General features: G+C 40.4%; 4 protein-coding genes across 5 annotated transcripts; 1 reads left to right on the plus strand and 3 right to left on the minus strand.

The window, feature by feature from the left end:
* Positions 1-27,558: 27,558 nt before the first annotated feature.
* On the minus strand, positions 27,559-84,744 carry SLC6A2 (solute carrier family 6 member 2). The gene is given in 16 exon segments (XM_066327854.1): positions 27,559-32,514; positions 34,094-34,165; positions 35,821-35,988; positions 37,854-37,954; positions 41,196-41,295; positions 42,371-42,499; positions 45,038-45,150; positions 45,885-46,009; positions 46,713-46,816; positions 50,730-50,864; positions 51,576-51,714; positions 59,043-59,280; positions 63,045-63,176; positions 84,302-84,640; positions 84,643-84,693; positions 84,696-84,744. Coding segments are annotated over 16 exon segments (2,019 nt in total). The 3' UTR covers positions 27,559-32,490.
* On the plus strand, positions 84,743-95,110 carry LOC136366345 (basic proline-rich protein-like). Its single transcript, XM_066327328.1, has 2 exons — positions 84,743-86,947; positions 94,790-95,110. The coding sequence occupies exons 1-2, from the start codon at positions 84,743-84,745 to the stop codon at positions 95,108-95,110; spliced, it is 2,526 nt and encodes an 841-aa protein (XP_066183425.1).
* An 11,385-nt stretch (positions 95,111-106,495) lies between these two features.
* On the minus strand, positions 106,496-136,975 carry LPCAT2 (lysophosphatidylcholine acyltransferase 2). 2 transcript variants are annotated; one of them, XM_066327855.1, is made up of 14 exons: positions 136,856-136,975; positions 131,359-131,498; positions 130,141-130,358; positions 128,780-128,892; positions 126,095-126,155; positions 125,038-125,096; positions 123,852-123,886; positions 121,853-121,907; positions 118,646-118,728; positions 117,986-118,111; positions 116,780-116,933; positions 110,178-110,276; positions 108,354-108,495; positions 106,496-108,093 (listed from the first exon to the last, which is right to left on the minus strand). In XM_066327855.1, exons 1-14 carry the CDS (start codon positions 136,973-136,975, stop codon positions 107,849-107,851), a joined length of 1,650 nt encoding a protein of 549 aa, XP_066183952.1. In that variant the 3' UTR covers positions 106,496-107,848. The 2 variants fall into 2 exon arrangements, with proteins under 2 accessions (XP_066183952.1, XP_066183953.1); XM_066327856.1 differs by lacking the exons at positions 106,496-108,093; positions 108,354-108,495 and adding an exon at positions 108,504-109,247.
* CAPNS2 (calpain small subunit 2) lies at positions 114,139-115,931 on the minus strand. Its single transcript, XM_066327857.1, has one exon. The coding sequence runs from the start codon at positions 115,294-115,296 to the stop codon at positions 114,550-114,552; it is 747 nt and encodes a 248-aa protein (XP_066183954.1). The 5' UTR covers positions 115,297-115,931; the 3' UTR covers positions 114,139-114,549.
* Positions 136,976-144,179: the final 7,204 nt, after the last annotated feature.

Here is a 144,179-nt window from a genome sequence, read left to right on the forward strand (position 1 = left end):
AGGGTGAGATGTTTTATGGGGGACAGACAGGGTTAGGTGGCATTGCCAGGGACAGGAAGGAGCCGGCTGGAACTGCAGAAGGAAGAGAGGAGAAGGAGAGAAAGAGCCAGAGCTGCCCATGGGAGGCTACACAGAAAAGGTATGAGGGACTTTTAGATAACAAGGTGCTGATGTTTGAGGCCTTCTTTGGTGTCAGTCGTATCTCCCCCATCATCAGGACAAAAACGACAGAGAAGTGACAGAGATGCTCTTTACTATTACTCCTAACCTGCAGAGAAGAAACAAGTTACAGAAAACTTGTTGGGAGACTGAAGTTAGAGGTAGTCTTATTTCTGTGTTAATCCACCACTGTCAGTGAAGTCTGCAGAGAGAACAAATCCTGTTAGAATTCACAGTAGTTATTCAACTGGACATCTGTGATTATGCCAAGTTTATTTCAGCAGGACTCTCTGTGGAGTGCCTTTTCATATTGTAGTTCAGTGCTGTAGGGTTCTGAAATGACTGAATTTGCCTGGATGATTTTTCAGCTAATACAGCACAATGTGCTAATGCTTTATCAAGTTACATTTAGTGTTGCAGTCCAGTTAAAGAGAGGCAGCTTTTAGTGCAGAGTCTGTAAGGAGGAAAAAGCCACTCATAATCTCTTCAAAGTCTAACACGATTAAGAGACTGACCCTCCTCACACCAGGCTTAAGTATCAAAATCTAATTAAAGTGTCATTACTAACTATTTGCCCACAATCAAATCCTGGGTACTGCGCTGTGCCTGTCAGTATTTTTGGGCAAACTCAATAATGTCTTTAAAATGGGCATACAATGTGGCAAATCTTCTAAGAAGCAGAAAAGACAACTTAGGAAAAAAATTTAGAAGTCAATAGTCCTACAGATAAGAGGCACAAAGGAAGAAGTTCACATATATTAGCAAGGTTGACCTTCTGTTGATGTTGACATTTCTTTTGCTGTAATGTACTAAAATAAGCCAAGAAATTGATCTCACCTTTGTAACTAAAGTATCAGACATGCTTCAACCCCAGATGACCAAGTCATTTTGTATACTGGCATTATCAGTATATATCAAACACTTATAAAGAGACTCCAGCTGCAAACCCACTGTATTCAGGTACCTGCTCTGTGACATCTATACATTTCTTGGAGATAGTTCACAGAAATTGTTGAACTTCTCAGGAAACAAGACTCATGTGTTGTCATCCTAGTCTGGGCCAACTTTCAGTTAAATGTTGAATTTTAAAATGAACACTTAATGATCAGTTTAAAATCAGAAATTACTCCAAATGCAATACTGTGAGTCTGAGTTACTGGACTAAAATGGAACTTGGATGAAAATTGAGGTACTCTTTATAGGTTACTGTTTTACCAAAAATAAACAAAAAGAAACCCTTACAGTGCACAGGTACCACTGCTAAGTCAAAAGAACACGCTGGAGTTTTTCATGTTTGAACTGTTCACCATGATTAGAAACTTCACTCGGCAGCACAAATATCTGATCTTGCTTGTTACTTGATAGAGCTTTTTTTTACAAGGTAGACAGTAACAGTCTATATGTCCATCTTATACGTCATATTACTACACCAAAGGGGAAGATACCTGTGGCTGAGAGAAGGCTGTTGCTGGGTTTCTGGTTCTGTTTGTTGTTGCTGTTTGTTTGCCTTGTTATAAATATATATATACATATATGCATGCATACAATCACTAGTAAAAACCTGTTATTCTTTTTCCCATGTCTTTGCCTGAAAGCCCTGTAATTTTGAAGTTATAATAATTTGGAGGGAAGGGGATCATATTTGCTTTTGCAAGGGAAGTTCCTTCCTTCCTTGGCAGACACCTTTGTTTCAGACCAAAACACCTGTGGATGCTGCTGACAGTGCCTTCAGCTGACAGCTGCTGCTTAGAGATGTTAGAGATGTGCTGTCCCAGTTACCTGACTGACTCTTCTGTGACTTCTTGAGTAGCCAGGATCACAAGAAATATCTGCTGAGTTAAAGATGATTGAATTCATACAGTAAGTCAAGAAGTAAAAAACAAACAAAAAAACAAAACAAAAAAAAGAATAGGAAATTTCTGCTTTCAATTCCTACAACAGGCCCTATCATTTGATAATATAGTAATCAGCAGTCATTTTCTTGACTGACTTCCAAACAGTTATTGCATAATCTGTTGCCTTGTTAGACCACGTGCAACACTAAGGAAATAAAAAGCACCAACTTCTGGTTAAATACTCAAGTTCTAGTTTGCCTTAAAAAACACTACAACAACAAACAAGCTTCAATTGCTTTCCCAACAGTGAGTAAACTGTATAAACAGTCTTGTTTGTCCTTTGTGCATGGGATTGAAAGAAAATGGAGCTCAACTTCCTCAGCTGAAGCCGATCAGATGAAAAGCACAGGGAAGGATGTGCTTCTGAAGTGGAAGACTCAAGTTTTCAATGTGCTGTACAGCCTGCAAGAAAAGGGGAAACTGCAGAATATATAAGTTATAATTTGGTATTACTTCCTCTTACAATGTCATATTCTCTATTCATGGTGAGCTAAAGGGACTTTAATCTCCATTCCAAACACTTCTGGGATAGATCTCATGAATTTAACGCAAATTCTAGAAGAACCCAACAGCACTACACTTCCTCTATGAAATTTTCCAGCAATTAGAAAACCAGTCTCAAGATAAATAGAAGTGGTAAGCTGTGCACTCTTGAATGTGGTGCATGTCTACAGGCTGTGCCCAGAGTACTCACCTTGTTTCCACTGCTTATTGGATAGACAACGGATTTCCTCCTGTAATATGTGAAAGCAAAATTCTTCCATAGTTTCAGAAGAGAGCAACGAGTTGTCAGAATGTCAGGAAGCAATGTCTGGGTTTGGGTGTAGCTTGCTTGAGCAAGTCAGTGCAAATAGCCTTGTGACACTGTGAGAAGGATTATCCATGTGTAGGTGTTAAATGGTACTCTTGATACACTGAGCTTTAATCACTTTGATAGCTGTGGCTCTGCTGGCTGCAAACTTTCTTAAAAAGCTTGTCCAAAGAACAACCAAATTAAAAGGTACCTGTGTAGGTATAAATACAACCTCAATTTTTCTTGCAGGGTGCATTCTTTGAGAACACCGCATTTTATCACAAAATATGTTTTGAGACTAAACACAAAAGGCCCCAGCAAATCCAGTGGTTGTGTTAGTTCTAGTTGTTCACATGGACATAATGGGTAAGTTTAGACCATTGTGCTACTGTTACTGATGAATATGCTGTATCTTCCCTCTACCTTAAATGCTGCAGCTGATACTCAGGCAGGCCTGTAGGCATTGAAAGAGAAGGTGGAGACAATTGATCCTGCCTTTTAAGTTTTCTTTTGCACTGACAAACGGCATTTGCTATAGGCATGTTACCTTTGAATCTAATTATAGATATTTAAATAAATGGTAGACATTCACTTCTTGTTACTTCAGGCAGCTAGTTAGGCAGGAACATTTAGGAAAACAACACTGACTACTGGGACCTGGATCTCTTTATGTTTTTGTCCTCTTTTCTCCTTTGTACATTGCCTATTGGTTTTTATAGTTGGTTGGAGGGGAAGAACCAGATGCAGTCTATCTAGAGATTCATAAAAATAACCAGAATTTAGGTACTTGAATTTTAATGAGGACACCTTTGGGGCCCTTCAGGGATTCTTTCATGGCAGTTACAGAAGACTGATGGGAAAGCAATGGCAGGTCACAGGATTTGAACTACAGTTGATGATAGGTGTTACTGAACGGGGCACGAAGGTGTAGCCTTGAGCACTGTTCCTTTTAAAGCTGTGGCAGATCTGTTTGCAAGGTGACCACTTGTAAATCAACAAATTTGAGATTTAGGTAAGCATTTAGCTTCTGCAAGCCAAGTTTCCTTGCTGAGGCTGTACCACCACAGGACAGATCTGGGGTGGACAAGGGTTTTGGTGGCTCAGGCTGCTGTTTGTGCCAGGAAGGGTGGTGCCACATGGCTGGAAGTGCCTCAGGATGGCACAGGAGGGCACCTGCATCCCTGGGCATTGAGGAAGAGAAGCTGCATTGCACACTCCATACAAGAGAGTTCACCTGAACAGAGACTGGAATGCATACTCTGAAATTCAAAATATAGTAAATAAATCAAAGAGATCACCTGCTTTGCAACAGGCTCTGTGATGGGTTAGTTTCAGATGATGGCAAGCATGAAGTTTAGGTGCTCTAAGAGGAGATTTCTTTTTTATTATTATTCTGTTATTAATGAAGAGCAGTTTTCTGCATGTGGTGGCATTTCTGAAAGCTGGAGAACAGAAGATAAACACAAGAAGCAAAATATCTCCAAATCTAGGGGCTAGATTATTCTGAGGAGGTGTGTGAAAGTAGAAAGTAGAGATGCCTTTTCACTGAAAGCCAGGCTCTGGGGAAGGATCTGCTAATAAACCTGGTTATAAACTAGCCCATGAACTTCGGTTAGAAAATTCTGTGACTGTAAAAAACTTCGGAGTTTTATGAGTTCTTCAGTTATTTTATGTTGCCATGAGACAAGAAAAACATTTTTATTTTTGAGAGAAACGGAATTACTTTTTTTTTTAATCCCACTTCTAAAAAGCCCTTTCGATCTTTCTAGTTAGCAAATCATGTATAGTTTAAATTACTTTTAATAGATGAGAAATTTGGATTAGGATCTGGGCAAGCAAATTCTAAAAGCTATGAACAATAGGATATGTGTTGTCTAGTACTCCGACTGGGTTGGAAAAATTTCCCCCCTTATATATGAAATCGTCTGTGAGAATATGAATCAACCTTCTAAATAATTACAGTCAAAAGTTATAGCTTATGTGTAATCATTTTTACTCTTACGACTCATTAGGAGATATTGTATTTGATACTGTTGTCTTCTGACATAGGCTGTTTGCCCCTAAAAATAAGATTTCTATACTGCTTTTGTGGTTTTTTTCTTAGTTTTATTGCTGAGACCTGGGTGAAATGGCCCAAAGAAAAATTTCCAGGATCTTCAAGGAGAAGCTTATGAGCTCACAGAATTGCAGCTTCTTACAACAGTCATGGCATCAAGGTAAGCCTAAACCTCGAACACCTACAGCTGGTACTACAGAAACAAGTCTTAAGGGTGACATGGAATTAATGCCTTTTTTAAAAATTATTTGCTGCTTGCAATTACACGCTCTGTTCTGGTGGTCTGATTGATCTTACTAATATAGTAACATGAAATCATGAAATTAAACAGGTGCTTTACTTATTGCAGCATGGCAGCTTTTCTAAACCCATTCTTTCTGAGCATGTCTGGCATATGAACAGTTCTGCTGATCCTAGCTGATTGTATGAGAAGTTACTCTCTAATTAGACCTTTTGACTTTGTTTTGACCTGTTTAATTTATTGCTCTAAGGAAATTCTAAAGGTTGTGCTGTTGACAGTCTCAGCTCTTATTTTCTTCACAATTTAAGTTGCTTTTAAATCTGGATCTAAAAACTTTTAAGTATGACATTGTGACAATATTATGCTTTATAGAAAAACTCCATGTAGTGGGTTTGTCTAACTACAAGGCCTTTGAAGAGGGGATAAAATTATAAAATGGAAGAAATTATGTTTTTCTCAGGAAGGGAAATGGACAGACTCAAGACCTCCTACCAAAGAAGCTCCTTTGAGAAGAGCATTTTGTATCACGTTGAACATGGGTGCCCCCATGTGTTCTGTGTGCTGACAATGCACAGGTTTGTGTCTTGTGCCTGTAGGCCTTTATTTAGCTAATATCAGTGTTTGGAAGTTTCTCCACATTTGAATAATTGAGCTCAAAACCAACCTTCATCTATCATTTGTTATGGCACAAGAATTCCAGATAAGCTCATTTCAAGTATTAAGTTATGTGGCCTCAAACACAAGCTGTGTGCTGTGAAAAACTTAAATAGTTAGTCTGTGTTCTGTTGTGCTATTGTTGGTGCTTTAAAGTGATTTCTGGAGTGACCAGATTAATCAGAAATATTGCAGAAGCTTCTTTTAGTGGCTGGGATGAATTTTTCCTAAATTCCTGTTGTGTTGATGTGGTAAATGCAGTAATTCAGAAAAGTAGATTGTGAAATGCTGCCACGGTCCCACCCGCCCTCCCAGGCTGCAGTTTCCCAACCCTGCAGGTCCCTACTGCTGTAGTTTTCCATTGAGGCAATTTTTCTGGAAACACCCTTGAAGCCAGATCACTAAAGTCATCAGAGTTAAAAAAACCCTGGAATTGCTGGAGTGCTGCAGTCTGTGGAGGATGCGTGAGACAATGACCCGCAAGCTGCCTTTGCAGGAATAACAAATGCTGGAATGTGGCCTGGATTCCCTGCTGGGCACTGACGGAAACGCTCGCAGGGCAGTTTCTTCATTTGTTCTAAGGCACTGAATAAGGTTATCCTTGTTATGACTGCAGTTATAGAAAGAAGGCACAGCAAAGCCTCCGAAGGGTGTCACTTGTGCTCTCAATCCAAACAAGCAAATACTTTAACTCCCTGTGGAAGTGGAGTTAAAGCCTTTCCTGTCTGTGGAACTCAATGCAGAAAGGTGCAGAAGTCTGCTTTAGAGGAACGCCCCCGCTCTGAATTGCACCGTGGTCAGGAACCTGTGAATTAGATGGTTACAAGAAAACAGAAATCCCCTTACAGCAAAAAAATAACAATAGATGACAGAGGTTAGTGGGAAGAAACAAATCCCCTGACTCCTGTGTGATGTCTGTGGCAGCTTTTGTCACGGGTCAGATTGCTGGGATATCTTGATTTAGGAGAGTGTGGGCATCTTCTGCTGCAGAGTGTTTCTTCAAGCAGTGTTAGCTCTCTTTTTGTGTATTCCCATTGCAGGCTGCTATGCATTGATCTCTGACACTACTTACTGTGTTGACAACCCTGTCAGCATTTCTTCTGGAAAGCAGTTTATCTATTGGGATAAATGAATCTCTTGCATTCTTTGTTCCCTCTCTCAAATGGTATCAATAGTTTTTGTTGGCAGTTAGAGATTTTCTAATACTCATCATGATCCAGCTAAGAAGTTGATTGTTCTTTAAATATCTCTCAAACATTTATGAATTTTCTGAAGTTCTGTTTTAAATGCTTGTTTCAAGTTCATATTTGGACATGTAGCAATAATGTTTACTTAGAAAAAACATTACAAAAGAAAACAATTGGGCAATCAGTTACTCTTATCAGGAATATATTTTACATATAAAAAAATTAAAGTTTTTTCAAATTGCTGGTGTTCTTTGGCTGCTGACTGAATTGTAGCTGCCATGGAAAATTCCAGGAAAAGGTGTAAAATGATGAGCAAAAAATGTCAAGGGTAATATTTGTTTAATGTGATTTCATTCATACGTTTATATCCAAAAATGTCTCTTTAGACCATCTGGGAGTTCTACTGTTGAGTCATGTTAGCCCTTTCTTTTTCACATTTAGTCCATTTTATTTGTACTTCCCAAATCTATTTTATTTTTCTCATTTTCTTTTACCCTGCTGGTTTGCTCTTTCTTGGCTTTATTTTTAATTAGTTAAACATAAGTGGCCTTTGACATAGCAAAGATTATGAAAACAGTGGGACACTGGTTACTCCTTTGAAAGAGTAAGGCAAATATTTTTGTGTTTGTTCTCCTTTGTCTCTTACCTCTCTCCTGGGGTTGTATTGTCAGTGAGTGAAGTAAAAGAGCCAATTGAAGGGGGAGTTTATTTGGAATTTTTCTATGTATTATGGCCAGAAGCCCTAATAAATCTTAGTTCTACTGTGCTATGCAAAGCTACAAATGCATAATGAGAACGTCTGAAGTTTACAGCATGAAGCATTCTGACAAACCAGACCTGGCAGGGAGATGATATTTTAACAGGGAGATAATATTTAATTTTATGCAGATCAACCACCAGAGATTTTGAACCAGCATCTAATCATGTTTATCATCTCTTGAAAATCTGTCCTCTTACAATGGGAGCTCCTATATGGAAACTGGCCTACTGGAAAGCTCTCCTTTTATAGTAATTTGAAGGTCAGAAGGGGACGGTGATGGTGAGAGCTGAAAGTGTTTCCTAGCTTTGGTGCAAGTCCAGCACTGTAAGCTTGAGAATTTACCCTTTCACTCACTTCAGACCTTGTCAGATGCAATTCCAAATGTGGTCAGGCTGTGCATGTTTGATCTCCATTTGAGATTTCTGTTGTATTTAATTTGAACCTCCAGAATGGCAGGATAACCAGAGGTGATGGCAACTGGGGTGGCTGATTCTGTTGCAAATAATGAAGGTGTGCATACTGTTCCCTTGCTTGACTTATACCAGAAGTTATTAATGAGGTCCTGCTAGTTAAGTAAAATTCAAGTTTTGTCTAAAGGAACATGCAAAATAGTTACAGTCCTACCTCCGTCTCCACATTTCTCTGTAATGGGAACTAGTTAGCCACAAAGAGATTCAGAGATAATTCCCTGGAGATTTTTCATGAAATACAAAATCTCTATCTCTGTTGCCTTCCTAGAGGAGCTCTTTGGGAATTTAACCATTTCTGCTTGTCACAGGAGAGAACTATGAATGCCTGCTGACTTGCATAAAGGGGTCTTTACAGATTGTTAAAAGAAGCTGTAGCTGAGAAAATTCAAAGTCAGGTTGGATGGGGCCCTGAGCAACCTGATCTAGTTGGAGATATTCCTGCTCATTGTAGGGGGCTTGGAGCTAGATGAGCTTCAAAAGTCCCTTCCAACCCAAAGGATTCTATGATTCTGTGGTTTTTTTGAATTCAGTCTGCTGAAGCACAGCAGGTCTGTTTCTGGTGATCACAAAAACTCGAGTTTTTCTTCTTCCAGCTGGAGATCCCTCAGCTCTGAGAGGTGAAACATTTGAACCATAGCTCATGGCCTTCCACACCTTGAATACAATTCAGCACTACCTACAAAAGGCTGGAAATGAGCATTTGCTTCAGAAAATAACAGGATTCACAGGCTGTATATGTGAAAATGTACGTGAGGAGTATGTGGATTGCTAAAATCCGAGGCTTTCATTCATCAGCAGCAGTACATACTGATCTGTGTGGGCCTCAGTCACAGTATGTTAATGTGGACTCTGCTCTCTGGGCCTTAAAATCCAGGGTGGGATCAGAGTTCTGATTCTGGGAAGACCTTGAAGTATCAATAAACTGATAGATTTTGTTTCCTGCTGCTAGTCAGCATCTTGAGTTTTGAAAGTTTCAAACAGTCAGCTGTCCTCCTAGTGTGGGTGAAAATGAGGTGTTGTACAGAAGTTGAGCACTTCATGTTTAGCTCCATGGGAATGTCTCTCTTCTGATAAAGCATTCTCCATGAAGGAAGGCTGTTGACAGAAACATTGATTCAACTGTTACAAAGCCACTACAAACTTTCCCTGTTGCAGAAGCAAAATTCTTAAAACATCCCTCCTTTAAACTGTTAAAATAATTTTACTGTTTAAGCTCCACACATGGAAGATTACAGAAGTGACAGCTAAAATCAAAGGCTGTACAGCCAATAAGAAAACAATTCTTTTTTTAGTAGTGACCAACACTGACACACTTTTTAGGATATTATAAGGTATTTAACAATGAGGGCTATGAAAAATAAGCAAGGATGCAAAGATAACAAGCTTCTTTACTAGCCCTGTTCATTCCATTCAAGCATAGTCAGCATTGTCTTGTGTCTCCCATAAAAGCATCTGGAAGGAAAACAGAGGCTGAGTTTGGAATTAATCCTTTGGAAATATCACTGCACTAGGAATTGGTGAGATTATTAGCAGCTTGGTATTAGTCATTCACAGTTGGAATTCTGCACATTAGCAATCATGGGTTCTACACAGAAGGAAGGCAAGAAACGACAGTGTAAGAAAAGGTACCAAAAAGGCTTTGCCTTGATTTGTTCTGGCTACCATAAAAGGTGAAATGGAATAATCTATGTTTGGGACATCCATGCTTGAATTAAGTAGGACATAATGTTGTCCTGAATGAACTGCTGAAAATTAAAAAGAAATTCTACAAATAAGCTTGGAAAAATGGACAGTACCTTTTAAATGATAAAGGGCTTCGCTTACAGGGTTGAAAATACAAAAGAGTTGACATTTAAAATGTCAATAGCTTTGGTGTTTACCAAACAACTTCTGACATTTTAATAGTGACCATTTGAGCTTTTACTTGTATATGCCTCACTTAAATTCTTTTAGCAAATTATTGGTAATCTGGTCTTCTCTGAGAAGTGGACTCTTTTAGGACTAGAGCTATTGGGGAAACAGAGCTCTTATTTTTTGGTTATATTCAGTGAAATAAGGTCAGCCAGAGATGGGCACCTATTTCCTACTTCTTGCATTTGCATTTTGCTTTGGGCAGGTAGGAGAACTGAGCACAAGAGGTAATATTTTTTCTTTTTTTTTTTTTTTCCTACCCTGAAAATGTGATAGGGATGAAAACCTTTCTTTAATGATCCTAAATGATCTTTAAAATGCATCTTGACATCAGTGTTAGGAAGAAATCAATGACATTTATTGGGAATGCTGAGTCTTCTCAAACTATTTTAGAAGATGACAGTTGTGGTTTCCCACATTGAGAACTTAATCTATACTCAGTTATTCAGTGTTCTATGACCACTAATGAGGGGCTTATATTGAAAGTTTTTCTGTATTATTGTCTTAATGTATATGACACTGAGCTAATCCTTCTCTTAGGGAGACACTAAAATAATTAATTTGGTGCCATTCTCACTTCCAATGCATGTGCTTGTTTTGCATATATGTCTAATACTGTCTCTGCAGTATCCTCTGGGTGCCTGTTTTAGTTCAACTAAGTAAAATGTCTGGTGTGAGGATCCATTCCACAAAGTTTCATATCTACACCATATGCACAGTAAAAGGAGTCCCCATCCCCAGTTTCATAGGGTGAAGTGGAACAAAGTACATGTGAATGCCTTTTGGCTGAAGAAAACTGTGTAGCATGGCTTGCCAAAGCATACTTATTTCTCCATGAAATTCTGCTGGCTTGCAGCTTTTTCTGTAGAATGAGGATTTTCTGTGAATGCATAGTATATTTTGGTTGTTGCTATTCTTGGCTCTCCTCATAGAAGAAACAACATAAGCTATTACTGCTATTTATAAAAGTACTTTGTGACCCTATGGCAGAGTGTTGAAGAGTTTTTAATCTAAAAATTTAACATTGCAGGAGAACAAAAGCTGATAATGGCAAATCTGTCTTTAATTTAAAAATGCCTATTAAAGTTCATTGATGTAGAACTAGTATAGAAAAAAATTAGATTGCTCTTAGAACTTACAAAATGCTAAATGTAAGTTAAAGCATTTGTTGTTTTTTTTACTAAATGTGATTAAAAAAATCTGCAGATTTTATCTCTTTTGTTATAATTTATAGTTTTATTCAGAGCTTACTAAGGCTTTGGGAGTCCTTACTGGGACACTGCCAAACGAACTCATTTGCTTCACTTAAGTGGAATATATGGTGGGGATTTTCTGGCTTCTTTACCTTCAGAGATGAGTAAGGTTCTTTAGCTGTCCTCAACAAATAGGTTTATATTGGATCTTACAATATTTCAGTTTTCAGAAGGAAATCCCTCATGAAATTTAAGATAATGCTTTTTTCCCTATGAGGTAAAAACTATTCAATGAGGAGCCTGTGTCAAACCTCTCTCTAATTCCATGGACAGAAGGATTTGTTCTGGTTTCTATTCTCTGGCATATTGGTTCACTATGTATCTTAAACATTGCACCAATAGTTTGAATTAAAAGGTGTGTGAATGATGAAATAAACATGATGGTTCCATTTCACTACTTGAATGCTGTTAGCAAAGGGGAGGAAACACTGGAGGGCAGCAGCTGTTCTGTTCCTACTCAACAGAAGCTCTTGTAACCCAAAATGTTGAACCAGTTCCTTGATTCCATTCAGTGCCGTGGAAGATTCATTCAGTCTCCTCTCTTCTGTCACTTCCACACAGAGGAGCTGCTAAGGAAAATGGAAACAATGTACTTCTGAAGACTGGGCTAGTCTAAGCAATACCACCCATTTGTTTCGAGATCTTTATTTGCTTTCTGTCATCAGGGCCAAACATTCTGCTGAAGTCAAATGCATTGGCTATGGCAGAATATTGATAAAATTAATAATTACTGATGATTTGGCCCCTACAAAATACCAACTGCAGTGTCTGAGGATTATGCATGAAAAGGGCAAGAAAGAGTTTGGCTCCACTTTTCTGTGGTCTTATCCTGACATAGAGAGCTGTTATGTACAATGAAAGATCTTACCAAAACCCAGTTTGGTGTTTTATTTCTATCTTTCCTGTTCTGCCAAAATAAATGCATAAAGTTTTTTTAAAATGATCTTATAAATTATATGATTTGTAATTTTGATTCAAGATTAAAGATTCAAAGATCTATATTCCACAAATATAGTTTCAGTTGGCATTAATAATACATATGTGCACATTTATGGGTATAGTTCTTCAAGTCATCTTTTGTGAGTTAAGACACCACATGAAAGGTTATTATCTCTGACTGAGATGTGATGATGTTTTTAATGCAGCATTTACCAAACTTTGATGCATAGATGAATATCTGTGTTTTCAAGACTTCTTGGTTTTATCTGGTAAGTTACAAGATAAGAGTTAAAAAATTTCTATCTTAGCATAATTTCTTTGCTGTTGTTGGGATAGGAAGTGCTACTACAAATGGGCATGTAGCTAGTTCCCAGTATTAATTATATAAAAGAATTTACGATCCTCTGATATAAGTAGTTCAGTATGAAACTTCTTCCTTTGCTGACCAAAGTCCCAAAATGTTGCCATTTATGTAACTGGGATCAAAACCAGGTATTTCCTATAAGTCCTGCTGATTGGTCTCACTGGAGAAGTACTCTGTTGTCTGAATTGTTGTCTAGAGGCAGAGGGAAGGAGTATATATGGAAGGTGAACATTTCAGGACTTTGCACCACAAGTGTGCTAAAAGTGATTGGGAAAAACAGGAGGGTTTGTGTGTGGTAGAATATGGTCAATGAGAAGAAAGATGTATTGAAGAGATCTGAATGAGAAAACAAAATTATTATAGCAGTAGGCAGATGGCTGGCATTTATACAGGAATCTTGTTAGGGCTGAGGAAAGTGAGGCAAGAACTGAAGTGGGGCACTCACGTCCCGTCTTCTTCAGAGGAGACTATTGGGAAGATCTGTGTGAGCATTAGATGAGAGTGGCAGTGACTCTGATTTGGGCAGCTGGATGTGCAGGGTACAATACACACTGAAGGGGAGTCACCTCTCTGAGTGAAATCAGTGTAAGGCATCAGAAACAAATCTTGGCATCCATCCTTTAATTTCTTCAGAAGAGAAGGGAAGCAGGGTTTGTACCTTCCCTACCCTTCCATGCAGCTTTAAACACTGTGGCCTCTGGATCTAAAATAATCTTAAAAGTCTGTAGATACATTCTCGTGCCATGTCATAATTGTAGTTCTGTTTGAAATGGTATGTAACTGGCCATAAGATCCCTGAAGTGAAAGCTGTGTAACTTTTGTGTGTATTTCTGGCAAACTCAATTAGCCTGTCCCTTTCTTAAAGGAAAATAAGAGCTTCTGGCATGGCCCCTGCACACACCTCAGGGGGAAGAGGAGCTGCCAGAGACACTCAGGGGTGAGCAAGGGGCTGTCTCTGTGTGTTCAGTGTCAGGAGAGGAAGGTCATTCACAGCCATCTCCCCAGGAAAAAGCTGTAACTGAACCTATTCATTCTGCTCCTCCCTTGATGATACTATCCCTCACCTTTCTAAACTGTTGGGAAAGCAGTGCACTTGTGCTGCACTGTAGGTGTCAGTATATGGTTATAAAGGGAACAGATACAGGTGGAGTTGAATAACTCCTATGGAACGTGGCTTTGCACACGCTGATTAATTGTGCTGTGTCAGTGGCCTTGAAATGCTGCTGGAGTCACTGTGGTGCCTGCAGGTTTTCCCAGCAGCTTCAGTCTGTGTCATGGAAAGATTAATGCTGTGAGACTCATGACATAAGAGTATAAGCTGGCCTCATGTGCCCCATGGTGACTTTTGGAATTGGTAGATAAGCTTGCTCTCCAACTTTCTTGTTTTTAATGAGCAATTATCTTCCTGCAGGATCCTGCAAATAGTGAAGTGACTTCTCAGCAATGCAGAGGGGCTAAAATGGTGTCCTTTTATGGCAATGTCTTCGATGTGAGGCAGTTTTCAGGGACTTCCAGGGACTTAGTGTTGGAAGATTATTGCTACTGCTACCATGGATCACACAGGCAAGGGTCCTTTTTTCCTTGGTTATAAAATCTAGAAGGAGAGCAAACGGACCTTCTTGAAGCAAAGTTCCTGGTGACATTAACACTTGCATGACCTACTGATAACAGGGAAGAGGGAGAGCCAGCCTATTCCCCCTGCCAGAAAGTGAATACAGCAGCTGTGATGAACTCTTCTTTTGTTTTCGTATAGCCTGAATCAGACCAAACCCTCTAGAACCAAAGTTCTGCTTATAAAGACTCATAGAACTGAGGAGATTTTGGTATGAGGGGACTGAATGTTGGAAGGCATTTTCATTTTCAGCGCACTTCTGTCTTCTTTAGAGCCATATCTTTTTTCATTATTAGTCTTTTTACTTCAGTTTGAATATAATCAGCCTGAAGTACAAAGGTTTTTGCTTAGCTTTTTGTGCATTTTTATAGCCATGTTATTTGTTTGGTGCAGAAATACTTATCTCCACACTAAATTAGCCTTATTTATTTTAAAATCCTTTCTTCATTAAAAAAATAATTACAAAACATTTAAAGGATACAGGCTGTTTCCATTTAAAGACATCATGTGTCTGCAAATCTTGCAACATCACTTGATTAAATTTTGTTCTGCCTTTATGGATATAGTGTTGCAGTTTTTTTCAAAACTAAATATTGTATTTTTGTGTCTAGTGCTGTGGCTTCTTTTAACTGCAACATATGAGAATTTGTCTGCTATATAAAATGAATGTTTAGTTGTAAAGATATCAAAACCTTGGGAGATGGGAGCTAATTCCTGTAGGAAGATCTGAGAAATCTAAAACTATTTCCTTGCTTGCTGATGCCCTCTCAGAACTCTCTTCCGCTGACTGTGCTGCTGGGTGTCTGGTATTTGTCTGAACACTATTTGCCCTGGTAGTGGTCATGTAGCTGAGTGAACAGGCAGCACAGTTGTGATCTGTTTGGTAATAAATACAACTTTGTTTAGAAGTCACACTTGTTTGAGGAATCATTTCACCTGGAGCCTGCAGGAATACCTATGGTTTTTGCTTTTACAAAATGTACCTTTTGCTCTGATAGTTTTAAAATAGACTGAACTGGAAGCTTTCCTACCTGACTGAGCTCTTGTCTTGGACGTCCATGCATCTCTTCCTTAAATATGAGGAACTGGTCTAAACCCAACCATTAAACTTTTGAGATGATGGTAAAATGGCTTCTTGGTGCTTTGGGCTTTTACATTTTGCATTATTAGAGGCATCAAGTTTAACCTTGATAGAATTATCCTGGTCTGGTCTTATTTTGCTGAAGATGCTCTGTTCACAGCCTATGAAGGGTGTCAGCAATGCTGGGTAGAGGAAGGTTTTTGAATAATCCACCAAGAGAAAGGCACTGATGAGATATGAGAATAATCTTGTGCAAACTGATATATAGGTGACCATCAGAGTTGGCAGAAAAGACATAGTGAAGAACTGGAAGGTAGGAGTTAAAGGTTGTAAAACACTTTGCATATTTGAACACATATTTATCTGCTGAATTGCAAGGGGTATTTAAAATGTGAGAACTGATGGCAGCTCTGACACCCACTTATTTTTTAGCAGCTCTGACAGTGAAGTTTGTGGGGATGTGTTCTGAGGCCCTGCTAAGGCCAGGAAAGTTGTTACCGCAGTTGAAGTTGGGAGATATCTTCTTATTGACCCAGTCCTCCTGTTCAGCTCCACACTGCCAGATAAGCTTCATCAGGGTTGAGAACCTCAGTATAACAGAGGCAAATTCATCCATGAGGTGACTTCATTGAAGTCAGTGAGTTACCACAGCCCACAGGAACATTCAGCACGAAATTAATTTCTGTGTAACTAATGAGTTTTATTAAAGACGTAGACTAACATGGCTCTAGTTTTTAAATCAAATGGTCTATTATCTTTTTGTCTTCTCAGCTCTGTTTACTCAACAGGAGCTGTCATTCTGGTCAACAGTAAGCAGTGTGTCTCTATGGCAACTTTCAATAAAAGAATTATTTATTTGTACACACACCCCCTTTTTGTACCTCATTTATACTTTAAGTGAGATGTCTGAATCACTGGGAAAAACGATTTAAAGTTCTATCTTTTTAAATAAATTAAACTCTCCCCTGTTTCAGGCTCACCAAGGGACCATACTAAGCAATTGAGGCTTATCCACACAGGAGGAAGTTGTGCTATAGGAATGTTAGATCTGGGTGGGGTGATACACACTGATTCTTTACTAAACACCTCTAAGTTCAGAGACATCAAGTGTGTACATCCTTTTCCTTTTTAATCTTTGGAATTTGAATAAGCTTAACAAACTTATTATAGGTTAATATATTTGCAAATGTATGGAAAATATTAAATTTATCACCTCCAATTGTATCTGAGAGAAGAGAGAAGAGCAGTTACCCAAGTAGAAGGCTGCAACTGGAAGGAATCAAGAATAGCAGGTGTGTACAGCATATTAATCAGAAAAGCTAAGAAGTTATGCTAAATTCACTGGTTTTTTTTTTTTTTTCTTTGGAGGTTTCAAAGAATTTCTATGAATATGCTGATTTCTGTTAGGGAATTAAATGCCACAACATTTGCTTTATAGGTGAAGGATAGGATGTGGCAGGATTACCTAAAGCTATACCATGAGCCTGACTGTTCCTTCTAGTAACTTTTTGGTAGTGATGTGTACTAAAAATTGCATCATTCTTACACCATGTTAAAAATAATTAAAAAAAATCTTTGTACTGTTAGGTACTTCAGAGTTTTATTTACCACCAAATTTTGGTATGGCTGGGATATGTTAGAAAGGAGTGCTTCCTGAGGGGGAAAGTACTTATTGCTCAAAACCTCTTTGCCTCTAGATATTGTTGTCTAAATAGTTTTTGTAATAAAAAGCCCCAGTAGGTCATGTCAGGCTTGTTTATTATCATTGCTCTTAAAGTGTTATTTTCATGAAAGCCAGCCAGTGTCACAAAAAGCTGTGGAGCCCTATGGTGCTTAGGAACCTTGAAAATGAGTCACCCTTAAATAATTTGTAACAGACAACCAATGCTCTTATTTTCCAAATATGTGAAAACTATTAGCAGTTGCTGCACAAGTTAATTTGACATTTAATTGCATGGTATTTGTCTGTGAGCCAGAAAATATATAGAGCAGGCTTTGTTTATTGTCATATTATGCACCAAAATGATGTGCCTAACAACTTACCCCTAGCATAAACACCAACTTTCCAGCAGTGATTTTTCTTTTGGGAATCCTAGTCTGTGGAGCAGCTGCAACTTTTTAAAATATTTTGCTGTATAAGAAATAGCACGTGGCCTGGCTTACGTATAGTTGGCAGAACAGGGAGAAAAAGATGTAGGAGTTCAAGTAAATTTGTCTCTGGTGTTATTTTTGCCATGTGCATGTTTCTTACACAGCTGTGATGCTGTGTCTTAGGAGGCAGAAGTCACAACGTTTGTGTAGCTTGCACATGAAGATAAAGTGATGAAGAGGTGGTTGTGAGGCTCGTTTTAGTAGCAGCCCTAAGTTACTGCTTTTCTTCCTTCTTTACATGCCAGCTGTGCCCCACAAGAGCTTGTGACAGCATCTGATTTCAAAGACAGGATTACTGCCAGTGCTCCTTTTTGGGGCAGTAAAACCATTCTGCAGCTCTGTGCAGCCCTCAGTAGTTCAGTTGTCTTCATGTCTGCGTACAAGTTTTATTTATCCAGAAATGATTGGTCACTTTAACAGGTTTTAGTTGTTCTTGTGCTTCAGATTTCCTTGCCAGGTCAGAGGCTTGAAATTCTTTGCCCATGTATAGCAGGAGTACATTTTCTTTCTGTATTTCTAAACCCTTTAAACATTTTAATCTGTTGACTTGGGAACAATTAATAATGTTTTGGTAGTAAATTTTGGTACATATTTGACAAGAAAAGCACTATTTATAGAAAATATACCGCATTGTCCATCATAAACCTTATTTATAAATGGTTGAGGCTTTTTTCTCAGAGAATGCAGTCTAATATCACTAAGATGGGGAAAGTTTCCTTTTAGAATTCTAATAGTGCTCTTCCAGATTAAATAAAAAAGGAAAAAAACCCACAAAAAACCCCACTCTAGCAAAAACGAATGAAAAACTTCCATCTGCTTGTTACCATGATTACATGTCAATAACTTGGTACTTGCATAGACCGGTAGACATTTTCTGGGAGTTGATATGTGCTTTTTCTTTGGTGGTCCTAAATTATTCTGTCAGATGGTAACATATGCCATTGGTAGAGAGGGAATTCTACCAATTCTACCTCATTTAGACCTTAAGTGAGGTGTCTGAATCACTGGTAAAAATGATTTACCGTTGTATCTTTTTGAATTAATTAATCTCTCCCGTGTTTCAGGCCTACCAAGGGACCATACTAAGCAAAAAGCCTCAGGGCATTTTTCTAGTTTTTAAACCAAAACCTCCCAACTTTCATGTTTGCAAAAGTTTCTAAGTTCAAAATTTCTTGTTGAATTCCAATGGACATTCGTGCTAGATGCTTCCCTGCATTTCCTATGCCCTTATTTGATTAGTCTGTGTGATCACTTCAGGAGAGATTGACTGTTTGGGGAGTGGCTAAACTGAGAATTTTCTGCAGATCCTCTGAATGCCTTCACTAGATAAATCCAGGTATGCTCACACAGTTGAATCTGGGCATATTCCTGGGCTGATAGTAAATGAAATTATTGCTGCTGTGGAAACTGTTGGAAATTATGGAAGTGCCCTCTCTGGGGATTATACAAATTATGATTGATGGATTTGGGTCCATAGTTTATTATAGCCGGGTTTAATACAAGAGTCTTCTCTTGGCAGAAACATGCATCAATCTAGTTGGTACTGATTGGGCACAGAAAGTAAAAAACAAGAACTAAGAGGTGTGTATTACTCAACACACTTGAATCACAGTAGAGATAGAATTGGAATAAAGGGTCTTCTGACAGCTGGAGAAAGCTGGAGCAGGACCTGAGAGTTGTTTCCAAAGTTAGTTTTTATGGAAGCCCTCTCATAAAGAAATTTCCTGTAAATCAGCACATTGCATTGCTTGACATCAGGCTAATCTTGTTTTTTGGTATGTTGTATGAATAGCTATAAGCTCTATTAATAATAACATATAGGACAAACACAGTAGGAACTTTAGCATCAGGAGTCACTTTTCCTGCTTGGCTATTTCTTAACTGCCTTAAATTTGGTGTGGTATTTAATGTTTAATATTCATAAATCATGGAAAGGACTTGTACAAGGATCACAATAGTGTGATTGATTATACTTTTTCCTGCTGGAAGATGTTTGACATGTTTTTATACATCTTGAAAACATTCAACTGAGAGCAGATGCAAGTTTTTGAGAATGGTAGCTTTTAGATCAGGAACCAGACAGATTAATGTTTTGTGAATTAGATTAGAGTCCAAATTGTCTGAATGAATTTGTTACCAGACATCTAACCAAAGCGTGTTTTTTTCCTCTTGAATTGGATTAAACTGTCATAGTCACAGCAATTATGCTGTGGTTTATGGGAAGTTTACTGACTTTCATTGTTGAAATATATTTTAAGGAATTTTGTAAGTTTGACCCTTTGTCACACCAGATAGCAGCAGGTGTTTGGAAGCAAATCAGCTGGCTAAAGAACTGTTGAAAAGCCAGATTTGCTCAAGTATATGATCATTTTTGAGAATGGATTATACTAAAACTCCAGAGGACCTCTTGAATAATTTTAAGGGGTATTTTTCCAATTTTAAGTGTTTAGTTCACATCAGGTTTTTTAAATTTTTCTGTTGGAAATGAAGTCTTGGAAATTAAGAAATACAGGGTGATATTTGTTACCACCCTGCTGCATTTGTTCTAGCCAGGTAATAATAGCTTATTCTGCTTGATACAAAAAGTATCAAATATCAGAAACACAGGAAAGAATATACCATAAATAAAGGAAGAAAATCCTTGGGAATCTCTGGCAATCTCTTTGGCATTCTTATCTAGGATTTTATCTCAAATGGAGTATAGGAGGTAGAGATTTAAATGAGGATTGTGCAAACCTACATCGAACAGAGTTGTTTCAAGCCCAGTACAAGCAGCAGAAAAATCAATGAAGGTAATAGCAATAACTTTCTACTGATGTTGTGCATGGAACAGCGTTTTGTATGTGCAATCTTATAAACATCCTCATGGATTATGATTTTGTATTTGGGTCAGAAAGGGGAATATAGCTAAAGGAACTCAGGATCCAGTCAAAATTGTCTAACTTTATCATCTGTATTTATTCTGTAAAATATATTTTGGTCTTAGCAAATAGCTGAGTAAAAGTTAGCCATTCAATAGACATAAAAGGATTATTTTTTTCTGAAATTGTAGCAAAGTGTTATGAAGAACAAAGCAGTAAATTGTATCTGTTCTGCTTTGTAAAAATAAATTTTCTGAAACAAAATATTTGAAGACTTAGCTTAGGTTTTTTGACAGAAGTTCTAACTTCTTGCCAAAAAATACAGCCTATTTTACAAACTATGTATCTCATAAGCTTTCTGTTACATTGAGATCTTCATTTGGTCAATTCTAATATTAATCTTATTAAGACTAAAATTGCTAACAAAATAGTCAAAAAAGTCTATTCTGGTGTAGCCATAGCATGTGTAGTAGATATTCCTGGAAATCAGGCTGGTATTGCTGACAGGTGCTGATGATGACAAATGAAAAATCACAGTGAACACTTGTTTTTCATGGACCAGAACATAATTCAGGGGAAAATGAAGGATGTATCTTGAATACAGGAAACTGAAATGTCTCAGAATTCTTTACGTCAAGGTCCTGCATAGTGCCTAAAAAGGTCTTTCAGGGGCAATTACTTGGATCAAAACATCTAGAAGAGGTGGTGAGTTGTCTTGTCTTTGAAGTTTTGCCATACATGGGACTCCAGTGTCTGAATCAGCCCCCCTAAAAATGCCAAATAAAAGAACAACCCACACAGCATGAAGCCTGAACTGAACTCTTCCTGGCCTGAACTTGCCTGCCACCTTCATTTGTACTGTGAGGAGTGTCAGAGCTGATGTATCTCCAAGTAGGCTCTGCATGGAAAGGGTGAATGGGAGCAGAAATGGTAGATCATTATTTTTCTCTTTTTAGTGGCTTAATTGTATCTTTGCTTTGTATACAGTGACTTTCCTGTGCTACCTCTTTCTTGATGACAACAGCCTCATGTACTTAAAGGGTAATGTCATTCTGGCTTCAGAAAGCATTAAAAGTCAGTGGAAAATATGAACTAATGAACTGGCATATTACAAGGACAAAAAAAATCAAATCAGATGAGTAAAAAACAGGTAATTTTGTTCTTGAATAACAAAGAGTGTTCTACATGCCTAGGAGGGAGATTAGTATTTCAGGTTTAATTTTTAAATAAAACAGATTTAAAAACAAGGAAAAAAATAGTTGAAAGGTTTCAGGGTCAGTTCAGTAGGTAAATGCAACATGCCTTAGAAATAGTAAAAGAGCAAAATAGTAATTTATAAAGCTATTTTGAAATTCTAGGCTGCCTAAATATTTCAAACCAGAGCAAGGCTGATATAGGCTTCTGTCCTTTCTAGGTGGTTTCGTTGGCACTCAATCAGCACCCAGGCTTTTCTTGCCATTGTTTTGGATGAGGCAACTATAAATTGAAAGCCAGTTTGTTCTTGTCCAAAAGTGGGAAATCAAAGTTCTTACACAGTTAATTCTCAGCTTTATTTACTATCACAATAGGAGTGGGGTCATTGAAGCCCAGAGAAACAGGAAGCAAAATGTACTATCTGCAAAATAAATAATATAAAATCAGCTCTTTGTACCATTAAAATTTCACAGTCTTCAGCTACAGACACTTAGCTATGTGTTCTTAGATTATAGAATGTTTTATGCAAAACTTCATGCTTCATTCTATTCTTTTAAAAAGACTGTGGGTTTCCTATTTCTTGTACAGCTCCTGGATTTCTATTACTTGGCCTACACCAAATAAGCAGCAGATGGCTTCAGTGCCATAGCTGACTGGAATTCTTTTGAGTAAAGAGGACCAGGAAACCTATGCACAGGTTGCATAGGTGGCAAACCTGAGGCAAAGTACTGAGAAAGTACTGCATCAATGCTGTGTGTTCCTTTAGAGGGCTCTCCTTTTGTTTTGTGAAACTCCTGGTGATCTCTGCTTTTCACCACACAGCCCAGCAATGCCTTTGTCCCCTTCAGATTTGTCATTACTGATGGTGAAAGCTACGTGATGGGAGAATTCAAAATTGGCTGTAAAGTTCAATCTATATACTCATTAAAATCAGGCTTGATTTACTTTTGAGTTTGAAGGCAGAAGCTTGAGGGAAGCTGTCAGCAGAGCATGGAAGACTGAATATTGTTCAGCTCAGGATCAGAGCTGTAATGAAGACAGTAGGTGGCAGAAAAATGAACCAGTTCTAGGAACTAAAACCAGGACAAGATGCATTATCTGGCAGTCAGTGTCTGTTTCACCTCAGGCTCAAAATTCTGGTCTATGGTTCCTTTAATGTGTTTCTGGAAAGGAGTCAGGAAATAGTTTAGATAAATGTGCATTTGGTTGCAAGCAAATCACCCATATTTACCTTAAAGTGTGATTTAGAAGAAATTACCCTTCTTGGGGAGGGAGGAATAGCCTTAGCTGTCTCAGGAGGTGACTGAGGGGAACCTCACTGTCCGTCAGAGCACGGAGCAGACTCTGCTTGGTGGGGTCAAGCAAGAGGACAAGAAGAAATGGGCAGAAAGTGTGGGACAGGAAATTCCACCTGAACACAGCTGGATGACCCCCTGTGGTCCCTTTCCACCATTCTTCTGAGTCAGCAGAATGTTTCCTGTCTCTGAATTTTTTTCACTGTTACAAATTAAAGAAATGGCTAAAAATATAGAATATTGATTATGATACTTTCAATTTTGCAACTGAATAGCTGTAACTGATAATTTCTGATAATATTCAATGTAAAAATATCATATTTCTTGGAAGATTTGCTTTCATGGGCATCGCAGAGTGAAGTATCAAGAATCTATTCTTTGAAAGATGGTAGAACGTTTTCTCTGCTAGGAATTACAACTTTTTTTTTTTTTTTTTTTTTTTTTTTTTCCTACTTACACGTGCTTTATTTTTGCTGTAGTGGTTTGTGAAGGTTTTGTTAAAAGGTAATGAGTGAAACCACATGACAATTTTGTTCTCTGAGAACTATTATGCTCACAGTGGTTAATACTGTTGCAAAGTGCTGCTTGCAGAAATTTATCTAGAAACAATAATGTTCATGTTGATATTTATGGGAAGCAAGTGGGGTTTTTTGATGAAACTGAACATACAATTCTAAACATTAATCTCATGAATTTATCAGAAATCATAATGTGTGTCAATTAGTTAAGACAACTTGAACTTCAAGTATTTCCCAAGCCTGTCTTCGGAAAATTTGTGATTAGGGATTTAGAAGAACAGTATTGACCAACAGCATTCCCTGCTTGATTGTTTTCTGGCTTTGGCAGAGAGAAAGGAAATTAAAAAATGGATTTTCATTTTAAAATGTTTTAGTGGTATGTAAGTATCTTAAATTATGTTGTTTTTTCTGAGTCTTAGTGACTAAATGTAATAAACCCCCGACACTGGTGCCTTCTGAAAATGTATGCAGTGTCATATATTTTGGGTAAAGTCAATTTCTGTCTGTGTGAGTTGAGAAATAAATCTTTGCTGAAAAAGAAGTCAGTGGTTTGGTCCTACATTTTTGCCTGAAATGACAGTAAATTCCACAATTTCATTTTAACATGACCCTGCAGAAAAATAATGGGTGGCTGAAGTTTGAGTCTGCCTGTGTGCAAAAGGAGAAACTAAGACCAGTAGATGTTGAACTTTCCAGCTTGATTCAATGTGGATTTATGTAATGTGGAACAGCTTTCATTAACATGTGTAAATGTTTCCACACACACTTTGTAAACATCTGGAAGAAAATTATTGACTTATTTTAGTTCTTTTTTGCAATCTACAAGAAGAGGAGAAGCTGTTTTAGTGTGTGCTTTAAAGAGGGTTTTAATAATTGTAGGAGTGAAGGGTTCTAATATCTGGCTTGTGTAATGACATTGCTCTGGTCTGTCACAGATAATTCAAAACTTTGTGAAGATTAGCAGCATTATGACTGTTTTTACAGCTGAGGAAGCCTCTCAGTTCTCTAGGAATTGCTTTTGATTTATTGCTGGAATTACACATTGGTGGATTATGCAAGTAGGCATTTCTGGATCTCTTTCAATTCTAGCAGTTCACTCTTAGTTTTTAAAACAGGTTTCTTGTGGAACTCTTAAAAATAGGCCCTTGTTTCTTTAGTTACTGCTTTTAAATATGTCAAATCAGTTTTCTCTTCGTTCTCCTTGCTTGTACAGGAATGTACTATTTCAGCTTTTTGGCAGCATTGTTGATTTGTCTTATAATGAAAAAGAACCAGATGTTTTCTGACTTTTCTAAGCCTTCAATTTTCTTTTCAAAGGTAATTTTTGTTGTGCTTCTGCATTTTAAATTATCTTAGATTATAAATATTAGCTAAGCTAAGAAAGCAAATTGAAATTTTACTTTTACTTGTGTGAATATGAGATGCTGAAGAATTGGGGATGCTGACACGGTTGTTGAATCTACTGGCAGCATCCAGTATCTCATCTGCCTCTTCTGCTTTGGGTGTTGAAATATGGTGCTACTTAAATTCCTGCTTTTAGAGTAAATTAGGGAGATATCAGAAGAAGTAACATAGATATTCAAAAACAGATAGAAAATTTAGTTTCAATGATACTTCCAGGAGGACAGAATGATTCTGCTGTTTTAAGTAATCCCTGTCTAGTTGTACTTCCATATTAATCTGTTAGTGCTGAGTCTTAGAGACTTGCCAATTGACTGAAGCTTGGTTAAAGCAGTTGATGGGAGAAGGAAGAGTAATGATAAAATGAAAATTTTGTAAACAAGCTGTTGCTGAACAGTAGAACAGATTCAGTGTTTCACAGAAATTATTTTTGAAGTATCTTGAAATTATTCAACATTTAATTGTTTTAATACTAATTTGTGGGTTTGAGTGTTTGACATAATTAAAAAATAGCATACAAAAAATTTTAGTCAGTCTTTCAGATGTACTAAAATAATTTAAACCATGCATTTCTTACTTGAAGGCAGTAGAGAAACATAAACAATTGAAGGCTGTACCTTAGTTAATAATATTGAGATCTGCTTAAAGAAAAAAGCACCAAGGAACATAATTAGGTTCTGTACATTACAAGTACAGAATTTGTATGGAGACAAGTGAGATAGTCTAACAAAATGTACCTTTGTAAATAGTGCTTTTCCTTACTGATGTGGAAATGTAAGAAAATTATTTCAGTTATAGTAAAAAAGTTAAATCATTGTTACCTATTCTACATTTATGTAGGGTTAAGAATCACCTTTTCCTGGCTGATCTGTAAATTAAGAATAATGTGCTTATGGCTATCACTACTTATGGCAAAATTAACAGGGCAAAAGGAATTTCTTGTAAAAAGGAGAACAAAGTAGCCTTGAAGAATTAAGGTATCTATGCTTATGCATCTTGATTCACATTCCTAGAAGGTCTTGATTATTTCTTTCAAAGTGTGGTTGTGAAAGCTTTGTTGCGTTACTGTAATTGTTTTGCTGAAAGGAGCTCAAATATAGAAATTATTCTATCCACTGGACACTGAAAGGATGTGAACAATCTCCTGAAGGTTGAGAGCTATGTAGGTTTCCAGCTTTTGGAGTTTTGTTTTCAGCTGCTCCTGCAAAGCTTTAGCTCAAAGAGTATTGACAAAACCCAAAAATTTCATTTCACCTTTTAATTGACAGAAGTAAATTCTTGGTACATAATCCTTTTCTTTATACTCTTTTTATGTGCATATTTGTCAGATTTTATTTAAATAATTTTATACACAATATTGGGATAATCTGTTACATTAATGCACAGCTTAAAACAGTTCTTATTTACACTGATCACAGAAAGACGGAGGTATGAGGACAAATACTTTACATTCACCATCTTTATCAGCATTTTAAGTATAGTTAACCAGCACACATCACACACATCCATATCCATATTTATAAGAAATGTAGTTGTTTCTAATCACACACATGGGCATGTAGGTGTCTCCCTTTGAAAACACCAAAAATTGATTAAAAAAATATTGAAATGCCATTTCCCCCAGATAACCAAAGACTTTAAAAAGAAAAAAAGAAAAGGCAAAATTGACCTGCAGATTGCACAATTAATGGAATCAGGCATGGAGACGTGGTGGCTGTGTTTTGGACACTTTTGGTCACTGGGGCACTTTGGAGAGTATTTTTACTAGTGGCAAGTTTTGAGCTCCTATGAAGACTTATTCCTGAAAACTGCAATGTGTTCTCTTGCTTTGGAAGTAGATCTACTGGACACTAACACATTTGGTTTAATGTTAAGTCATCTAACAACACAAAATTGCAGCCAAAGGATAATCTGGATTTTTTGGTGGGTTTTTCGTTCAGAATATAAATTAAAAACACATGACTTCATTCTATGAGATTAAGGCAGCAATGGAGAATATTGTGCTACAATGTGCATTAGCTGTAGGTAATGTTCTATTCTCCTGTATCACATTTTTACATTTATAATCAAAGGCCAACATATTATTGAACTAGACTGTCTGACTACAAAGTCTTATAATGGAGAGATAGGTCTTGCGTGATAACCTTGTTACATCAAAATTGAATTTCTCGCCTTACAATATACATATATTCTATGAAAATTAAAAAAAAAACTGGTAAAAATATTAAAATATTTCCTATACAGAGGTACCCTTATCTAAGTTAAATTCTAGTCACTGCTATAAAAAGGCATTAAAAATTAAGTAAAACATTGGTGTAAACCAAGTAAATGTTCACTGTAAAGCTTTTATTTGTAAGGCAATCTTCATCAGACCTATTAGGATTTATTTTCAAAATGTACTGTTTGGAGGTTCTCCCTTTGTAACTGATATTGCCTATAGCAAAGGAGAGCGAAGTCTTGCAGAAAGGTTCACAGAGAGTGCAAGGTAAATTACAAATGCAGGTCACCTGCAAGCGTGGTGCCTCTTGGCAGTGACCAAGGAACAACACAACACCTCCAAAAGAAAGCCAGCTTAAGGCTTAGTAATTCTCTTAATTCACTGAATTTATTCTGTCTACTTATAATGAAATTAGACAACTCATGTTTAGTACAGCAGCTAAAGGAACACCTTAAGAAAGGAGGAAAGCAAAGCACACAGGTGACTCAATCTTGCTGTCAGTGCTGGGGCAGGAGAGCCCCTGGTTCTTATGGAAATTAAGTCATGGGTAACATACACGAGGGCTGCACTGCTGGACTGAGACTTCAACCTCTCCATTTATCCCCCGCTCTCCCCAGCCCCCCAGATCTACAGACCTCCATGTCCTTCTATAAGCACAACTTCACTGTGCACAATCATATCTGTATCATTTATATTTTTCTGGTGTCTTCAGTTTCTTGGCCTGCTTCTGCTTGTCAGCCGCACAGTGACTGCAATCTGTCTAAGCACATTCTGGTTTTTAATGGTGAAGGAAAACCAGTCGAAGGCTGCACTTAAAATTGGCCTGTTATGTTCTTTCACTGATTGAATGTTTTTATTTCCTGTGTAGCTCTCTGTAGTAGTCTCTGATGAATTTAGAGGCACCTAAATTTGGTCTAAATTTGACCAGTACCACAGTATGAATGAATCACTTCCCACTATTAGCTAGGTAAGCCCACAGTCACCAACAGGAACATGGATATGAGCCAGAGGAAGGCAGCTGAGAAAGTCTCCCAAGTTCTTCAGGGGTTTGATCTGAAACATTATGTTAGCTTTACATTAAGAAAATCAGGTTCTTACATGAGGTGATCTGTGCACCACAAATATTCCTAGTACTGAGAAAATAAAGTGTGTAAGAACAAAAAAGTCCTAGTTTACTGCTCCCAAGAGGCTCAGAGTTCACACAGTTTCTTCAGGTAGGGCTGTATATTGTCATTTATTGAACTGTGGTTGCTTTTTAATGTCTGAGTCCTTCAGGCCCATTTTAACATGGCACTGCAGATAAAATATTTTTAAGTCTCACCTCTTTTGAAATTGTTGAACTACAGTTTTAATTTGGTTCTTAGGAAAGAAATTCTTAAACATTTGCCAATTCCTCATGAAACTTAGCAAAACAGTCCAGGATATGCATGAAAGCTATCTACTCCCATAAAAGCAAGTTAATTAATGCTGTATGAATTGGAAGAACTGCAAAAGAGACATTAACAGCAAAAGAACTTTTGATGTGGCCTCCTACAACCTAGCAGTACAAAATAAACTTAATTCATGTCAAGACAATAGCATAAGAAGTGAAGGTACATACAGAATGTTTGGGCTTGACCCTTTTGAATAATAACACTTACATGGTATTTTGCTGAGAAGAAATAACCAAGTACAGGAAATTTCCTCTGGGAAAAGTACATACAACACACATTGCACGTGCAGTTAGGGAACATGCACAGTAGTAACAGCCAAGTAATTCTCCTACAGTCTATATTTAAAATATCATGTTTGATCCTGGATATCCTGCAGAATCCCTCACTGTGTTTCAAGTGTTGCCAGGGTGTATGTCTCAGGACATGATGGAACACAAGAAGGACTGACAAAAAAGGTGCAGATCAAACAGGGGCCCAATAATAAATAACTAGTGCTTTTTGGACTATTGCTTTGAAAGGCCCTCTGTTTCTTCCATAAATCCCTATCTGTGGACTTTTAGTAATGTAGCTTTAGAATAGTTCCAAGGATGTGAAGAATTATCTGGCTGAATGATGGCAGGGAGGGGTACAAAGAGAGAATGGAGTCTCTCTTTCCTTGGTGCCAACTAATTTTCTGTGGATTGATGAAACATTATGGATCACAAGCAGGTCTTTTTCATTGGTCAAAAGAAAGGTCAGAAGAGGGATACTGATATATGACAGCTGCTTCCTTTATCAGATTAAGAAAAGGCTTTCAAGGAAATATTTTCTAGAACTGTCAAATGAGCTCTTTAATTGCTTCACTGAAATCTTCCCACGGGCTTGTTACCCAAACAGCCAATGTAATTAGCAAGCAGATGATTCTGCAGCTTGTACAAAAATTTTCTTCTTTGAAAAGTGGGCTGCCTACTCAGTCAGCATGTACATGAAATTCCACGGGGATTTCTGGGAGAGTGGCATTCCCCAGATAGGGTCTGTTCTTGAAATAGGTGCAGCTGCTGGGGTGAAAAGGGTGAGCTGCTGGACTGAAAAGTCAAGATACAGCTAGGGAAACTCTTGCACTTAAGTGATGATATGGATGATGTCATCCAAGACATGGATGATGAAGACCTGACTGGTGCCTTTGGTCCTTTGTTTTTTAAATACAAGGGTTTTAACTGAAGGGAGATGAGTATCTTTGTGGCATTTGATGTTTTCCATACTGAAAGTGTATTTGGGAGCCCAAAGTAGGTGCCTAAGATGAGGTGAGTGCCCGTGCTATGGCTTCTTATTGAATTGTCTGTACCATATCACTGAGTGGAAGAAATGAACATAACCTGGTATTCACAGAAGTACTTGTCATTTGTATAGATGATAGTTTGTGTCCAATGGCATCATTCATCATCCAAGAAGCATGAGGTAGTTCATCATCTTATTCTGTGGAGAATTGAAGACATTTGTCTCCAGGACAGAAGTCATATTATTTGGGGGGGAAACTTTCTTTGGGCAACCTCTTGAATTTAAATTCTGCCTATGCAGTCACACACTGTGTATTTTCTTTTTCATTCAGGCTAATTCTGGTAATAAGATTCCTACTTTCTTTGATAAGACTTTTGTCTTCTGTATAGCTAGCAAGTTCTTTACCTAGAAAGCCTCAGAACAAGGTGGCAATAGTGCAATGTAATCCTGAGCTATAAATACTACACTTAACCCAAAAAGTTATACAGTAACAGAAATAAAAATAATGCAGTAGGTAATTGCCTTGGAAGTTGGTATTAAAAATACAGTCCAACCCAAACACACTGGCTAAAGCTTATTTCACTCCCAGGTATGGTAGCTTTGCTCCTGTGTCAGAGCAGAGAGGAAATGTCACTTTTCCTGTGTGGATTGTGCTGTAGGGGTGGTGCTGATGGACTGTGTCACAACTGAACATTGGTGCAGGTTTTTATCATTTCCAATCATGAGCCAACCAAGCAATGTGTAAAGTGACAACTTATTAAACATGTTAAACAGCCCCTAGAAGTTTCAAAACTTGGTAATTACATCTGTGCTAAGAAGCTTTTGAGCCATGCCAAGACAGTGACTGAAGCAGCTGTATTGTTGAAAATAGGCTTTAAAACAATGGAAAGATTCTTATGTAGTTTGGCAAACAATAAAAATGAGATTAACTGGGAAGTTGGCAGGATGACTTTTCTGAAACCTTCAACATATTTTCACTATTTAGCCTCCTGTGTAATTACAGCATTAGAACTGCAACATTTTGAATTCCTTTATTATTGAAATATATTTAATAACAGGGTTTAAGCAGCTGTTGGCCATCAGCTGGGCCAGAAAATAAGACTTCCTTTCTAATTAGAAGAAAGTATTCTTTGGGTTTAAATCCCTGTTTAAATAAAACTACTCTTTGTCACAGAGACTCTTCAAGAGGACAACACTTGATTCGTTCTGAAGTATTGAATATGTTGAAGGAAAAGAATGAATAAGAAGAGAAATTTCCCTTTCATTATTTTGAACAGAAATCAATGTTAAGTAGAAAAAAGCCCAAAAGCACTTGGCACTTTAAAACTTGGCTATTTTATAAAAGAAACCAACTCAACAAAAATTTTTTTATAAATTAAAAAAAGGCTTGTCCACTGGAAAGGTCTTTTTTTTAAAAAAAGAGGAAGCACTACATACATTTAAAAGACAAGATCAATTGAATGTATAGAGACAAAAAAATCAGAGGTAATGTCCAGAGGTAAACTCTGGGTTGGATCCAGCTGAGAAGCTACTGCCTCTGAAAATTACTGTAGACCTAGTGATAAATAATTACACGAACTAACTCAAAGCTACTGAATGTAGTGATCACTTGAAAGGTACTACAGTGACAAGTGACCACAGAATAAGAACAGCACCCAAATGCAGAGTTTGTTCTGTATCTTCTACTTTGCATAATACTACTAGAGAACAGAGCTGGAATAGATTTAGAGAGCTGACTGTGCCTAGAATATACTTTTAAATTATTCAACAAAATCTTACTATGTTTTGGTAGGTGAATCCTGGTAAAATTATAGTAATATGTTCACAGCAGGGGAATAAAGTCAGTTTGGGTTCTTTGTGCCACTTCATACTTATATAATTCTAAAAATTGTCTCTTCTTATGTACTTTACATTCTTTATTTGGAACAAAATAAAACAAAAAATAGAGAATCTATCTATTTGGATGTAACTTTCAAGCTTAGCTGGAAAATATGCAGAGTGTGGATCATATGATAAAGCCATTTCAATTGTTGATTTAGGGGAATATCTCATTCATGAAGTACACTGTGATATTAAGCTGTGTTCTGCACCAGTAATTGTAACAGGAATTCTCTTCCTGCTGCTCTTCAGCTTCAGTGTAATGAAACAGGTCAGAAAATGGCATGGACATGTACAGCAAAGAAAATGTTCTTCACCAAGAGAAGGAAGTAATAACACATCATTGAAAATGAAGCACTGAATCTTCATTTCAGAAGGATGCAAACTCACATCCCAAAGGACAGTATGGCAAGAAAGCTAATGACATGAATACAGAGTTAAAATAGCTCTTTTGCCATAGCTGAGGTGTACTCTTTCCTTAGATCTCAGAGCACTCAGGTGTTGGTTTAAATTAGGTTGTGGCATGAATGTCTGAAGAAGTTATTACTGTCAGAAAAGTTTAATTCACTTCTTCACAATTAAAAAAGCACTTAACTTATGCTGATTGCTCTTTTCCTATGCTCCCCCCTCCTCTACTCCTGCCCATAGCAAAACTCACAAGTTTTGGTCATGTAGGGATCTCATGGCACCAAAGGATGCAAGAAAAATTAAATGGAGTCTTTAAAGATCATTTGAAGCCAAGTAATAGAAGGGAGGCATTGACAACAGAGAGCAGATGTCTTCCCTCAAAGAGTCAGTAGATAAGCTCTGGGCCAGCCTGGTCCAAGCATAAGTGAGGGAGCTTTGAACTTGACTTTTCTGTATTCTCAGTCTAGTTGAACGTGAGCTTTTTCCTTGATCTGTTGGTTGTCATATTGTTAGCCAGTGTTGGAGCTGCAAGGAAACAGAAGTGGTTGTTAAATTGCATCATTGATTCAAATGATGATGCTGACAGAAACGTTTTTTGACAAATCTAGAGTTACAAAGAAGTTTCAAAATACTGGATAGATTATCCACTCTGTAACTTAATTTCTGTGCAGTCCAGTTTGCAGTGAGAAATGTGCTGAATGTAAAGGCTACTTAGTCAGCTCTCAATTCAGTTTTAAAATTCAGAACTGCCAGACATATATGGGAATAAAATATTTGTATTTGTTTTGTTGCAGTAAGGCAGTGTTTTGTTTACAATCTTAAACAATGTGAACAAAACACTAAATATGCTTTAGCACTAGCAAAGCCATTCCTAGCTGTTCACTGAAGATGGCAGCAAATTAGAATGATCTAATGTTTGGCATGGTTTGAGGTAACTTTAGCAGCTTTCTTCTGAGGACAGTCTTTTCTAATTTATGTGAAATTTATTTGCCACCTTTTGTCATAGATTTGTGTTCAAAAGACCAGCACTGTGCAATAGCTGTTTATAGTCCTTTCACACAGGAACATCTGCCCCTGGAAACACTGAGTTACAGCAGGAGCAGTAAATCATCTGACAACTGAGGGCAGAAACAGAAGAAAGAGAAGGCAGGAAGAGGTGCTGTGCTATTTCATATTCTTGGCCACATCAAATAAATTGTGGTCATGAAACAGGAAGCCTATTTGTGCTTTCATTCTGCATCCCATAAATCTACAGAGATTATTTCCTTTAAAAGCCAAAATTTACTTCAAACAATATCTTTCAGAATAAGCAAAAGCCAGATTTATTTTTCAGTATCAACATACAAACCACCACTATAAAATCTGGGTCACGTTTTGTGGAGGTGTGCATAATTCTCGTTGCTTTCAACTTTGAAGATAGAAAGTGGTCCAGAATGAATGCTGATAAGTGTAACAAGCTTCGCATTTGCATCCTTTTTATCTTCTACATAAAGGAGGCTTTTTCTTCAATAAGCTCATTTTATTTGCTAAAAGCAAAGCAGTATTTGGAAACCTATAGCATATTTTTCAAGGCTTATGAAGTCTCCAGCAGTGTTTTCAATCAAATCTAGTCCTGTGGGGAAAGCCAATTCCATGTAACCTGGTTCATCATTTCATGACATTATAGATAAGCTCTGACACTGAATTTTTTTTTTTTTTTTCTGTTTACCATGTGGTGTGGGACACAACTGCAGTTTTGGAAACATGACTTAAGGTGTTGCTGTGCACTAACTGAGTGAGAGGCCATGACCTGCTCAAATGCACATCATAGTTTGGAAATACCTTTGTTTCTTGGTGAGATCTCACTGTATTGAAACACAACCTAAAATACCAGATCCAGGTGATCTGTTAAAATTGAGGGCTCTCATTAATCAAAGAAGGAAGGTCCCAAAAACCTTCCAAAAGGGCTGATGCATGTGGTACTGAGCCTCTTGTATCTTGTCATGCTGGCAAAAATAAAGAACTACAGACCTGCAAAGGCATTCACCATGAGGAGATTGGTGCAAACCTGCAGCTGTTGCTAAAGACAGGAAAGGGAGAAGAAGCATGTGAAAGGTGTACAAACCTTAAACTGCCTGACATTTCCTTGGGCCACGAGTTGGTGCTCATTTTCAGGTGTGATGCAGTAAGCTAGTCTCTAAATCAGACAGGAAGAAGAGGAAGAAGTCAGCCATATGAAGTGGGATTATGTATGTAATCCCCAATCTATAGTGGGGAAAATAGCATGAACTTTATTTAAAATGGTAAATTAAATCTTTAATATCACTGCATCCATCATGTGCATTTACTCAGTCACTGAGAGAATAAGCCTATTATAAGCCCCTGGGTGTTAGCCTTTAATATAAGAAGCAACAGTAGAAAGTGTATGCAAATACTAAGTCCAAATATTTAGCAAGTGCATATAGAAAAGAAGATCAGGAACAAGTTGGTATTACAGGCCTTGGATCCCCTAAATTCATGCTTTTCTGTTAGTGCTGTTGGCCAGTCCCAGAGTGGGAGAGGAAAGAGGTGCTGGTATTTCCCAGCTCATCTCCCTTGTCTACCCTGTGCTGGGCCCTTTGAGATCACATGTAGATTTTGGTTTATTAGGAACTTTCAACCAACTTCAGGAGTTCCCGTTAGATTAGGTTCATACCTTTCCCCAATCCTTTTAAGAGCCTCAGTTTCAGGCATCATATCTCAAGGTGGTTACTTGGATGCCATATACTAGCCTTTTGCCATAATGCTTGTGGGGAAACTGGGGAGTTGCTCTTTGCAGGAGCAGTAACAGATAACACAGAACTTGCTAAAGACAGATGGATGAGGGAATCCATCTGTCTACATCACCACATCAGTAAACTTGAGCAAGAGGGTAAAAGCCTGATGGGACAGTGCAAATTATTCTTTGAGACTTAAATGCTTGAAGGAAATGGGTTTGTAACCCACCTAGGATGGAACAAAACAGAAGACTTAGAGAATTGCTGGAAATGAAATCTAAATATGTGCGCAACACTGAGATGTGGGAGCTGATGAAAACAGGGCAAGCTGAGGAGCACCCACTTTGGGGGCCCTTCTGAGGTGAACATTACATGAGATCACTGCAATGTTTCAGAAACAAGATCTTTGTTCCTTTGGGTTTGCTGGGTTGGTGTGAGGGGGATGTGACCTGTCTATGTAAGGGTTGAGATCCTATTTTCTGCTTAATTCTGTGTGTGGTGTTGGTTCAGTGATTTGCCTAAGAGCATCAAAAATCTTGCTACACTATTGTGTGAGTGTATCTGTAGGAAAGGAGAGCAGTAGAACTAGGTCTAAGTCAGAGAGTCTAGATAAGGTTATAAAATTATGATGTGATGGGAAAAAATTGGTGCTGTATAATGGTGAGGAGGCTTCTGAGCACCATCAGAGATTTTAAGACTACAGATAATAGTGAGGGTATATATACAGTGAAGTTAAAGTTAATATGATGGTAAAAATTATATGGTTAGTGAACCATATTTCATAGCTGAATATGAAGATACCATAATTTGTAACATTCTTTGTTAATAACAAAAATCTAATCTCATTAACTGGATCAATTACATGCAAAAAAATAAATTTTCACAATTATTTTGGTGCTGTCTGGAAAGCTAATTTCTGTCTAGAAACTCAAACAGAATGCAGTAATCCTACCTCAAACCACTGATCCACCTGACAGATGGATTCAAAAGGTCACTCATAAGTAATAAATTTTGGAGAGAAATAAACTGCCAACTTAGACCCAGCCGTTTCATTTCACAGCAACATTTCATGACATTTGACTCGTGTTCCACGTACCTCTTTAAAGGTCCCACGCACGTTCATAAATTTATAGATGATATAGGCGGGCACCAGGACCATGGAGGACAACGCTATTCCCCAGCCGATGCGGTTTGCCCACAGAGGGAAGGTGTAGTCGTCATAGGTCAGAGGCTTGAAATTTATTATGCTGACTATCACCACAAACTAGGGAAGAAAGTATAAAATGAACCACAGTTTTAGGATGAAAAACCTTACTGGAAAACTGGTTCCAGGTGTTCTATTAGGCAGCCACCCTAAAGTATATTTCAAACCAGCTTTGCGATTTACCTTCAGCCTGTTTACTTTGTGCCTCTTACTGCTTAAGCTGTTGAAATTCTTGATGTGTTTGCTGGTATTAACAGTCCATTTTAGCTGCTGTGGACAGAGATTATTTGAAATTTTGATGGGAAGATCAGGTGATTGTCCACTATACCTCATTTAAGCTAGTGTTTCAGGTGTAGAAAAGGGATTTGGTAGTCAAGAAAAACTCTGTAGGATCTATTGTTTTACTTTCTTTGTTTTCCAGGAACCTTTGACTTCTTTAGAAGCTTTGTACCCATTTTTCAATGAGAGGCATAATACAAACTCCAGCATGAGGAAAGGTAGAGCAGCCTTATGGCCTGGAAAACAAAGTTGTTTTTTCCTTCCTATGCTTCTCTGTTGAGTGCTAGATGCAAGAAGGAAAGCCTGGGGTACCATCCTACTTCAGTCCTGCTAAATCCATATGGATTGTATAACAGGAAGATATCCTTGATTTGGTTCTTTGGGGCTTCTATGTTCTGCTTTGAATTTAATTGAAATTTGAATTTTCAACTAAAATATTTTGCGCCTAGGGTTTCAAAGACTACACCAGGATTGTGTGGGTTAAAGGAAGATGATAGTGTGGAATCTGGTCAGAAAAATACTAATTCTATTTTGTCGTTTTTCTTGGGATTATGTACCTAGCTGCAGACAGCATGGAGAAAGAGCTTAAAGAACTTCCAGATGGAAAAAAAGGAGTGTGCATTGTGATGGCTGAGAGATGCACCATCTACAGATTTATTCTGACCCTTACAGTTTTAGGCTTTTCTAGGAAGGCTTTTCCCATTCTGCTTGAGTCAGCCTTCTTGAAGTGCTACAGGGTACAGTTCCCTACAAGTTCCTTTATGGAACTGTGTTTAAAAGGAGAATTAATACAGGTTTGGCAGTGCTATGAATTGGGATCATAGCTCCTACCTTTGAAAAAATGTGGACCTGTCCTAAAAGCTTACCCAGTGTATATTTTCAATAACAGTACTGCTTTAGGATTGCATAAATTTAATGCTGGTAATTGTCCCCTCAAATCATAGAGAGGTCAAACTTCTGTATTACTATCCTGACCTTTTGATTTACAGATATGCATAGGAAGAGATTCCAATATAAAACTCTGGGCTAGTACTGAATTTAACCTTTACACAAAGCAACCAAATTTACACTTTACGTTTTGTGGAGGTTTTTTCCCTAAGGCAATGGAACACTTGTTTTTACCAACAGGCAGCTTACAAGGTGTATTTTATATAATTTTTCACTGTTTCAAAACAGCTAATTATAGGTGTAGTTGTATATTAATTTTTTCTAAGGTGCCATTCCACAATTTGGGGATCTTGGTATCCTCCAATCAAAAATACATCCTTGCTTACACAACTTCTTATCCCTGGCTAGCTTATTTTCCCAAGGGATTGTTTGTGCTTAATATGCAGAGGTGCTGCAGGGACAGGGAGACACTGCCTCAGTGTTCCCTAAGAAAAGCTGCCTTCTTAAAATCATCCTAAAATGAAGGAAAAGAAGACAACCACAACCACCACTAGCTTCTTTTTCACAACTGAAATGTATTATACAAAATATAAACAGCATTTAATTTCAAGGAGAAAAAAAATTGAATTGGAGTGTCTTCTATTCATCTCAACAATATCTGGCACAGCAATAGGCATTTTGCTCTTAGTATCTGTTGTATATTCTGGGAAGCAATGCACTAATATTCTTTCCATGATGGAATAATTATCAACACTTACCAATAAAAAAGCAGGACTAACAAATTTCCAGCACAGTCTCCAGTAGAGGCCTGGTTTGAAGCCCATCATTTGTTGGATGTCTTCACTGAATCTGTCCACACCTGGAATGGATGTGAACAGATGCGAGCATGAGACTTCAGTCTAAACTGATGAGATACTGGCATACCCAAAATATCTTTGTCAGAAACCACATATGAATGACTTCCAAATCAGGAAACATAAGAAATAACAACATTAATCTCCTTTCAATGTCTAGATGTGTCTTTGACATCAATGTATCTCACTTGTGCCTGTGAGCACTGAAGGCCTGTTGCAGACAACAGCATTACCACTGGAAAGAGGCTTTAAATTGTAAATAGGATGCAATTTTTAAAATAGTTATGGATTATTGTAATCTAATTCCTCTATGTTATTGCGAGTACACTGCAGGTGTTCTTCATATATATTACAAATATCGTTTCATATTTATGACTTTTCCAGAAAACTTGGGCAATTCTTCTGTTTATTGTGAATATGTACAAAACTATGTCACTTTAGACTGGGATGATTAACACTGATATAAAATGGGGAGAAAAGTATCCTTCTCTGTCTTCTGTAAAAAGAAAACAAACTCTGACTTTACACCTTAGAGACATTGGCTCTGTACATTCTGTTATGTCAAACTATTTTTTATAGTTTATTTTGCTCAATGTGCTCAGGAGATTTATATTAATCATGAACCCATTAGGTAAATAGCAGAAATGTAGCTTTTTACCATTAATATTTCTTTATTAGAGAGAATGTATAGTGTTCCACAAAGACTTTTTCCTCTTTATGTGGAGCAGTTCAGTACAATTTATTTCATTTATTTAATGTAAATAACTGGGACATCTTGAGTTAGTTCATTGTATGTAATAGGATGCAAAATATTTTCAAGGTGTGGACATTTGAGTGTAAATGTCTCAAAACCAAAAATCTCCAGCCCCCAATATTATGCCCAGGTGAAGAAAAATAGCCAAGAAGGATCTGCAAATGCTCTTTAAACTTAATCTGATTCTATTTGCAGTGCTTTCTGTGAACTTTGAAGTGACTGAATTTTAACTGCTATGAACACTGACTGAAATTTATCACTGTGTAGAAGGTCAAAGACAAGGTCTACATATATCAGAATTTTATTCATATGTTTCCAGACAGATGCACTTAGAGCTCAGACAGTGCTTGGTGCTCAGTTTCTGCTGAAAATGGGGGAGGAGAAGCCTGTGCTCTCAGACTGCACTTTTCCACAATGTGCTTTTTCAGTACTGCATGTCTTCAAATGATTGTTCTAAGAATCAACCTTTAACCAGAACACAGCTCTAGCTACAGGGGGCTGTAGGGCTGGGTTTCAGAGATACTTAAAATTTATTATCAGAAGCTGGTTGAATACCCAAAAATAGGATATTCATCAGAAAGATGATATCAGGGTTGCACATGTGGAAAATTTGTAACAACTTAGCAGTCAAAACTAAGGTACAGCTGCACAATAAAGCAGAATACCTCTCCCTTCTCTTACATACACAGTTGGCCTTTGCAAGATGAAACTTCACAATAAATGGTCATAAGTATAATTTGAACTAAATTTCCATGGTTTTAGTCCGTGCCAAAATGTCAATGCTTGCCTTTAGGCTGGCTTAATATTCAGCTAGGTCATTAAGGCAAGAGGGGTCTATCAGAAAAAAGAGGCAGGCAGGATCATGCCAGATTTAATAAGTTTAAATAGCACCTGGGGCTGTAATAAGTTCTTTATAAAGCAACAGGTCATGCTGTGTCAGTAGAATCATCTGTCAGCTGCTCAAGAAAAATGAATAGATATTTTCCCGATTATGAGGAGGATGCAGGAAGAAAGCAAAAAATGATAAAAGACAGAGGGTGTAAAATAAAATTTGACTAACTTTGGCCTGGTTTGTGAACCTCATACAAAGCTTAGCTACTGTAAAGTGCAGTAAATCCTGTTTTAATAGTAGCAGAAAGTAACTTGCCCTTAGAAAGTGAAGAAGCCTCTGCTTCCAAACTAAGCTGTGATCACTTATCCACATTCAGCTCTTTTACAGGGATTAAAAACAATTGTCTGTGAAATAAAGTGCCTCCACTATTTTGAGAGACAGCAGCCTATGTGCTGCTTACTCCATGCTGATGTTGGGTAACAGAATTGATGCATTAAAGCTAGAAACTATTCCTTTAATGGATTGAACAGATTTATGCATGAATGCCATTCTTTCACTTCACTCACTCTTCAACAGTTTTCTAACTGCAAAAGGAAGTTGGTTTGATTAGAAGAAATGGTGAGGCAGAATGGATGGATAGATGAGTGACTGAGTGAGGTAAATAGCAATAAGAATCATAATGTCTAAGAACCCTCTGAATCTGAATTAACTATAAATACTGTCTGAATAAAAATAAAAATAGTTTTCAGGGGAAGAGAAACCTTATTGGCAATCAAGGAAACTAATTCAATACAGGCTTAAAGGGAAGAAGATTTGCAGGCTGCCGTGACATCAAAAACCTGGTAATAGTGAAAAGAGTTGTGATCAGCCAGGAATTAAAGCATGAGAATAAAGAGGAGATTGGGAAGGAAAAGCAGAGGTTGTATTTTTTTAGGTGGCTATAGCACATCACTACACTCTGATTGGCATAGAGTGATTCCAGTCTAGTGCCAGAGGTTAACTAAATCCATCTAAATCTTGCCATATTTGGGATAAAGTAAATCACTACTCCATTTTATGTCATAAATTGGTATCAAATACTAGATATAGAATTTCTGGTATATAGTATCTTGGGTATTTTATACCGTTCTATGAAATTAAATAAACTGCTAGTGTTTGACAGGGAAGTAGAATATTGTCTCAAACAATAGGGATTAATGTAGGAATTATTATAACTCTCTAAACATTACCTTTTGTTTGTATTTGTGGAGAGTGCCTGAGATTGGCCCTGGGGGAATAATGAAAAGTGAAAATAGGGAGGTCTGTATTTAAGCTGATCTACTTCCTTTGAAAGTACCAAGTCTAAATCTGCTACTGCAAGTCATCAGCAATACTAAGAGTTGTAAAATACTGGCAAAAGTAGTAGTTTTCTATCCCATCACAGTCCCTTTTCCCAAGGCTGTTTGCTTTGGCTTTGTGCAGGGTCTCAAAGCTTGGCCCACTGAATGTCTGCATTCCTGTCACTGCTCATAAATCAGGTGAAAATCCCTCTGTGAAACCTGACTTGTCATGGTTTTGTGTATACAAGGCTAAGCTGTTTTCCCTTTCAACAATGTGTAAGCCTGTCATGAGCACTTGGAATTTCAGAAAAGCTTTTGCACATGCAAAAGGAAGAGCTTACCATAAAACCAGGAAACTCCAATTGCCTCCATTAGAACAGCAAACAATATTGAAGTCCCAGCTGCAAATGTGTCCAGAAGTGTGAGTACATAAATTCCACCCTGCAACGGGGAGTGAAAGATGCATGAAAGTGAGGTTACAAGTAGAATCATCTAAGGAGTTTGGTATCTACTTAATAGAAATCTGTTTTTCTTGAAGCATTATCTTAACCCAAGTATTTTAATATGGATCTGATACTGCAGACATAAGTTTATATTTGCATGCAAAATATTGGAATCAGACTTGCAGCTCTTCTAAAGAGGCTTCTTTTCACCCATGTCCTCACTTCACTGGGGGAAACAGAAACCTCAGCCACACCTAAACAGCTGAAATATTTGCAGTTGTAGTAGATTTGTGTTAAAATATCTTTTTACAACTATACCTAATCTGATTATACCTGTTCAGAAGGGGAGGAACAAACGAATTATTTTCTGTGTTTTTACCACCAATGGTAGAAATAGCACTTGTATGATTTAAATCTGTAGGTGCTTTTAGCCTCTGTAATCAGTTGCCTTTTTTTTTAAGATTTTTTTTTTCTGAAACAGCTGTGCATATTTACAAAAACAGGGAGACCAGTACTTAGGCCTTGTGTAGGTTTTTAATTCTGTGGGGACTTGTCCGGAAATGGAATGAACTTTGGTTGTTGTGTTAGAAAATGTTGCTTATTGAATGACATTTGAGTTTGACCTCTTGTTTTTGCTCTACACCTGCTGCAAATAAATGCCTTTGCAATCAAACTTAGCAAAATGAATTACTAATGTGATTTTCTAAGAAACATGTTTGTTTCAGAAACAGCTAAGTTTGAAAATGTAGCCTTAAAAATTCAGGGTGCAAAATCAAACTTCATGTGATGTTCTCCTTTTTATTTTTTATACATCAGAAATGTTGTTTAGTTACATGAACCAATACTTTTGGACTATTCTGGACAGTTTTGTGAATTCCAGCTGGAGGGGTGGACTTAAGTCTAAACCAGAGAAACTTCATATATGTAAGATTAAAAGTGATGTTCTGAACAGAAGATTTTTAAGAACTAAAATTTATAATAAAAATAGTAATCTGAATCTATCCTTATTTCACCTGACAAGGTTAATGGCATTTTTCAGGTAACATTTTGATGGAAACTTTTGTTGTACTTACATTGGTAATGCAAAAAAGGGCGAGTAGGAAAGTGCCAAAAGAAACACCAAAGGTGAAGAGCTTTCTGTGCTGTTTGAGAAGGTGGAAATCATCTGCCAAGCCAGTGATGACAGCCTCCATCCCACCCATCTGAGGAAGGGAAGGCAAAACCCTGGTTAAACACTACTGACTGTTGGAAATACAGGCTGAAGAATGCAAAACAGTTTGTGTAATTAATTCCCAACCACTCTGTGATTTCTGACATTTCAGCTGTAAGTCACTGGTGGTATGAGGCTTTGTTTTCCTCTGGTAAAGGACTGGGTCAGAGAACTGGACATCAGGAGGGGTGGTTATTGCCTCCATAGCTGTATCCTCTGAGGACTCTGCTGACTCAAAGGAACAATAACTAGACGGTACTTTGGGGAAAATAATATACATTTTATTATACTCTGGAGAAAAAGCTGCTAGCTTAACTAAGCTCCTTAAACTCTTTCTTAAATAAAGATAGGCACAACAAGCACCTAAAGGAAATAGACTGAACAAAGATTTGCATTAGCCATTGATTAATGAAATCCAGTTTGACAAAAATCTTTACAGACTTGGAAGGATTCCTACAAAGAAAGCTTGATTTTTTTTTTTGACAACAAGAAAGAATTTTACTTTGCTTTCTAGATGTTAGTGAGAAACATTAGCCATTGTTTTGCAATACAGGAAAGATTTTTTCCAAGTTTTTATTTAAATTGCTGGATTATGTAGGTGGTTATGAATTTTAATTTATTTTCATTAATGAAAAAGTTCTGCCCCCACTCCAACAAAAAGCTATGAAAAAGAATTTTAATCTTTTATCATAGTAAACAAATTTATTTAATATTTTGGAGAGGCTTAATTTTATGCTTTTTGTGATGCTAAGTGACCATGAGAAGATCTGGTGTGCTTGGTGCAATACAATAGATGGTTAGCAGGTGCTGACATAACCTGTCACTTTCCTATAAGCCTTTGACTAAAATGTTACTGGTTGAAATCAGTAACAAAGAATTATCATCATGGAAAATACTGCAGGACCTGAGTTTTCTTTGAGAAATTATGACAAATCTTGAGCCAGTAAATCCTTCCTCTTTTTGAAGGAAAGAACTAAACTTGGCCACACTTCACTAGTTCACTCTATTTTAATTAGCTCCAGAAGAAACACTTTTCCCCATTTGCAGGAAAATTGTGTTCTGCAAAGACTCGTGTCTTTGTCACTTCTATGTTTCTTTACATTGCCCTACTTTTACTGCTGTTGCAAAGTTAACTGTTCTGGATCTAGACACTTCTGACCATGAATTTTCTTCTTCATTCTGCCCTTTTCCTGCTGATCATTCATGTTCTTTCACAGTGATAAACCCTTCATTTCAATCCTTCATATTTGCTTACAGTTGAAGAATGGCCAAGCTACAATCCCAGATATAATCTCCCCTCAAACTTTTGTCTATGGATCCAGATCTTAGTCCATATAGACAAACTTCATTGGACCTCAGCTGGAATCCAAAAATCCAAACACTTTGGAAATATTTAGACCTGAATCTGACCTTTACAGCTCAGCCCTCACTCCACAAGATCTCATCCAGCTATTTGCCAATGATTATCAAAGCTTCCTGCCACAACCCCTTTTTTTTTTTTAAATTTTTTTTTTTTTTAGTTTTGCTCTTTTCCATGTCAATCATTCTTTCCCTTTCTTGTCCTTGAAAAGAAATTAATTTTCCTGAAGTTGTAAGCAATGGAAACACTGTGTTTTACCATTTCCAGTAAGAAATTCCTAGATCAACTTCATACATTCTGAACTTCAAAAGAGACTTCTATGCTCTAGTGAGAATAATAAGAAAATCCTACCCTACTAAATGGAAGTTTGCCCATGGTTCATTATTCCTTAAATACCCTGTTTGGTTTTCCAGAACCTTTATCAACATTTAAGCTAAATATAACAGGATGTCTTGAGGCTCTTGGGTAGAACAAAGCAGAACAAAATTTGTTTGGGGACTTGGAATATTTTCTGGTGTGATGTTTCTGTGATCCTGAATATGATGGTGTTTTAAAACCTATCACATTATAGAGCAAATACACTTGTTAGACTAGACATTTTACAGTAAGATTACAGGAAAATGAAACCACTATGGAAATATTCTTGTGTGATTTTTAAATTGTGGTTAAATTTACAGGAAATTCTATATCATGGCTTGTAGAAAACAAAGAGAGTACCTTTAGACATTGTCTGTCTTGAGCAGATTAGTGGACTTTAGCACATATAATAATCTCCTCTAGAAAACAATCTACTCAATGTCTTACTTGTGTTTTGCAAGCAGGGCTCCAAAACCTTTTTGCAGGTTCATAGTAGTATTGTTGGGTCATACCTTTAAATAGCGATAACTGATGATGAACAGCTCCTCTGTAAAGTTATGAAAAATCAGCAGGGAGTAAATATTTACTGGCTTGTCAAAAATTTAATCTTTTCCTAAACCTCTTAATGATGGGGAGCCTTTATAATACATCGAGTAATAGTATCGCTATGTTGTCTATGACTGTGAAAACAGATTTAGGAAACGTATGGAATGTTTACTTGAAATGTGACCCTGGCTTAAGGCTGATGCTTGTCTAGTTACAGAATATAACAGGAAAAGAACAATGTCAAGGTTAGAAGGAAAAAATACTCACAGAACTGTCGATGCCAAGAGTAAGGAGCATGATGAAGAACACCACAGCCCAAAATGTAGATCCTGAAAGAGTTGAAATTGCCTCTGGGTACAGGATAAAAACTAAACCAGCTCCTGGAATAGAAAAGGGGAAAAGAAGATGTCACTACATGATGTTTCTTATCTTCACAAAAATGTTCATTTTAATAAGATAAATCATGACTAAGGTGATTTTCATTTCAGTCCCTGTCATGCTATGAGTACTGTTAAAACAAAATTTGCATTATACCAAAATATATCTAAAATGCTTTATTTATTCACTTATGATGGTTTGGTATTAAAAAACCCTATCCTATTGTTTTCCACTTTGGATAATATTTTATGGGGTTTGCAGCCTCACTAGTCATTTTTCAGCTTTGTAGCGGAGAAGGAATTATGTGGATGTGGACTTGTCTGTTTGGCAAAAGAACTCTTGGATGTGATGAGAGGTGCAGGAGCTGAGACCATGGGTGTGATCTGTTCGCTGTGAAAGGAGTACTGAGCTGAGCTTAGCAGAACCTCCAAAACCTGTGGCACTGAACAGCAACACTTCTGTAAGATACAGGCCAGTGGTTAATGCCTGTTTCTTGAATGGACAAAACCTATGGGGGCAAGATGCTGGGGAACTTCAATTCAGTAGAGGTGAGGTGAATCAATACCATTTAGAGTTCACATTTCAGCAAGGGATTTAAACAGTTCTAGTTCCAAGTAAGCCAATTCAGTTCACTTCCATGAGATTTTTACACACTTGTTGGAAACAAATATAAACACATTTGCAAAGAAATAGTGGGGTAAAATGGGTTAAAATTAATATAAAATTAACTTCCTACCTTCAGTAGCTACATCCTCAATTTTAACTTTGTGCTCATGAGCCATGTAGCCCAGTATGGAGAAAATTGCAAATCCTGAGATGAAGCTTGTGACACAGTTAATGGTACTAGTCAGCAAAGCATCTCTAAACATGGAGAGAAGAATAGCCCAGTGAGAAAAAACTTTAGGAACTAGATGGGGATTTTCTTTAACATTTTTTCCCTCATCGTTCAGTTCACAATATATTTATATTACATGTACTTTCTGAATTTATATTTCATTGGAAAAGTGATGCTTGTATTCAGTCCAAAATGCAATGTTAACAAAATATCTAAATGTTGGACTTCCTCAGAAGTTGTAGGGTGATTCTGGTTGAATTTGCATGGTGGTGATTCAGCAGAACACAAACTGACTTGATTTAAAGTGCATTCCTAAACTGGAATGCAATGTACAATATCAGAAATATAATGCCAAAGCACAGAAACCCTTCTGGAAGCTGGAATCTTTCTGCTTTTAGTTCCTGTACTAATAAGATTTCATCCTGTGTTCACTGTTGTGCTTAATGGTACTTTTGAAAGGCAAACACCAGCACAGTTTACACAGCTGTCTAAAGTCCAAACCTAATCCCATTCTGCTTTGGAGAGCAGCAGATATCTTGGCAGGTTCCTGTTACTAAAATTTCAGTTAGGAAGCCAGTGTTTCAAGATTTGGGTTGGTTACTATGTCTACACAAAACTCTCATCGTTAATATATGACTGAAGCTAAAAAGATAGCTTAAAACCTCTTTCAGCTGCAGTCTGAGTAAAATAATACAGTTTTGCAGCAGTAATGGAAGAATAGGCTCTTACCTGTAGCAATTGTTGTCAAACTTATTGTAACTGGCAAACGCAATTAACACGCCAAACCCAGCTCCTAAGGAGTAAAATATCTGAGTAGCTGCATCAATCCATACCTGCATAATGACACCAACATTGCCAGTGTCAGTTCAGTCCACAAGGATACAGCAGGAGAAAAGCAAGACAAAGGTGTTGGGAAACAATTGGCATTCGTGCTGATGGGACTGTGTCACATGGAGCATGGCCATGTCTGGAATGGCCCGACCTGAGGAGGGGAGGCTGGAGCAGGGGACAAGTCCTCAGAGCACACACACACGCTCTGGTGGGCTGTGCAGTGGGACAGGTACTGCTCAGATTTTACTGAAATGCTTGCAGGGTTTTTTCTCCCGGGTGACAGAAATACACTTCCAACAGTCCTTGTCCCGAGTTAGTTTGGAATGTACAACCAGAGAACTAAAAATAGTTAATGGGTCAAGAGTTATAGGACATTTTCTTTCCCATACTAGAGCTTCCCTTGTGTGACTGTTAGTGCACTCTACCCGATACTTTCTTGATTCAGGAGCTGAAGCATGACTGATGTGCTGTGAACAGACCAATGTAGATTTATCTCAGCTTTCTTGTTTAGTTGGAGAAAGAATTATTTCTGTGATAGTCATTAAATTTTGGTTTAGATGCAGCTTGATCATTTTAAAGATTGTCCTCCAGGGAAAACATTTTAAAAACTATAATATTTTCTAAAGTGTCCCTCCTACCAATATCCATTTATCCAGTCAGGAACAGTGCCACACTCCTGGTTCCCTGAACATGAAACCTGAAAATAGTCTTGGTTACTGAGGGTTTCCCCTTTTCTGTTTTTACACAGAGATTTTTAAATGAGCATCTTGAACAGAAGTATTGAAGTCAGTAAGTAGTGTGAATAATACTCAACATTTCTCAAAATGATATCTGCAATGTTTGATTATATCTGCCAAGAACTCCAAAAGAACTATGAAAAGCATTGGATTTCATTGTTCATCCATCTGTACAAAATCAGATCTAATAAATCTATTCAGCAGTGACTTTCTAACAGATCTGAGCAGCTTATGATCTCCATCTGCATTGGGATTTTAGTGCTACCTTTTATATTTGGCCTAGTGAAAAGGAAGACAGTGCCTTATCCCATGCTGACATTAAGCATGATATATGAATCATATGAAAATGATATATGAAAGTTCTTAGGCTGGTGATCTCTTTTTTTCTCAACATAGATGATAGGTGCTTCCAACTGTTGCCTGCTGGACACCGTGAAGCACTTATGGTACTCTGGGTTGGTAGAAAAACTTAATTTAATGAACTGTGGAGAGTTGATTAGTTGAAAGACAATGTGAAGTCCATAGACTTATGGAGTATTTCTTGCTAGCCAGCAGATGGGAGGATATGATTTTCTCAAACTGTAGTTCATACAGGGTTTTTAGGTATCATAGATTTCTTTCAATGAATAACAAAATAATCTTTTCTCATCATTTTTATATACCAGTTACATCTTAATATTGCATTTTCACACAAAAGTTGAGATCATATAGGGCTGTACTCTCTGAAGAGCACTTATGTGGGTAAGAAGGAGGGATGCAAAGTCTCTTATGCTTTTTCTTGTTTTTTAAAAAATTCAGATAACTTTTGTTGTTAAAAAAGTTCCTGAAAATCTTTAACATCAATTTTGTTAAACTCGAACTTGTATCTGCATACTGCCACGATAAGACACTTGTTTTCAGTGGTTCTTTGTCTCTTCTGTATCTTGCCAGTGCAGTTGTACTCACCCTTTCTCACTATTCAAGCACCCTTAAGCATGTGCTTGTCCTGTTGACTCAAGTAAGAGATTAGCACCTGCTGCCTCCCAGAGGATTTAAGCACATGCTGAAGTATCTGTTGAGTAAGAGTCTTGGCTCATAGTAGCTTATTAGGGAACATATTGAGAAGATCAAGGTGAAGGGAAAGAAGAGTAGAAACCAGAAATTCCTTTACAATTCAGATTAAATGCAGCACATTCTCTTTGTTCTAACAGCGGGGCTGTTCTGCAGTTCGGACTCGAGTCTCTTTTCCACAGCTTCTGACCAAGGTGAACGCTAATCTATTTTATGATAGAATATTGTTTTTATATGTATTGAAAATAAACAGATAAGAGCATTTTACAGCAGGCAGTCATCATCTTTCCAGCCTTCTTCAGTGTTTATGCTGTTATAACTTCTGTGCGTATTCAGTGCAGTGCAGTTTGTGGCTCCACAAAATAGGGCACACCTTGACAGTGGTCAGGGTGCTCTAAGGGCTTCTAGAAGAGCATTGGCAGAGCCCTGTATGAGTCATTACTGTTTGTGACTTAGGATGTTCCTTTGTTAAATTCTTCATTTGGAAGAAATTAAAAAAAAATCATGCATCACATCCAGGGATGCACTGACATAGAAATGAAGTGGGGTTCTATTCTTTGGAGCCTGAGGACAAAGATTAAACACACGAGGCTATTACAGCAGCAGGGATCCCAGTCTCCAAGAGGGGAAGGGCTGACATGACAAAGCAGTTAGTGGCACTTCTCAGCATAAGTGATCTTTAGTCTTTTATTATTCTAGTGTATCTTTTTGTTGTCCAAAGATGTTAGTCTTGGAGACAAATAACTTTAGGGTCATCTAAATAGCAGCTGCAGAAATATTAAGCTAAGAAAGAGCAGCACACAGAATGTCCTTCCAGAAGCAGAAGGCAAATCTGGTGATGGAGGCCTGGTACAATTAGTACAGCTCCATAGAAATCTAGTTGAAATTGTGGTGTTTATTTCCAAACAGCACTTAAAATGTCTAAGAAAAATATAAGCAACTGCTTTATCCATCTTTGCACCCTTGTATTTACGTCTATACATTGATGTGAATCACTGGGCTGGCTACTGCCTTGTGACAAAGGTGGGTGAAAATCCCATATTTGAAGTTTGATTGGATCATTCCACCATAGACATGAGGTCTGGGTGTGTTTTTGAAGAAATGCCTGCTCTCAAATTTAGCATAAAAAAGCCAGGAATATTTTTTTTCGTTAAGAATGTAAAAAATATGTCTGTATTGTAACACTTGAGGGTTTTTTAATAATTCAGGAAAAATCAAGATAGGATTCATAGGAAAGGTACAGTGCAACTCTGGACAGACTGCAGACATTTCTGAAAGCTGCAATTTTTCAAGATGATGCATTTGCTTCTAGTAAAATGGTGGTGTCTCTTTTCAGATTTATAACTGTGTGAATGGTCTTGTGACCCATCCATAGAGATACTACTGTCTTATAAATGATTTATGCTATTTTTAGGATAGTAGAGGGGTAAAATATCTCTGAAGTCTTTGTTCTTTGTAGGTCTGAAATGCTGCTAATTTCATGTATTAGTGACCATATGTGTAGATTTTGCTTTACATGTATGAAATAAGTCTTAGTTCCAAGTTACCCCACAAATTGAGTTAGTTTGGATATGTTCAACAATACAGTGAAATGTACATTACTTTCAACAGTAAGATAAGAACATCATACTTTTGAAAATCTTATTTGTATGAAGGACCTTGATTTCGCTAGGTGAGTTAGTCCTGACTTTATATGTTTAGCAAGGTTTGCATAGGCCAGTATTTTTGTTTCCTAGGTTAATATTTAAGCTGGTGATTCAGAAAGCAAGATTCTCTTCTTGAGGAAATTCTTAGCCTTTTGATAACTAAGTTTTTGCATGACTCCAATTTCCTGTGTAAAGAATATTGCAATTTACTGGGTGCACAGTCAAACCATCGACTTTTTTAGGGGTCTGCCACACCTGTAAGTGCCTTCACACAGGTGTTTTGTGATCTGAATTGTTTAGGTTCAGTGTGAGATAGTCTGTTTTGCAGAGCTTTGTGAAGTTAAACTGTCAGAGAAAGGGGGCCAGTGCTTGAGCAGAAGCACGGCTATTTAATTTCAGAAGTTAGCTGTAATATTTTCCGTTTCAATAACAAGGGCAACTGGTTTAATAATTAGGGAATGAGAACAGAAGAGTACACTTACTGTGGCTTCTTTTAATCTTCTGAAATCTATATGCAGGTATGCATTTATTCCATTGTATGCACCAGGCAGGGTTATTCCATGTATTAATAAGACAAATAATACAACATAAGGCAGAGTGGCTGTTATCCAAACAACCTGCAGACAACAGAGATCCCAAACGTTAATCAGCCGCTACAGAAGATTTAAGAATATGTAATAAGTTCAGCTGGCATTTTCTTAGTTTAGTCCATTCAGTTCGATGGAGAAACTGTTTTTAGGACATGAGGGAAAATGTGTCATGGATCTTTTCCTATGTAAGTTTACAGACAGCAGTAGGAGACGGTTTTGACAAACAGAAGACAGTGTCAGTGTGTCGTAGACTGCTGAGTACTCCTCATCTCTATGTTGTTTACTAAAATGTGCAGTCATTGCATGATGTTAAATGATACTTTCATGAAAATGTACAAAAACTCTCAGATGTATCCAGCTCTAGAATTTCTGTTCAGGTATTTTCTGAGGGATGTCAAAGAGTGATTTCTAATGACTTTCATTAGATATTTCTCCTGACATGGCATTTTATATAATAAAACCAAAGCCCCTTGAAATATTAGTACATTTGGCTGAGAAGATGCACATTTAAGACAATTTTGAGTATTTAAAAATGTTTTCTGGATGAAACCACTAATGTTGGATCGAAAATAGTACATTAATTAAATTTTCAGTTGGAATATCACACAAGAAGCATGATAATTTGGTCCTTGAGGATACATCAAAATCAGTGATTTATTTTCTTGCTTTCTAAAATTAGGAGACTTCTTAAAGTAGACAAAGGATGTAGTCAAGATAGAAAGACAATATTAGCTCTACCTTTCCTGAAGTCTTCACGCCTTTCCACAGACTAAAGAAAAGAATGATTACCACCACCAAGAGGCAGAGGGAAAGTTGCCAGCGAGGCAAGCCAAGGTCATGGATTCCACGGCTTTCGTGCAGGTGCAGAACTCCTCGCCTGCATACCAGATATACAGAAACAAAGCAAAGTCACTGGGGGAAAAAGGCTTTTCTACTTCTCATGCGGTGGGCAGCAGGAATGGGTTCCTTCACTGCAGCAGTAGAAGCTCTACTGGCATAACTGGTAGACAGTGAAGGTGCTTTGTGAAGCCTCTGTTCTCTGTCAACTCCTTCAAATTATGTCCAAAGCATGTATTAAGTAAAAGTTTCTGAAAGCAATTTTTGCTTCATAAGTAGAGAGATGTTTGCCCAGTTTTGCTAACAAAATAAACCTCATTATTCAAATGAGTCAAAAAGAAAGGGAAAACCATCAGTAGACAACTAGAATTAGTTTTGGTTGCAGATTGTTGCTATTGAGAAAAGAATGAAAGTAGATGAGAAATACGTGCAAAAATGAGAAGATAATGTTATGGAGAAAAGACTGAGAATAAACATTAACAGATGGAGCTGACAGAAGAACAGGGATCTATTTCATTACGCTGGACAAAATGCAAGAGAAACAAATAAATTGTTTAAGCTTTCTGATATTCTAGTCAGAGCTCTAGAAATATTTAATTAGAACAGCACTGAGCATCAAACTACATGCACTAGAAATCAGGGATTTGTGCAAAGGAGCTTGATTTATGCTAAGACTAGCCCACGTAAGGGAGTGTAAATGACATTTGCAATGACTCTGAGATTGTACATCTGGGTTCCAAGAGTCTGTTCACCTATCTGCTGGAGGGGCAGGAATGAGAAGGGCTCTCAGTTTGAAGCTGCATTCAGACATTCTGGTTCCTCTCAAGGGAAATTTCTTCTCATTCTCTCCATTCCTGTGCTCTCTGCTGGGAAGATTCTCCCAGTCACCCAAGAACTCTGGCTCCAATTCCTGCCTTACTTCCACACTGCATTCAGCTAAAGGGAAATAATTCATCTCCATTGAAATCTGCAAACAGTGATTTGTTTGTTAGTACCACTGACACTGTTTAGTCTTTGTGCAGCACTTGGGTCCCCTTTAATTTGGCATCAGACCCTGAACAGCCAACAGGCAGCTCAGCTGCTTGGTGCTCACACATAAACCCTACTAAAAACAAATTATTGAGGAGGTAGTGGGGCAGCTGCTCAGTAGGACTCAGTAAATGAAGGACTCAGTCATAGTTTTATTAACAGGAAATGCTGGAACCTATAAATTCTTCTCTGTGTCTTGGTTTTCCCATCTGTAAAATAAGGATTATTATAAATGTGTGCTTTGTCTCTACTGTGAGCAATTCAGAACATTTTTGTTACGGAAGTGGTGAATATTTGCACATAAACAGGGAACCAAACCAGGGGGAAAAAATGCCAGGGATTGTGATCTGAAAATTACTCTGTATCATTTTCACTCCAACACATTTAGTCTATAGACAGAAAACAAGAGTTAAGAGTTTTGGATGTAGAATTCTCTGGGATGTTTTTATCAGACTGCTACTTTCTAGGGAGCTTTAGGTATTATTCATCTCTGTACAGATTTATGTGATTGTGTTTTAGAAATTTAGAAAATTTTGCATAAATAGATAAAGTTTAAGGTCTTGAAGTTGGTCTGATTTTTTTCAATCCAAAATCAATCATAATTTTCGGTTTTGGTCCAAATATGTTTACACAGCTCTAAAAGCTCATTCTTCCTCTTTTTGTTAGAGGCAAAAATTACTTGCCTATATTTGATGTGGTCAGTAGAAGGGTGTAATTTATCTAATTTTTAAATGCTTGCATTTTGATTCATTATTCAAAAATGTCATCATTTGTGAGTAAATTAGTATGTTAACTAACAAATGTGTTTGTTAGTTAACATTTAAGTATTTCTAGGAACATCTAGGTACTTCTAAAAGTTATTAGTCATATTTATGAGATCAAATCCAAATGGCTTCAAAAACTAAGAATCAGCAAAATGGATAAGGTATAAATAGACAGTCCTGGTGTCCCAAGCTGCATTTCCTATTCTGGTAGTTAGACTACGTTTTTATTATTTAAAACTTTATGCAAATTGTAGATTGAAGATACTAAAAGAACTGTCAGTGTATACAATGTGCAATCTATAGAAATTAATTTGCATACTCAATTTAGAAGGCAGTTTGAAGCATGATAATTGTTCTCAATTAGAAAGCTCTTCTACATGCATCTTCTGTGTTATATATTTGGGCAACCATAGTTCAGTCATCATTGCTGCCAGTTTCTCTCAGAACATGAAATGTGGTTTTTCCTTTACCTGTGGAAGGTTAGTCTGTCTGCAGCAAGCTGATGTGGATAGAACCCTTTTTGAAGAGTTTGCCAGGCTCCAGGTAATTTTATTTCTCGAATAGCTCTACTTACATTCAGCTTACATTCAGCTGTGGTTCTCATGGCAGATTGTGTCCACACAGCGGTGTGAGGCAGAGCTTGTGGTACAAAACCTGTAGAGCTGAGCTGGCTCCACGCAGGCTGGACACCAGGGTCTCCTCACTGTGACCCTGGGCTGGGGGTGCAGTGCTGGGAGGGCAGAGTGGCTCCACACGATGTGCCTCAGGGGCAGCCTGGCTCAGGGCCAGCTCTGCCATACCCAGGGCTGCTGTCTGAGCTGCTTGGGTGTCTCTGGACACTTTGTAAAGAGCTCTGAGTAGGCACAGCTGCAATGCTGGAGGATATCCTGGCCCTGAGACAGTGCTGTCCTAGAGCCCAGAGCACAGGAGAGCAGCTGAGCCATCGGAGGTGCAGTGCTTGTGCCCTGTGTGCCTGACCCCCACCCTGGAGTGCTGGGCACAGTCCAGGGGGATGCCAGGGGGATGCAGCAGCATCTGGGTTTTTCTCTAGATATTTCAGCTCCCTCTTGTGTTGGAGAATGGAGCTGTGTAATGGGACTGCAAACTTGATTTTGGGAGTCACATAATTTACCAGTGGCAGTTTGGCTGGCATATAAGTAATTATTTGTATTTATTCATAGAATATACTGAGTTGGAAGGGACCTTCAAGGATCGTTGAGTGCAATTGTTACATCTGCATAGGACATCTCTAAGAAATGTCCATATCTCCCATGCCTGAGAGCACTATCCAAACACTTCTTGAAGTCTATCAGGCTTGGGGCTGTGACCAGTTCCTTGGGGAGCCTGTTCCAGTGGCCAGAGACCCTCTGAGTGAAGAACCTTTTCCTGCTATCTGACATAAAGCACACCTGACACAACCTCAGGCCACTCCCTCAGCTCCTGTCACTGTCACCACAAAGAAGAGATAAATGCCAGTCCCTCCTCTTCCCTCATGAGGAAGTTGTAACTGCAATGAGGTCTCCCCTCAGTCTCCTCTAGGCTGAACAGACCAAGTGCCCTCAGTGTTCCTCATATAGCTTCCCCTGAAGGCCTTTCACCATCCTCATAGCCTTCTTTACATGCTGTATTAGATCTTAATATATTTTTTATATTGTGGTGCCCATAACTGCTCCCAGCACTTGAGGTGAGGCCAGCCCAGTGCAGAGCAGAGCAGGACAATCCCCTCCTGTGCCCAGCTGGCCCCCTGATGCCCTGATGCTCCCAGGACACGGATGTTCCTCCTGGATGCCAGGGCCCTGTTGACTCATGCCCAACTTGCCATGCACCCCCAGGTCCTTTTCCACAGCACTGCTTTCCAGCATCTTATTACCTGTTTGTCTGTACAGCCAGGGTTGCTCTATTGCAGGTGAAAGCAGGTGGAGCACTGATCACTCCATTTGCTGTGATAGTGAATTATGTGGACCCTTTGCCTGGGGTGGTATTTCCATTGGAGACTTGTACCCTATAGCACAAACCTCTTGGTCTATAACAGTAACCTTTGCTATACAGGGTGAGGGTTTTTTTCAGGATGTTCTTGATTCACACACTTCCAATAAGTTTCATAAACACTATGTTCGTAAATGTAGACTGCCGTGACTGTATCTTGGTTTTATTCCTTGTTCTTAGGTGGGATTTTGCAATTGCTCACAGCTGGGCAGACTTGTGAATTCTGTGAATTTCCTTTACTGAATCTGGCATGAAAATTTCCCTGTAAAATTTCTCATGCAGAAAGAATGGATTACAGCCCTGAGAAAAAGTACTGTCAGAGGGAAATAACTGTAGCCCAATGTTTGTTGACATTTTCACTGCTTTTTTCTAAAAAATTGCCAAGATTTGTTTCTACAACAGATTGTGATTTTTTTGCAGGCACAGTATCTTGTGAGAAGAATGGTGCTTTTGTTCCTCCAAACTGGTATTTTTTTAATTGTCAGCAGTTGAATAAATGAAATAAATAAATGAATAAATGAAAGCAAGATGGTAATAGACTTTTCCCAGACACAAGAATGGAGAGAACAAATATAAAGTATGCCTGTATTCAGACAAGGTCTGAAATAGGAGCAATATGGAGTAGACAGGGAAATTTTATTTGTCGCATACTTCTCTTCTTCCAAAAAAAAAAAAAAAAAAAAAAAAAAAAAAAAAAAAAAAAGTTTATATTGAATTATTCGAAAATGTGTGGAAAGGATAGAAGATTCTTTTAATTTTTTGTGTTTAATTCCAAACCACTGAAGAAGGAAGGAATTAAAGTAATGTGTGTCCCTGAAGAAATGTGGAGTTGACATGTTATTCCTAACTGGATTTCTTTTATGTCTGGCTATTACTTAGCAGAAAGGCACCAGTTGTTATTAGATTTTAGCTTGGCTTGCCAAGTTTACAGTGTACAAATGCTTTGTAGTTGATTTTAAGCATCTCTAATGAAGTATTGTAGAGGTCCTGTTCCTTCCTGTTGTAAGAAGCCATCCCCATGACATCAGTGGCACCTTGGCCTGAATTGGGTCTCTACAACTGAAACTGGACTTAGTAAAATGAAATGCTCTAGAAGGTCTCAGTGTAGAAGCACTTCAACCTTAAGTTCTGCCCAGCTCTTGAGGCTTGAAAACAAAAGCCAAATATGTTCTTCAAGGTTCTCCTGACATTGCCTTGGCATGGAATTTGCAGCTTGAAATAATTTCTTCCAAGTCTGAGGCTTAGAGGTTTCTCTCTGCTTTTCCTCCTGGTCAGATACTGGACAGCTGAGAGATTTGGCCTAGATTGCAAGTTTTCCCTTTTCTCACTCAATATATGTAGTGACAACCAGCATATTTCTGCTGAATTTGAAGTACCTTTCTTGTAGTATTTGATGAACTGTCACATCACAGTACTCCCACTTCCTCCTACAGTTTATTCCTGTGCTGGTGGAGATAGAGGCAGTCAGGTCTGGCAGCTACAGGGCTTTAGGAAATAATCAACTCTAAACTTATGGTCAGGCCAGCTTAGTGTGAAGGAATTATGTCCCAAAAAGAAGCGTCTGTGTCTTTTCAGAATAATCATACCATCTCTCTTCTAGAGACCTGGTTTGGAAGTACTTCTTTTCAGTCACTCTCCAACTGCAAAATAAATGTTTGGTGTTTCTGGTCTCCCTGCTTCCCCCTCAGCCTTCCCACCAGAGGCCAAAAGTTTGTATGTGAGTGTTCTGATTTAACTAGGTTGTTCTGATTAACAACCTAGAGAACCAAGTTAAAGCTGTATCACTTCCCATTTCCTTTTGTGACTTGGCACAAAATATGAAACTTTATAACCAAAAGATTCACTTCTCCTTGTTGTAAGACCATGAACATGAATTAGGTTATTTGATATAAAAAAGAAACTGTTTTCTGATTTCATTTGTTGGGTTGGATCTGAATACACTAAGACTTTGTACAAGCTTGGGTTGACACCTGAGCTGTACAGCTGGACCTGATGAGCTCATCCAAATACTGGATAAGTGAATATAATGCCCCTTGTGATTCCCTGTTTTTACAGCTGGGAGAACAGATGTTATAGAGTGTTTTAGTTAAGTGGTTACCCTTCTCATTTTTGCAGTGTAATCTAGTTGCCAGTAAGTACAGGGCCTAGTGACCTAATTACAGCCCCAAAATTCAGGGATCAAAGCACAATGAAATATCAAATTCCCTTTTGATTCTTACCTTCTGAACACTGTACCTTGAATCTACTTCAGGATGAGGAAAGAGGCATAATATTTCAAGTTTCAGTGTATAGACAATCATTAATTGAGCTGTTCCCCAGATCAGTGGAACTAAATCAAAGCATCACGAATTGATGCTACCACAACCTCACCAATACAAAGTCAAAATCATTACCCAAGCATGATGTGATAGCAAAAGTTGCACAGAACCATTTTAAATAATGAAAAGCAAGCATGTAGGGATTGCATTTTACTTCACTAATACTTGAGCCTTTTATTGTAAGGGCAGTAGATTTCACAGCTGTCATTATTTGCCATTTTAGTGAGCTCTTTTGAACTCAAGCTCCAATCTTGTTTTCAAAGCACTGAGTTTCATTTACTCAAACCCCTGCCAGCAGTTTGTGTATCTTTCACTGTGCTGTCTTCAGAGAAGAAACAGCAGCCACAAAGGTTAAAGAGCTATTTACAGAGACCCCAAGATCCCTAGTGGTTATTTTTGGTAACAGTGTTTGCCCTTTGTTTCTACAGGGTTACTACAGTCTGCTAACTGCTTAGCAGGTGTGTGCCCTGGTATCCTTCTATTCCCAACACAGAAATATTAATTAATTCATTATTCAGTATAATTCAACAGCTGATTCAATAGCTTGATGTTCATCCCCTTTCTTTCTCCTAATCAAATCCCATATTCCCCTATAAGTCCATAATGAAAATATTTATACAGAGATTGGTATCTTTGTTTTTTAGTGCAGGTGTTAATTGATACACCTTTTGGGGTTTGATTCCAGCTGTTTGATTTGAGTGTGCCTTTGCCTGCCTCACCCTGTGTTGTAGAACACTCTTTTGCTTAGGCATTGCTAAAGGCCTGTCTTTCTATAGCCTGGCTCTTTCCTCCTGCTCAGTGTTTCCTCTCACTTCATTGAACTATTGAGGCAGTGGAACACACAGAAGTCTGCTGTTGCTCTGAAATATTTTGTGAGTAGAGAAACAGTCCAAATGTGTGAACAAATGGTTATTTTAAAGCCTTAAACTCAGTTCAGTTTGGCATGCAGTCACCTCTGTCAGAATATTGCTGTGTTTCCTTGCCGTAGCAAAGCTGGTGCAAGCAAAAGTGGCACATAGAGAAGAAGACTTATGTCTTGTCCAATTCCATTTTGCTCAGTAGCAAGCACTTCATTAGTACAGGAGAAAACCAAAGATCACAGAGGCAAAAGTCTTAGTCACCCAGGAATACAGACCAAAATTACAGCTCCATTTTAATCTTAGTCTTCCGTTGTTCATTCTAGAGGCTCGATACAAACTATTTTACCTTCATGAGGAAACTCCCTTAGACATAGAATTTTGAATAAAGAGCAAAGTCAGGTCAACACTTACTCATAAAATTCAGCTGCAGGAGTGAGCTTGTACTTCGAGTATTTAGTACCATTGCCAAGCACTGATGCATTGAAGAGTTTGGGATCTGTACAGTTTGGGCTGTTCCAGCTGTTGTGGCAGTTTGTCCAAGGGAGCTCAAATGTGAATGATGAAAATAGATAATACAGAGACCAAGCTATGATAACGTTGTAGTAGAAACCCACGTAAAGAGCTATGAGTATCACTGCATAGCCTACACCTAAAGACAAAGGAAAACTAGATTATACATTGCATTTGATATGCAACAGTATACTCAAACACTGGAGTTAAACTCAACCACACATGATTGCAAATTCATTTTAGGTCTTCACACCAATAAAAAGGAATTTTTGACACTTGCATACACATATGCGGACACAATGTACCTGACCTCTAAACAAAAAATTACAGAAATGGTTCTGGAAAATGACTGGCTTTTATCAAATCCTGTTGTTTGTCAGAAAAAGAAATTAAGCAGTGCAATGTCAAAATCTGTCCTTGTACAGCTCCATTGCTGATTTTCTTCCAATGCAGAAGATTGCACGCCCATGTTAGGAGCGAAACTCACTTCATCTTCATGACGTCAGGGGCCTTGGCAACTTCTCGTGGAAAAGTAAAGCTCCACACTTAAATGAAATTTCCCTATGCCTCACGTTCCCACCCTGAACTAGTTTGGAACAGACACTGATCCCTCTCTTGTTTCTTTCCCATTACTACTCTCCAGATTGGCTTCCATCAGCATGTAACAGGCTCCAAATCATGCATGAAACAGTCTGTGCTGTCTCACTGAGGTCTCCAGGTGGTTTTTGGGCATGCCAGTAAAACTTGGTGAATATCAGTTTGGTGCTAAACTGTGTGGGACATTCAACCCTTTTTATTATCTCTCCAGGATTACAGAATTCAAAAGCATTCTCTTTTGACTTTGAACATTCATTTTGTATTTTTGCACATCATGAAGTGTGGCTGGAGGGTCTCTTTAGCAAGAGTATCCCAGAAAGTGCACGTTCTCCTCATGAAAATCGACATTTTCTAACACTTTGGGAGGAAGTTGTGATACTAATGTTGGAGCCCAATAAAAATTGGTTGGCAGATTTGGTCAGGAATCTTGCTTTGCCTTGACTTCAATCATTCTTTACTGTGTGTGCAGTTTTGTTCTCTGAATCCTCTCTCAAAGTTGTATGTGCTGCATATAAAAGGCGGGGACTACAGTTATTTTATAAAAGTCATCACTTGTCACAGCGGGTACTGTCACAGCAACTAAGTGCAAACCTTTACTTCTAGTTTTCTTCAGTTCAGTTGGAAGCCTAGCAGTTGGAGATTATTAGGCTTTCTTATTTCTTTATAAAGAAAGGAAGTAGCAAACACTGTATTAATCCTGGTTTAAAATTTGCATAAGGAGCAGATGCTGACCCTGAAGGAATTGGCAGTTCAAAGACTGCTGAATGTATGAAAGTTACTCTTTGCTCTGCAGGAGGCTTTTAATCCATAAACCAGTTTGCTCATCCCTAACAATGGGGAAATAATTGTGAAAATAAAGATGAAACAGCATTTTCAAATCCTGAGTGCTTAAATGAATCTAGTACTTGAAAATTCAGATGCTAGCGATACACCATGATCAACAGAATGGAGAGGAGGGAGGAATCCCCCAAAAGAATAATTCTTAAGTATTGAGGTGAATGCTAAAACACTAAGAATGGATAATATATGAAATACTAAAATTAGATGATTGTTGTTTAAAAAAGGGTTCCTGAAATTCCTCCAATCCAGGAGAACAATGAGAGATGTTTAATAGCAAGATTAAAAAACACTTGATCAAATGTATTTTAAATAGCTCTTCTCTGTGATCTTAAGAATGTTCAGGAATTAATTTGCTCTTATGTTTCTAGGTTTTCTTAAAAGTAATGCTGCACCACCCACAGTCTAAAATAGACCCTGGAAAAAAATGCAGAGGTGAAAACAGACTGTGTTACAAAGGTTACAGAGTATATTTGTAATTGCATATGTTATGATAGCATCTCATTAAAAGTAGAGTGCTTAGAGTTCATAGCAATAATATTCATAGCTAAAATTAGAACTACAGTGCTGTTCATTTAGAGAAGCTATTATAAATTTGTGTAGACTGTGTACTTTTCCTTTGAGTGAGAGATTTGAGCTGTCCCAGAAACAACTCCAAAGCATCAGCAGTAAAATGTGTTTGCATGTTATCAGAGGTTTCAGTCAAAACTTTAAAAGTACAGAGTTTGTACCAAGGTGCAAATATACCTCAATGCTTACTACTTTTTGAGAATCAAATAACTTATGCTATTCTATATTCTTGTAATAAGAAACCTTAAAAATCAACAGTAATGTATGTTTAGTCCACCTTGAAAATGTCAGCTTAAAAACACAGCTGGAATGTCAGCAAGAATATACATGATATAAATTCTATTTTCCTTTCTCATAGTCTTTTCAATCCTGAAGTCAACATAGAATACCTCTGAGCACAGTGGCATTTAGCTCAAATGCTTTGAGATCCTGAAGGTCTAATTTTTTGCATTTAAGTTTTCAAAATCCTCATTGTCATCCAAAGGTAAACAAATAATACCAACATGAATTTTATTGAGCAAGAGTATTCAGCTTCCTGGGTGCTGGGAAGAATTTTTTCTCCCAAGACAGGATTACAGAAGGGCTAGGTAAATCTATGCAAAATAATTTTAAAATTTTGAGGGGCATTATTTTATTAGCTCACTTACTTATTTTTTGTTATATCGCTGGTTTTACTGTGAGGTTTGGGTTTGACTGGTAAGAAAAAACCCCTTTCCTTTTCTTCTTGTGTGGCACTAGACTGCTTGAAGAGGAAAGCTGTATTTTGAGAAAGCAGACTAACATTTACTCAGTGTAACCTATATCCAAGCACCGGATCCGTCAAGTTTGGATTGCTATTGTTAAGCTCCTCAGCTTTTGTCAGTCCCAGGATGAACATGATCTGAATTTTAAGGTTCTAAGGTCAGATGAGCTTGCCTGGTTTAATTTCAGATATCTCTGTGTTAAAAAGGCTTTCAGATAAGATTTTAGATCCATATTTTGCATATGATTTTAAATAGATATTTTAGTCTGGTGTACATACAAACAAACTTACATTTTTTGCTGGCAAGCAATGCTTAGAAAAATTCTTGAGGTTCCTTAACAAATACTTGTTTAATGTACAGAACACATATGACTTCTTTCACACACTGATTATTTCCTGAGCAAAGCCAAACACCCTGAAGCACCTAACCTATTGTTTCCTTGCAGAATAATGCAGTGCACAAACAACACTCCACAGCCTTTTATTCAGTGATGCTGGAGAGTTAATCCTAGTGCAAAACATTCAATAACAATAATGTTTAGATTTTAATAAGTGTTTTTCATTGGTAAATCTGAAAGACACTTTACAAAGACCATCAGAATCATTGCTCCCACTTCACAGGCAGGAAACCTGAGGTACAGAGACACCACAGAAAACTCCTGTGATGTTACAAGCCTCGTGGCTGAACCTACAGTCTTCACAACTCCCTTTTAGTGTTGTAGGCACTGTGGTATGCTGGTTGGTGCAGGGAGAGCTCCATGCCCTGAATAGAGTAGTGGTTACCTTAGTCAATGGGGAAGACAGGGCTGAACTAACCTGGATGGGGTTTGGTATTTCCAATGTTTGGCTTGGCAAACCCGTCCCTCGCCCTAGAGATGCCCAGTTCCTCCCAGTACTCAGGGGAAAGGGAGGGCAGGGCTGAAATGCTCCTGCTCATTGCCCTCTGTTACACTCAGCAACCACCCTGAAGATGATTTCTGTGGCTTTTCCCATTTTGTGCTTCACCTTTGATAACATAAAGGCTTCTGATTTTGAGGGTTGAGGAAAGGTCACCAAATACCATGTTGTCTGTGAAAGATGAGAGATCTTCATGTTGTTTGTGATCACATGTGTGTGGCACCCCCAGGTGCTGTTCAAGGGCACAGAGGAACACTTACCTTTGAAAACTGGACAGATTTTCCAAACAGTGGCAGCCCCTTCTCGGTTATATTGTCCCAGTGCTAATTCCATATAGAACAGGGGCATTCCAGCAATGATTAAGAAGAGGATGTAGGGAATAAGAAAAGCACCTGAAAAGAGGGTAAAGAGGCATTGTAGTCTTTGTATTCGTTGCATTTTTCTTTCTCTGTTGCTTACTTTTACCGGCTAAAGAAAAAATGCTTTTGAGAAATAGAAAGGAAATTAGGAAGTAAGAACCCATGTATCCTCATACTTTTTCTGTACTTTTTAAACGTCTCAGAGACAGAATCCCTGAAAAAAGCTATAGGCCAGGACTCCTATTTCCCCTGAATGTTTCCCCTCTACTTTTTGGCTTTAAAGAGAAAAAGTGTCCATGAAAATTAGTCCCTAACTGAAGAAGAAAGAAAAGCTGAATACATTGGCATTGCTGAAAGGGAAAGGGACTATGAAAACTTTGTTAAGTTTTTTTCTTAAAGTGTAGTATTTTCAGAAGGGAACACAGAACCAGCAACAGAAGAGAAAAATGTGAAATCTTGTAAGTGCAGCTTAAATCACTGTGTGAAGTGCCTGCAGGAACCTCTGGCTTGAAAATTAATTACTACTGATTAATTATATAGAATTTGAACTTCCATGACATATTTTGAATTTTGCTCTAATAAATTCCCCTTTTCTCATGAAATGGGTTAGACAACACACCGCTTTCCAACCTAGTGATGCTCACGGCCATTACTGTGGAGAATGTGGAGGTTCCTGCTAGACCCCAGAACTGCATCTTGGTATTGCAGCAGGACAATGCTGGGGCTGCTGGCAGCTTCCTGAACACTTCATAAGGCTGAGCATTCTCCTGTGAGTTTGTACTGTCACTGAGAAGGTGTCACCTTCAAAAAAATCCTCATATGTCTGCTACTATAGCACAAAAAGTATTGCCAGCTGAAATACAAAAGGGTTACCTAATGTAGAAACTACGTGAATATTTCTTAGCTATTTTATATGATCCAGGTCACAGAGAAAAGATTAGCCCCATGCATAGCTACATGTGATACTATAAAGCAATTATAGCTGGTGTCATGTTTAATAACTGTGGGCTCTGACAGTTCTCTGCTTTGTGGTACATGCAAAGGGTAGCTTTTATTATATTGTGCAGCTTGGTTGGTCAAGAAGAGTTCAATTAATATTAAAATTGCCTGTATTAAAAACATTATTGGATTGCTTTAATAACTAGAAAGCTGACAGAGTAATTACATACACTGAATAAATGACTAATGTCCTTAGGAGTTATCTATGAAAAGGAAACTAGATTGTAAGTATCATTGTTCAGTTTTTCAGCAAAAGGAAAAACAATAGCAGCTTGCCTATTTCTCCTAATAGCAAGTAGCGCAAACTTTTGCAAACCTTTAAAATCTGTTGTGCTTGTTTAGTAATTTGAAAGCTTCCTTTGTAAAAGGAAGTAAGTTTGCATTGCTCCTAAATTTGTACACTTACAGAAGGTAAAAAGCTGAAAGCATGACTGTAGCTTTTTAAAACATGTCAGTAAGCAGAAAGAATCACATTTAAAAGGTATGTTTGAACATACTTTGAAACATGAGTTTGAAAAGCATATTTTTATTAAATAGTTGTTTGTTTATCTTTTGAGCTTGCTTTTCACTGATATTACTGGTGTAAGTTGCCTCTCATGACTGCTTAGAAAGGGAATTTTGACTATATAGTGGAGAATAGAATAGAAAAACAAACTCTGCTCTCTTAGTCATACCACCAATCTACATCTAAAAGTAACATGCTGTAACATAATGGTAAGGACAATGTATTCAGCATTCAGTCATAAGTTTAGTCATTTGAAAGTTGAAACCTTGCAATGAAACAGAGAGAAGGTATATCAACAGAAAGAAAAAATGGCTTAAACCTTTGAGAACACATATTAAAAGTTGAAATATATTGGGGGCAAGAATCTTCATCATGATGGAATGCAATATAAATTCAACTTGCATTTACACAAGCAAGTACAGTATCAGTGATATGTGGTTTGGTAATATTTTAGTGTTGTTTATAATCTGTTTTCTATGATTGCCATGTTGAACTGTTGTATGAATACTGTAAAGAAAAAAAATTGTATTAAAAAATACTTAATACCCTGCAGTTCTGAGCTCTGTTCAATGTTGAAACATACTCAGCAAAATCATTTTACTTTCACTATACCTAGTATCTGGAAAAATTATTTTAGGTGGTTTTACTGTCAGATTTCCTGCAAGTGAGCTTTTGAAGTGCCATACTTATCTTGCTTTGATCGTATTACAGTGTGTGGAGCTGACTCACAAACCTGGCTTGTATTTGGGAGGTATGGGATTTGCAGGGAGGGATGTTTGATTAATGTCATAAGACTGTGGATAGCATGATGCCTATTCAGGGAAATTTGTATTTGAGAAGATTAATCCTGGGGATGTGTAGTGGACATACGTATTAAATGCGAGTTTAAAATACGCAGTTTTTAAGTATGACTAATAGCAGGATGAACTGTGAAGTGTACTGTACTTGGGCCTACTTGTGTAAGTGTCATCTGTTTGGCTGCGAGTCATTCCAGGCTTTAGTTAAAGGAGGTTTCTTTCTTTTTTTTCTTCCCCCGCCCTGCCCCCGCAAGGGATTAATAAGGTGTGGTGTAATTGTCATCAAAGAGCAGTTACACAGTATGGCAGGGTTTAGTAGCTGGGTTACTTTTCAGGTGCTAAGTGATTGAAGTATTTTGAAATTGAGATAAATACCAAAGTAAGGGTGCTTAGTCATATTAAGTTTGACTTAATGTTTTGGAGTCTTCTGGAAACTTCTTGTTTAGCAGCTTCTGGTTAGGTAAAAAAAAAAAAAAAAGTCAGGTATTTTTTGTAAGCATCTTTATCTTTGCTTTTTTCCTCGCTAATATTCCAGAATCAATCTTCATGGTGCCTGCTCAACCCTTTCTGGGATCAAGAAAATAAATGACGGTCAAAATATCATTCAAATTTCCACATGAAATAGATGTAGAATAGAATGGTCTGCAAATGGTTTTTAGCAGCCTGTGTGTGAGAGCTGACCAGTGTCACTCTGGGCTTGCACTGGCGCTCCATCTTAGGGCTACTTAGCAGCAGTGTCCTATGAACAAGAGGTGCTGTTTGGACATTCTTAAAGTCCTGTTTGTGTGATGTTCCGTGGGCCAGGGAAGAGGCAAAGCAGTCCTGGAGGGCCTCTTGTTTAGATCCCTGGTGTGAATTGAAGCATGAGCCCAGACTTCTGTGCAGGAGCACTGCTGTTACCGCCCGCCCTGCCCAGGAAGTCAGAGTGTGTCAGGAAGGGTGGCACCATGTGTCACTCCTGCCCGTGCCGCTGACCACAGAAACTGCAGTGCTTTAATTGCATGAATCCAGTGTCACATTTGGACAGGCCAGACAGCTGAACTCTTAGGAAGCAGAGCTTGGCTAACCCTCCAGACAGGCCTGCCAAGATCTACCTACCTCAGCGAGCTGTGTGTGCGATGTGTGCGATGGCGGCTTTGGCAGAAACGCTGATGGCACTCGAGGGGATTCCACTCCCCCACGGGGTCAGCGCACAGCTGCAGCCCACAAGGCAACACTAGCTTCAGCAATCCCTAATGGTTCCTAATTTCCCTCAACAGCTAAAAAGCTGAAGTCATTAACATCTGTAATAGAGCTCTGGCTCAAGAGCCGCACTTGACTCTCTACTGAGTCACATGCAGCTCGAGAGCCACAGGTTGGCCTGAGACTGCTGTGAACTGCTACGTGTCTCTCCTGACAGATTCCACAAGATCTGTACATGTCCCTTTAAGGTACCAGTGCAAATATGAGGTTAAGACAGCCTTATGTCTTCTGCAAAACCAGGTTAGATCAACCCCTCCACAAGCACCATCTATGTGAAACTTCAAGTGGAAACTTACACAGATTTTTTTTTTTTTTAAAAACTATTACATTTAATTAATGAAGGACAAAATATAAGACAGACTTTCTATTCCTGTGTCCAGTGCCAAAACAACTTCTTAATTTTGCTATAACAGAATCCACGTGGGGTGTTTCCTCTCTTTGCCAGTATTCCCAGCATCCTAAGGGGTGGGAAGCAAAAGCTCTAAATATTCTTCTCAGTCCTACCAGGAGGTCTCATCTTACTTTCAAATCCCAGAAAGAAAGAAGCATTAATTAACTAATGGCTGAAAAAAGATTATTTAAATGGCTGTGGTTATCCTTAAAAGATTTTTAATGCACATACAAGAAGTAGGCCAGGACAGGGGTAGCTGAAACAATTTTGAACTCTTTGTGTTTGTTAGCCTTCTGCACTTGTTACCATGGTTATTTCTAGTCAAAATGTTATACTGGCAGGGGTGTCTGCTAAAACAACAAACTTTGAGCAAATATTGCAGTGTACGTTCCAACAGGAGTGTTTCCAGCATTTGTTCAGGAAAAGTCTAAAAGCAGAGATCTCTCAGTTGGTGAACTGAAATACAAGGAAATACAACTGAAATACAATCTCTCTTAACATTGATCAACATTATTTTTTTTGTTTTGGTTTGGTATTTTTGTTTTGTTTTCTTTTTGTTTGTTTGTTTGTTTGGGTTTTTTCATTCAGAATAAATAGTGCTCCAAACAATATCAAACATTTGATAGAATGTAGTACATTTGCTTGGACAACAAGGAAAATATGTTGATACTCTGATCTGTACAGACTCTTGTGAATGAAAAATGAAGTCACTGATGCAGAGTTCTTGAAATCTAGATTGTACAAGATCACCATGGGTAGAACTAGGTACTTGGAAAGGCAGGGGTTTCTAGTACATGGGTGTTATCTGGCTCTTCAGCAGACAGGCCACCAAGCTTGCACAGCCTCCAAGGGCACCTCTGAAGGAGGGGAGCTGGAGGCTGCTGCTGGCAGCTGGGAAGAAGGGGTGAAGCACTAAGACCTTGCTGACCTGAGATTAAAAGCAATGAGGGTCTGTGTGGTACAGCAAAGAGAATTCAGAGCTACAAAGGAGCATGATGGAACCTTGGGTCAAAGACAAGATGATGATGATAACAGCAGCTGTATGATGATGTTGACAGCAGCTAGCAAGAGATTTTAGTTGTAAAAATAACATTTTTCTGCAAAACAGATTGTGTGACATACTATAAAAACTTCAGCAGTACTTTACACATGTAAAATTCTCAAAGTATACAATAAGATCTTCCAAGTATGCAACCTTTTTAAATAGAAAGTATTTCTGAATCATAAAACCAGTAGATCTATACCATGGTGAGTGGCATGTTTCTCTTGAAGCCTTTACATTTAGCTACTCCCTCTAACAAATCGTTGCTGGATTTGAACTTATTTATATTACTACTCTCAGTTTGGGCTCAGAGCCTTCATTTTTTTCAGAATTGCAATTTTAACAACATTCCTTTCACTCAAAAGAAAGTGAAAACAAATAGTTTCCAGAAATGGTTCAGTGCTGTTGGCTGAGGCCAACTGAAGCCTGCATTTTTTTGTCTTGAGCTGTTAACCTGCTACTGTCTTAAAATCACTTGGAGTAACTTGAAGTGCAGTGTATTTATAAGCTGGTCACTGATCAGTAACAGAAAGGGTTACCTAGGCCCTCCCCACGCAAATCCAGTCATCCTTTTGCCTTTTGTTACAAGAGTCATGAGCTAAAGAAACCCATTAGTAGCTATTTTGAACAAATTAATGAGAGTTAAATATATCCAGCCACTCAGAGCAGCATGATTCATTCATAAATAACAGCCAAGTCATTGGCCAAGGTCCTATTTACATAAATTAATGAAACTATCACATTTACAACAATGTGTAGTTTAAAGACAATTGCAGGCACATACAAGAACAGGACTCTGGCCTGTGTTGTTTGGTAGGAAATTAAAGAATAAAGGAAGTGACATGGTGGGTATGAGGAAACATAAATCAGGTTTATCCAAGATGGACAGTGTGACAGTGGGAGCTCTGGAGATTTGTGGGGGCTTCCTGCTGCTGACCTTTACAACACTCACCATGGCTGGCTTAGGAAAGGAACAGTTCCCATCATTTGCCATGAGTTTGACCACAGAATATCCGAAGATCTGCTTTATGGGTTGCAGTGATAGCTTTTGACATTGCACCTCTATAGCAGAGGTGCTACTAGAGTTGGAGCTTTTGTTTTTAGATCAATGCAATAAGGTGAGTTTTATCTGTTGTTTGATATCTAAATACTTGGAGTTTACAACAATATGAAAGCCTAGCTACTAACATTCCTGCACGAATCCACCATCTTGATTTTGTGCCTTTTTGTTTTTTAACTACCTGTCTGGTTTAAGCAAGAAATGAGAGAGTAAGTCAGCTGGACTGTGGAGCCAGCTTGTACACTGTTCTGTTATTTATGCCATCCCTATTGCTAATGCTCAATAGGACAGGGGTTGTAGGAGTGGTGATATTCTTTTATCTGTCCAGGGACAGATAACACTGCTGGGAACAAACCAGCAAACTTTATAGTTCACCAACTCCTCAGAAGGTCCTAATCAGGGGAGATGTGTAGTACTGGACTACTGGGTCAGCATGCAGGTGCCTCCCTGGAGAAGGACGGGTCACAACAGACATGAGTGGAAACTTAAGAGATATTAAATTAAGGGGGAAAAATACTATTCTAGCATTTAATTAACAGCAATGTTCTATTCGTGTTTTTTTCTCCAACCTTGCAATTATTAGGGGTGACACGAGGATATATTCACCTGCAATTGCATATCAACAAAACCACCCAGGTAAGGTGTAGGCTGTACTTCAGATGTACAAGAGCAAGGTGCCTGTCAAAATGTACCCTGATTTATTGGTGGCAGAACATCCATGGCTAAAAATATTTTTGAATGAAGATATCAGAAGGTATTTTCTGTGAACTTGTGGATCAAGACAAGCAGGCTTTCCTAGATTCCAGCACTAGATCCATAACAGCATAACATCATGTGGTAAGTTTTCCTTGAACTTAAGCACTGAAAAGATATATTCTGTGATATATGGAACACGATCATGTACATGAAAGGAAATACTACTTCATCAGCTTAGCTGTCTCTTCAATGTAGGGAGAATTGGTGCCAGGGAGAGTTTGGCAACTACAGTTCTGCTCTGGTTCAGATACAGACTGTTACTCAGTTTTCTCATCTTATCAGAGAACTTGGATGTTCCTTTGTGTTGGATTTCCTTTTCTCAGTCAGCTGCAAACTAAAATGGATTAATCTGACTTTGAATGCTAGAATGGCTTGTGAGCTACTTTGATCTAACTTGGTGTCTAGCACAGACCAGGCTTTCAGACAGAAAAACCTACAACCTGATTGGAAGATATTAGATATTAGATAGATCCTTTATATTTGGTTGTTTTGTTTTGGAGGGTTTTTTGCTGTTGCTTTGTTTTGGATTTTTTTGTTTGTTTTGTTTGTATTTTGCTTTTGAATCAAGCGTTTCAGCGTTCTTTCACAATCTACAGAGACTAAGCGAACTAAGCTAATTAATTACAGTGCAGTAGGGATACCTGCTTTTCTGTCTGAAATTGCCACCCTACAGATATTTCTTGGTGTAGCATGTTCATGCATTGGCAGGTTGAAGAGCTGTGCAGACACTTTTAGTACTTACATTAGGTTATGATACCTGCTTTCTGACTTGTGCTTTTAACTCATCAGGAATGCCAAGTTTATATCCCTCAAATGTTTTTCCGCCTTAATAAAAAAGAGCCTGGGATGAATCCTCTGGATTTGAGCCCCTCATTTAGGCAGTATTGGTCCTTGCCTTCTACATTCTCTAGCATTCTCAGGATTGCCCCCGTGGGAGCTGCTCACTGTCCTTGTCCCTTGCACCCTGTAGACGAGGAGATTCCCCTGCCAGCCGTGCCCCCTGTGTTGGGGGTGGCAGGACTGCCCTGGCAGAGCTGATCAGAGCCACAGCAGTCCTACACAGCAAGGCAAGGGGTGTGACATGTGCCTTGTGCTGTGCATGTAGCAGGGCAATTCCTGGGTCTCAGCAATCCGGGATGGAGGGTGTTGCTCTTAAAGACTGCTTTTCTTTTGCACATTGTCGAAATAAAAACCAGCCTGCAGCCTCCAAGTTAAGCACTCTCTGGGGAGGATGCAGTACCCATTTTAGGCAGCATGAGATTCATAACTGTGCCAGGGTAAAACAAAGTGCCCAAGACATCTTAAATCAGCTCCAGACAAGTGCCAAGCAGCTTTCAAGAGGATTAATGTACAAACCAATAGGAGGTAAATGCCTTGAAATTCTGCTAAAGAAGAATCAAGCAAAACAATCTGTGGTACTCTTAAAAACTTGCCTTACACCGTTTAGCGATTAATCCAATTCTAAGTTATAACTTCAACTTTTGGACTCAAAGACTAAAGCAAAATATTCCTTTTCCTTCCAGCCTTTATTAGAGATTTATTTTTATAAAGTGTAATACTTTTTGTACTCTCTTAATCTTTACAAATTCTTGTCGATATAATCCTCTACATTTTCCCTCTCAGTAAAGGGTTATTTCTCTTACAGAAGTGTGAGACAGTCAAAGTTCCTATCTATAAGAATTCTAGAAAATCTAACCTTTACTCTCAGTCATTAGAAATGAAGTCCTCAGGATCAATGTTCTTTCTGACACCACTAAAGGAAGCAGAGTAACTGTACTCTAAACTACATATAATGCAGGCTTAAACAGGGTTTTAGGGCAGAAAACAAAAAAGTTACACACCCTATAAAGCTATTCTCCATGTTTTCTTAAACCCCACTATATGCATTATTCTGATATTTCTTAGACATGCTTTCTAAATGACAATATCAGACATATTTGAAATGAATAATATGTTATCTAGCCATAAAGAATATTTTCTTATAGAAGACAAATGCTGCATAATTTTAATTTATTTGTAAACTTTAATGGCTGTGTATGGTGCTATTAACAATGATATTGGCAAATTTACCATTACAGTTATGGGTACTATTTGCATAATTACCTAGAAAAATTGAAAATCTTGTACTCTTATCAAAGAGTATAGTTACTATTAGCTTGTGCTAGTATTTTGGAAGGCATGGGCAATAATAATTTTTAAGTGGATGTGTCTCCTTTACTTTGTACCTTTCTCTTAGCACCAAACACAGGAATTTCCCCAAAACTGTCACAGTATTCTTCACAGAAAACTTCCATTTGGGAAAAATCTGTATTTGGCTGGTAATATTCTGTGTGCCAGCCATTAGGTGTGGTGTCTGAGAATCTGGGGATTGTGAGCACAAAGTGAAACTTCTCACTATCATCCCTCCTGCAGCAGGAGGACTGTAAGAACTACTTCCCTTGACATCAGTTTGCTTTAGAGGGTAAATTGAGTCTTATTTAGAGCAGTGTGAAATCACAGCAATGCTGCACAAATCTACCTGTACTGGCTAGCAACACCCTTCTTTCATTTTCCATCCTCTAACTGCTCAGCTTCTTCTGTGGGAATGAATAAGGCAAAAGTTTTTCTTTAAGTTTGCAACTTGGTCCTTATGTTTATTCTTAGTGGGCTGTTTTCCTAATAGGCTTCAAGCAAAGTGATTTTCCCCTCAGTCCAAGCTGTCCAGTACATGCTTTATCACTGCCATTCTGTACAGGGCCTCCTAGCTTGAAATGCCATGGAGTAATGTGAAAACTACCCCAGGGCTCATCATAGCTCCCTGCCAAGGTGAAGCAGAGGACTATTAACAGTTTGAAGCAAAATCCTTCTTGTTTCATCCCAGTGCAAACTTTTGCTTGGGCAGACTGTGGGGCAGTTTTGTTCCCTGATTACTCAGACCTTATGATGAATCAGTGTGTCTGAGTCTAGTGTTTTCAACTTATCACACAGTGGAATTTTAAATTTGTTTTTATTTATTTAAATTTTCTTTTATTTTAAACAGCTTTGAACACACAATACAACATGACTGTAAAATGGTGTTTAGAAAGAAAAATATAGGAGATCTTGAAGATCTCAAAGTCTCTTGATTTAGGGTCAAACACAACGATTTTGTAATCAGCTTCTGTATGAGTCAATGCAGGATTAAATGACTGTTTAAGAAGAGCTTGTTAACTGGTTTCTGCTTCTTTCTTTTAGGGTAGAGACGAGAGTAATTTATGCCAGAGAATGACTGTATTCTTACAGCCACAAATTTCAAAAGTTAAAAAACCACGAAGTAGGCCCCAGAATACTTTAAACTGTATGATCTTCCGCTACAGTCCTTTTAATTGCCTGCTTGCTTTTAGTTTTGAATTTACTTTGTACTTTCCCAGCTTTTCTTTTAAGCCTTGAAAGCTAGAAAGAGATTCTTAATCATTTGTCCCTATGAAACTGTGAGAGTAAAAGGCACTTCTTAAAATAGTACTTTTTTTATTGCTTGAGCCAAACATAGGAGAATGCTGAGGTCATAGTCTAACTCTCACAGAGTAAATCTATTTTGTGTAATAATCACCATCATCTGTGTAATCCTGACAGCTTTTCAGGTGAAGTACTGAGCTATTGTACTGAGCGAAGATCGGCTACTACTCTGTGGAAGTCTTCTGTATCGGTTTATTCTGAATAGTTTTTTATTACTTTACTCTGTTTTTCTTCTCACATAATTCTTGGTTTGGCAAGTCTGTCTACTTAGGAGTCCTTAAGAAAGAGATGTCTGTTATTTGGGTTTAAATCCTGGCTCTGGTGACGTCAATGGAAAAAAATCACCCATTGACTTCGGCTGGGTCAGGATTTCTCCCATGTGGTTTACGAATCTATTGATTTAAACTAAGGCTGCAGAGCCATACATACATGAGAAACAGACTGCAGAAAAGAAGCAAATGATCAAACTCTTTCCCAAAACTAAGTCCTGGACTGTCTTTGATCTCACCAACACCTGTCTCTTAATCTCATTTACACATCTGAATTTCTCTTCTCAAAGGAGACAAAGAACAGCACAGCACAAACTCTTCCTTAGTTCTGTGATAAATTGTAGAACTAAGATGCTTTTATACAGCTCTAATCTCCCCTCAGTTTGAGGGCATGAGCTTGGGAGCTTTCTTCCAGCATCAGTCTTACTGCATATCAGAACAGACACAGCCCTGCATGCTGAACAGGCATGTACCAAGCACACTTCTGAGAGTGGCTTTTAAGCTGTGAACTTGATGTTTTAGTAACATTTGGCCTTGAACTTTCAAATGTCATAGTAAGGCCAATATACTTAATTGTGAAATTATTGTGTTGTGAAATAATGATTCCTCTGCCCAGAAGGAAAGATGCTGAGACCTCCTGAAATGTGGGTTATGTTAACATTGAAGAAGAAAAAAGAAATCTTTAAATTGTAGAATGTACCCATGCAAGTCTGTGTGGAGCTGGTTTTTTTTGTTTTCCAAAGGCAAATCTTGTGAGGGTATTTGGAGCACCTTCTAAATTTAAGATCTGAAAAATTGTTTCCTCCTGTATCCTTGGGGGGAAGAGACTGTATCTCCATTTTGTTGTTGCACTCTCTTTAAAAAAGGTGTTCAGGTCTAGCCTCTTGTTATCGTTGGATTGTGTCCTTGCTGGCATTGTGGCCATGCTGACAAATGAGGTCCTACATGTGAATTAGGCACTGCTAAAAGCTGCCACTCCTATAATGTCCTAATAAATAAAATAAAGTTGGAAATATAAGAGTGGTCTGCTTGGGAACGATCTTTGGTATTACTGGGCAGCTCTGTATCGAAAAGTAATGAGCTATCATGAAATTCTTCTTTCCTATAAATGTTGTGACATTAATTATCAGGTTGGGATCTCCCAAGAGCTGTGAGGATCTACTGCTCCACCTTGTGGTCTGGAAAACGCTTCCCGTTATTCTGTACAGGGTGCTGTGCCAGATAAGTCCAGCCTCTTCTTCCTTTTTTATTTAACTGAAATTTGACTAGAATCAGTATCTTACTTTCCCTCGAGATATGGATCTTAAGGGCAAGTAATGTGCTGTCACCTTTGGCATGCTTCAGGATAGACATTGCAAGAGGTCTTTCTTTACAGAAGAGAAAAATAGAAATGAAGAGCGTCTTACCCACATACCCACATAGTTCAGGAGGTGCAGACTAAATTAAAAATAGCTGACAAAAATCAAGATGCACAGTACTCAGCTGTTTTTTCAGTACATACACTGGGCCCAAGGAAACAATGATTTGGATGGTCAGTGAGACAATTGCAGAGGGTTCATCCTCATGCTGCTGTTGGGGCAGAAAAATCAGCTCATTCCCACAGTCCTGCAGTCTTCAGTAAAGATGAATGCTGTGCAATTGCCCAGCCACAATGCTTCCCCTACATCAAAGCCACAAAAGCTGTTTCTCAGGCTAGCAAGAATGCTGTAGCAAGACAGGACACCCAGTGCTTGGAAATCATGCAATAACTTTGTCCAGCTCTGAAATAAAGACTGCAAAGCAGTAATATTCTTCTGCTGTTGAAATCGCAGTTCCTGTGTACTTCAGTGGGGCAGGATCAAACCAGTGCTGCTCTTCTGATGCTGGGTTTGCTCTAGGGAAGCAGTTTATGACAAAGCATTACAGGAAAGACTTTATGTCTGTGTGGTCTAACACCACCAGACTGGGAGGGTTGGATCCTATTTTGGACACCTAGCATATATTCTTAGACAATTATAATAGCCAAACTGTAGCAATCAGTTATACCTACATTAAGAGCACAGCTTCTGCAATCACTTGTGCTTTTGGAAGTGAGTGGTTGTGTTCATGCAGCCTTAAGGAGTAGGAGCACTGGAAAAATTACCATCTTCTATAAAAAGACTTATTGTATAATAAGGGCACCTTGTCTTACTACATACCAGCAGTCAGAAGGCTCATCATAAAAAAACATTTATGGACTGGCAACAGACAACTGCCTGCCCAATCCTGCCTGAATTTTGCTTAGTAATATGTCATCACAGAACTCTGTTCACTGGAAAGTTGGTGATGTACTTTAGATGAATATGAGTGCAGAGAAGGACATGGCTTTTCGTGCAGCCAGACCTCCCTGCTGATAGTTTCTGCTTCTGAATGGTTCCCAAAGTGCTGTTCTGTGGTGTCACCTTTGTCACGCTTCAGGAAAGATTGCAAAACTTGTTTGAACAGAGAATAGGGGAAAGGAGAAGGAAGAATGAAAATAAAACAAAGGATAGTTTTGATAAGTAGTTTAGAGGTTCTTTCTTATGGTTTTCTAGAAGAGTATGTCACAAGGCAAGGAAATTAACTGTTTTCCTTCCATGTCTCTCACCTCCTTTTCCTTTCTTTATGGATTAAAGGTTTCAAAAGCTCTGTGGCTAAAATTAAGTATGTTGAATTTTTACAGAAATTAAGATGCTGAATTATACTACAGTTACCCAGAATTTCCATGAGAACAGGAATTTTTCAACAGTACTGGGGATCTAGGCACTTTTGATGCTGATTTCCTGAAGGACTCAGATATTAATTTTTAGGAAATCAAGTTTTGAATGTCAATAAAGCCTTGCATTTGAAACTTTTCTGACTTGGCACCAGTATATAAGATCTGCACAATTAGGATGAAACCTTTCCATCAGGACTTAATATGAGGGTAGGGAGAAGGAAAGCAGATTATTAAGGAGTTTTAGTGGCAGGAGGCAATTACAGGTTGTCAAGACATGGATAATGGGCTGCTAACATGAATCCTTTGTCTCCAAAAGCCTTGAGGAAGGAAAACTCAAGGTTTATAACCAGTGTGATATTCCTGGATTCCTTACATACTCTTCATTGAAAATGCATTGGGACAGTGGATTTGTCCTAAATACAATTTATTTCAACTTTAATAATGATGATGATGATGATGATAATAATAGGAAGAAAAATTATAATGATTTTTTCTCTTGTTTTCACATTTCAATTCAAGAAGTTGAGAGTCAGCTGCAAGATTCCAGGGGGGTTGAACAATTCTTAAGGTCCCTTCCAATCCAAATAATTCCATGATTCTATATGTACAGAGAAAATGGAAAGTACAAAGAGTGAGGTGGTAGTGAAAGACCCAGAACTGTTTTACAAAGACACATAATTTAAATTTGTGTCTGGAGTTCTAAACTACAATGCTTTAGTATAACTCTATCTCCAAGTGTAGAATTACTTGGTTAAGGTTTACTATTTTGTAATAATGTTGAGAGCAGTTAGGTACAACGGTGTCTAATAACTACATGTAATAACTGCAATGTATGTAAATGCTATGGAGTTTACAGTACAGACTGATATCAGAGAACTATACTACAGTCCCTAAATATTTAATCAATTGGTCAAACTGGGACAAAGGCTTTACAACTGGGAATTGCTGATGTGCTTACCATCAGACACAGCAAAAATGAAGACATGAGCTATTTGAGGTTGCTTCTCAGAAGTGCTCAAAATTCTTTAAACCATTCACATCCATTTTAATACACAGCAAGAGTTTCAGAAATTTATAGACTGATTTTAATCCATCATTCCCTCACAGCATATCTAAACTCTCACTAAACCTGTATGTTCCTCCTGATCTTATGTGTAAGTAGTATTATTATTATTCTGTTTCATATTGGTCCAAGCATGGGGAAGAAACATCTGTTTGGAAATAATATCTTTAGACTGCTGGGGCTGTATTCACATATCCAATGAATTGACAGAGAGGTTTGTGGTATTTTGCCTAAAAATGAAAGTGAACTTCTGCCCCCAAACCATGTAGACCATGTCTCAGTCTCTTTAAGGACATTTTGGTGTCTTCAGTAAAAAAGAGCTCTTGGCTGCTACACTCCTAACTTGGTCTTTCTATTTTCCATTGCCCCCAGAACTTAAGAAGATGTGAGTGAAAAAGCAGACACACGAAGCTCACGTGCATTGAATGAGTATCCAAACCCAGGACCCCTGTCAAACCATAAGAAAGTCCTGTATTTGTTTCAGAAGGAGTTATTATGAGCTTTGAAGGCTCCCCAATGTGACTTGCAGAATTTACTTGTGCAGGAATGGTTTGCTAGGATACTTCAGTACTTCCGTTCCTTGGCAGAATGTAGAAGGATGTACAGGAATGAAGATGGCTTGGGGGGGAGGCAGGGGATGGGAAGACCTTAAGCAGAGATTTTAAGTTTTCAAAAACAGAACTAAGTTTACTTCTTGAAGTCTTTTCTGCCTCTTAGTTTAGAATAAAGTATTTCAAGTGGTATTTAAAATGTGCATCCACCGTACTTGGAAAGATGTATCTTTGCTTTTCTCAGCTAGTCCACACCAGTTCTTTTATTGTCAGTAAAGCTGAAAAATCAGTTTTGGTAATTGATTTGACCTCCCTTTAGATCAGTTCTCAATACTTGCCCAGCCACAGGATGGTCCTCTTAAGGTGTAACATCAAGCAAAATATCATGGATCTCATCTAAAACCTTTCTATGCTGGTGTATTTCTAGACCTTCATAAATTTGTAAAGCCAAGAGTTGCTAGAATTGTTGAGGGGCAGATAACATCTCTGCACAGGGAGATATTTAGCTGAGAGTCTATACAGTGTGCCACTTACACATTATTTCATGGTATCATACAAGAAGTTTACAATCGATGAAAGATTTAGGTGAGAGATTCAGTTCTTCCCTCTCAGCTGTTCTTAATACTGCATATGTAGTGAATGATGTAGGTGTATGATGCAGTATCTTATAACCCTGCAGAAATGCCTGTTCTGAAGATTTATTTTGTGGAGCCAACAAGACATGTTGAGTAGAACAGGGAATTTCAGAGAAGCAGCTGGCAACTGGCATGTGAACTCCAGTGCTGAAGAGCCTGGGTGAATCCATGCCCTGCGTGCACCAGTGGCAGATCGAGGAAGGGAAAGAGAATAGATGGAATTGGAAAGGGAAGAGAGCCTCTGTGAGCTGGACACTGACTCTGGATCTGGGAAAGTAGGTACTGCCACACCACACAACTGAGCATTGTCCCTAAGGTCACTCTATGGCTGAGAACCCAGAGCTCACAGCCACAGTGAAGAGATCAGCATAACACTTTAATCTATCTGAGGTCAGTGGTTTGATGTGCTAATGGGAATTGAAAACCCCTTTTTAGGAAACCAAAATCAGTAGATTTGCATCTGAGCTTTGATTGACTGATGACTCAAGCTCTTGGCGTAGGCTTTGCAGTGAGATTACTTCAAAGTTGATTTATTATTATCATCATCAATGCTATTTTGAACTATAAACTCTGATATTGTAAGGCAAAGGTCATCCACCTTTGAACTGTGAAGTGCCAGGGTATATTCTTCCCAAAAATAGTGATTAAATTTGGTGGCAGACACTTTGCAAAACTGAGGAGGCAGTGTGTAGTAGAAAGGCAAGGTGTGCAGTCAGCACCACAGTTTGCTCTCAGTGAAGTGGTGCAGTGGCCAGGCTCCCAGCCCCGTGGGAGGTGACAGCTCCACTGTGTCATTCTCCATGTGTGACAGCTCTGGGCTCCTGACTTTGTGCTGGGCCTGTCCAGGGATATTTGGGTCTGGCTTATGCTGCCTTTGGTTCCTGTGCTGTGGATTGCTCGGTCCTGTATTACAGCTCATGGAACTATGACTAGAACAGGGAGCACTAGGATAAATTGTAAGATACTTCTGAAGTGTATTGATTGCTGGCAAACTGTTTGTTGAAGCAAACAATTTCTTCTGGAGATACTGTGGTCTAAAGCCACTTTAAAATACTGCTGCAGGGGAGATTTAAAGTGTGCATTATGATAGCTAGAGTAATGTTAAAACATTTATCTGCCGCTATTCTTAAATTCATTAAAAACTTAATCTGATTCTTATGATACAGTAAGTCTCCAGTGACTAATCCGACAATTACATGCTTCCTAATGAGTAGCCTGAACATGACTGACCTTGCAAACACTTTGGCTCACAAAAGAAGTACTTTATGTCGGTAAATTCCTTTTCCCCAAATTTCAGTGGGAAATATTCATTCTGCCTATGACTATGCAGGAACAGGAAACAAAAATGAACATTAATACTGCAAGTGTCTTGTACAAAAACTACAATAGCTTGTTAACTAAGGCTGAGCATCATCCTCCCCCACTGTGAGCACTTCAGTTAATCATAGTAGGCATTACTCAACTTCATTCGGCATCAGTAAAATTTCAGATGTAATCCAAATATCAGGATAAATCTTTCCTTAATTTGATGAGAGTGTCATTTTAATAGTAGCCTATTTCTTTAATTCACCATAGCCTCTTGTAGAGCTGGAAAGCAATTAAAATGTTGGTTGTGCTATAAAGAATTCTTTGGAGTACATTGATGTAGACCACTTACAGAGAGTTATTCAGCTAGAGAATCTTTTTCTTTAAAATAATTAAAAAACAAAAAAAGTGGCCTTGCCAGAGAGGTTATAATGAGGATACAGCTCTTGTAAGATTAGCCAGTAGAAATGACCATAGCTGATGATTTCTCCAGTGACAAGCCCTGCTCCTTTGCAACTCTCACAAATGCACTGAACAAAATGTATTCCATCTGCTGCAGACAGTCCTCTTCCTCTGTGCTGTGAGCAGCAGTTGCATACATGTAAGTTGTGGTCTTTTTTGATCAGCTGGACTGACAAGGTGATGTTTGAGAATTCCCCCTTTTGGAGTGTTGCCATATCTACTTAGTAGGAGCTTGCAGATTTTCCCCATCTGTACAGAGCCTACCCTATCACCTGATAAATACTTTAGAGCACACAGTGGACATGTCCTGCTTCCAAGAAGTCAGTGAGGGCAAGAACTTCTCCAGTCTGTTCATACTAATCTGTCCTGTAAGCTTTCTGTGGCACGTTTCATATTACAATACAGCCACTGGACCTGTCTCTGCCCTTGTAAGGCAGGCAAGTCCTATGAAAATAGGTAACTGATATAGAAAAATAAATGCTCTAGATTTTTAGATCTTACTCAAGACTGGGGATTTTTTTAATAGCAGAAGAATGATTCCAAAAATTACGATTGTTTACAGAAAGGTTACATTCTGCCATCTATCTTTGTGCAGAAGTCCCATTGGGGTCTCTCAGCAGGCTACTCCCAAAACACAGATGTTTCTGGCTACTCATTCAGTATTTTAGTTCTGCTGGACGCTTCTTACTGTCTAGCTTTTTGTTACTGGGAGCTTGTAAAAATAGAAATGTTTCTTTTTGTTGCCACCACCAGTGCTGTCTAAAAATTACCTAATTAAAAATGTCTGTACAGCTGCCACTGGGTGGTGTATGCCTTGTGTAAGTAAAATTCACTGAAGTAAACTATCAGAGTTCTGTATAAGTGGAACTTCCAGATCTAACCCAAAAGTCTCCATGTCTGTTTTTTCTAGAAAATTTCCCTGGAGTTTATCAAGGAAAGAAACTCCAGGACCTGGCTAATAAAAAGAAGGGGGTGTATATACATCCACGTCCTTATAAAATTCAACTTTGAATGGGGGAATACAGTATGTGTTTATATTTTCCTTTTCAGCTCTTGTAAGTTTCCATCCTTTCTTGAGAGCCACCTACTTTTACAAGCATGGAAAGGCCCTTAGTGTGTCTGCAGGCATCTTGAATTAATCATAGTCAGCTTTAGGACATAGTCCATATGTCAACCACCTAACTTTTCTTTTTTCTTTTAACAATATGCCATTTTCTACCACTTCCGTGTCCTTATTGTTCAACTTCTAAGAACATCTGTAAAACTTTTGTGGGTGTAGCTTTTTTAGGATAGCAGAATTTCTTTTTGCTGACCCAGGACTTAGGGCACTGTAATATGTATCAATCAGTCAATAATGTGTTCATAACCCACACCTTTGACTGTCCAAAGCCAGCTCCAGTCAAGTTACTGAGGCTGAGAAATTGCCGAGGCTTTCAGAAGGAAGAGAAACTGCAGGAGAAAGAGGAAAAGAAACCTTTTATCTTCCACTGCTTTACTTAATGCATACCATCCAATTCAAGTTTCATCTGTTCTGTTGGTTTCTTCTTTACCTAGCAGTTCCTTATAAATATCAAAAGGCAAACTGTAATCCTAGTATGAGCATCCTGTAAATTTTTTAATAGGTTAAGTCTGAACATGCTAGACAAGTATAAAAACAACTTCCGATTTCATCCCTTTAGTTTGCTTAGCAGTCCAGAAAAATTAATAAGATAATTAAATTAAGTTTTCCCCATGTCTACATCCACACACCAACTTCTGCATGGGGATACATAGCAATTATATGAAACCCACTGTGTTATCCTTTTGAGGCAGCAAAAGTTAAATTAGTGCTAGAAAGGTTCCCTCATGCAATAGCAGTGGTAGGGGGAGGAAGATATTTAAGAATATCTGCGATTTCTGACTGGAAGGATCTCAACAAAACCCAACATATCCCACAGCTCTGCCTGTTGCCTTATGTTTTTTTGGTCTTGTAGGAAAGTTTATGCATAAAGCAAATAAGCTCCCAAACACAATTTGAAAGAAAGAAGAGACAGAGTTGGCTTGAAACTCAGTAAAGTACTTTTAGAGCCTGAAACTCTTACAAGAGTTTCTACTGGCTAAAACTGATATGTATATCGAACATGAGAGGCAATGGATGAAAAAAACCTTAAGATTTGGTCTCTGTATCAGTAAACAGTTCTCAGCCACTCTGTAGACTTTGGTAGCAAAGGGCCTCTATACCTTTGCTCATAAAGGTCTGATTTTACCTCAATGATACAGAAAAATTACTGCAAACTTTTCACTGAAATGTGCCTCTTGGCTTTCTCTTCACTGCCATTTGGAAGTATTTGAATCAGAAGATGCTAATGAAGACCCATTTTTTTTGTAGCTGAACAGACATAAGATAATACATAGTGGCTAAACAAAATGCAAGACTTGCAGACTGTTACCTTCTCTGCCTGAGCTGGCAGTAAATGATGAAGGAAGCAGGTTAGGAAATTAAGTGACCCAAATTAGAATACAAAAGAGTTCAGGCACTCTGGGTGTCACCCTGTGCAAAGTAAGATAGGGGAATATATCTCTTTTCCTGGAAATTGCCAGATGACGTGGTGATGTGGCAATGGTGCATCTGTCCTGAGTGGTATGAATGATGCTGCTGCCACACCTGCACCTGACACAGCGGGAGCCTGCTGGCTTCCTGAGGCACTGTGCTGCTCTAGTGTGGATGGCTAGGACTATTTTTGGACATAACGAAATAAGGATGGAGGTTATTTTTCAGTACTAACTGCTTTCTTCAGTCTGTCTGGGTGGTGAGCAGAGAGGTTTTCTGACTCCTCTTAGAAGTTTTGGAGGCACCAAGCTCAACTGAGTGTTTCATTAGCACCAGCATCCTATTACGTTCCAAGGACAGGTATAACTCCATGTTATCTGATAGGGATTTTCCCATTCATCCTGCATTCCTATTTTCACAGGAAGCAATTATTTTATGTTACAAGTGTGAACTATTAGCCTTTATCACCAGGCAACCACACTATCAGTATATACATACCTAACTATCTTTCAGAACGTGCTTTCTCGTCTGGTTCAGAACACAGTTCTCCATCTGCCAGGCAGGGTCTGTTCTTTCTGTGTGTGATTTGAAAGCACCCCAGGCACCTGCCCGGCTTGCAGATGGTGTTACTCCATCACAGTCTGGAGTCACCTCTGACAGCACAGCGTACTTCAGGGAGATGAAAGAGGATGATGGAGTTAAGGTCTTACTGAAGACATACCAGACAATCTGAGCCAACTATAGTTACTTTATGTAATTTTTTGGGTTGCTGGCATCGCCAAACTGTGCAGGGGGTGAGGTTTTGTTTGTAACAAGCATCCTATCTACTTTGGAGGAGGGGAGAACCCCCACACTGCAGAACTGAGGGCAGAAATCACGATCCTACATTAAAACTGCCCCCATGAAACCTTTCAGGGGTCTGGCACTAGCTCTTCTAGATGCTGTTTTTCTGCTTGAGTGTTTTTGGTTTGGCCTTTCTTCACCCCCCCCCCCCCCCCCCCTTCTTGGTGCTATTTTTTGCGAACGAAAAAAATGTGTTAAGTAGCCTGGAGTGGCAGCAGAAGGCAAATACGCTTGTACTGAAAAACTAAGTTAAACTTCGAGGAGTGTGCGAGCAGTCACTCCCGGGAAGGGGCCGAGCGGTGCTGCCCGGGAGGAGCGGGGAGCGCTGCGGAGCGCGGCGGTGCCGCCGCTCGTCCCTTCGCCCCCCGGCACCGCGCCCGGGCAGCGCGGGGCGAGCCCCGGCCCCGGCGGTCCCCGAGAAACTCCGCCGAGAGGAGCGGGATGCCGCCCTCGCGGCGGGGCGGCTTGGGGCTGTAGGGCCGGGGGAAAAAAACCTCGCAAGCGGTTGGTTCTCTTACCCCCTCCATTTTTGTAGCAGAGGTATGGAAATCGCCAGACGTTGGCCAGGTCCACGGCGAAGCCGATGACGGAGAGGAGGAAGTCGATCTTCTTGCCCCAGGTCTCCCTGTCCTGGGTGCCGTAGCGCGGCGCGGGGGCGGCGGGCAGGAGGCTGCTGCTGGTGTACTGCACCCCGTTGTGCTCCTTCACCAGGATCAGCTCCACGTCCTTCTTCGGCGGCGGCGGCGGCCCCGCGCGGTCCGGCAAGGGGGCCACCACCGACACTTTGCGCTCGGGCTGGACCTGTTTGTTCATCCTCGCCTTAAACATCCAGAGAGAGCGAGCTGAGGAGGGGGCGCGGGCGCGCAGATAACGAAAGTGCGCTTCCCGCTGGAGGCGACTCCGCGCTCAGCCCGGCGGTGTCAGCGCGGCGGGAGCGAGGCACGGCCGTAATAAGAGCCATGCAAATGAGGCGGGAGAGGGGGGACCGCGGCGCCCGCGCCCGCCGGGGCGCCCCCGGGGAGCGGGGCTGCCCGCGCCTTCTTCCGCGGGGAGCGGCCGCACCTGGGGCCGCCGCCCGGCCCCGCCACCTCCGACCCCCGCACGGCCCGGAGCCCGCACTGCCCGGAGCCCCGCACTGCCCGGGAATCCCGCACTGCCCGGGAATCCCGCACTGCCCGGAGCCCGCACTGCCCGGAGCCCGCACTGCCCGGGAATCCCGCACTGCCCGGAGCTCCGCACTGCCCGGAGCCCCGCACTGCCCGGAGCCCCGCACCGCCGGGAGCTCCGCACTGCCCGGAGCCCGCACTGCCCGGGAATCCCGCACTGCCCGGAGCCCGCACTGCCCGGAGCATGCACCGCCGGGAGCTCCGCACGGCCCGGAGTCCCGTACGGCCCGGAGTCCCACACTGCCCGGAGCCCGCACTGCCCGGAGCCCGCACTGCCCGGAGCACGCACTGCCCGGAGCCCGCACGGCCCGGAGCCCCGCACTGCCCGGAGCCCCGCACTGCCCGGAGCCCGCACTGCCCGGAGCCCGCACGGCCCGGAGCCCGCACTGCCCGGAGCCCCGCACTGCCCGGAGCCCGCACGGCCCGGAGCTCCGCACTGCCCGGAGCCCCGCACGGCCCGGAGCCCGCACTGCCCGGAGCCCGCACGGCCCGGAGCCCGCACTGCCCGGAGCCCGCACCGCCGGGAGCTCCGCACGGCCCGGAGTCCCGTACGGCCCGGAGTCCCACACTGCCCGGAGCCCGCACTGCCCGGAGCCCGCACTGCCCGGAGCACGCACTGCCCGGAGCCCGCACGGCCCGGAGCCCCGCACTGCCCGGAGCCCCGCACTGCCCGGAGCCCGCACTGCCCGGAGCCCGCACGGCCCGGAGCCCGCACTGCCCGGAGCCCCGCACTGCCCGGAGCCCGCACGGCCCGGAGCCCGCACTGCCCGGAGCATGCACCGCCGGGAGCTCCGCACGGCCCGGAGTCCCGTACGGCCCGGAGTCCCACACTGCCCGGAGCCCGCACTGCCCGGAGCCCGCACTGCCCGGAGCACGCACTGCCCGGAGCCCGCACGGCCCGGAGCCCCGCACTGCCCGGAGCCCCGCACTGCCCGGAGCCCGCACTGCCCGGAGCCCGCACGGCCCGGAGCCCGCACTGCCCGGAGCCCCGCACTGCCCGGAGCCCGCACGGCCCGGAGCTCCGCACTGCCCGGAGCCCCGCACGGCCCGGAGCCCGCACTGCCCGGAGCCCGCACGGCCCGGAGCCCGCACTGCCCGGAGCCCGCACCGCCGGGAGCTCCGCACGGCCCGGAGTCCCGTACGGCCCGGAGTCCCACACTGCCCGGAGCCCGCACTGCCCGGAGCCCGCACTGCCCGGAGCACGCACGGCCCGGAGCCCGCACGGCCCGGAGCCCCGCACTGCCCGGAGCCCCGCACTGCCCGGAGCCCGCACTGCCCGGAGCCCGCACGGCCCGGAGCCCGCACGGCCCGGAGCCCCGCACTGCCCGGAGCCCGCACGGCCCGGAGCCCGCACTGCCCGGAGCCCCGCACGGCCCGGAGCCCGCACTGCCCGGAGCCCGCACGGCCCGGAGCCCGCACTGCCCGGAGCCCGCACTGCCCGGAGCCCGCACGGCCCGGAGCCCGCACTGCCCGGAGCCCCGCACGGCCCGGAGCCCGCACTGCCCGGAGCCCGCACGGCCCGGAGCTCCGCACTGCCCGGAGCACGCACTGCCCGGAGCCCGCACTGCCCGGAGCACGCACTGCCCGGAGCACGCACTGCCCGGAGCCCGCACGGCCCGGAGCCCCGCACTGCCCGGAGCCCCGCACTGCCCGGAGCCCGCACTGCCCGGAGCCCGCACGGCCCGGAGCCCGCACTGCCCGGAGCCCCGCACTGCCCGGAGCCCGCACGGCCCGGAGCCCGCACTGCCCGGAGCCCCGCACGGCCCGGAGCCCGCACTGCCCGGAGCCCGCACGGCCCGGAGCCCGCACTGCCCGGAGCCCGCACCGCCGGGAGCTCCGCACGGCGTGAGTCCCGTACGGCCCGGAGTCCCGCACCGGCCCTGGCTCCCGCCGAGTTACTCAGGTCGGCTCCGTCCTGCCACAGACTACGCTCGGAGCGGCTGCTTCCCTCCAGGCAAAACACGCATCCCTAGTCCAGCCCCTGTTAGCGGGCAACAGGTACAGCCTGCTCAGATTGCCCACTTCCCTTCTTTCTCGGCTGATCTCCCCTGTCCTCTAGTGTGGCTTTAGTTAAACAGCCGAATTTTGGCTTTTGACATCCGAACCCCGTGGGATGCAGGCTGCATGGCAGAGCTGGACACTGCTAATGCTCCATTGCCGGGGCTGATGGATGCTCAGCTTCTTCTTTCATGGCAAGCGTGAGGCTGGTAGAATTCAGTTGTCAGGTTGAGGCATTTGTGGGACATTAGCTATTTGCTGCTATCCCAAATGGAACTCGAGTCTTTTATATGTAAAATGGGCAAAAAAATATCTGGCAGAACAGTGATTGGTGCCAGAAGTTGGCTAAAGACAGCTGCAGAAAGGACTTTTCAGGGACTCTTCTTGTTACAGCTGTGAATAGTAACTCTACATTCCGTGTCAGTTAAGGGAATAAAATTTGTCCACAAAAGACAGAAAACAGCTCTCCCTCCCCAGTACTAAACAACTTCCTTTCTGCCTGGCATCATTGAGAGCAGGGCAAGTCACAGAGGATTCTCAAAGGTGTTACAGCCTACCATACTTATTTACTCTGCTAGGGCTGATAAAACAGTATTACATGTATTGTAATACATAAAGAGGCGCTAGTCAGGGTTCATAAAAAGTACCAGATTTCTCTTCAAACTTAGAATGTGAAAAAAAGTATCACCTCAGAGTTAAAGTTCACATATTGGCATCCTCCCCATCTCCCTTTAGGCTACAAAGATGCTAGCAAGACAGCTAGTGACAACAGACAGATTTTCTGCCTTCACAAAAACACGCTTGATTCAAGTTCTAACATCCAAGCTCTGACCTGAATCCTAAATCCTTCATTTGTGTGAAGTATTTGAGCAGTGGCTACACTGTTCCAGAGCACTTAGGTGCTTAGACCATGCAGCTCATATGTTCTCTTCTGGTTACTCTGTGATTTCCTGTCCTCATCTCTTTCCAATATGCCACACGAGACCTTTTTCTCTTCTTTTTGACACTCCATGCCATACGTGCTGAAGTCTGTGTGACTATCCCGTGGTGCCCTGTGAGCAGTTGCAGTTTTCCTGTGCAGTGCAGCCCACGGGATCGTGTTCTTGCGCAGCTGCGCTGCTGCCTCCTCCTCGTACCGCCCATCAGTCACTGCACCACATGCCCCAAATACACCAAACACAAACCCTGTTCCATGCACTACCCCCAAATATGCCCGGCCCGCCTGAGCTGGTGTGTCTGCACCCCCATCCTCCCACAGCAAATGAAGGACACCTGTTTCAGACATAAAGGCAGCCTCTGCTCTCAGCTGCACACCTGGAGGTGTCTTGTTGATAAACTCACCAGACAGCACTGGGGGTGTCTCTGTCCCATTCCCTGGTACCTACAGGGACGGGGATGATGACTGAAGGGGGATTGCTCCTTCTCGGTTCCACCACTCAGGGACTGCAGTCTCTCTGGGAGCTGAAGGTATAGCCTTGCCAGTAAGGAGCTTTTTAAACCTGGTTCCCCTCTCTCCACGTGACTATTACTGCCTTAATGATCTGCACAGACTTCCTACGCTAGACAGTGGCACTCCTGTATTGCTTCTGGAAAAATAAGGCCTTGCTCAGGAACACCCTTTTCCCCACAAGGTCTCAATTAGCTGAGCTTGATCATGATGTCTATGGTGGGAGGAAGCTAGAAAGCCCCCGCTTATTTTCTAAGAGAATTAAGTCACTCTGCATATATATATATGCCTTTAGTTCTTGCATGGAAAGTGTGCACAGTCTGGTTAATGTAATATCTGCTGCACCCTCAAGGTAAGAAACTCCTCAATTGGATTTTATGAAAAAGTTGCTTAATCTTGAATCTGTCTGGATCTTGTTATGCCTAATGTACCCTGACAGTAGGTAGAGTTGAAGTCAGAGAAGAGAATATTGTATTTAGAAGCCTCAATGGGGCCAGACGAGATGGCAGGGTGTTAGTGATATGCCACTGTTGGCTGGGAAATAGGTTGTAATTTATTTCAGAAAATAGGTATTGCTAGGTTAGTCATCAATTATTCAAATTCTTGTCTGTCATTCTTGTCTTGTCTCCCAATGTATGGGAGAATATACTGTGTGCTGTAACAGTAAACTGAGGCTGACACTCACACATTAGTGTCTAAGAAGAAAAAGCCCCAATGAGCAATTCTGTGTGTGCTTTCAGAGCTCCATTTGCTGGTGGTGTGAAGGCTCACTGTGCTTGTTGGCAGCAGGGCTGGAATTCTCCAGTGCTGGCAGCACAGCCCTCCACAGTCCTTCCAATGAACCTAGGAACATCTTTTGAGAAGGGTGGTATCAAACAGTGTTCAAATATGCTGGAATTTGCACTTTACAGTTGGTGTGTTTGTAAGAGTCTTGCTTCCTGAAATGTCTGATACACTTGGTGCAAGAGCTTGGCATTTGAGCCAAACAAAACAGTAACTGAGAGAGGATATAATTGTTTTATAAGTAAATTGAGGTAAATGTCACTGAGAAAAAACCCCCACCACTATTTAAACCAAAGAAATCACAATAAATTTAGTGGGAAAATGAAAAGAGTTCTAGCTATCAAAGCAGTGAATGCAATGAGAGCTAAAGACTTGGGGTTTGGGATATTTTTTTTATGAGTAGATTTGTATGACAAAGTTGCTTCAGACTTGAGGACTCGGGACATCAGTTTCTTATTATAATCCAAGATACAATGGAAAGAGGAAAAGAGGCAATGGATATATACACCAAGTATTTAATTTCATGTCCTGGTACATCCACAGAAACTCATTCTGGCCTTGAGGCTCATCACCACTGAAAGACTAAACATTTTTCAAACAAAGTGCACAAGTTGAATGAAGTTAGGTTTGGTTATTCTGTAATAGAAGAAACTTGGGGAATAGCCAGTTGCTGCAGGAACTGGGAACAAATCCTTCTGACTAAATCAATGTTAAAAGGATTTCACAGTGATAGGAACATGGCTTTGGCAGGGGTGCCCATCTTTCTAGGTTAGCAGGTAAAGGATGCCATGCCATAGACTATACTGGACGTCTTTTAATGACAGTAGATACATCAGCCCCAGCTTCTTGGACTTTCAAGAGTGGGTTGGGCAGGTTTGTTTCACAGTGACTCTAAAATCACAATGCCATTCCAAACGTAATGTTTACTTAGTATTTAAAACTTCCATGAATTATTGTTAGCAGGCTACTGTCATAGTATCTCTTCCCTAGAGCTAAAGAAATGCATCGCTTACACTGAGAAGAGCTTGTTTGGGTTGGTCCAACCTTGCATTTTGACTGTGTCTTTCATGTTACAAACTGTCTTCAGACTGAAAATAAATATTACAGACACACTTCACGGTATTTTGGTATTCTGTTCATGCAAGGATGTCAAGTTCTAGGGGAAGACAAGCTTCTACCTGTTTCTCATGGTAGCACCTTTTGTAACTTCCTCATCAAATTGCTTGAGATTATCCCAAACACACACCTTCAAAGCTTGTTTTACCTGGGACCTGCTGTCTCCGGCATCATATGACCCTCACAAGCCCATCAGTGTCACCCAAGAAAGCTATCCCCTGGCATCTCTGTAATTTTACAGAATATGTGTGTGTGGAGAGGATGAAGTCCTGGAGTTTTATCCGTCATAATTACACCACTGCCCTTCTCTATAGGCATAACTTTTTCACCTCCCTTTGGCCTCTTTCCAGCTGACTAGCACTTGGTGTCCTTTAAAGATATAGATCTTCTTTGGAACATTTCACACAGTAGTTAAGTTTCAGCTTCAGTGTATTCTTTCTTGCTACCTGTTTTGGACCACTATCTCCTGCTGCTGCTTTAGCATCAGGCTTATTCTGTCTCAGAGATGGTTGTATGAGAGCGATTTACAAAGCTGTGTGTAAGTGGGGTGGAACTGGGAGCACTCCCAGTTTCAGTCTGACTGTGCAGGAGGTGCACTCCATCCTCCTCCCTTATCTTGGCTTGTGCAAGAGAGAAGTGGCTGCAGGGTCCAAAGGGTGCCAGGGCACACACTGACCTTGTCTCTGCTTTAACAACAGGAGAACCAGTGCAGTTGGCTCTGCTGTAGTCCTTCCTCTGGGTTCACCAGGTTATATATATCTGTGTAATCTTTCCCTATTCCCTTGGAACAGACCTTTCTTGAGCAAAAATGGCCTAGATTTTAGATGAAGTCTTACCAGAATTTAGTGAAGTAGAAATATTTTCCAAGACTACGAGCCAAGATTTAAATGAGAAGGGGATCTCACTTGCCTTTTTCACATCTGTACTAAATGTTTGTCCACAGATATGCTATAAACACCCAAGTCATTCTTCTCCGTCACTTCTCTAATTCTTCAAGACCAGGTCTACCATTTTATTCTGTTTGCTTCCATCTCATCTTTATTACGCTAGATTTCCTTTTTTTTTCCCTGTGTGAGTCCCGTTCTTCACTGATTAAATGTTGCCTGCCAACTTCATCATCTCCAAATTTCATTAGCAAACACAAACTTTTGGGTGCATATTATTAATGCAAATATTTAATAAGATCATTCCCACTAACAGATATTTCAAGATGGGTAATCTCACTCCAAGCCTGTAATTATCCTTATAGCACAACATAGTATTATATCCTCTTTAGTCAGTTCCTTTCCTGTCTTAACAATTCTATTTATCTCCACATCTTCTGCTCAGACTAACAATTACAAATGTCATCGTAATAGCTACTTTTGTGAAGTCGTGATAGATTAATATCTACCCCATTCTCCTTGCTTTTATAAAAGGCAGTTATGAGAAAAAGGTGCCAGATTGATCTGTCTTCCTTTGGGAAGCTCTTTTCGCATGTAGGAGTTTTCTGTGCTTATACACCTGTGGGTAGAGTTCTTGAAAAGTGTTTTAACTTGGGAACTCCATGTGGTCATAGCATTATTTGCATCTGCCTAAAACATCATTTCTGTAATTTCTGCAGACCCTGAAGAAGACAGTTTGCTTTGGTGTCCAAAGCTAGACTGTGAGATGACTCAAAATATCTAGTGATGTAAGAATTTTCTGAATTTCATATGATCCCAAGATGATTTTTTTCACTGCACTGCTGATAGCAAGGTGCTGGGTATTATTTTACTCCTGTTGAAAAGACTAAACAAAAAGCCAGAAGCAATCTGTTCTTACTTGCTTGGAGGACCTGTCCTTTCTTTTGCTGCCAGTCTCTTGCTGATACCGCTGCTTGAACAGCAAATAAAATATGTCCAATTGTGCAGGCTGAAAAATAAAAAAAACAACCAAAAAACAACAGAGAATTAGCTTATATCTTTCTTAACTAAAAAAAAGTACCTTAGTACAGGCTATTGAGCTGAAATCTATTGTGTATTATACTGATCATTGAACATTCAAAGCCAATCTTTATGTAGCCTCATTAAGCTAACCAGGGATCATGCACTTCTATCTGAAGGCACAATGGGATGAATTATTTTTCCAAATGCAAACCTATTTTACTGATTACAATAAAGTCCAAAGAAAGAGAGAAAACATTTAAATTATTAATGGTTGGTGCTTTCTACTGGGCCTAATATTTGGGATCAAATTTCTTCATTTGGTACAGAAACAGAACTCTCTGTGGCCAGTGAGAATGATATGTGGAAAGGAGATGTGGAAATGAAAGCCTCACTTATCTAAGTTCTGTTTCTCATTTTTGAGAATTCTTGTTTTCTAAGACTGCCCAGAAACAATCAAATTATGCTACATAAAGTTGCTTTTTCACTAAGAGAAGGCATGCAAGTAGAGGTTCACACTGCCGTTGCCCAAGGTTCCCACTGTGGCTATATCCAAATCAAAATTCTGTTGTGCTAGGTGCTGGACATCCACAAGGACAGAAAAAAGTTAGATTCATCCTATCTACCTAGAAGCAAGGACCTAAGATGAATTGGTGTTACTTGAGAGAAAGGAGCATTGTGGCTGTTAGTGGTCCTAAGGTAACTCATTTCCTTAAGCTTTTGATACTGTGATTCCATGTCTTTGAGACAGAAAGACAAAAATCCAGTAGCTAATTAATAAGTGTCCTCAAAAACACTGAAAAAGACCAATTATTTATTTCCCTTAAGAAGAAATTGATTATCTAAAAATATAAACTTTTGAAAGGATTCAAGTCACATAATGGATGTTAGTTGAAGAGTGAAAAATAGTTTCTCCACAAAGCTTAAGAATTTTTGTGTTTTGCCTTATGAAAGTTTACACATTCATCTTACAGGTGTCTTCACCTCGTGTATGAAATTTGGGTGTACTTCATTTGCTTTTGCTGTCCAAAACCTTTGCAGTTCTATAGCAACAGGCACATCAAGTTGTGAACTGATTTAATACTTGGAGACCTCCAATTGCCCTTAGTTGTAGCATTCATCCAAGTTGTAGAATTACCAAGTAGCAATTTAGCTTCCCAGCTAACATTGAGTAGTTTGGACAGTTCTAAGTAAATTGTTTTTGTTGAACTGATTGTTTTAAAATTAAGCCTCCAAGCACTGAAAGAATCAGCAATGCCAAAGGAGACTCAGAGCCTGTCCTCAAAGTTATGACAAGTCAGGCACTTGGCAGTTTTCACAATGACCTATATTTTAATATGGGCTATTGGATTATTTCTAAAGAGGCTTCTTAGCCATAAAAGAATTATGCTCATTGGCTGGGCTGTGGCAAAAATACAATTGAATTAAGGATTGAAATAATTTAGGATCCAGCTGGACAAGTTGTCCCTGCGGCTGAGCAGTAACAGATGTATTAAGCATTGGAAATTGCACAGAAAAAAGGTATAATTGATCTAAGGTAACCTCACTACTTTATATTAAATAAATCAATGCTGATAAGCTGAAAGGTTAGAAGCAAGAAGCTGAATTGAAGGAAGGTGGACTTGGAAAAAAGCAACTCTAAGTAAAACAAGTTAACTTTTATGTCCTAAATATGGTAGAGACTATGGACACTGGATTTCTCGAAGTGCACTGGCTATGGATTTCCAAATCAGCAGAGCCCTGGGGAGTGTTGGGGAACGTGAAGGAGGGGTTGCATTTTCTGTATGAGAATCAGAAAATTATAATTAACTGCCTCTGTGTTAATTTGTACATCTACAATCATTCATCCCTGAAAACAACAGGTGAACCACAGATGTACCTGTATCCATTTCTGCTGTTCAGCTCAAGGATTCACAGGGAAGGCTGCATAACAACCACATTACACTGAGCAGCTGAGGTTTTTGGAGTGCAGTGTGCATGTGAATGCGTACTGAAGCAGGCAAGCCCAAAATGTTGGCCAGTAATGCAGGAGACAGTAAATTCCGTTCTGGAGTCACTCAGTGCCTGAACATTAGCAAATGCAGAGGTATTGGAGGAGGAGAAGGCTGTAAAATGAAGAACAACGTACTTTTCTAGTTAAAATGTTTTTTGAAAAGTCAGAGGAAAACTTTACAAGGTGATGAGAGCAACTTCAAATAAACTTGTGTATGTATTTAATGTAGCTGGAAATACTGCAGGGCAGTAGAAGACAGGATTTCCCTGTTGTTACTCAACTCCTAATTCCATTTCTCCATTTCTGGACAAAATCATTTCATTAGGAATTAACCCTGTTTTGCAAAGAATGAAAACATATATTAAAAAAATATTTGAATTATTGCTTTAGGTGCAGCTCTAGCAAAGTGAACTCAAACTCGCACGTGTCTTGTGCTTTGGGTGTGCCTGTATGGAATTGGCCGTGTGCTCGCCGAGGAAGGGGCGCCCGGAGGCGCTCGGCCCGGGCGGGGCCGCTGGAGCCGGCCGCGTTCCCGGTGTCCCGCAGAGCAGGAGCACAGGTGCCCTGGGGATGGGCTCGGGTGTCGCTGGGCTCTTCAGAGGGAAAATCGGCTCCGAGCGCGGGGCGCTGTGGCAGGGAGCCTCGCCCGGCTGGCTGCGGGCACTCAGGCAAAGGCGACTCTCCGTGAATCCGCGGCTGGACAGGCGGAGAGCGGCCTTTGGGTTGCCCTGAAGCTCCATCTGCTGGATGTGCCTCCCCGCTGGATGCGCTGGGAAGGCGGGCACGGCGCCGAGCCGCGGTCCGTGCTGCAGCCGCTGCTGCGGAGCCCGGGGCCGGGTCAGCGGAGCGGGTCCTGCCGTGGGGCTGGGCTCTTCATCCCATCAAACTCTCAGGCCTCCAGAAAGAACAGAGCTCAGTAGCTTCCCACAGAAATTAAGGAAACCGGCTTTGAAAATGAGGGAGATCCAAACTTCCTGAACGGCTCAGCAAATTTGCTGAGTATACGCTGATATAAAGCGTATACTTGAGACTTGTGAATAGCAATGCTAAAGGTCAGGTCTGGATGCAAAGACAAGCGGTCAAAGTTTAGGCAATGTTGTTAAGGTAATGTTTTAGTTAAGATCTTGCTGTGGCACCAATGAATAGAACTGATACTAGAACGTGGCTCTGCGTGTGGCATTCCTCTGACAGCCACCCTCTTGCACACCAGGCTCCTTCTGTCTCTGCCACTTCCAGGAACTGAAACTTTAGTGACCTACTAATTCCATGCAGATTTGCTGAAGCTAATAAGAAAATTTTGTCTGGTTGTGTCTTGTCCTCAGCAGGGAGGAATCTGATGCAAAAGAAAAGGGAATGAAAATTCTGATTTTAAAGCTAGACATAGATTAGAAGAATCGGTGGTTTCTTGCTTCATTTCAAATAAATGAGCTGAGATGTAACCAGCAGGTAAACACACAGTCATCCTTCCTTGCTGTGATTTTTTAATTTTTAAGCTGCTCTTAATCAAAGTATTTTTCTTGCATCTCAGCAAACATAAGCATAGAAATGTCTAAACATAAAATTATATAATTAAAAAAAATATGATGTTACTTTGGCCAGCTGAACCTTAAGTTTTTGTTTATGTACTGACAAAGTAGTGATGCTGGAAGATTAATCACCATGAGACATTCAGAATATAATGCCTCACAAAGAATGTTCTGTGATAATTTTGGACTTTAACTACAAGGAAATATACACTTGGACACCAAGAAATTGCAGCATGAAAATCTTCAGAAAGTGAGAGATATTTTTCTGTGTTGAGGATACATCTGAATGCTCCTGCTGTGCCCCACAGCGGCGTGGTTTGCCTGAGCCCAGCTCCAGCCAGGCTCCCAGTCCTTCCAGGGAGGGTTCTGAGCTAAGGCAGTCTCATGCAAGTGAGCAGAGCTAGACTCAAGACTTTCAGAGGAAGTTGAGAAACATGGATTCTCCTGTTTTCTTGTCTTATTTTTCTTTGTCAGAGAGAAAAAAAAAAAAAAAAAAAAAAAAAGAAGATAGGGGTTAGGTACTGCTTTGTTAGGACTCTGTGTGCTGGCAGCTAAGTGTTGGCTTGTTTATTTAGAAGGAATAGGTGAGTGTATTTGCTGGACTCTGATCTCCAGATAGCACAGGAGCCCTTTCAATAAATGAACAAGGAGGAAGGAAATCATGGCAGAGTCTGAGGATGGGAAGATGAGTTGTTTGAGAGTGGGAAGCTTCTTCCTACATCTTTTTTTTTCTTTATCAGGACGGTGCTCTAGGAGACCCTAGGTCAAAATTCTACATTAAAGGAATACTGTTTACATGGTTATATCAGTATATGCTGATTTAGCAAGACTAGAAGAGAAAAAATAAGATAGAAGCAAATGAAGTTGGTATATTGGTCAATAACTTCATCAGGGAGAGGGCTACTGAAAGTAAAACTATCCGTGTTTTCCAACATCTAGGTCAGTGTCTAGGTTGTCTGCTTTTTTTTTTGGTACAGAATTGCTGCAGTTGTCTTCAACATCCCCCTTTCCTATGTGCTTCATCCCTCCAGCTCTTGATCTGAGTGTCTGTAAGGAGGCATAAGCAGGGTTTAATGCAGGGACAGCACTTCAGCATTCTTTTTCTCAATCAATTAATAATTAACATTGACCACAGATGACTCTCATGTTATTTTTGTTATACTTCTCCCTATTTTCTCTTATCCTCATTCTTTCTCCCTTCTTCTGCATTGATCTCAGCAAAACTTTGTTCCAGACCCTACAGGGAGAAGGAGAAAATGGGTCAGAGCTACAGAGGCAGCAGCAGGGCACAATCTTCTTACGGGAACGAGTCTGGGGCCAGGAACAGAGAAGTGCTGGAAGCTTTGTGCTGTGTTTCTGTGGTATAATAGCACAGCTCTGATGGCACACTAATTCAGTTTTTTACTTTTAGGAACCACTAAGGCAGTGCTGATGCTTCCTTAACTGTGCTAGTTCATTATCATACAATGTAATTTTCTGATTCTGGTATACAGTTTGTAGGACCTATTTTCTGGGTTCTGTTTCTTGGCAGATATACTTGATAATGCAGCTTCCAAAAATGGACATGGAAAGGTCAGGTTTCTTGAGGAATAAATTATTATTTGTATTTTGGTGGGGTTTGGCCCCTGTTGTTATAGGCTCTGTAAATACTGAAAATAAAGGCCAGTCCAAACCCAAAAGAATTCTAGTTTTAAAAAATAATAATCAGATAAGAATAGGCAATAAGCTCACATCTAAATCCCAACCTTTTGGAAGGAATTTGGATCTTGGAAGCTGTGGAGGATTTATAATTAAGAATACCAAATAAAACTCTGGTAGAAGCCTTGCCATGTCATTGCTGCCATTAACACTAGGCTGCTTTACTGAGGTTGAAGATGCTTTCTTTTTTCTTGTTTAATAATGTATTTCCTCTTGGAGGAAAACTGTGGTAGTAAAACTCAGCTAAGCCAACAATGTGTCTCATAAACAAATTCATTTCCTTCTTCAAACATTGTTTCATTCAAGAGCAATACATTCAAAATTCCTTTTAGTGCTGGGGTTTTAATTGGTTTCTTTTGCCAGAATGAAGCAGCCATTCTTTGAATCTTCCTTGAAGTTTGCTGAGTTTATTGAATTTTTCTATCTTATATTTATTGAATTGCAGTAAGGGAACGATCTTGATAATTAATGCATTATTTTATTTAGCGTTTCTTAGGAAAACTCCATGCATTTGTTTGCAATGGTGAGTGTTTGCCTGCAATATGTATAAAAAATCACCTTTAACTGTTCCCTAGAGGGATGCAGTTGAGTTTCAGGGTTGATATCTAAAACAAACAAATGAGGGATACCTTCTCCTGTAGTGAGGAGATCTCATTTCATCTGCTTCTGAGAAAGCCTCAGATTGCTAGTGGTCCAACATTGAGTGAAATAATTATGCAACTAAAGTTACATGATTTCAGCATTAATATTGCTGGAAGAGCATTAATATTTCCTGAAAGTCCATGGTTTAGGTTAGTGATTTGTATTTCCTTTTTTTTTTTTTTTTTTTTTTTGAGGGGGGTGGGATGGGGAGGGATCTTTAGATATATCTTTATTCAGTCAAAGAGTTGGGGAAACAATATGTGACAAGATTTTAGTAAGGCTTGAGCTGTGGAAGACAGTCTGTGGTGTAACTCAGGGCTGAATGTGTTCCATTGCAGTTCTTTAGTAGATGTTCTCTCATGATGAGTGGATTCAGAGATCAGCAACCCTGGATTTTGAAACACTTACCAATTAATGAGAGCCCAGAGTTGTCAGGAGTATGGTGATGAACACTGACTAGTTACAGAAGAAGCCTGGGAGCAAGAGGAGGTCACAGCAAAATATGGCACCGTGGCAGTGCTCCCTCAGCCACCCCGAGTAATGAAAGAATTGAGCAGAAGCTGCCACTGTTGGAAAAGAGCCAACACACACAGAGCTGCCTTGGGAGCCAGCCCCGACCCTCAGCAGCAAAACCCAGCTCAGTGTGGGACTGTGCCATGCCAATGACAGGAGCTTCCTCAAGCATAAGTGAGGATCTCAGCACAGGAAGTGCTCGGGGTTCTCTACACTGGGGGGCAAAGCCCTTCCATCACCCCCACTGCAGGGCTGACTGAAATTACCTGGCTTACCCCTGTGAGCCAACAAGTCTGTGTCGTGCTGCTCTGCTGTGCCTCTGGCTGCACTTGCCTAATTGCCAGGATAAAAGTTGTTCTTCCACCAGGACTGTGAAGGATGCCTGGCTTCTCATCAGTCCTTGTTTGCCCTAAGAAAGCTGTGGGGGGAGAGAGGTTTGTGCTTTCTTACCAGTCCTGTGCTTAGGTCCTCCAGAGAGCTTATTTTCACAATTAAAATGGATTTAATAGGGATTTTCTTCTCTTCTATCACACCATCTTTGTGCCCTGGGCTGTGTTTTCTGAAGAAACAGACTGAAAATGTATTTTATTGATACTTGGTTCTCTGAGCTGCAGGAAGCTTTTGGAACATGGTACATTAGGCACAGGGGCACCTTTGCCCTTTAAACAAAATGACCTTCTGTCTCTGAATACTTCCACACAGCATTTATCTAGAGATCAAGGTAAATTCTTACCTATCTGAGACGCTTCCTCTGAAGTAACTGCTTCTGAAAAAATAAAGAAGAGCTTTTGATTTTTTTGATCACTCCCCACTTTCTGAAAGTGGATGGCACTCGTGGGTTATAGGCGCCTCTGTAATGACAAACTTCTAACCCAAAGCAAATATTTTCTTTTGATGGTCTATTATGCCAGTAAAGACTCCAGCTGTGAAGTTCTTTTAACTGAGGACTCCACATCTGTATGAGTTTTATTCCTTAGATTTTGGGTGACCTGATTGCGAAGTGCTCTTTTTAAGAGAGAGAAGATGCTAACCTGATAATGCTGGGGTTTTTTTATAGTTAATGTTGCATCAGAAACAGTTGCCAAGGTGGTTTCTTTACTGCTGTTCTTAATTAGGAAGTGTCACCAAAATAAATTGGGTTCAGTTTTGCAGTATCAGTATCATTTATTATGGAGAACATGGTGAACTGGAATGTCAGTAGATGGCTAATAACATCATTAAGTTATTTTGTATTTTCTCAGTTAGGAGATGGTGGGATACACTGATGGGTAGGCCTGATTCTGAATCAGGATTAGCATATGTTTTTCATCTCAGAATAGTGTGAGAATTTACAATATTTTAAAGAAATGGGTGAAATACTTAGTATTTATTGCACTTATAGAACAAATTACTTCCAGAAAAACATCCAGTGTTTAGGAATGATTCAGTCTTGATGAATTACCCTGCCATATACAGTGATACAGCTGAAGGACACTTCCAGCTGGCTTCATTTTGTGTGACCAGTGTGATACATTCCCAAGAGACTGAAGTCCTTTCTAAGGAAAGAATACTTTGTCCTGGTTGAATCAACAGTCCTTTCTTGGGTACATTGTGACATCCTTTTTGTGGGGTGTGTTTTGTCACCGGGCTGCTCAGGAGATGTGTGCGTAATAAATCCAGTGGAAATAAACAGTGTTTTCCTCCTTAGGAATATGTGATCCATGATTTATTTATCCACCCAGACTTGGACTAATAGCATGTCAAATGCTGCCTGTTTGTCTTCCTGTTGACATATTTCTATCAGCAGTGTCTTCTGTATTATGGATAGGAAAAATATTAGCAGATTTATAAAACAATGGCTTAACGAGACCAGTCCTTTGATGTAAGCTAGATGGACTCCACTAGGGAAGATAATAAGAGATTAGGTGGAGGGGAGGGGATTTTTGTCTGCTGTGAAATTGTTCACATTAGGCTGGAAGAAGAGTAAATGGAGACTGACTGACTCCACCAGAAGGTCAGACACTGACCTGTCTGCTGGGCCAGAGCTTGCTGACTCTGTAACTGCATAGAGAACTGAGATCTGAGATCTGAGATCTCTTGCAGCTTGCCATGCCCTGAGTCAGGCTTAGTATAACAAAAATCCCTAGTGACACCAAGGAGGCCAGAGATAGCTGGAGATAAGAGGCACATGTATTTGGATAAGGAAGAGGATGCTAGAAGAGTCTCAATGCATCATTATTGCCATAACTATCAAATCTGTTTAATCTGTGCTTTTAATTATCTGATGCTGAGTTCACCTTCTTGCATCTGAAAAAATAAGTAGTGGGAGTGTTAAAGCAAAGAATGCCAAATTTGACTACAGGGTTTGGAACACCATGAACACCCATAGGCAATTCAGGAGTCTTGTGTTTCTGTTTGCTACACCAGTGCCCTCCTGTGCAACTTTTGGCAGGGTAGTTGCTTTCTTTTGGCTTTGTCTACTTATAAACTGTTAAACAGCCAGGAAAGGTAGGAACTGTTCCTATGTGCTTTATCCAATACTTCAATGGCTGTTTCTTCTGCTTAAGCCCATTTTACAAAGCCCATTTTAATAAAATGAATAATAACGGAGAGTATTGTCAAATGTGTTTCCTGGTGCTTGTTGCCCAAAGGGCTGGTTCTCTTTGGTCCACTAAGTATCTTTTCTACTAAAAGAGAAGTTTGCACTATATAAAGGGCAGATTTTTGCCTTAAATTTGGTAATAACAAAGGTAGAAAGAATGGCTCCTGCCTGTGTTTATTTCAAAGGTTGTTTTAGGTTTAGTGCACCTTTGAAGTAATAATAGTTCAAACCTGAACTTAAACCATGTAGGTGACAACGACACTGTTTCTGTCCCCACTGTGTATATTGACAATATACTTTTCTGCTTACAAGAGATGGGCTGTTAAGGACGTGATCAAATAACATTATGGAGTTTGGCATGCTTTCTTTGAAATGCCAGTGGACAAAATGTAAACATTTCAAATGATTTCTGCTTTGAATGGCTGCTGTAGTTCATGGCTGGTTATCTCCTGTTTCAAAGACTTCCGGCACTGAGGAAAACAGCTTTTCTAAAAGCTGCTGGCAGTGCTGGTATGACTCCTTCTAGTCTCCTACACTTTTTCCTGTTCATTTCTTTTTTACATTTTAAGAAAACCCTTTGAATTTCCCTGCAATCTTTGATATCAGGAGATATGAGCAGAAACACAGACTTGCATATCTAATTGTGTACTTGGCCTTATCTTTGTCTGCAAGGCTGATGTTTACCTTTAAAAAGGAAATTATTCTTTTTGAACAATTATGGCCTCTAAGCTTTCATCATGTCTATCTAATCTGTAGAAGTTTTGCTTCTAGTGTACTGTCAGATACTTAGTGAAGTTTTAGGAAGATAATATCCTTAACAAAACGGAAATAAAGGGGTTTTTAAAATAAGAAAGCTCTTTTTAACAATAGTTTGAGCTTATCAAAATGTTATTGATAAACTGATCTTTTAAATTCTGTAAGGATAGAACTAAGATACTGCAGTAGGCAAGAAAGAGCAGCTGTAGGGAGAGAGAAAGGAGGGAGCAGGTCATTAGATTGGAGATAACTCGGCAATGGGCAATGCTGTGTTGTTTTTAAAAAGCCAAGCTTTGCACTGGATATGTACGAACAGAAGCTTTGACTACAAACTACAGAAAGTCTTCTTGTCTACTGAGGAATGGTAGGTCTGGAGCTGCAGCTGAGAGCTTCTCTCTCTGGAGCACCTAAATTAAAATAGTCAGTAGTCTAGAGAGTGCAACCTGTGAAGAAAAAAAGGAAAGAGATTTTGCTTTTTGACTTAAGAAAGGCAGACTGGGAGTGGCAAGATTGAAACAGGTGTGATGATAAGATTTAGATATAGGTATATGCAGTTATAAATAGTTACCCAGCAGAGAAATAGAAATGAATCAATTCTCTTTGATCAAGGCAAACACAACATTTCAGCTGCAAAAGTATTCAGGCTAGACCAGAAGAAAAACTTTTCTAATAGCAGAAATTATTGAGCAATGGATTAGCTGGGCAAGGCTGTGCAGTGTTCCTTTGTGGAGGCCTTTAATGGCAGGTTTAATCTAGTGAATGCTCACTCCTTCAAATGAATGCTCTTACCCAGGCCCAGTATACAACAAAGCAATGCACATGCAGCTGTAGCTCTATAGATGAGCCTTGATTGAATCTCTTGTTAACATATCATTTTCAGTCTTGAAGATTTTCAACTATTTCCTGGAATAAAACTTGTAATAAAAGTTAACAGATGAAAAACATTAATATTAATTTATTATCAGCGTGGTAAAACATGTAACAGCATGAAAACCAAGAATGCTCATGATGTGAGAATAGAGGAGGGGCACATATTTACTTTCAACCTGTTGCAGCAGAAAGGGACTAAAAAGGGAGTGCTTAGCCAAGGTAGTGAAGTATTTTCTATTGTAACATTGTTGTGTGTCTCTGAAGTCTCACCACTCAAGCTGTAGTTGTTACAGAATATCGCAAACCAAGAGGATGGCATAATAAATAACATTTAATCAGTTATGGCATTGTGTTCCTTGACGATGGTGATGCAGTTCTCAGTATCCTTACAATTAACTCGCCATGGAATTTTTTCCTGTTTTCTGATTATTAGTATTGTTTTCTGCTTTTAATAAGTGCAAAGCATCTGGTTGATATCTTTAGGATTAAGCATACACTAAAGTGCTTAGCAGAAGTTGGGTCCTTAAATGACCCTCCTGTATTTCCTTTGTCATGGCACTAAACCTGCTGCGCTTCTTGAACTTTATCTGAGTGAGTGCTGCATACTGTATTTATATCAGACACATTTTATTGTTTGCATTTTGGCTTTATGAAATGTCAGAATCAATCTTATACTAATGAAATGTTCAAATTTCATCTCAGCTATGATCATAGCTGCTAATCCTATAAGATGTTTACTTTCTGCCTCTCTGGCTATGTATAGTAACACAGAGTCTGCCAACTTAAGCACTGCTGACAAACGTCTCCCTACTGCTAGTCAGTCTAATAAATGTTATTTCACTGAGTAAAGATTTAAAATTAATTAATTCAATGTCATTAAAATCCCTTGCAACCTTTGACAAGTTTGCTCTTTCTGCAGGCCAGTAAAAGTAACTACCTGAATACTGCATGTGCCCCTGAATCCCACCAGATTTGGTAATTTTTATGTTTTAATCTTAAAATTTAACTCTAGTCATTGTGGAATATAACTTTTAATGGCAGTAGCTATGTTTTGGGTGGAAATGTGGAGAGAAAGGTAGGTTGTTTCAAGAGATGCAAAACAGAAGGGAAAAAGGTGAGCCAAAGGGCACTGACCAGAGCCCAGTCTTCCAGCAAATCATACAGGGTGTAGCTACCAACCTCCCAAGCCTTTCTTTAGAATTTCCCCATTTTAAAATGTCCCTACAGAGACAAACACACCCATACCTGGTGTGGGTGTTTTTGTATATGTAGGACCACTTTTTACATTTAGTTTCTAAGTTTCAGGCCCTGGTTTTCCAGATCCAAGAGCTCTGAGTAGCTCTTGGCACCTATGCAAACACCACCAGGAGCCTGCTCAGGCAGAATGGTGTATTTATTTGCACTGGCATGGTGCCTGAGGAATTTCCCAGGAATAGTTGCCTGGTGGGCTGACCACCACAGAAGAAAGGTCTCGACAAATGTTTCTCAGACTTCTGCTACCCAGGGAATTTTTTGTTTTAAATGGGAATTGCAAGGGACATGGCAGATGTGGCTAAGCAGCCCTTACCCTGTGCAGCTCTTCTATGAATGCTCAACAGAGCTGTCACACAGCACAGCCCTTGGCTGGACTCCTGGGGCTCTTAGTCCTGCTGGGGTCTTGAGAAGGGATGAATGGGCAGAGCACACTCCTGTCGTGCAGAATTTCCCCTGTAAAGCATTTAGGAATCACTGAACTTTGCCTCCCCTGCATCCCTCCCGCCACAGAGCAAGCTGATCAGGAAGAGGATGTAACACTCACAGGAATATTGTGGGGATAAGATTTGGCACCTCACTTGTTCTGATGCAGATGAGCACAAGAGCAGGAGCAGCAGTCACTGATGGTTTGGTGCCTCTGATTCGTGGTGCCCAGCTACGGACTGTGAGGAATCCATCAAAGAGATTACTGCTCCTCATTCTTCTGATGGACAGCAATGAGCCAGGAATTACGTGATTTTGGTAGTTTAGGACCAGATCTTATACAGATAAAACTTGGATATCTCATCTCTCTTTCCACTTACAGAAACACTGATGCAGCAAAGGAAGCAGAAATAGTTTAAATTTTCTTGGATTGAAAGAACTTTCTCAGAAATCAACCTCTGGTGTGGCTGGTGGAAACTCTGTTAATTCTCCTTCCTTGAACTTACAGTATTTGTGTCTTAATTGTTCCAGGGTGAACAAAGGTGGTTCACTTTTCTAGGTGAACCAGCATTGCCCTTCATGTGTTCAGAAACAGGAGCCTAGATCTAAAAAATGTTAATGAGATTTATTCATAGTGAATATAGTTATCAAACCTCATGAATAACAGCATCCCATGAACCTGTATTCTTATGAATAAGTTGTGTTTCCCTCTTGTAATAGACCTGTCCTTGTCTGATTCTTGCCCATGTTAAGATTGCTGGAGTTCCTGCTTAAAGTGTCTTATTTTTGTATTCATGATGGATTTACCATCAAATCCACGTCAAAGCAAGACAGAGAAGTCCTGATTAAATAAATGATGTTTTCTAGGGTGACATGGGGCCAAATATACCTTTCTGCTCATTTTGAGTGCAGGACTCACAATGATCCCAAGGCAGCCTGTAGACTTACGAACTTACACCTCAGGAAGTCCAAGGCAGAAAAGGTGTCATCCTTCAATGCCTGATTGAGAGTCATTTTCTGTTTAGTATTTTTAACCTTCTCCTCCTTCTGTTTAGTTCCTGCTCTGCCACTTAATGTAATGCCTGCTTATTGCAGACTGCTTTTAGTTTGGTCCTTTTAAAAGCTCCCTGAGGCACGATGATGCCTAGAAATTAATGTATTCCCTTCCCGCACATCCAGCAGATGTGTGTATATTGAGTTAGTGTCTCTAGTGTTTAGCTAATTTCTCTTCAGAGCATGGTTCAATCACTGCTACATACCAAACCCATTTGTGGCCTTTCCTCTAACTACAGGGATAGGTAGATTTATATATTTATTAATATATAATATTTTTGGCTTTAACTGCAATAGGCTTGTGTGACTTGCAGATTTTTATAAAATCACTAAACATGCTATTGGACAGCCCAGCTCCTGCTGCTGAACGTGGCTGGATCCAGGAGTGTGTGTAAGGCAGCCTTTGCATCCTGAGACCTTTATGTGCTTTCCTTTGTCATCTTTGCCCACCCATCTTTTTCTTACTGGTTGGAATAGAATTCATCTTTGAAAAGACTACTGCTGGTTGAAAAGCTGAGACTTTGGTTAACATGCTAGGTAAAAGCATCCTTGCTTTTACATGTATTCCAATTAACTGTATTTCTGTTTCTCCTTGTCTAATTTGGAGAAAATACTCTCCTAATGTTCACAACACCAAATGCCATGATTACATCCCAACTGTGGTTGAGGTCACTCATTTTACATGTAAATGGTGATGCTTTATTTTCCATCAAAAAATAGAGGTCTCTCTCCATGGATTTGCAGACCTTTGTATCATAATCCCTCTTGTCGAAGCAGTCACCAGAAGTAACTCTCTGGAAGAGCATTGGTCCAGCCCTACCATAAAGCAAAGTGCCATCATACGAAGAATGAAAATGCCAACTTCAGGCTGCACAGAGTTTACCAAAAGAGGACATCTGAAGCATGATTTCCTGGAAACTCCCCCCAAGCCTCTTATGGTAGACAAAGTACCCTTCCCACTGTACTAAAAAGACAGCTGTCCAAGTAAAGTCTTTTAAAAAATATAGATTTATTTTAAGCACATGAAACATCAGGAGAGGCACAATTATAAACAGAGAAAGCAAAACATGGCAATGAGCTTGTGGCCAGACTGCAAGCAGTAACTTAGAGGCAGAGGTTACCATTTGAAACCTGCTGAAAGTTGGTTGGTTATTATTGGTACTAGACAGTCTAGGCTTTGCTCATCTCAGTTTTAATTTGAAAATATCTTCTCATTTTATACAAGTTTTTGCCTAAACAGCTATATATTTTAAATACTGCATAAAGTGCATTCAGATGAAGGATGGAAAAAGGTAAAGACCTAATTTCCAGTGCACTAGAGAGGGTCGAGGCAAAATATATTCATTGACTAGAAAGTGCTTGGTTTTGAACCATACCCCAAGAAGACTGAATAATGGCACAGTAATGCAAACATGGTTTCCAGGAGACAGCTTTAGAGCAGACACTAAGTACTAGAACTATGGTTTGACAGCGTATTTGCCTTTCAAGCTTTGCAGGCAAGGTCACATTCCTCTGTTGATAACTGCAAGAATAAAAAATACGCTGAAGTTTAAATGCTCCTCCCAATGTGATCCTGAACAGTTGTTACTGTAAACAACATGGTATTTATTTTGAAATAGTCCATTAATTCTTAGGTCTTACTGTCTGCATTTTCCTCTAGACTGTAAGCTGCTACCTTGGAATTCCAATCAGTTTTTTGTTGTTAGAAGTGCAGCTATTTCCATCTGTCACCAGCTTTTAGGCCTAAAGTGTTAACATCAGTGAACCACCATGTCTTGTTCAGAAGCTTATGCTTTGAGGTTCATAAATAGTTAAGGGCATGCAAGGATAGCAAAAAACCATAATCTTCAACTCTCAGCTTCCTGTAACTCATTTTTGTGTGTCTCAAGCTTGAGAATGGCCACGTGATATTGAAAATTAAAACACTCTAGGAGCATATTTTTTTCCTGTAAGTCATGTTGGGGATGTAGAGGAATTGAGCAGCACCAAAAATTCCACTTGTTTTTAGACAAGTGAACTCCTCAGCCTCCATTCTGAGAGGTCACTGCAGTGCTGGAGCCTTGTACCTCTCTTAGCACACCTGTTACTTTTGTGAAAGCATGAACCTGGAAGACACTGAACAACATTCCCAGTACTGTGATACTGACATTAAGGATTGAACAGTGGTTTTTCCCTTAAAATCAAACAGGAACAACTCCTGATATGAAAGTAAAAAAACCAACCAACCAAACTTTTTTTTTTTTTTAAATAGTAACTTCCATTTCTACTTTACATTAGTTGTGCTTATGAACAGCTGGGGAAAATATCCTGTAGGATTCAAGAGCTGAATTATTGAACTCTTCTCAGTCATCCTTTTTGTCAGAAGTACTTGAGCTATCTTCTTCATTGCCTTCAGGACAGACTTTATTTCTTGCAAGTGGTGCTGTTTCTGAGAGCGGGGCAGTGCTCCTGACTGGGCTGTGTTTGCCTTTGGGTAGCTCAGTGTCCTGCTCCTCAAACACATCTAGCTGGTGTCTCTGCAGATCTAAGTACGTAGTAAACAACGTGGCATATTCTGGATGCTTGAGTGCAAAGTTCTTGAACTCCTCTGAAACACATTAAAAAGCACAGATGTTATAGTGCAGCAACAGAATCAAAGAAAATTTCAGTGCCTGCTTCTTTCGCTGAAGTTGATCTCCAGTTAGATCCCTCTAAAAAATCCCAGGAGTACCACACAAAGTATCTAAGTCTGTGCTTCAACAGTTCTCCCCAGAAACAAGGTATGAGAACCATCAGGGAATTAAAAAAGGAAACTCCCTGTCAATATGACTATCAGAGTATCCTTTTTAACAAAAGGATGTAACTCACCATAGGAGAGCTTCCCAGTTTCATCTGCATCTATTTCTTTAAAGAGCACAGAAACATCAAGCTCAGGCAGCCCCAGAGCTGACTGAATGATCGAAGCAAACTCATCTTCTGTTATAGTGCCATCCTCATCCATGTCAAAGAGCTGGAAGAGACAGAACGTGTGGAAATACTTTGGCATCACTTTGCCTATGAACCCTCTGTGCACATTAGCCACTCCTCGTGGTTTTCTAGCACTCAGGAGCTCTGTGAACAATGCCTGGGATTTGAAGAGCCTGGAATAAGACTAAGCAGACAGAGCTAAGTCCGTGGTATAGCTGGGAATAGAACATTCTGCCAAAACAAAAAAACCTCACAGCATTGGTTCAGCAATAAAACTAATACAAAACTGATAAAACATAAACAAAGATGTAAATTTAGTGTCACCATGAGCTATGCTAAAAGTCTACTGGATTCAGCCAATCTATACTGGAACATCTTAGGTTTTAGTCTCCATTTTCACAAGATAATGGCATATCTGCTATCAGATTAAACTTGTTATCACAGTTTATGCCCTGACATACCTAAATTGTAGTGTATGTGACTGATCACTCACTAAGGAATTAATTGTAATTAACAAGGAATTTCGGTTCCTGGAATGCAGGCTGTTGATGTACACTGATCATCCCATCCTTCCCAGTGCAGTGACAGTAACCATCTGCTGTGAATCACCCCTGGAGAAATACAAGGGATGTTTTGCTTTAATTCTTCAATAGTTGCTACAGGCAAAATTTGCCATTGTGAAGGAAAAGACATTTAGTGGCACAGAAAACAAGTAGCAAAAGGGAGTTTTTCCTGTAGCTCCATTTTAGACTGAAAGAGGTTTCTACCAGCTGAACCAGTTGTTTTGTGCTGAAACTGAAAATAAAAAAAAATTATTAATTTTATAATCAGCACACTTGTTAAGATTCTGAAGAATATAGTCTAGGAAAAAACCACAATGGAACAGCAATTACAGATTTTAGGTTTGCTTCTTCATAGGAATCTGTACTGGTGAGACATCCCTAAAAATGAACTAATCATTTATCTGAAAAGAAGCTTATCTGAAAAGAAGCCAGTGGATATAATGGATTGCCACCAAACCTCTGGTACTTCCCAAGTATGCATCAGTACTAGGAAGCACCTGGTATACAATGAACATGAGTGGTACCTCTATATTTTGTTCAATAGAGTTCGTAAGACAGATTAATGGGTACAACAACTGAATCTGTGTCAAAGAGCTACTAAAAAAAGAGCCAAGGATTCACAACATGGGCATCCCTGGTCATGTATTGTCTGCATGTATCTGAGATGTGAAAGGAGCTACTGCTCCTTGACTGTCTGTGCCTGTACTATCAGGGCACCACAGGACAAGACAGCAGTTCTTAGATGCAGCCCAGTTTTCAATATGCCAGTCCTGAACAGCCCTTGATTTTTTTCCCCTGCTCCTCTTTGTTAAGAACAATGACTCTAGTGAGGCTTGACCCACAAGAGGATATTACTCCATCTATTGTGACATTGAAGAATAACAGCAGAAAAAAACCTCAGGGAAAAAAACTACAAGTGCTGCTGAATCATTTTTGGAGTTAGCCTGCCAAGTTACATATTCATTACTGCCTTTAGATGGCTTTTGAAACCCTTCACTGCAATTCTTCCCCTCCCTTTCACACTGTAAATGTCAATTGGTTTAAGAGAATTACTCACATTTGCATAACAGATTGAAGCTATAAACTTATGATTTGAAAGCTAACAGACTTACAGTCAGTCTTGATTTGTCAGGTTTGTAGATTTACACTAAATAGAACTTACCTTAAATGCCATCCGAATAGTCTCCTCTGTGTTGGCTGGGTTACAAAGAATAGACAAACCAATTACATACTCTCTGAAGTCGATGGTGCCGTCTCCATTCTGTAACCCAAACATGCATGGCACTAGTTAGAGCTAACACTGCAAATCACTTTAAAAGCTCTTCTATAAATCAAACACATGCACTAAGACAGTTTACAACACGAGAGGTCTTTGTTCTTCCTGGGAAAAAACCTAAGAGCTCACTTAATCCATAATACTAAGGCTGGAGCAGCAATACACGTTTCCAGTAGCTACAAACTGGGTATAGATTTCTATTTTATGAACAAACAAAAATGACTTAGAACAACTTAAAGATTTTCTTCAGTACATGGCCTTCAGGAAGGCTCTAAGAATAACCAGAATCCAGTGTCTGAAGTAACTGCAGCACTAGCACTTGCTGAGGTTCAGAGACCAATGCAACAATCCAGAATCAACAGGCCAAGAGTGAGGCTGTTGCTTTGAGTTTGAACCTTCAGCAATAAAATATGTCAGTGAAAGGACAACCAAATCTACCTGGTTTATCTTAAGCTTTCTTTTGAAGCCTATGCACAGCCCTACATGCTATTTGGAAGCCAATGCACTGTCCTACTGTTTAAGCCAGAAAGCAAGGAATTCATTGGAACAACCTCTGTAATATTTCCAGTTTTGATCTAAACAAACATTTCAATGTATTAACTACAAAGCTACATCAACAAAACATTTGAAGCTTGCTTTGATGGGATTTGTGATTAATTCTGTGTAAGCTGCATTATATTTGCAGATAGGGACAATGGCAGGTGCCTGATGAAATCTATGCTTATGTCAGTAGTGTTTCTGTCACTACACTGGAAGTTTCTTGAGTGTTTTGGGAAACATCTGTCTGGGCAAAAGCCATCTGCCAATTTTAGATGGTGGGACACAGAGCAGGTAATGATGGCATAATAGAGATGACAAGTAGCTCATTGTTTTGAGTATTCACAATAAGGGCATCAAAATATTTTAAAAATAAACTGAAGTGTAAAGCAGAGTTCCCTTTGTGGACAGTATGTTTTGCATTTCAAGAAGAAAAACGTTTTCGGAAAAAGTGGAGTCCCCTACATATGAGAACAGCACAAAACTTTGTCGGCCAAGTGACAGAGGGGTGGTCTGCTGGATAAATCTGCAGCAAAGAGCCAGACCAGGATCCTATTTCTGGCTCTCTTACCAACTTCTAATGTTCACTTGAGCATACCAACCTTAACCTTTCTGCTCTTGGTTTTCTGCTGCTGAACAGAGCAATATGCCAGGGGACAATACCAAGGCTGCTCTGTAGAGTGCTGTGAAAATTTTGGGTGCTATGAAACAAGGATTTTAGTAATTGATTTAGATTTTAAGATAGTTCTTGATTAACAAAATATGTGTAATAATATAACAAAATCAGTATTACTAACATGTCATCAAACTATGTATTTCATAGGATTTAAAACTTCTAAGATAAAATTTTATTTAGCCTTCAAAACCAATGCAGGACTCTTTTGCACAGACAACTGCTATTTTCTTTATATTGATGGTTTAACCGATCTTTTTGATTGACTTGGAACATCTTATGCTTCAGAAACCTGTGAATTTGAGGGAAACTTCTAAGCAAAATATAAATAAGATATTAACTTTTAAGTTACTTTCATGGTGTCTAAGGGTTATAACTTCTGACAGTTTTTAATCATTAGAAAAAGACAATGTTGTCCCATACACATAGTTTTATTTACAAATCTGAGCTCTCGCTGTGGTGCAGAGTTTGACTTTCAGTATTTTGTCTGCATTGTAGTTCTCAGAGGTAACAGATTTACATCTGTTGTAATGTTACACTTTAAAGTGTAACATTACAAACATAGTCTTAAAACAACTGAAGCAAGAGTGTAAATGATAATTGTTCAAAGTTCCATAGAATATTTTTTTTGGACTGTTTTGTAGACTGTAATCTTAGCAAATCTTGATGTGATTAGAATATTTTTAAGATTTATTTTCAAAGTTAAGAATATGTATCACAGTAAAAGAATTGGGAAGTAATCTAAAATTATTTAATTAAAATTATTAACTTCTGAAAGAAGTTAACAAAGCTGTGGCTGCACATGGAAATATGACAAGAAAAAAGACAAAATAAAGGTCATATTACTTTCATTAAAGTGAGAAAACTCAGTAATCAAAACTGAGTGTAGTCTGATAGACAGAACTCCAGCCATTTTAGTAGGAAATAAAATTACTATGTTTGCAAGATCATGTTGTGACTAGTTTTACTAAACTCTAAGATGCTGACTAACTTCCAAATGCTCTGGCATTCTAGTTAAGGAGAAATGATGGGGTTGCTGCCTGGAAAAAGAAATGGAAGTTAAACTGCAATAGAAGAAAACTTCCAGTGCTGGTCTAACACCACAGCAAAAAGCACTTGCAATTGTCTTTCTATGCATATCTAGCTGTGTTTGCACCTGTGTACCCAAGAATATTTTAAGGAAGCAACATGTGAGCTGAGCTCCAGTTCTCTAAATGGTAACGTAGACCATCAGAATTTGGGTATTTGTAGTTATTCTACACAAAACAAACAAAACCTAATGTAACCTTAACAATTCTTGTTTTCTTTAAGGAAGCCAGCTTTCAGATATTATTTTCCCAACAGCATGCTATGGTAACTGGAGTTTTGTTGTAGTTTTTTTTATAGAATACAGTAAATCCTAGACTCTGGAAAACAAGAAAGTTGCACTGTCATAAGCAGTCTCCATTTAGATTTGCACAGGGACTGGAAGCCAGATGCAGTATAAAGGTGAAAGTACTACTGCATCAATACTTTTGAGGCGGTATCACACTTTACCTCCTGCTCACTTTTCTGTTACTCAGAGCCCAAATGGCACAATGCCTGGCACAATGGATAACTCAGTGTCTTCCTACTGAAGAACCGGGAGGAGGCTGAATGCCATTAGGACTGAACTGGCTTCTTTTCTCTGGGACAATATGAATATTTTTCTGTTTGCCTTTAAACAAAGTGCAGGAGGAAAGAAAGTCTGGGCACAAATTGTAAAGTTAGTTTCAAGTAAAAGGTTTCTGCAAGTATACCAGGGAGGATATCTCATCAATCTGAAAAACACTCTTTGCCAAGTGTAAGTGCAAGATTTCTAAATCAAAGCTATGGAAATTTACAAACCAAACCACACCACAGCACCCCATTAACATGCAGATGGCCTGCAGGTATTGTGTGGTATTTCTCAATGAGTCACTGCTGTGTCCCTGGGGAAGGGCAGAGGCATGAGGACTCTCACATCTGGAGACTGCCTCTAGTGCCAGGCTGCCTATTTAACTCATCTTTTCACGTTCCAGCCAGCTTGCACACACCCAAGACAATTTTCGTTTAAAGCAGCAGAGCCTTGCCAAGAAATCTGCCCTGTGCAAGAGCTGTTTTGATCAACAATGTAATCCTTAATTCAAAGAAATGTACCTTTAACAGTTCATGTTATTCCTTTTTTTTTGTTTACTCAGAAGTTGACATCTTAGCCAGAACTGTATAACTACCTTGAGTGGGATGCTGCACTCCGATGAAATTCCACTCAGATAGCCAGAGGTTTACTTTGGCTGTCTGTCTGCTATGTGACTGCATAATTATTTCAAGTTCCTCTAAATATAAATGTAGTATTTTAAGTTGTTTGCTTTATAACTATGTTTAGGCTTGAAGGAAACAGTGAAAAGACTAGTTCATAGAACTGTAGGAGGGAGTTGATCATTGCAAAAGTAGCCCCGTGTAAGTCTTCAATTTTGTCCTGGCCACCAGATAGAACTGACAGCAGCACTGAGGTTTTGCTTTGGCAGCCAAGCAAGAAAAAAGAGAAGTAGAAAGGAAATGGAATGATTATTTAAGTTCACTGATCATTACAGTCATTGCAACTCTAGTATTTTCCCCTTGTTAGAAATAACTGCACCAGACTCTACCAGTGACTGCCTTCAGGCAAACAGCCTTTATTCCAGCTTAGTGACTGCTGACAAATCAGAACAGGAACATCAACACCAAACTTACATTTTTTTATATAATAGTTATACTCGTATACAAGCCACTTTACAAGAAAAAGTAACTAAGCTTTGATCTTTCCAATATATTCCCTAACCTTAGAGTCTAGAATTTTCTGAAGACAGACTTAGGCAACCACCCAATCAACAACCTACACAAACCCCTCAGAAGAGCAGACTAGTGCATGCACAAGAGGAATCACTACACTTGTAGCTGACCCATTTACCTCTAGCTACACCTGCCTTAGAAAGACAAAAGCCAAAGACTTCAGTTGTATAGCAGAGGATTGCAGTCCTCCACGTGTCTCTTCCACACAAAGACACATCTTCACGAATACATGGTCAGCTGCAGCCAGTCCTCAATGGTCACTTTGACGTGCCCACTTCCATCTCGGTCCAGGGACTTGAAGGCCCTGAACATGCTGTCCAGCCTCACCAGGCAGCTGATGAAGCTGTTGAAATCCATGCTGCCGTCGTCGTCGGCGTATCGGCGCACGATCACCTGGCACAGCTGCTCGTTCAGGTGGAACCCCGCAGCCTTCAAGGCGTTTGGCAGCTGGGCTCTCCCAACAGTGCCTGACTGATCAGTATCATGCTGCTTGTACACACACTGCCACTTCTTGACGTTGTACCACAGGTACTTGAACTCCTCGAAGCCCAGTTTGCCGCTTGCATCGCTGTCCATGACGGCAACCATGCTGCGGCAGGTGTCCAAGCTGAAGCCGTCCGTCTTCAAGTCTTGGTGTCTGGAAAGGACTTTGTTCAGGATGTCCCTCAGCTCTGTGGCACACACTTCCATATCATCTCCAGCCAGCTGGGCAAACAGGCGACGAAATTGTCTGACCTCATCACTCTCCTGAGCTTCCACATTTGTAAAATGATTGCGAGGAAGTGGAGGTGGCTCTGGATTATACTGAGCTGCCGCTTCACTTATAAGGTTGACGAGACCTCCAACAAGTCCTCCAATATTTCCTGCACCTCCACCTCCTGTCAGGAGCCCTCCAAGGCCACGTGCAAGGCTTCCTCCACGACTACTACCACTTCCTCCGCTCAGCAAGGCTTTAGCAAGGAACATGGTGGAGATTTTTAAAGCTGGTTACTTGGAGATCCAGTGTTCTGCAGCTCTCCAAAGCTGTTTTGTGTCTGACTTGGGTGTGGGCAAAACACAGCTTATCTGCATGCTCAGACTGCACCATGTCTGTGCATGTCTCTGGCTGCCAGTTACGTCTCACTAGTTTCTGTCACGTGTTGGTATGCCTCTATTTCTTTTCTTGTTTGCACTGTTATGTTAATGAGATTTGAGGAACCATTTTAGAGAAAAAAAAACTAAGTTGAAACCCACAAAGCAGAAGTCTCAGAATGCCTGTGCTCATACCTGAAGCAATTTGAAAACAGCCCTGTTAGATGAGCATGACTGTTCCTCAGTTGTGTTGATCTCCTTAAAGGTGAATGCAGCTTTGCACTTGTTTGTTTTCACAATCTTTTATTCCCTCACATTTTTAGTGAATTGAGCATTACTTTGCTAGTTCTAGTCATTGATGCTGCGCCGTATAAAGTAAGTGAAAGGAGTATGATTGCCCTTAATTACTCTGGTTGCCACAGCACATTTCTGATGTAGGTATGTGCTTCAGGAATCAGACTACATGCCTCAGGAGCTGGTGGTCCAAGATGGGGAGGCAGGAATGACAAAAGGACGAATACCTAACTCTGCTAGAACTTCAATGCATTCTGCAGTTCAGGAAATATGTTTGACTCTTTCCTATTTTAGAGCCTTTAAAAACTTTTCAAGGGAAAAAATCCTGGAAGAGCGTTATCAACATATACAATGGGCTCCCAAGGACAGCTGTACTGCTAAGAGTACAGTAATGGTCATCAGGAAGAGTGATGGTGATCTGGGAAAGCTCTTATGGTAAGAGAAAACCTCCAGTCCATAGGCACTTGCACTGCAGCACGTGTGGAGGCCTAGAAATAAGATTAATTCATCTGTGCCCTAGTCATTGATGCTTCTGGTATAGAGAGAAATGCAGCCATTTTTGTCATCCTCAGAGAGAAGTAGAAAACTGGAGAGATTAGCACTGACTAGGGATAAAACCTAAATGATCATGTTAACACACAGCCTCCTTTATGGCTGGAGAGAAGCAAGAGGAGTCCCTGTAAAGTCTAACAGCACTCTTCACAAGCACAGCAGGAACACTCCAGTGTTCCAGTTAACACTCCAGTTAGCTTCCCTCTGCCTTAAATTATCTAACTAATTACAACAGCTAACTAAGCTATCAACATGTACATAAGATCAAAATCTGCAGTCAGCAAAAGAAAATATTCAGCTATTACCAGCATGAAGAGTATTGTCTGATACTGCTGCAGCAACTTGGCCCAAGGATTGACTGCTATCTCACAAGGCAGAAACTAATTAATGTTTTCTCCACTGAAACTTATGAACAAAACTGTAAGAGTCACTTACCTTGCTTACAGAAGCTATTAACCAAGAGAATAAATATCCTTTTGGTACATGATTTCTAACAAAATATTGTCAGCAAGTCAGTTAACCAATTACTCACCCTGTCAAAAAGTAGGAACAGCTCTCTAAGGACATCTGAAACAGGCAGCTTCAAGTACTCAGCAAACTCCTCAATTCCAATTCTTCCCCCTTTGGAAGCACTTGCAATAGCAGCAAAAGTATCCAACTGCTCTCTGACATGATTCCATTTTAGGCTATGCAAACATGAGAGAGAGGAGATATTTCTATACAGCAGTTCTCGGACAGATGGAATTTCAGTAGGAGTTATTACAGTGTTCAAAGATAAAAAACTGCCAAACAGGGCATGAGTGTAAACATTTCAGATATTTTACTTTAGATCAGTAGTTAAAGACTGCTCCCCTCTGGTTATTAATATTAAAAGCAGGCGGTTCTATGCTTGGGTATGTCAGAGTCCCATAGATTAATTTCCCAAATCGAGAACTGTCTGTCCAATTACTAGGCTAAAAAGCAGAGAGCTTTTCATTGCCATAAATGCAGGTGTAGCAATACTTTGCTGCATCATGCTCTAGGGTGAGTATTTCCTGGACAGGAAGGAGGGGGCAGGTCTCAGCTCTATTAGCAAACTCTACCCAAACACCAGCATGGCTAGAGCCTCAGAAGTGTCAGATCAGAAATACACCACTGCACCTCCGTAAGAAATATTAGGATTGCCATGTAACTATTCCAGATGAAGTTCTATAAATGGATATACAGCGCATAAATATGTCAAGATTTATTGGACACATTCAGATTTCACCACAGCCATGCCAGATTATTTGATGGAGTATGGTTACATGGCTCAGTCCTCAAATTCCACTGTATCCAGACAAAAAAATTACATCACTGGTGACACATGGCTACACAGTAAAACTAAGAACAGTGAGCTGAAGTTTGAGGCTGGAAAGAAGGCTTTTTACTTCCTGCCACAAGTGCCTGACCACTAAAGCAATTTAAATTTGCACCAATATTACCATCAAGTGCTTAAAATAGGTACTGCTCTACTTTTCTCACCCTTTGGTGAAAAAATCTTTCCTTCTGCAACACTGGTGACAAAAATTACTTGGGATTAGTCTTTACTGGGTAGCTCCTCATCTCTGACTTCCTCATAATTTATGTAAGTTGTATGCATAAATACACTATTACACGTGGCCAAGTCTGTTGTCTGGTTATTTAACCTTTGGCAGATGGCCATCAACACCTGCAGCACTTTAGTAATTATGCTACCAAGAGATAAAACTTCACTTACTTGAGTTTCTTGCTAATTTTGGTGAACTCCACCAGCCCAGCTTCCATGGGTAAAGTCAACTGCCCTGCTGAAATCATCAGTCTGCAATCTTCAAAAGTGTGATCAGTGATTGGCACATTCAAAGCACTGAAATAAAATTAAGGAAAGAGCAAAATCAATTTCTTATGTGAAAGTAACTTCGAGTTGACGGTTTCCCTTCTCTGATATGTGAAACAAATGGTAATTCATTCTTGCACTGCTGCAAGTAGGACAAAGCAATACCCACACCGTTTCATGAGACTGTGAAGCCACACTGGGAAACTACGTTATGGCAGCAGCACCAGGAGGTTTTAAGATTTACAATCTTGTAAATGCAGCCCAGTAACGTTGATGAACACACCATCACCCACTTATCCTTGCCAAGCAAGAAAGAATTTTATTCCAGTTCTCTATGAATTGAACATACTGTGCTCCAATATAAGACAACTTTCTTTATGCTCCATGTAAAAATAATCAGGGTAGTCTAGTACAGGAGTCTGACATCTCGGTGAAAATCTAGAGCAATTCCTATGCATAGTATCTGGGACTTGATTAAATTGTACTTTATGGCTAGGCTGTATGTGGAATTACTCGATATAAAAGAACAGTTATCAAAGGTTTTATTGATGATCAATTACTTACTTTGCCATGGTTTGTCGGACTCTGTTGGCAAAAAGAATTGGATCATTCTTTTCTTCCTCAGTAGGAACATGAACAGGAAGAAACTGAAAGGGATGAGTTATCCAATCAATTCAATAGTTACCACTTCATTAGAAACATGAGCAATTTCTTATGTTTGTATGAGTGCGGGAGCACAGGAGAAAGACATCAGCCATGCAATGAAAGGACTGGGCGCTAGAGGTCTCAGCCACCTCAGGAACCGCTCAGGCCCTTCTGCCCTCACCACACAAAACTGCAAAACTACCTCTTAAGGGTTGGTAGAAGCTTCTTTAATATGGAAATATGTAAAAGCAACTCCCAAAGAAGGAAAGTATAATAAATATATAAGTAGTTGGAAGATTAAATGCTGCACTGGTAAGAACGTGAGTTTGAAATACTGCACACTTCTTTTCAAAGATCCTTTTTAAGTGATGTTATATATTGGACTAATGTATGTTAGAGTGTTAATGTTTTTAAATACACACTGCAGTCCCACCTCATACCTGTTAATTGTATCTGTCAGCATGTGACTGATAAGTTTCCTGTACATTATTCCCCATGACAAAAACATTAAGGAATCATAGTTCTGAGTTGTAAGTAGCACACTAACTGGACACAATTTTGCAACTCCAAACAGAAGGTAAAAAATCCCAATAACCCCCTCTCCTCCCACACCTAGGAAACACCCTAGTTATCTAAATGGTAACATTTACTGTTGACGATTCAGTATTAATACGTAAGAAGTTGGAAGTACCTTTTCACTAAAATAGCCTCTAGATGAACTATTATCTATTGTGGCATGAACCAGCACCTGTTTGCAAAGTAGTGTGTGTGTGTGGAGGAGTGCTTTGCTCTTTCTACTTCAGTCTACAGTGTTTGCTCACACCCCTGTTTACTGTGCCTATTCCTAACTATGGTTATCATTTGTTCTGCTGCTCTGCACCCTGCCCTTAATTCCTAGAATACAACAATTCAAAAATGAGATGTTGCTCATGGTTCATTGGAAGAAAGTTGTTAATTATGTGCCAGCATGTTGCTTTATACAGCAGTTGCTGGTGATGCATTATTATAGTGCTAACTGTCCCATATAAAGACAGTTTGTCCTGAACAGCCTTTTAATGCTTGTTTTTAAGGAATGCTTTCTCTTTATGATTAAAACCAGTGAGTTTATGGAATTGGTTATCTGTCAAACAACCATAACAATTTTCTGTTTATAATTAAAAGTTGTCTCCCCTGTAAGAAGGGGAGAGGTCCAGCTGTTCATAGGACTATTTGAGACTTCATTCCTTCGGTAAGCAGTTGTCAGCTCTGTTCCAAGTCTGAAATAGGTCCCTGGTTATTACAATTCCCCTTCAGAAGTCACATAACTCAAACTGAGAAACCACAGGCACACAGAATACAGAAAACCCTGTCATCACTGGGTGAGATGAAGTTGTAACTCTGGGTTTATCTACGCAAACATGGTCACAGCTTTCAAAGTGGTCATTACTTCACTTGAGGCTGAGGTCTTGCTCACAGAGCAACGTAAATTCCGGGCAGCTTAAACACCACCTTCATCCCCTTCAAAAAAACCCCCCTATAATTATTCATAAAACCTGTTTGCCAGAAACAACAGCTGAGGAGCAAGAATTTGGTTTCTTGACCTCCTGCAGGGGCTGCATGATCTCACATCCTCAACTGCTTATCTCCTGGAGAGCGACAAGTACATCTTTAGAGTCAAATTCAGTCCTGTAAGAAAAATTCTTCACACCTCTTTCAGCAGCAAAAGTGTTTCTCTGATATGCTTGTGACCTAGTCTCTCGTCTTAGGGAATTTGCCAAATGCTGTATTTTCTGCAGCCCTAACAGTCACTGCCGGGCTCAGTTTCATGTTCAATATCCCAGTGTGTTAGAGCTGGACTGGATGTGGACACACAGCCTTGGAGCCCATCACTGCCACTGCACAGCAGGCAGAGGCAGTGCAAGACTGGTGGGAGTGGAGAGGCTACTTGCTCACAGGATGGGACAGCAGCAGAAATGTCCACTCCTAAAAGGAGTAGCTGGATTCCCTCCTTCCACAGGAAAATGTGTCCCTTCTCTTTTCAGAAACTGAAAGGCTCTTGCACTAACGCTAAGAAATTAGTTCCATTTTGGGGACACATGCTGCTGTGAAAGCTGTACATTTTTCATGTTTTGGTTTCATCTCTTGGAACATGGAATTTATTTTCTAGCAAACACGTTTGAGTTCTGTTTTGAAGCAGGGGAAAACGAAGCACTGCCTTCTATTGGAAGGGCTACATGAACTGTTTCTTGCTCCCATGTATATAAATCACATAGCTAGGCTCTACTGAACAAAATTATTAGGAAAATTATATCTTGATTACACCTTCTACAAATATGTGTCTAATGCATGCACTATAGAGCAACAAGATGCTCCCTTAAAATGAATATCATTGTTCCACAACACAGTCTACACTGCCAATTGTTAGCAGTAATATCACAAAGATTTGGACTCTGCTAAATTCTGTGTTTTGCAAATAAACAGCAAAACATGTAAATTTCTCCCCTTCCTCAGGCTCCTAAACCAAGTGTCAGACCACACTGACACTCCTTTGTGGTCTAGTAAGGAATGTGTTTTGGAAGATGCCTCTTTGACAGGGAGCAGTTAGAGTGTGGGTGATCACACTAAGAAGTGTGGGTGTTGTTTCAGTTGTTGTCCATCTGTCTCTGTGCTGTGGATTTTAATGACCAAGGGAACTGGTTTTCTATATGAGGCTCAGCACAAATACTTGAATGAGCTCTCAGTTGTAGAAATCTAAGAGTCCAGTCTGAGGAGTGGTGAGGAAGAGAAGGTTACTTTGAAGAGATCACAGAAATGGGTAGGTGGGAAAAAGAAGCTGTTTCCTTTGACAGAATGTATGTTAATTCTTAGTTTTAACATCTGTAGAATTCATGTGGTGATAATAAAAAGTGATTTTATAATGCTCCAAAAATAAAGACATTTTTGGAAGCTGTCTTAGAAACTCATCAGAATGATGAGTTTTGGACATATGGACAACAAATTAAATCCATTACTGTGATGCTTGTTCTTGTTTCTGAGACATTTGTTATTGTTCACTAAAAATAAATAATAATGTGAATAATGCATTTATATTAAAGCAGAATTTCCTTGGTTGCTAAATATTAGTACAAAAATATTTCCAATTCTTACCTCAACTTCTAATCTTGTGAAGATCTGACAGAGTGTCATTATGCACAGCTCTTTACTGCAGGCAAAGAGGAAGAAAAAGAAAATTTACTTATTTAAAACAAAAGTATTTGCATGTCAGTAGATGAAACTTTTTAAAGCACAAAAAAACCCCAAGCCAATATTAAGCAATGTTTTTAAGTACCTTGCAGTGAAGTTTCCCAAAAAGTTACTTTTTGCATTTTTTCTAGCAGGGCTTCTGCATATAGCTGCTGCTTGCTCACAGGGCAGGCAACTTGTCTGCTCTCATGCACATTAACAATTCTGCACAGCTCTTTGACCAGTAAAATGTCTCCCACTCTTTAAGGAGGTTCATGGATACTGGATTTTAAACTTTAAGAGTCTTGATTCTGAGAAGTAGCTTTATCTTTTATTATCTCAGCTGCAAAATAGGACCTGTAACTTCCTTATGCAGAACTGGATTTGTTAGTATTTGCTAGTCACTTTGCAAATTACAGTAACATTTACACATACGTGCTAATGAAGTGCCAGTAGGGTCAGGACCATCAGTGCTTTTTTAAAAAGTCACACATTTTGGGATCAGCAGATAAGCTACGGGAGGAAGAAACTGCTGAAGAGGACAGTCACTTCTGACCTGCTGTTTTCACTGTGGTTTTTAAGTAGAAATTAACATTTGATCTTTACAGCAGATATATTATAATAGAAAACTTTCAAGCAGTCTTTCTCTGTTCTTGTTTTGGACAAAGTAAAAAACGAAAAGGGAAAAAGCAAGAGAACCTGTGGGATCCTGTCTATCCTCTGCATGAGTCCACTCCTAATGCTTGATTTTCTAACACATAACATCAGGTATTCCTCCCAGCAAGGCACAAAAGTAAGAGAGAAGTAGTAAGTGAAAGCAGGAACTATGTCAGGAGGTTTCTGAGAAGGAGAATGGTACTGTCCCGTCCCAGCTGCAATATCCAGGAAGTTTTACAAAGAGTGAGACAATTCTGCATTTCGTGATTTGCATGTCTGTGCAGGGAATATTCTTTTCCTGGTTCCAGTTAAGAATTTGTTAAGAATCTATGAGTTCTTCTCCATCCATGCCTTCTCTCCTCATGATTTTGCTAAGTAGTTCCTTTGACCTCACAGGTTTTGATTTGAGCCTTCACCATCCAGCCACCAGGCTTAGAGCATTTCTCTATTCTGAGTGAATGGGCAGCCTCCTTATCCCCATGGGAATACCTCTGATTTCATGGTTTTTTTGACTATCCCGACTCCATCTATCGTAACTGAAGATATGGCTCTATTTTAATCTTTCAGTGTAAATCCTCCATAGAGGAAATCTGTAGTATGCACTTAATTTGCAATGTCCATTACTCTCAGTATGCTGATAAATGTATCAGCAATAGTACTAAGAGCAAAAATCTGGGGAAACCAAATTGGACATTTTCATCATGTCCATTGTCTAAGTGTGCAGATGTTAGGATTATATATTTATATATACACATATATTTAAAAAGATAGCTTAAAAGATGCTTATCACCCACTCCACTAGTCCAGATGTGTTTCAAAATTAGCTGCCTTAAAAATGCTAGGAGTAAATCATGACTACTGTACTTAGAAATACTACATATTCCACATGAAAATGTGCTATATGGATTCTGAAAAGGCACATTTTAATGAATGTTTGTGAAGTGGAAAGTATTTTCCAGACATATTTTCAGTGCAGTTGTGAAGGTTCTTTAATACTTCCCTATCTTTTGTTCTAGTGTAATGTGTGAATCAGGAGAAAATGAAAATAGAACAGTGGCAGAAATGGAAATAATACTTTGCTAACCTTTTCTCTAGCCATTCAGATATGAAATCTACTGCACAACAGCATTATCCCCAGGTATTTCCCCCTCATAAAAACAGACCTAGAAGAACATGTGTGTTGGCTTAGTGGAATCTGTTTGGCAGACTGTTTAGCAACAGGGGAAAAATTTCTGTATGTAATTTTCAGAAGGATTAAGAAACTTACAATGAGTAGCCCTGCCATGTCCAGGTCACAGTATCCTAAGGAAAAAATGAAGCACAGAAATGTATGACAAAACCAGATGAAAGTTAGTGAGCATATAAGTTAAAATTTAAAACAGGCACAAGTTTAGTAAAAGCGGATGTTTTTATGGGCCTGTAGTGAAAATAAATAAAGGTGTAAAGGCAAATAGGATTCACTGCCTTAAAAATTCGGAAATAAGCATGGCAGACTTTTCTAAACAATTGGGAATAACATTTATAGTTAGTTAGATATTGTAAATCATTCACTCTGATCCAAACAACAGAAGTAGGGAAAGAAAAATTAGTAACACTTTGTCAGTGGGCCTTACTAGTCCCTTTAGAGAGGCATTCTCATAAATATGTCTCATTTAGTTTTTAAGGACATTTCTGTGCAATTTATCATGCTTGTTCTATGATTTTTTTTCTCTCTCTGTGTTTATTACTTCTTATTTTTACAGTGTGTACTGGCAGATCCTTAAATCTTATCAGTGAAATATGATACCAATCCCCTTGAGTGGTTCACTTTTGACATTCATTTGTAGAAGGATTACACAAAGGAGTCTTTGCAAATAACAACAATAGCAACGACATTTTTAATCCTAAAAAAATATTAGGAACTGAAAGTTTGGTCTTTTCTGGATTTATTGGACGACCAGGGGTTGAAAATGTCCTAGCCTTATAGGTGCAGTAAAGTGGAGCTGCACAAGGAACGCTGCATGAAAAGAACATCTGCAAAGCTGCTCTCCCGAGGAGGGCTATTGAATGTACTGCATGGCTCAGCTTTGCTTCTGCTCAGAAACTCTGCAAGTCCCTTCGCAGTAAGGCTATCTTGAGGTTAACCAAAAAATGATGACTAACAGGGAAGTTGTGTCCATTTTAGACTTCAAAGCACAGGCTCTGTGGCGCTGCAGGAAGTTTCCAACTTCCGCTGCAATACTTTCCTGTCTCCTCTCTTTAGCTAAGAAGCCCAGCAGTCATTTTTCAGTCAGAATAGCAACTACACCATGGTAACACATGGGAAGCCTGGATACTTCCAGGAGCTCTTCCATGCTAAAGCTGAGGACAATATATTCTTCAGTGACAATGCAAAGTATTTATTGTGGCTACCACTTAAGTCAGGCTTTTGCCTTCTGTATTATTACTTAGTAACAGAAGAATGTTCTGCTCACCAGCTTGTTGGGGTATCGGAGTAACACAGGTTGGACAGGGACTCGTGGAATAAAGGCACCTGCAGGCACAAATTAGAACTAATTGTTATAACTAAGCTTAATTGGGAGCTTTAAGTGATTTATTTCAGACAACAGTACCTGGAAGAGGGCATTTTTAAAAACAAGGACAATGAGAAGTGTTCTACTTCAGTTTTTTGTTTGATTTGGGTTTTATGTACATTTTAGGTTGGGTCTTTGTGGTTTTTAATTGTTTTTAAATCAGCAGCACAACCAGCAAGATGTCAGGACAGAAAAGGGTTCAGCTCTGTCTCAAGGAGAAAGCTGCCTAAGATTCCTGGACTGTTCAAACTCATTTTCTGTACATTATCTACCCAATGACAGGCATTTATTTCAAAGGATGAGATGCTCACAAGGCTTTTGAGCATTTCCTGCATTGCTCTGTGTTCTGATCATTACAAGTGATACAGATCAGAGCACGTAGCAATGGTTTTGCAACACTTCTACCTAAGACACTATAAAACAGTTAAAGTCAGGTTGCTCTCCTTTTTTAACTGAAGGGCACCACAACAATCAGCGATGCAATGAAGTATGTTCTTGTGTTAAAAATGATTTGCTGTCCTGGCTTGCTAAGCACTGCGCAAAAAACATTTTGCAACTTGGTTGCTGAGCCTTGCATGGCAAAATTTACAGGAATCTAAAACAGCTGAACTGTTAGCTGAGATAAAAGAACATCATGTGAGTAAGTTCATACATCCACCCCATAACAATCACAGTTGAGTTTCTGAGTAAATAAATTAGATGAAAACTGTACCCAGAAAAATCCCCCAGCTAACTAATCATGCAAGTCACAGATATTTTGCATCCCACATAATAGCACAAACTAGAGAAATAAGCTGACAAGTATAAGAGTCTGTTTAGTGCCACTGAAATGTTAAGAATGCAAGGGATTACTACACTGCTGTTGTGGATGATGTACCTTCAAAATTCAGTCCTTACTACAACTATCAAATTACTATCACATACTTTTTTCCAACAACAATGGGATAAAATCTCTCACCTTGTTTAAATGTGATGAGGCAGGATCGGTTTGTGCAGGTGCCTTCTGGGAAAATCAGTATCTTGGATTTAAAGAGAGAAAAAAAAATATATACACACACATATATTTCATAAAAGGATTATACTTTAGTATCTGCTATGCACAAGCTGACATTATGCAAGCTCTGTGACCTGTTGTACTGTATTGCAAGAATATCATTACTGTTTCCAAAGTAAACAAACATATTAATGAAGGATGCTCACAATATTATTAACCTGGTTCATCTTACTTTGGAAACCAATGCTTTCTAAGAAAGGAGTTCTAGGGAAAGGCCTTTATCAGTTCAGAAATGCAGTACAAAATGCTATAACTGTTTCACTTATAATTTTAGTGTTAGTAATAATAGAATTGTTCCTCTGACAGCAGTTCCTGATTGAGCTGCTGGGTGTATAAATATAGGAGTCTGGGCGGAAAGGAAGTGCATGAGTACTAGGGCATTTACAGGCAGAGATGCCATCAGTGAGATGCCAGCTGTGATGAGATCACAGCTGGAGGAGCAGAGCAAAAGGCAGAGCAGGCACGTGCTGTGAGGCATTACACACCACAGCAGCCTCTGAACCCCAGTTCCTCAGACGCACCAACACCCAGCAGGTTTCTGATTCAGTGTCTGAGACAGTACATGGAGTGCACTGTGCACTGCAATGTGACACACTGAATCCGGCCCCCTATGGAACACAAGCTTTGAATTTCTCACAACACTACAAGATCATAAGCAGCATTCTAAAAACCGCCCAGCACAAAGTGGTCTGGATCGAGTGTTCAGGGTGTGCTCTCACTTCAGTCTGAATGAACAGGTCAAGGCTCGCTGTGAAAGAGGCCTCAGAAGGTCACACCCAAGGGACACAGAGGCAACTGCACACAGCAAGTTACAGCCAGTCCTCCATGACACATCCTGTAATCACAAAGTGTGGCCAGGGCACAGGACTAGGAATCACCTAGTGACACCCTCAGTGGTACTGCTGACTCAGTCTTGGAGATTCCCAGATTACTTGACTCATAATCTATTTATGCCCCAATACATATCTAGGTTTCATCCCAAGTGCAGCACTGGTGCAGGAGCCCATTTCCCTTTTCTCTCCATGCTGCTTTCAGCAAAGATCAGGTCTACCAAGGCATTCATCTGTAACAGTTTAGCAAATCATGAGCACTACTGTAGTCTCTAAGCCAAGTATTTAAACAAAACTGGCATATGCATGTTTAACTGACAAATTTTAAAAAAATGGAGCCTATAATATTATTTAGAGCAGCTTAGAAAAATACATTTATGAGTCAAAGTACCTTAAATGTTAAAAAAGCTTTTAGAAGGAACTTATGAAGTAAAAATGTACGAAATGTGTAAATAATACCATTACAAAAAAAAATATGGAAAGTGTTGGTCTTCTCTACTTGAATGGTCTCTGTTTCTAGAGACTGTCCAGACAGTAGAGCAGTAAACAGCAGGTCTAGCTGTCACAGATGTCTCCTACTTGAAGTCTATTATCTTCCCATGCCTCTTAATTTTCCTCAAAAGCTACTCACTGGAACAAAAGTGAAGGAAAAGTTAATTTTTCTTAGTCACTTAGGGGATATCCAACTATGACTGAAGAGACCTTGTGACTTCAGCTACTGAACCAGTCACATTCTGTTTTTATTTTAAGTAAATTAACCCCCAAGAAAACAAGTCAAGAGGTAATTCAAAACACAAAGCATGAGTTTATACCCAAATCTGCACAGGAGATATTTGGAGAAAGGTTTTATATTATCCCTGACTGGATTTTCCAGCAGCATGGCAATAACATCATATTCATAGTATCTGAGGGCAATGTGAGACCAGAGTCAATTAAACAAGAAGAAAGCACAGAGGCACTCCCAAATGAGATGTCAGTCGATGCACAACTACTCCCAGTCTTTCTTCTTCCAAAGGATATGGATTTCCATCCCAGGCCTCTGCTTTTCATATAAGCAGCAGAGCTGCTGCCTCAACACTTTCCTTCCTTCTGATTAGTCCCTGCCCCACTAGCTCTTCAGATGGAAAGCAATCCAGGACCTGGAAGTAGAACAGCAGCTTGCTGCTGAGGAATGACCAAGGGAAACACTGCAGAAGCAGTAACTATTGCTTCCATGTAAAAATCATTCTTCAGATCAACCTAAAAGTCTTGGGTTTAGTGCGTTATTAACCTGAAGAGTGAACTGAGCTCCACCTCATCTATACTCTACATGAGAAACTGAAGTTTTGAGCTAAAGTACTGTTTGTACTGACCTTGGACAGTCTGGGTTACCCATCCCATCAACCGCTCATCCTCTACCTAGTGTGAGCACAGCTATATGGTCTAGCTTCAGAACACTGATCCACACACACCAATGCAATTCATCTGCTACACTGAAGGCAGCACATTAAGAATTGAAAAGGGAAAAGAGACAGTCAAGAGCAACTGCATTTGCAACAGCAGCTGGTACTGGCTGGATTTAACTGATCCATTTGTCACAACAAAACTCCTTTAGGACACCAGATTTTTCCCATCTTAACCCAGGAATATACCTAAGAGCTGACTTCATTTCTGGACATTTTCAGATTTCTATCCAGCTGGTCACTTGTGCTACTGTGATGCCCAATGAACAGAGAATAGGAATACATGATGGAAGAGAAATTAGCAGTGTGTTCATTACCTGTGGCCACTGGCCTCTGGACAATGCCCGCCTGGTTATCTCAGCGACCGTGTTCTTCCGTGAGTCGGGGTCCTGACGAGAAACTGCTACAGGCTGAAGGGCACCTAAAATTGCTGTGAAACAGATTAAAAAAAATTGCTTTATTCTAGTGCTTAGAAAACACATGGGTTCAAGGCCTCCTGACAGCAAAAACTTGTTAGTCATATCCTAGGAGACAGACCCCACACAAACAACTTTCAGACTACATTGGTAAGTGTTATCATTCTCTTTCTGCAGAATGGGAAGTAAGACACAGAAGATGCACCCAACCTGCCAGCTGAGGAGCTTTACAGTAGATATAAACATGCAAAATTCACCCAAACACATTCTAATAATATTGCTGTTATTTTTCACTAAGCATCTCCACACCATTCTAAGAGTGACCTGACTGGGTCAGCTCACAGGCCACGCTCAGGCCAAACTTATGCAGACTGCACCCAAAATGTAGTTTTAGCCTTCCCTTTTCCATTACAAAGCATACACAGCTTCAGTGTAAATTACAGATAAAAATACCCCTCATTTAATCAGAAGTCTACATCAGAATGTGTGGACCTTTGTGATGAGAAACCTGGCAAGGAACTATCTTCTCTGTCCAAACCCTGTGCTTTTAAGCTAAAATCAATATATTCTCTGTTCATTTCTTTTCTACAAAAACATTTTGCTATGTTGCCTACTGTGTTTATTTCTGGGTTACTGTATAGCCAGCAGGAAGTCTACAGCTGATTCTAGCAATAATAAAAATGGGGATTCTTTTTGTGCCAGAAGGAGGAGAAAATAATAGAAGCATGACTCATCTGATCTTTTCCATTCCCTGCATTTCCTTTTTGAGTAACTCCTCTTTTATTCCTTCCTGGTCTTGCTCCCATTTAAAAAAATCCATAATAGTGCCTGCAATTTTAATCTTATAAACGTGGTACTTTCCAGACTACTGTAGTTTGGGTCTGTTTTGAAATAACCTTCACTCACATTTGTGGGCCACACTGTTAAAAAGACAGCAGTGGAACAGATTTTTTTGAGCTACTGCTGGGAGAATTAAAGAGAAAGCTTCCAACCTCAGCAGCTGCAAAACATGCTCTCAATATAAAACACGTTCAAAATGATATTGTATTTCATACCTGAAAAGAAACAGCATAATTTCTAGGCATTTTTACCAATTCAGAAAGATGCATCACAGGAATTTCACTGGAAATAATTTGTCACTATCTTTGGAAGCTAAAGAGCTTAAAAGTCCACCCTTAAATCACTTAAGGAGATAAAATTTTTATTGGCCCAATGTCGTGTCTTTGATTCATAACTTTTAATTTTTTTTCATAAATACTTACTGCCGAATACTGGAGTTGACAAATTCTCTGCTCTAGACACTATTGATGGCATTCCAGTCAGGGCACAAATAATGGCATCAAAAAAGCTTGAATGAGGAGCTGCAACAAAGATTGGGGCTTCTGGTAGACTGGCTACTTTCCCTTTCACTTTAACTTGGAATCCCATCACGAAGTACGCCATACGAGTCAGGCTGGAGAGAGTTGTCTGGATCATCCTCCTTGTAAACAGAAACACAAAAATATTGTCCAGCTTACAGTCAGTACTCATTTTGTGTTTCAAAAGAAAAGCCTCTAACAGATTTCCTAGTTCTAACCAGCAATGGGCCCCAAACAGGGTAGCAATGCTCCTCACCAGCAGAATATAGGGCTAAAGGAGAAGTAGGGAAGGGGACATCACCTTCTCATGATGGCAGATAAGGCAATGTACAGCACCTTGTGAAACCCTCTTCCCAGGTACACAATTTCTCATGGCATATTTTATGGCATTGTACCATAACACCATTGTGAGGGGAATAATTAGTAGATTTAATGTCCTTTCTGTAAGAATCTAAAATAAGAAAGATTAAATGACAATGTTTCCTTACTGGAACCTGTTCCCACAACAGGGGACAGGCTCCTTTCATGGGACTCTCCGTAACCTTTTGGTCTTGTCAGAATTCACCTCCTGTGTCCCTTCCTCCTCCTGCACCTGCAGTGCATCATGGCCAAAAGGCAACTTCAGTACTTTGAGGTCAGAAGTGAGCGACCAAAACCCAGAACCCACAGAAGCAGCTGTGAAATACCACTTCAAGGGCAATGCAGCTGAGAGAACTGTCAAAGCTAATTTTGTCAGAGAGACATAGCATAGCAGAAATGACAAAGGCTACACAGCACCTTAGCCTATGTCATGTTACAAAGTACTTGCTTAATGAATTTCTTTTCTCAAATATTCCTGCTAGAATTATTACTTAAGTCTTGGCTAACAGATAGTCTATAAGTGTTTTTATAATTTTTTTAGTCTCAAGACAACCAAAAATCTACCTATTAAAAAATACCATTTTCATCATTGTTGTAAAATATACTCATTAAAATTTTGCTTCATAGAAACAGGTAAAAAAACTTGAGGAATCCTCTAATCAAAAGGAGGAGTGAAAGGGAAAAAAAAAGCTTTAGACCCTCGCTTTGTGTTATTAGGAAAAAAATAAGCTTAGTTTTCACAAATATTGGTCACTTTTTCACCTTCTCCATCCTTTCAGTGGCAGAAATCCTCTTCCAGGCTGACAGCAAGTTGCAATTGATGCAGACAGCCAAGCTAGCAGTAAAATGAATACGATGCATATGACACGGAGGGGAAGCAAAATAATCCCCTGGAGAACAGTCTGGAAAACAAGAGGGGAAAATCTTAAGAAATGGTATCAACAGCAATGACTCTGTTATCTGTGTAGTTACTTTACAAAGATTTTAAAGTACTACCATTATTGCTTTGTGATTTAATAAGGGAAGCTTTAATGATACCAGTGCTCTTATGGGAAGTAATTAATGGCATTTCATTTTCAACTTTTGAGTTCCCATTTCAGGAAGTACTGGAATATCCAAGTATTTACATTTTTGACTTGGATGTGGCTAGACACAGAGGGTAAACTACGTTTGCTGGCTCCAGTTTATATTTGGTCCTGGTCTGCAGCACACAACCAGCTCAGATGAGTCTGCCCAAATGACACGTATCGCCACTGCAGAGCTTTTTATCACTAGCTGCCTATCTAGAAGTCAAGTGGGATCATTAAGATGACTAATTGTACTCTTGTCCTTCCAAATGGCATATCCTGTGTTGAGTCACGATATTGCTGCAAGTGATCCTCACTACTGCTCCAGGGAGCTGTGCACACACAACACAACACCATTTCCCCCAGTTGGGAATTGAGCAAAACCAAGGTTTTAGTTGCCCTGATTGCAAATAATCCTCAAACATCATCCCCTGCCCTCCCAAAGGAATCTTTTGCTTGTGTATTTTCATGCGTAGCTCCAGGAAACAGGTGTATCAGCACCATGTACCACAGGCAGCTCTGGTACAGGGCAGGAAGAAATTCTTAATTGTTTTACCCCAGCACAATAGGTTAGAAAGTGTATCCTGAAGGCTAGCCTTTATGGTGCAGCAAGCACTGTGCAGACTGCTGGGGCTGGGAGGGAGGTGAGCTGTGTGAACATCTCAGAGCCATTCCTGGGGATCCTGCAAAGGGTTCAATTGCCTTTGGCACTAACCCAGCTCAGCTGCCAACAATGATGAGGACCAGTCTGTGTGCAAACCTATGCACGAAACAAAACACACCTCAAAAGAACTGTAATAGTGATTTTTTAGAATTTATTTGGGCTGTTTCTTCAAGTCCCTCAAAACTTATGGCAGTGTGTCAGACTGACAGGTCCACCAGTTCAAGTGTATGGGAGAAGTTACTGAAGGAGAGTTAAGAGAGTTTTAACTTTTTCTTTTGAGCTTACTACACGTTATGCTTTACTGGTTTTTAAGAAAATCCACAACTGAACAAGAGAGTGCCCCTCTCTCAAAATCAACTTTTCTAGTCAGCTCTTTAACAATGGCCTCTTACTGTACAGAAAAAGCAAGACTTTTTGTCAGTTTTACAAAATAGTTTGCAACCTCCTAGAGCCATGGTTATTAACATCACAGTGGATTTTGATTTACATCTTTTCTTTAAAAAGTGTAGTATATTTGAAAACAAGCACTGTAGTGTATACTTTTTCCAATTTTTCATACAGTCAGTTGCTTCTAATTTTCCTTTCACCAACACAGTCCTTTCCCTCCCACCCAATCCCTTCCATCTTCATGTAATATCTGCTTATCCTCCTCTTGTCAATATTCAGGAGAGGCTCTGCCATCTGGCTCTAAACCCTCTGACACTGATGAGGATTAAGATGAATTTAGGACCTTCAGGACTCGCTTCTGTGCTACCACGGGCACAGTAACAACAGACAAAACGTGACAGTGGATACACAGAGTAAATGAAGATAAAGCATGATAAGCAGGCACACTGTGCTGATGTTTATGTTCTCCAAGCACATACAATGTGTTTCCAGGAGATATCTGAACACAGAGGTCTGATTATTCCTTTTATTTAAAAGTTCTGTGTAACTAGTTAGGGAATTTTAACCATAACTTTATGGACAACAGGTAAAGGACTGCTCCAGATCACAGAAATGAGCAGGACAGGTTTGACCCTAGAGATTTATTGCCTCCACTCATGCTGGTGCCAGCTGTGGCAAATATGAAAAAGTCAGGTAGGAAGATAAACAAACAGAGATGCCTTGCTTGTCTCCCAAAATTAGGTTTGGGGGTATTTATTCTATATGCATCCTCTTTTACTATGATCTATAGTCCATTTCAGCTGCATTCAGTTATCCAAAATGCGCAGTGCAAGCATAATCAGTGTTGTTTAACTTAAAATAATGTTTTTCTTCGTGAAAAAAAAAAAATGTACTGACCTAAAATGAAAAATAAAGGATGCATTAGCAAAAGCAAAACAATCCCTTCTTCAAAACTTTAATAAATTCATTAATCTATTTTAGGCAGATGCACAGGTGGTACTGATTTGCTGATGCAAACTATTGGCTTTCTAGGTCACTGTGTAATGAGGCAGAGTTGGTTTCTGCTCCATCAGCTGCAGAGTAGGGCAAGAAAAGGACAGAAAAGAGAAAGGTCAAGGTAGACTAAAAAAGAGAAAGCATAGGAGAAAAACATGCAGAGAAAAATACGAAGTTTAATTACTACTCAGTAGGATCAGAGCCATTCCAGCTTCTGTGCAGTAATCACCAAGATAGAATTATTCTGAGTCACCCAAAGAACCTTTTCCCACATACTGAATCACCCATGTACTTTCTGTTTACTGTGTCTGCAGTAACTGCATATCCTGTCACTGCAGCAGTCCTGGCAGTCCAGGTCCCACTCCCATAGCTGACTGATACCTGATCAATACATGGATTATGCCTCCACTGATGGTAGGAACCTGCAAAGTGGAAAAGCAGGTCCATCAGAAAGCCACAGAATTCCATATGAATTTTTGTTCAACTTTAGCTGCTGTCCAGTTCCATAGGAAGCAGCAGCAGAGCAGGCTGGGGACCAGAATAAAGCCCAGCTCTCACTGAAATACTCTGACCCCTGAAGCTGTGATCAGATGGATTGTCCCCCACATCAGTACACAGGGCAAGATGGTGTTCCATGAACATCCAGAGGATGCCACAGCTCTGCCAGGCAGTCCAGCTGCTTGCTTCCAAAAATACTGCTTTTATCATGCTGGTTGTGGTATATTACATAGTTCACCACTGCAGGAGTCCACTGAGAGTCTCTTCTGCAAAAACGGGAATCCAGTAATGACTTACCTAGAATTTGTGCTTTGCATTTGCAGTTCAGAAGTTAGGACAGCAAGTGAGCAATCAGGAACAGAAGAACTAAAACTAAAACCCAGGAAAAATCTCAACAAAGAGTTGCAGCCAACTTCAGTCAGAGGGTGGAAACCAGAAGTATTTGACAACTGTTTTAAAACAGTTTAGCACATGGAGATGTTTAGCACAGCCCAGCTGATCCTTGCTTTGCACATTCTAAAGAATGACAAATAAAAGTGACGAATAAAGGGTGGCTTGTAAACTATTAACAAGGACTGGCAAGACATTGTAAAATCTTCTCACTCCACTTTTCAGTTTGGCTTTTTTTATATTTGAAGCTAAATGAAATGCAAATAGCTACCCTGTCTCACTTTCAAGCTCCATTCATCAGGCACACAGCAGCCTTACATTCAAGGTCACCAACACTGAGAAATCCTACTGTGGACCCCCTAAGAAAGAGGGTTTTGAAATTGTATGTTTCTACTGGTGTATGTTAAAGGAATAGTACAGAGTGGGGAGACATAACAAGACTATCCTTACCACGCAAGAATGAAGAAACACTACACCTGCTGTGAGTGGAAAGAGAAGGGAGACTTCCCTTTTCTGAAGTTTATACTAACACTGTCTGGTAAGGCCTTGACTCCCAGCAGGTCTGACTGGCAGTGCTGAGCAAGAGAGGAGCAGAGGTTTACAGGACAAAGCAATCAGCAGAAAGTATCCTAGTCCTTATGACCACAGGGGAAAAAGAACAGAAGGGAGCAAACCACAATACAAAAAAGGTTCTCTTGTGTGATTTTCTGCCTTACAATTCTGTGACTGTTTTGCTCCTCAGCTCACTAGCACCAGGTCCTAGCCCAGATGGGTGCTTTTCCTTCCAGGTGCATTATGGAGTTATTATGCCAGCTTTTGAAAGTAGTCTGTGCATCCTCCAGAAAGGACAGCCAGCACAGAAAGCTGTCCATTTCTGGAACCTCATTAAGAAACTAGTTTCTTCAGGGTTCATGCCTAAAGCTACTGATTAAAATGCACTTAAAATGTGATCCAAACTGCTAGTAAAACATAGGGGAATAAAAGGACTTGAAATTGTTTTCCAGGTTTCTCACATATCCTCTACCCAGCTACCTTCAGGGGAAACATTGTTTATAACTTGAGGAAGATCTATGTGAAACATAAAATATTTAGTTGTACGTCAACTTCAGATATTTATAATCACCAGCAGAAAATACTGTTATTTCACCTACACGCTGATGTCCTCAATCGTATATTCACGTTTAGTTCATCAGGTAATTTTTAAAGAATGTTTTTTTAAATCAAAGCTTTTTCAGTTGTATGAGTATCCTCTAAGTTTTATGTGTGCAGGTACACAGGTCACACTGGGACAGCACTCAGCTCAGAGGCCTGATTCAATTCACCCAGTGGCACCTGTCAGTAACACAGTGGAATCTGGGGTACCATGTTTTGTTGCACACCCTGCAATATGGAGCCAAGAGATCACTCCCTCCTCCCCAACCCAGGCTTAAAATCAGCCTAAAGCTAGTTAAGCACCTGAAACAGCATGACTGAAAAAGTTATCTTCTATTTTAGCTTTCCATATCAGAGAGAAGTTGACATCTTCACTTTAGAGCTGAGGCATCTGACATGACTGACTGACAGGCAGTATTTAATTCTTGAAACAGGACCCCTGTTTTCTCTAGGAATGATGTGTTATCAGCAGTGACTGCGCAAATATTTCCAAAAGCTTGTTTTAAATCTTGTGTTGAAAGTTTTAAGTTTGAAGTCAGTAAGCCTTTGTGTATGTGTGGAGCAAGCATTCAGCTTGTGTACAGTGAAAAGCTGAAGAATTTAATTTCAAAATTAAGTTTCAAAAACAGTTCATTATGCTGTCCGCCTTTGCATCTTTGACCGTTTACATAACTTCCCTGCGTATCTGCTCTCTAGATTAGACCAGGAAGCACACTGTGCCGTTCAGGGGAAGGAAATGCTCTCAGCAGCAGCCTGTTCCCGGCCAAGCCCGGAGCCGTAGAAGGGACCCGGCGCTGGGCCGCTGTGGGCGCGGGGCACGGGCGGCGCTGGGCAGGCTGGGCCCCGCAGCCCCGGCTGCCGGCGGCACTTTCAAACCTCGCTGGCTCACACGGCGCTCTGCCCCGCCGAAGGGGCTCCAAAGCGACCAGTGCCCCCCACCCGCAGCGCCGACAGCCCCGCGGAGGCCGGGCCGCGGCACGGAGCGCCGGTTCAGAGCCGCGCCCGGCCCGAGCCGTGCCCCGGGGCGCCGCGCCCGCCGCGCTCCCGTGCGCATCCCAGCCCGGGGCGGCCCCGGCGGCATCTCCCGCCCGCCCCCCAGCCTTACCCGCAGCTTGTCGCCGGCGCCGAGGCGGCCCGGGTGCACGAAGGGGTTGGGGACGGGGGGCGGGCTGAAGGACTGCTGCCTGGGCAGCGGCAGCACCCGCGGCGCCATCGCCGCCGCCATCCCCGGCGGCTGCGCATGAGCCGGCGGCGGAGCCCGGGGCCAGCGGCTCCGGCCGGCCCTGCCCACCGCGGGAGCCCCGCCTCGGGCAGGTGAGGCCGGGCGGGCGGTGGCCGTGCTGCGGCTGCTGTGCCCTCCGCCCTGCCCGGCGCTGGGCTCCGTGTCCCCTCAGCCCTGTCCCGCGCTGGGCTCCCTGTGCCCTCCGCCCTGCCCGTGCCCTGCCCGGCGCTGGGCTCCCTGTGCCCTCAGCCCTGTCCTGCCCGGCGCTGGGCTCCCTGTCCCCTCAGCCCTGTCCCCTCCGCCCTGCCCGTGCCCTGCCCGGCGCTGGGCTCCCTGTCCCCTCAGCCCTGTCCCGCGCTGGGCTCCCTGTGTCCTCCGCCCTGCCTGTGCCCTGCCGGGCGCTGGGCTCCCTGTGCCTTCAGCCCTGCCCCTCGCTGGGCTCCGTGTCCCCTCAGCCCTGACCCGCGCTGGGATCCCTGTGCCCTCCGCCGTGCCTGTTCCCTGCCCGGAGCTGGGATCCCTGTCCCCTCAGCCCTGCCCTGCCCTGTCCCTCGCTGGGCTCCCTGTGCCCTCAGCCCTGCCCCTGGCTGGGCTCCCTGTCCCCTCAGCCCTGCCCGGAGCTGGGATCCCTGTCCCCTCAGCCCTGCCCGGAGCTGGGATCCCTGTCCCCTCAGCCCTGCCCGGAGCTGGGATCCCTGTGCCCTCAGCCCTGTCCCTCGCTGGGATCCCTGTCCCCTCAGCCCTGCCCGGAGCTGGGATCCCTGTCCCCTCAGCCCTGCCCTGTCCCTCGCTGGGCTCCGTGTCCCCTCAGCCCTGCCCGGAGCTGGGATCCCTGTGCCCTCAGCCCTGCCCGGAGCTGGGATCCCTGTGCCCTCAGCCCTGCCCGGAGCTGGGATCTCTGTCCCCTCAGCCCTGCCCGGAGCTGGGATCCCTGTCCCCTCAGCCCTGCCCGGAGCTGGGATCCCTGTGCCCTCAGCCCTGCCCGGAGCTGGGATCCCTGTCCCCTCAGCCCTGCCCGGAGCTGGGATCTCTGTCCCCTCAGCCCTGCCCGGAGCTGGGATCCCTGTCCCCTCAGCCCTGCCCGGAGCTGGGCTCCCTGTGCCCTCAGCCCTGCCCGGAGCTGGGATCCCTGTGCCCTCAGCCCTGCCCGGAGCTGGGCTCCCTGTCCCCTCAGCCCTGCCCGGAGCTGGGCTCCCTGTCCCCTCAGCCCTGCCCGGAGCTGGGCTCCCTGTGCCCTCAGCCCTGCCCGGAGCTGGGATCCCTGTCCCCTCAGCCCTGCCCGGAGCTGGGATCCCTGTGCCCTCAGCCCTGCCCGGAGCTGGGATCCCTGTCCCCTCAGCCCTGCCCTGCCCGGAGCTGGCCAGCGCCGTGCTCACGGCAGCTGAGGCGCGTTCTCCGGGTGCGATCCCAGGGCGATGGATGTTCATGAGCACTGGGAGAAACGCGGGCCGGTATCTGAGAGAGGAGAGGGGCAGGCGCGGTCATGGCGCACGGCACAGGTAGTTTCTAGGAGAATGGTGCATTTTCACCACTGCAGGCATTCACCATTTAGGGCTGGTACAGTGATTCTGGTCCTTGAGCACTACAGATGAGGTCCACAGATCCGCTGCAGCCTTTCTTTGCGTGCGGGATGCCCGTGGGATCCCGTCCCGCAGCCCGCCCCGAGGGATGCGCCAGGAGCGGCTCTGCAGGGGCGGTGCGGTAAAATGCCGTCCTCAGGCACCTCCTGCCGGGCTGCTGCTGCTGGGTTCGGCCCGAGAGGAGGCTCCACGCTGACCACATTTAGGAAGCAGGCGTCTGGGTTCTCACAGCAATCCGGCCGCTGGTGCGGCTGAGCCGCCAGCCTGTCTGTGCAGCCAGCGCTGGGCACAGCCCGCTGGCCTCTTCCCCGACACTGGTTCACACACTTGGTTCTGCTATGGTGCTTTTCCAGTTTCTCCTTCACGTGAAAATGTTGGTACTTCCTGGCACAACAGTCGTCTGTGTGTTGCCAGACTGTTCCCGTTGCTCTAATGAAACTAATTATAAACATCTCATAGTTCAGTTCCCACTCTGACGTCTCTGCTTCCATAAAGATACCATCAACATTCACAAAACTTTATTATAAAATTATTATTTGTGTTTTGCAACTGCAGGTGCTTAAGGAGTTGTCATAATGATGTATTTGGGCTAACTGAAGGCTGCCTATAATGGAAGCTTGATGAGTGTAGGATTTCCCTTGGCTGGTTTCCAGGATTTCCCTGTGATTGCCAGTCCTTGAAACCAGCATTGTCCTCTGAAAAAGCTGAGAGCAGTGAATAAACTGGATCAGCATAGTCGTCACAGAAATAAGGCTGGGGGGAGCTCCAGAGGAGAGAGATCAATTCTAGCTCTACCACTCTTGACAGATGATTTTACAAAGTAAAATTTAAAAGCCCATGACTTCCCTAGCTGATCCATTCCAGCACTTCTCTGTTAATGTCTTGAAATGATTTTTTTCTGTATCTGAGAAGAATCTCTGTTATTGCAAATGATATCCATCCTCAGTGGATGCAAGAACTGGTCCCTTTCCACTCTGCAGCTAGTTTTTGCACACTTGTGTAGTGTTATGATTCTCTTATGCTTTCACCAGACTAATGTTTTCAGATTTTCCCTCCCAGGTAATAGTTTCTACATATCTGAGCATACTTAAATCTTTCCTCTGGCATTTCTCCAGTGAGTCCACATCTTTCTTGAGGTACCCAAACAGGAAATATTACTGATAGGAGGCCTGACCAGTGCAACTGAGTGGGCAGGAAGGATTAATTTGTGTCTGACAAATTATATTGTATTACTATATGATATTGTCATTTTTTTTTCCACTAGCCTTATCCTGTGACTCACACTGTGGCTTTGCAGACATGATGCTTTTCATAGGTAGGTTAGTGTTTCTGGTGACTTGTACATTTATCGAAAACAACAATATTGATTATAAACTTTCTGTTCTTCTAAGGCTGATTAGCTATAGCACCGTTTGAAAGGCTTAACATCACAAGTACCAAAATACAAATAGACTGCAAAAAAATGTGACATAATGTTTATTAAAATATTTAGTTTATTTATTAAAATATTTAGTTCTTTGGCTGAATTGAGGTCAGCACCTTTTTTGAATAAGAATTCCTTTTTTGTCTGTGAATCTATGGTAAAATGAATCTTGATCAATGCACCGCTAATGTAAAACACCACCAAGCTTCTGCAAAACTGATATCTGGAATCTTTCACCAAAAAGCTTTATATGGTGCTAAAGATGGACATTAAGAGAATAAGTAGCATTAACTTGCTGCTCATTATTTTTCTTGGTTGAAACTACAGCTTTAGTTTTGCAGGTCACTAGGACAGCATATGTTTTTCCTATACCTTGATTCTGCCTAGAAACTGTAGAAAAGAGGCTCTGGAGCAGGTGTAGCTTCTGTATACAATCCAAATGAATCATATTAGTGATGCATGAAAACCCAGTACACATTTCTCTAGTGTAAAAGAGGAATTATTCTCTCTCATAAACAGACACAGCTTTCTTTAAAATGTATGCAGCTTAATACTGCATAATATAAATTGTACATATGCAGTCTAAAATAGACTAAGATATCTGCCTTATCATAGCTGCCTTTGGGACAGTTTACCCTCTTCCTCATTTTTGTAGAAACTAACTTATATACTCTAACTTATCTTCTTATCATAAAATGTGCAATAGGAAAAAACATATTCTGCAGAATATGAAATATTTGCAACCCCTTTTTTTTTTTTTTTAAACTCTTTTGTTGGTAATTCCTAATCTGAACCAGGGGCTAAAAGAATGTGCCCTTTTTAACACTTGTCTGTTTAATTTTTTTTGACCAGGGCTGTTGTTTTACCTTTATAAAAACATGTGTACAAAGACATTTTTGGTATTGAAAAGCTGCTCGTGTTTGACCTGCTCCCTGCTGTTGCCTGACAAAAATCTGCCATCTCCTGGCCCGGCCGTGTAACGCTGCTGCACACAGCAGTTGGGGCGCATCTGTTCACTGCTTGTAAGAAAAACAGCTCCTCTCAAGGACTAACTAAAAAACGTCTTCATGCAAAGTGCCATTCTGTTTTTCTGGTTTCTTTCTGTGGTACTAAATATGAACTACTTGTGAGAAATGTGTATGAGGACAGCAGTAGATGGCCATGTTTTTCTCTTCTAAATTCAACAACTTCTTTCTTGCTTTCTTGCTTTCTTGCTTTCTTTCTTGTTTTCTGGCTTTCTGGCTTGCTTTCTGGCTTTCTTTCTCTCTTGCTTGCTTGCGTTGTCTGGGCCATGGTCCCCTAATGCCAGTTTAGTTTGTCCCTTCCTCCTGGAATAATGCCTGCCAACACCTTCTAAGTGCCCATCTGGGCCCAGCTGCCAGCGTGTTCTCTCCAGCCATCAGGGCAGCCAGAAAGTGTGATACAAGTCACATGAAGTTTCCCTTTCTCCACCTGGGACAGTCTTCCAACATTATCCTGGTAGGTTGTGTATAATCAAAGATCTTTCTGCCCTTCCTCTGCCTCTGTCCCTTCTTCCCTAAATGTTAGACTTACTGTGTTTGTGTTATATTCCTTATATTGATGCACATAAGGTTCACAGTGTTTGTTTGGTAAATTTACAAATGCTTCATTCGATTTGAGAGTTTTTTCTAGCTGTTATTGTCAGAGAAAAGTTGCTGTCCCCGGTGTGTTATCCATGCCAACCCATAAGTGCAGGTAAAAGAGTCCAGTGTGCTGCACCAAAGAGGAAAACTTCATGCTGAAAGTTCCCTGAAGCTTCTTCTGCTGAATTCTCTTCTCTTTGCAATGCTTAATGGACATAAGGCAAATAAGTCAGAGGCAAGAACCTTATCCCTTCATTTAGCAAGTCATACCTGACAATGACCTCTGCAAAGGGAGGCACTTCAGTAAATGCTTAGCTTGTGTAGTGTTAGTCTCAGTGGAGTAGGTAGGACTTGTTTGGATATTTGGTGTTAGACAGGCAGATAGATTGCTGAGCCCGCTCTGATAACAATTTAGGAAAAAAATAGCATTGACTCTTGCTGATGCAGAGTGAAAATAGAGGTGGTATTATCTCAGGGAGTCCATTGTGTATGTCCCCTTGGAGATTCCTCCTTCCTCACCTGAGCTGGCTGCAGAACTAGACAACTTGACAAGAATTTCTCTTCTGTTCCTTTGGTTAAGGAAAGCTCTCGACTGATGAGGGGCATCTCCAACTCCCAGTGCTCTCAAACTGACACCTTCCCTGATTATTGAATTCACCTGAAAACAAAAGAAAAAAGTAGATTTACAAGAAAAAGGGAGACTCCAGTGATTTGTGTGAGAATGAGATATAAAATTACCAGGTTTTTTTTTTTTTTCCTTTGAACTGAACCCAGGAGCCTCAGTAAAGTTTACCCTATTTAAAGCATTAATTAGGGAGCTGACTGTACATAAAGATAAAACAGAACCCTTAAAAAATTCTCCAGGGACTTCAAAAAACCCAGGTTTGTCTACATGAGGCAAAAGAATTTTAATTAGCAGCAACTGAATTGAAGTGAACTGATATGAGCAACAAAAAGAGAGTTTATCCCACAATGTATTCAGAGAACATAATTGAATGTTCATTAGCTAAGAGTTATATACTGACTGTTAATGAGCAGAAATGAATATGTATTATTCCTTATTAAGCCAGAAATGTATGGAACTAATTGCATTTAAATATAGTAGCTATAAAGCTGTTTATTAACAGTCACCACTAAGAAGAGGAAAGACATAGGTGAATTTATATTCTTTACTGCAGTATCGTTTTGAATATTTATTATGCTAAGTGGTATTTATACATAGTTTTCCAGGGGAATGGTTATTATGTTGTGCTAGTAGGGCTTGGTGATGCCTTCATTTTGATAGGATTTATGCTTTATCTATTTTAAATTAGGGAAGGCAGCACAAACAAACAAGCTCTCTGATTCCTCTAAGGCAGTGTTATTATTGCTTCTCAGGATGAGGGTCCTCTGTTACTTGTGATTAAATGACACTTGGCTTCTTGATATCATGCCTTCATAATAATCTCAGGAGAGAGTTTTGATGAGGTTTGCAGGTGTACAGGAGAGAGCCATCTAGTTATTAGGTGTGGTGGCAGAAGACCAGAATGAATTATTTTAACACACAGGGTGTGCTGTGCATGCAGCCAGGATGGCCCGTGCCTGCCCAGGAAAGCCTGTGGTGACATCTTGGTTGAGCCTGAAAGAAAACTGCTAGGGCATGGTGGGCACTCTGTCTGATGGGGGACATAGGGAAGTGTGTGGGAGTGAGAAGTTGCAGAGTTGTTTAAGTTGGAAGGGTTCCCTTTGGGGCATTGAGTTAGTGAGGGGTGCATGAAGCAGGGAAGAATAGAAGGAAGGGATATAGCTGCCCATCCTTAGCACCAGGTGTGAAATGTAAACCCTGGCGTCCAAGAGTTCCTTGGCCTTGGAGTTTTGTCAGATGAGGGGTGCTGAGTTTGCCTGAACATTTTATGGCTTTTGCCTTGATTTCACTGGTCACTTGGAAAAGGAGAGGAGCAGTAGACAGAGATGGAGAAGGAAAGGAGCAGTGACATCCTGGGTGGGTGAAGAGCAACAGGGAAGAAAGGAGTGCCACAAAGAAGAAGTTCCATAAAAACAAGTAGAAGTGTAATGGCTTCCCAGTGTTGAGTTAGCCTGTTTCCTTTGGAGCTGCTGTGGAGTGATGGACCAAGACACACCTGCTCCTGTCTGCAAACTTCACTGGCTTCTGCAAACAAATCTGGATTTACACCCATGACTATACCTTGCAGTTAAAAGGCCACATCTTCTGCATGGCAAAAATAGGTGTTTCCATCCTCCTGTTTTGTTTGCAATTGAAGGATGCTTTGGGGCTGCAGTCAGGAAGGGTTTACACACCTTTAAGCTAGTTTGACATTTGACATCAGTGCTTTAGGCAGTGATTTTGTGGAATTTAGATTACTCTCTTCCTGCTTACATAGAAAAAATATCTTGCTTGTTCTGATTTGAATAGAATTAATTTTAGTTTTGCAATTATCCTTTTCTGGTAAAATTACTATAGATAATTACAGTAATCAGTGGTTCTACTGTTTTAGTCATCAGAATTTCTTTTTATTAGTTGTACAGATGTGTTTTTACTACAGGATTCTTTAGAAGCAGCAACAACTGCATGTTCACTTTCAGGAAGATTGTAACTTTTT

Source organism: Sylvia atricapilla, chromosome 12 (genome assembly GCF_009819655.1).
Source record: "Sylvia atricapilla isolate bSylAtr1 chromosome 12, bSylAtr1.pri, whole genome shotgun sequence".
Classification (NCBI taxonomy): domain Eukaryota; kingdom Metazoa; phylum Chordata; class Aves; order Passeriformes; family Sylviidae; genus Sylvia; species Sylvia atricapilla.

Excerpts from the sequence above, each read along its gene's own strand:
- LOC136366345 (XM_066327328.1), top strand. The coding sequence starts at position 84,743 with ATGCAAATGAGGCGGGAGAGGGGGGACCGCGGCGCCCGCGCCCGCCGG. Across the intron at positions 86,948-94,789 it reads CCCCTGTTAGCGGGCAACAG|AGGGAAAATCGGCTCCGAGC; the intron begins GTACAGCCTGCT and ends TGGGCTCTTCAG.
- CAPNS2 (XM_066327857.1), bottom strand. The coding sequence starts at position 115,296 with ATGTTCCTTGCTAAAGCCTTGCTGAGCGGAGGAAGTGGTAGTAGTCGT.
- LPCAT2 (XM_066327855.1), bottom strand. The coding sequence starts at position 136,975 with ATGGCGGCGGCGATGGCGCCGCGGGTGCTGCCGCTGCCCAGGCAGCAG. Across the intron at positions 118,729-121,852 it reads TCACAAGATTAGAAGTTGAG|TTTCTTCCTGTTCATGTTCC; the intron begins GTAAGAATTGGA and ends CATCCCTTTCAG. Across the intron at positions 110,277-116,779 it reads TGTTCCTACTTTTTGACAGG|AATGGAGACGGCACCATCGA; the intron begins GTGAGTAATTGG and ends TTTGGGTTACAG.